This window comes from Cryptomeria japonica, chromosome 4 (genome assembly GCF_030272615.1).
Source record: "Cryptomeria japonica chromosome 4, Sugi_1.0, whole genome shotgun sequence".
Taxonomy (NCBI): Eukaryota; Viridiplantae; Streptophyta; class Pinopsida; order Cupressales; family Cupressaceae; genus Cryptomeria; species Cryptomeria japonica.
This window is the reverse complement of record NC_081408.1, coordinates 59,223,868-59,368,046: the sequence shown is the minus strand read 5'-3', so window position 1 is coordinate 59,368,046 and position 144,179 is coordinate 59,223,868. Positions and strand designations below refer to the sequence as shown.

The window sequence follows — 144,179 nt, the reverse complement described above, 5'->3', positions numbered from 1 at the left end:
TGTCCTCTTTTCAATCTTGTCATCATGCGATCGATTTGTCATCGATCGTTGTCATTTTCAATCTTGTCATCTTGTGATCGATTTGTCATCGATCGTGGTCATTTTCAATCTTGTCATTTTTGCAATCTATTTCGTCATCAATCATTGTCATTTTTGTCATTTTGTGATCGATTTGACCTAATTGTCGTCCTTGCATTTCTAATTTATCTTCTAGGGTTTCATGATTTATTCATTTAATCTTGTTTGGCATTTTCCCTCTAGGTTAAATAATTTATTTATTTATCCTAAGTCTTCTTGTCACAATTAAATATTTATTTAATTGGCTAATTAATTCCCTCTCTTTGTGTGAATTAATTGATGAATGAAAAATTGTTAATTAATTCACCTAGTTCCTAATTTCCTCATTTTCTCATTTACATAATTCCTAATTTCCACATCATTTCTAATTTTCTAATTTCCTTATTTTCTAATTTCCTAATTTCAATTTCCACCTAATTAATTTCTCTCTAGTTTCTCCCTATTTTTGTGCTTCAGTGGAAGCATGAATTTCTCATGCGTCATACTTTTGGCATAGCAAGATGTCATAAGATTCTAGTTCTCTAACCTTTGCATTGGCAATATGTCATAATTCATGACATAGAAGGTGTCATAACCTTCTTCTTTCCACTCAATTGTGCCATTTTTGAAATCAATTGCCTCTAATATCAATGTCATGCTAATCTGGTCTTTTCTCCAATTTATCTATAAATTGGATGAATTTCTTCAATCAAAGTCCCTGGTCGAATCAATCACGCTTCGAGTATTCTTGCGCTATCATCTTGTCTACTTGCTTTCACATCATGCTTATGCACTAGTAGGTGAGATCCACAAACAAAGCCATTTGAAGGAGAAAGAAGGAAAATGGAGCCACATGAAGGAGACATTCAAGTTTGCAATGGTTTGCGTTTGAATTGATGTCTTGTTTTCATGTCTTTATTGAGTGTTTTTAGGATTGCTATCACTGCAATTTAGTTTTCGTGATTGAGCTAGGCTAATGTTTATATTGCTTTGATGATTTCTAGATTCCTATCTATAATTACCTTCATGATTTATGTCTCATTGTGTCCTAACTCCAATGTTCCTAGTTACAGATGGTGTGCTCTCAGACAAGCACTGATAGCTTCCAAGATGTTATATGAAGAATGGACTGATAATTGATAGTTAACTGATACTATGATATGCAATGCTAAATGATTAATGCTATTTTCTTCAAGATTAAAACTCACAGATGCATAAGTTTTCACAAATGATTAGCTTGAAAACTCACTTGAAGACTAACTTGAAGACTAGCTTGAAGACTAAATCTTTCTCAACTCAAACTCCCACATTTATATACTTTGAGGGGATAAGATGATGTGGCCTGGATCAACGGTCATGATCAGATCTGCAGATTTGGATGGTTGTGAGCAAAGGTGAAGGTTGAGAGAAAGGGGGAAGGAGAAGAAAAGTGTCACTCATCTCACCTTGACTGGGTTGTTGACTGAGAGAATCTAGGGATGGTTGAAGAATATTTAGGCATGAGAGGACAAGTGGACTCAAGTCCTTCCTAAGATGTAGGGATGTTGGAGAAAATATAGAAGAAGGTTAAGAAATATGTGTACGTACATAATATTTTATTAAATTTGGAAGTTGGAGATAAATTATGAATTAATATTGAAGAAATATTAATATCTTTAGCCACATGATTGATGAGTTGGCAAAGGGAAGATGAAGTGGAGATAAAAGGATGAGTTGGAAAAGGGATTAAATAATTAAGACATTGTTTAATACTTAAGACTATAGGATAGAAGAATAATAATTAAATATTAGATATTTAATTGATTGATTAGAGGAAAAGGATAAATGAATTAATTAATAAAATATTTCAATTAAATTAAATAGTAGAAGGACATGAAATGAATTAAATAATTTAATATTTTCAAATTAACTATTTAATAGAAGAATATTTATTAAATAAATATGAAATATTTATTTAATCTCTCCTAGTCATTTTTATGTGTATACATATATCATTGAGGGGATATTCCTCCTTCTACTAAGGGCATTGGAAACTCTATTATGCTTTCATTTAATGTAATTTATTTTGAAATCATAATCTGATATCAATACCAACCATCTCCTTTATTGAGCATTCAAATTTGGTTGGGTAAACAAATACTTCAAATCATGATGATCAGTTTTCAGTTTAAAAGGCTTGCCCAAAAGATAGTGTCTCCATATATGCAAAGCATGTACAATTGTAGCTAATTCCAAATCATGTGAATCATATTTTTTTTCATATAGTTTTAACTTCCTTGACTCATAGGCTATGACTCGCCCTTCTTGCATCAACACTCCACCTAAACCTTCTCCTGATGAATCCGTGATGACTACAAATTTACCATTTGGATTTGGTACTCTTAATATAGGAGATATAGTCAACTTATCTTTAAGTTGGTCAAATTATACTTGACATTTTTCCGACCACTCAAGCTTTCCTTTGTAAGGAAGTAATGGGAAAGGCTATCCTGGAAAAGTTAGCTACAAACTTATGGTAATACCCAACCAGACCCATAAACTTATCACTTATGATACATTCTTTGGTCATGCAAAGGACACAAAGGTGGATGGGAAATCAGACCAAACACATTTCAACATGGATAAGTAACTCAGACTTGCAATGGACTTTCATGACCAACTTCTTATGCATCATGGGAACATGACAACTATGCCACAAGGTCAATATGAGGATTCACCAACACACACAAGGAACTCACTATTTATAGAGAATTATGAGAATAAAATATCATCAAACACCCTATCCTGACACTTGGCATCGATTAGAAACCACCAACAAGAGTACTTCCTTCACACAAGGCTTCTAGGCCTACTAGGCCTCCCTGATTGGTTTTTTTTGGGTTTAACTTACCAACCCTTGACCACAGGGACAAACCAAAAAAAATTTAAGATACCATTTTTAGAACTACACAACATATGTAAAAGCCCCTATAGGTTACTTTGAGACATTAGGGTCAAATTTAGACTGTTGTAGGTTTGAGGGATCACAATTAGTCCTATTTTACAAAGAAATGACTTGGAATTCCTCTTCAATAACTTAGAAAAAACCACTAAGGGATGGTAATAAAATCCAAACCAACATTTCCAATGTTATTGGGCACCCAAACCACTCAAATTTATCTCAGATTCATAAATTGTAGTCACAAACACAAAAAACAAGCTTGCCACATTGAGATGCCAGGCCTAAAACAACAAATTACTCCTTTCAAACTCCATCTCCTATTCTAGAACCACCCACATCTCAAACATGACTCTATATACTACCATACCACCAAATATTAGGTTTTTCCCACAATGGAATGGAAAGTTATTAACATTTTAGTGACAAACCCTAGCTAGTGAGGGTTTCCAGACTATTTTTTAGTAAAATGTGTGTATCTCCTTCAAAATATAACAAAATTAAACCAAATCACCACCAAAAGAAAGGTAATTAAACCTTATATAAAATTATTTAGGTCTCCTATCCATACAAATAACTAACAATACACACAGAGCATGAGAGAAATAAATTTGTAGAGAATTGTAGGAAAATAGAGTTCAATTTTATTAATTCTTCATCAAAACTTCACAACCAACCATGCCTTGAATTCATAGAGGCTATTTACACTTACTTTCACTTTCTCCAATGGTTCCCAACTAAATTTTGAAAAGAGGTGACTGTTTGAACCAAATTACACTAATTGACAACTTGTTGTCACCTTTTACAAATTTTGACATTTTTTTGCTCAACTTGACTTAATGATTCCAAAATGCCTACTCTCCTCCTAGACCTATTCAAATAGATTAAAAAATAACTTTTACATAAAATATACCCATTTTGGGCACATTTGGAAAGTTTTAACCATTACTGGCCACATTAGGACCCTATAGGTCTACAAAAGAGACTTGGCTAAAAATCCTTACAAATTAGATTGTATGAACTTACAAATTGAAGTGTACTTACTCCACATGGTATTTAGGACCTTATTATTCTTCCAGAAGAAAAAAATAAAAAAAACATTACAAAGTAGCCTTCATGAGGCATGACAATGACTAGGTGCTCCTGCACCATTTGGTATAGGCCATTCAAGTATTGCTTTAATCTTATCAAGATCAACTGCTATTCCTTTAGATGAAATTATATGACCTAAATATTCTACTTTATTTTGAAAGAATGTGCACTTGGAGAGTTTCCCATACAACTTATTCTCTCTTAATCTTTGTAGGATAATTTCCAAGTGTTAGAGATGTTCTTCTTTATTTGTGGAATATATAAGAATATCATCTAAGAAGACCAATATAAATTTATCCAAGAAATCCCTAAATACATTATTCATCAAACTCATGAATGTTGCAGGTTCATTTGTTAGTCCAAAGGGTAGGACCATCAACTCATAATGACCATACTTTGGTTCTAAAGGTTGTTTTGAAAATGTCCTCATCCTTGATCCTTAACTGATGATATCATGTTCATAAATTAATTTTAGAGAACACCACCATTGCTCACATTTGATCAAATAGATCGTCAATACATGGTAATAGGTACTTTTTCTTTATTGTTGCTTTATTGAGCAATCGATAATCTATACACAAGCGCAGTGTACCATCTTTTTTCTTCACAAAGATCATTGGTGCTCTCCAAGGTGAAACACTAGGTCTAATCAATCCTTTAGACAAAAGTTCCTCCAAATTGAGTTTTTAACTCCATTAGTTCTATTGTATTCATCCTATAAGGAATCTTTGATACTAGTTTAGATCTTGGAATGATGTCAATGGAGAAATTACACACTCTTTTGGGAGGCAATCTAGGTAATTCATTTGGAAATACATCCACATAATCCTTAAATATAGGATACTTTTTCATGTCCAACTTTCCTATTTCCCTTATCTCACCATCCTCAATTTCTTAACAATCTTGAGATCCATAATACATTTAATTATCTTGAATTATGAGCTCTTTGTTTTCCTCAATTTGTTCCATTTTGACAGCAAAAAGTTGACAACCTTTCTTCTTGGCTCTATGCATTTATACAAAAGAAATCTTTCACAACTTAACTTTCCTAGGAGTTCCTTGAATAGTTACCCAATTCCCATGATCATCTAGATATTCTATTGATTTGGCATGACAATCTACATTGTCTCTATGTTTCCATAGCAAGTTCATCCCTAAAATAACATCATAATATCCTAAGGGTGCTACATACAAGTTCACTTCCGTAGGAAATCTTGGAAATTCTACCCTAGCCTCAAATAGATATTGTTCCACCTTAGCTCTTGTCTGGTTTGCATATTCCAAAGTCCAAGATTTTGACATATAACTATCTTTTCTAGATATCTTACTAGCTATTCTAGGTGAAACAAAATTTTATGTAGCTCCAGTATCAATTAAAATTAAAATAGGTGTTCCAAACAAAGTACCTAAAACTTCTATGGGAGTAATATGGTACTCCACTTGTCGATTGTCTAGAGTAGCATGAATCTTTTGTTGAAAAGATTCTCATTGAGAAGCAAGATGGTTTCATATGGTTGTGTCCTTGGTGGTTTGTTAGGGCACTGATTTGCATAGTGATCTCCATATGTGAAACATCTTCTTAATGGCCCATTCCTTGGTTCATACTTTTCATTGCGATTTTAATTATTTCTCATGTTGTGATTCCCTTTGTGGTCCCTTCTTGATTCATTCTTATTGTTGTGATATCCTTTGTCTCCTTTCTTTGGTAGTCTTTCCCGCCACTAGGCTTCTTGAATTGGTTATCTTTTGATCACTTGAACCTCTTCTGACTCCTTTCCCTATAGTTTGAAATGGACTTAAGCCTTTTCTCTTTCTTAACAACATTTTCATACACTAAGTCCATGGTGGTAGGACTGTGTACATCCACTTATCCTCCAATCTGTGCATTAAGACCCATGATAAACTTCCTTATGGAAAAACACTCATCATTTTGGTACATGGGTACGTACTTCAAAATATGAGTGAACATTTCCCAATCTTCATTTACTGAAGAGTCTCCCTATCTTAGATTCTGAAAATCAATAAACTACTTTTTATCATAGAATAGTTGTGGTAACCACTGTTTCTAGAATATTTCCACAAACTCATTCCAAGTTAGGCCTAAGGAACTCAATCCAAGTTCCATTGTCTTGTTCATCCACCAATTGTATGTTTCTCCAACTAATTGGTAAGCTCCCCAAATAACTTTAGTTATCTTAGAGTAATTCCTGATCTCAAAATATTTTTCCATCTCAATGAGCCATGCTTCAATTGCATCACCACTAGTGGTTCCTTCAAACTTTGAGGGAATGAATTTCTTCATGTTACAATATAATTCACTTGCAAGCTTTTTCCTTGTACTAATTCCCTCCCTAGTTCGTGTTTCCTCATTTTCATGATCACTTGCTTGTTATTGTTCATGATTGTTTTCTCCTTCCCTATCTTCAATATTTTCTTCCTCTTGCCTCATTGTTTCATTAACCTTTTTCTCTAGGTTCTCAATTCTCTCCCTACTTTGGTTCATCATAGCCAAAATACGATCCAATTTTTCTTCCGTGTTCTCCACATCTTGTCCATCTTCCTGCCTACCCTCCTGGTTGGTTCTTTTTCTAACCATTTTCATAGATTGTATTTACTTGAATGTCTCATTTATATTAGATCCTAGGAAGGTTATAGATGTTCCAAACAAAATAAGGCATTGGTCATAAACATAAAAGTCCTAATAAACTTATGCACATGTTGAGACAATCCAAAGTTTTATTTATATAAAGAAGATTTCAAATATCCTTACAATTACATAGAATGACTATTAAAATAGTCAAGGGGTGAGTACTCCTTATATTCAATTTTAGATACATAGTCACGAGGGACATATTCCTTTGATTTTTGTTCAAAACCATGATCATAGGGTAAACAACCCATAGTTTCTTCTTCAAATACATAGCTATGGGTCACATACCCTACTGATTCCTCGCTAGTGGAAATTAAAATTATTTTTGATAAGGTGGGTACAAGAGGGTCTTTACATATCATTTCAAGACTAATACTCCATTCTATAAGGACTTCTCTAGAAAGTGGTAAAGAGTTGGATTTGGTAGGGGGGATAGGAGGTACAAAGTTGTCCGCTTATTTCATCCTCTTTTCCTCTTGGTGGACACGAGTTATGGCATGACTAAAGGTATCAATGTCACTCAACTAGATTGCATTATCATGTATGGTTCCCTCAATAGTTTCGGCAATAGCTTCTTTTTCCTTCTTGACCTTTAGGTAGCGCTCATTTCCAATTACCTACTTCCTACCAGTTTTCCTGAGACACACCATTCTAGAACAAGAATGCTTAACATTAGATCCTTTTAATGTTTAGTAGAAAATTATAGTGAGCTCATAGCTTCTAGAGCTGAACCTGGTAGCTCTGACACCAAATGTAACAACCCTATTGTTCTACCCTTTTATTTTACCAAGCTTTAACCCACAAGTAAAAGAAATAGATTGCCAATATATAAAATAATAATTTTTTTTATTTTTTCTTTTCAATTCAAGATACATAATTGAAATAAATCTCTTTTCATTTTCATTAACTTGAAGAATATACAATATCATATTTATAAATATATGAATGCATTTACATTATCCTTTTCAAACTTCCATTTGCTTGAAGAATATTTGAATACAAATAAAGCTTCTACTGAGCTTTAAATACTATAATAAGTAATACATAGTGGTCCAGATGTCCTTCTTGAAATATATCCTCAAATATAGGGTGCCATTTGCATGAGGAAGAGTATCACTCAAGTGATTTTCCACCCAACCAAGACTTAACCATCCCTTGTGCCTCTTCTAACCAAAGTGGCCCACCCCTTTGATGAAGAGTTTGGTTTGGTAAGCTCACAATAATATAGCCTTGTGAGCATAGTGTCGTGTCCTACATAACTAGAGCTATCATACACTAGCTAAAACCTACGAGTATGTTATTCCCTACCTAGTATGTAAACCCGGATTATAGTAAACCAACAATGTACATAGAGGCAACCTACATTACCTTGGTCAAAGAATTCAACACCCAGTACTTTGAGTGAGATTCATATGCCCACCCAATTCTTTTCTCTATTTGGTAAACTGACCATTTAACTAAACCCATATTCATCCTATGAGTTAATAATATGAAATAATTTAGGTTATTCCCAACCCTAGATTCCCAACTCATTCATTCCTATATTCAAAGTTTCACGTCAAAGCATAATTCTAGCTTGTCATTTCTGAACATGAGTCTAATCGTAAGATTTCAAGTTCTATCACACAAGAATGCAAGTACTTTAAAAAACACAATCTCTTTCATTGTTTTAATTGAGCCTATGCAACATCATAAATAACATATCAATAAATAAGAAGAAATAATTTCCCCATGCCTGTAATAAAGCTATTATGCACTATCAATTCCTTCCTCCAAGATGCTAGTTTCACCACTATTCCACTAGATTCAAACTTCCAAGCCTTCTACAATAGTATCTATCCTATACTCTCATATAAATAACACTATTTCCTTCTCTCAGTGATGAAAATATGAGCACTAAGAGAAATGATAGAATGAGACAAATGAACTGGAATGGATACCCTATGCTCCAAGAGGGCTCATCTATTTATATGAAAGATGCAAGAGACTTAAGGCTATAATTAATCTCTTGTAATTGCCACAACTCTCTTACTCATTTCCACCAGTAGGAATATGTGGCTACTCACTAATTCTATGGTCGACACATAACAATCCACCAATATAATACTATGAATCATCCTTTACTAAGTCAAATATAATTAACTTACACATACCTAATTAGTTTCAACTTCTATTCTATTTACTATATTCCTATTGATCAAGTCTCTCTATGTTTTCACCATCAATGTGGAATGGGTCGATATTATCCAAGGTATCCATCCATTATATTCACCACCTTACAAAGTGGAAGTGGGGGGGGAGGGTTGATGTATGTATTGCTCTTTACAAATAACACATGCATTTAAAATAGCAAAGGGACAGGTGGCGGTTTACCATCGCACCTCCTAAAGAGTAAGGTGTGCCACTCTCCATGGTGGGCACTCCTCCTCTTTGTTACTTCCCTCCCTCCACATAGAGGTCAAGGTGAATGGGAAAAGACCGAGTCAACCTGCAACGTGGAAAATTAAACATGTAGGCCGATAGGTTGATAATAAAATTATATATATATATATATATATATATATATATATATATATATATATATATATATATATATATATATATATATATATATATATATATATATATATATATATATATATATATATATATATACATCATATATTTGATCTTTAAATATTCAAAATATAAGAATGATTGCACATTCATTCATCCATTTCCCAAATCCAGATAAATATATTCAAAGCATATTCAGATGCTTAAAGTATTTTAACTAAAACAAGTCAAAGTAAATAGTAGCATCACAATGGGGTGTAACAAATAGATTGCATAAATTAGCACGATTAAAATGAAGGGTATCAATTCATCCTTTATAGCACCAATTTTTTTTTTTTTTTTTGTGTTTATAATTGAGATAGTTAAAAAAATATTTAGAGCACTTGTTACCTTATTTTATCTAGAGTAACCTGGATCTTACTTTAGCCCCTAACCTCCATAATTATCAATTTTGTGTAGAAGAGCTTCAGTAGAATCAATGAAGTTCGCAGATTAATATTGGTAGGATAAGCATTGAGAATTTTCAGTCATGAGAAAGTTTCCCTTGGAGGGATTTTTCCTTATGTTTTTTCTACCAAGCCATGTGTTTACCAAATGAGCAAAGGAAATTATGCATTAAGTGATGGCAACACACCACCAATCAATGCAAGAAACTCTTTCACTAGGTTTAAGAAGAGAGTTTCAAATCCCCTCAAGTGTAACCAAGCAAATAATATTTTTCAAATAGGAGACATTAAGCTTAAAAGGGAGAGAATTGAAAAGGTTTGAAGTTTGAGATAGGTAAATGCTACACATAATGGGATAATTATCAAGAAGGGTAGATGAAAGATACACTTGTACCAAAAACCCCAACAAATCATGAACCAATGAAAGGTTAAGAGAGACATAAAATCTATCCAGTTTGCTTAATTTTAAGCCCATTCCTAAGTGAATATTTAGGAGATGGATTAGGCTACCGAATGCGCTACACTGGTTACAAAATGTGCTATGTTGTTGTTCCAACATACAAAATAAAAACCAGAATGTTATGCGTTAACAAAGGGTCTAGATGTGCTAGGGAATGGGTCTGATGCGCTAAACATTGCACCAAAAGTGCTAGTGTTTTCTCTGAATGCGCTAATGAAAGGTCCCCATGTGCTAAAACAACATTCCTGTGTGCTTGCAATCTTGCTCCTGCATAAAAAATGATATGATTCATGGATTCGAGCCCCAAAGTGGGCACCAAAAATGTGTGCGAGAAATGAGGGCAACATAAATGTGAATGTGAGTTTCAAAGGGTCCACACACCAATGAGACTCTTCGTGCAATTTATAGGAACTGTATTGAATAGCTCAACTTACCAAGGGGTGTCCCATTGTTCTCTATCTCACAGGATCCCTAAAGTCAATGCCTTTGCTCTCAGATCACTGAGCAAAGTGACTTAGGAATGACAACTCCAAGAACAAGTGATGTTTGATTATAAACATGAATGCATTCCTAGATATGTATTCTATTGAATCTATGATGATTATGCTAGCATAAAGATGATGATAAGATTAACTAATTATCCTAACAATGGTATACTAGCCTAACATGGATATTCTATGATATTAGAATGCTTCTAAATACTATTAAGATTATTTATCAAAGAGAGGCTAAAATGCTTAGTTAAATGACTATAAGTTTGATACACAAAGATTTCTATATATATCAAAATGAGAGAATAAGAGCTCTATTTATAGGAAAAATAGGGAAATGGATGGTCAAGATTGAATAATCTTAACAAGGGTTAGGATTGAAAGTTAATCAATCCATGTTCACAATTCTCAACAATGAAATGGTGACAATTGTCAACAAGAGGTTGCTTGAGAGGAGATTAAATTAGCATTACATTCTTGAGAAGACATGAAGGTTACCTTAGGAGGTAAGGGTTAAGGTTAGACTAGGGTTATCCATTGGATAAAGCTTTTACCCAAGGGATATACTCTTGTGCAAGGGTTAAGGGGATAACCAAGGTTAAAGCCATGAATGCTTGATGAGACCCTTGGGTTAGATGAGGGTTGAGTTAGAGAGAAAGTCTCTAATCATGCAAGAAGGTTGAGTTAACCATTAATGGTTATGTAAGAGCCTTAAATGGTTTAAAAGACTTTGAGGGTTAACTTGTTGAGGACATAAAGCCTTTAATGGTTTTCAAAGGCTTTGGAGACTTTAAAAAGTGACTTCCCTTTGCTTAGGATTGTGACAATATTTAGGAGATGGATTAGGCTAAATTGGAAGTGATTAGAAGAATCTAGAAGGGGTTTAGGAGGCAAGTGGGAGATGTAGGAAAATGCAAGTGGAGGAAAAAGGATTTTAATTAAAGTAAATTGCTTTATTTCAATTAAATAGATGCAACTTGCATAAATACAAGTGGGAGATTTTAAATAAATAAATTAGATTTATTTATTTGCAAAGATCAATTTAATTAAATGTAAATTTAATTAAAAAGGGAGAAAGGGGAATTAATTAAATAAAGTGATTTATTTAATCAAAGGTTAGAAAAGGCTTAGGTGAACTTAATTAAATAAATTGAGTAACTTATTTAATCAAATAGATGAATATGGAGAAATTAATTAAATAGAGGAATGTGGTTAAAATGAATATTAAATATTCACTTAGAAAAGTGGTCAGATTTATACGTCTACATTTATATCTCCACACATTATATGATTGCATTAGGTATACAAGTTACTAGATTGGCTGACAATTTTATCATGTATAGGGTCTACCACCCCCAAGAAGTTGAGACAAAACATTTAACTATCATATTCATTTATGTTGAAAATTATTATTTTATTCCCACTACAATCTTGAGGATGTTCTACCATGTTAAAGTCACCAGCTAATATCCAATATGCACTAGGTAAATTATTAGCCATTGAATCTTAGCATTGGATTCATTCTCCAGAGAAATTGGAAGCATATATAGAATAAAATCCAATAAGTTGACCATTGATAATGGTAAGAACCCAAACACAACTATGGGAGGGGTCTTCATCCTTGTCAATTTTAAACTTTGAAACCTAGTATGAAATCCCAATAACAACACCTCCTTTGTCATCTAAATGGAAAGTATTAAAAGAAGAAGCATCTTTCCAATTGTTGTGTAAGGAAGCTTCAAGTATAATACTATCGAGTTTAACTTCTTGGAGAACTAAAATATCAGGTTTCTATTTCATGATCAATTATTTTTTATATTTTTGATGAGGAAGAGAGATCCCTCTTATATTTCAAGAAAGAAATTTAAAGTTCATGGCGAAGAAGAGTCATCATCTTGAGATAACATGCTGAAACTGTTGTTAAGAGGAAGTTCTTGTTCCTTGCATTGTCGGTCTTTAGAGGTAGAAGAAGGAGATTTGAATCTATGGTGAGAGTGAGAGGAGTCACAAGAACATGGGTGAGGAGAAGAATGGTGGGATAAGAAGAGTGACGAGGGTGAGAAGAATGATAAGGGGGAGGAAAAGGCTCATGAACAAATTATTTAGGAGAAGAAGGGGAAGATGGGGTAGTGATATTATGGGGTGAAGGTTGCAAAATGGGAGAAGGGGAAGAGACTAGATGTTCTTTCTCTTCCTAAATACTCTCCATCCATTTGATATAAATGAGTCTTTATAAGAAGGTACAAATTTACCATAAACACTAGAAGGAATGAGAGAGGAAGGGGGTACATTTTCAGTGATAGGGGCAAAACATGGAAGGGGCTGATTACCAAGAGAGGTCCGAGAAGGATAAATTGATTTTCTTTTTCTAAAAGGACAAAAATTAATTAGATGGCCTTCCTTCCAAGAGTAAAAAACATTCATTTCCTATTGGCAACAACAATGAAGGAAAACTGAGAGGGGGGAGGGGGGTGAATCAGTTTTCACCGAATCTACATACTTAACCACAAAAATAGATCTGATAAACTGCAACAACAACAATGATAAGAAAATAAATAGAACAACACACAACACCAAGATTTTGATGTGGAAAACCCGGTTAAGGGAAAAAACATGGTGGGAACCTACCCACAATAAGATGATACTTTGTAGTATTATGTGAAAATATTACAATGGGGATGCACATGCATTCAGGTATACTTCCTAGAGCTCACTGCTCAAAAGATAATGACCCAAATGGATACAACCCTCAGGGGAGTCTCATTGAATTACAACAAGATTCAGACTACAATCTAGAAGGAATAAACTGAAAGAATAACATCTCCAAATACCTGATTACAGTTCCGGTTAAGCACAACTGTCTGCTCTACAACACCAATCTATGCTCAATACATCATATTGAAAGATGAATCCTTATTCACACATATACCACTCTCTGATAATGCAAACACAACCATGACACCTAAATTACATGACAATATCACCTATTTATACAATTCATCAACCTTAACAACAAGGTCAACTAAACCCTCAACTCACAATTACAAAATTACATCACATGATACAAGGATCAACCACCAAAAAATATAATGATAAACATGACATAACATGGACCTAAATAAAATTCCCAAACACTCATCTCCACCGGTAATCACGCCAAGATCAACCACAACATGCTACACCACCAAGAATACCGCATAACACGAAGAACACTACTGGTTTAGCAAAATCATCAAGAACAAAGACAATGATCAATTCAGATCATCAAAACAAATAGGACATACTTAGGAAACACTAGAAAGAACATTATAAACATCAACAATAGCTGCACCAACACCACTTATCAAATCTTCATTGACCAATATTTGAAACTCAAGAACACATACAACAACAACTGTCACAAAGAAAAGATAACTCACAGAGCACCAAATCATGAACCATATGAAATAAAGATACATAAGACCATCCCAAACAATCTCCCAAAATATCAGCTCTAGATTTGATCAATCGAAATACCGAAGGAAATACTGAACTCTGCAAAGCACTGATAAAAAAAAAAACTACATAACCAGATCATCTGATATGATCAATTAAGCTTTTCAAAATACCAAAACCAATATAGAAGAATATAATGATACTAGAAATAATCCATACACCAAACTATAATCCCAATACACCAATCTGCAATCACCAGAGCAAGACTATGTTGACATCAATGACAACAACATATCCTAGCAGCATCAATGTCCAACAATCTCCCTCTTTGGCATTGATGGAAACATATGAATGTGAAAAACAATCAATGCAAAGAAATAAAACATCTCCAATAAATTCCCCCTAAGATCAAGCACTAAAACAATTTTTCACCAAAGAAAGAAAACGTCTCCAACAAACTCCCCCTAAGATCAAGCAATTAAAACATTTTTTCACATGCCTCTCTCCCCCTTTGACAGTAATGCCAAAGATCTCAAAACAAAAAACCAAACTCACTTTCTAAGAATATAAAACATGAATCTCTCCCCCAAAAACACATAACCAAACTACTCCACCAGAGGAGCAACACCAACTCATCAATCCAGATAAAGAGATAAGACTATGAAGTCCACTAGATTGATGCAACTCAATACATCTAGTTCTCATTAGGAGGGGTGGATACCCCTAACTTGTCTCTCAAATAGACAAATGTATCTACAGGTAAAGGCTTAGTTATCAACAATCTATTCCTTTGTAAATACATACTCCAACTTAACTTCCTCTTCATTGACTTTTTCTCTTAAGTAATGATATTTCATTGATACATGTTTAGTTTTTGAATGTTGCACTAGATTCTTTGACATGTTAATAGCACTGGAATGGTCACAATATATGGCAGTAGGCTCATCATAGATAACTCTGATATCCTTCAACATTTTCTTCATCCAAACTAGCTGAGTGAAGTTACTAATAGTAGCAATGTACTCAGCTTCAACAGTAGATAAGGACACTGAATCTTGTTTCTTACTAGCCAATGAAATCAACTTCTTACCTAAAAAGAATGCTCCACTAGTGGTGCTCTTCTGGTCATCAACATCACCAGCCCAATCAACATCAGTGTAAGCACATAACATGAAATCATCATTCCCCATATACCACAAACCATAATCCATAGTCCCCTTCAAGTATCTGAATATCCTCTTCACAACAGTGACATGAATCTCTTTTGGATCAACTTGATATCTAGTAGCCATGCACACAACATGCATAATGTCTGACCTAGTATGAGTAAGATATAAAAGTCCACCAACCATAGATATGTACAAACTCTACATAGCTTTTGGAGATTCATCATTCTTAGATAATTTGCAACTAGTCACCATAAGAGTTCCAACCGGTTTGGAGTCATCCAACCCACACTTCTTCAACAATTCTTGCACATATTTAGCTTGAGATATAAAGATACCTTTTCCAGTCCATGAAATCTAGAAACCTAAGAAAAATTTCATTTCTCTTATCATAGAGATCTCAAATTCTTTATGCATATCACCGACAAACTTCATACTCAAGTTATCATCACATCCAAAGATAATATCATACAAAAAGACTTCAACAACTAAGATGTTATCATTCTCAATTTTAAAGTATAGATTACTATCAACAATACCTTTATTAAATCCCAATTTCAACAAGTACTTATCCAATCTAGCATACCAGGCTCTAGGGGCTTGTTTCAATCCATAAAGAGTTTTCTTCGATTTACACACCATGTCTCCATTATCTAATAATAAAAATCCATCACGTTTCTCAATGTAAACTTCTTCCTCAAGATCACCATTCAAAAAGGAATATTTGACATCCATTTGATATACTTTAACAATCTTTATAAGCACCATATGCAAACAACAGTCTAACAGATTCAAGTCTTGCTACTGGAGCAAAAGTCTCCTCATAATCAATTCCTTCTTTCTGTGAATATCCTTTACATACCAGTCTTGCTTTATTTCTAACAACTTCACCAAATTTATTCTATCTTGATATTTATACCAATTTAGTACGAATAATATTCTTATCTTTAGGTCTAGGCACAAGCTCCCATGTGTTATTCTTTTCTATCTAACCTAATTCTTCTTCCATAGCTCTCATCCAATTTTCATCTTTGCAAGCTTCAACAACATCTTTAGGTTCAACTTTAGAAATCAAACATACCTCTTCAACATCTAGCCTTCTTCTAGTCATCACACCTTTACTTTTATCTCCAACAATCTGATTTTTTAAATGATTCAATCTTACATACTTCAGAGTCTTCTGATTGTTCTGATTTTTCAGGTTCTTGCATCTTTCCACTGGTAGCAACAACATTCAGATTAACTATCTCTACCAAACCAGTTTGCTTCAATTCTTTAGTTTGAATAGGCATTATGACAACATGCTAACCATCATCATATCCACTAATATCTTTTCTAAGGTTCTCATCAACCTTTACATTTGCACTTTCCACTATCTTTTTCAGTCTCTTATTATAGCACCAATAGGATTTTCTCTTTGTAGAATATCCCAAGAAAATTCCTTCATCACTTCTTGCATCAAAATTTACTATGCCGTCATCTCTCTTGATATAACACTTGCTACCAAAATTTTTGAAATATCTCACTGTAGGAACATGACCAAACCATAATTCATAAGGAGTCTTACTAGTATCACCTCTAATATGAACTTGGTTGAATGTGTAAATAAAAATGCCAATAGCTTCTCTCTAATAGATCTTCAGAATGTTACCTTCAATTATCATAGTCCTTGGAGAATCCAAAATAGTCTTGTTCTTCCTTTCAACAACTCCATTCTACCGTGGGGTTCTAGGAGTAGATAATTGTCTTCTAGTCCCATGCTTCTCATAGAATGAATAAAACTCACCAGAACAAAATTCTCCCCCTCTATCAGATCTTAGACATTTCACCTTCAATCCTGACTCAGTCTCAACCTTTGCTTTGAATATCTTAAATTTGTCAAATGCTTTAGATTTCTCCTTCAAAAATACAACCCACATCATCCTGGAATAATCATTAATTAGCAACATAAAATATCTGTCACCTTGCACACTTCTAACATTTATAGGTTTACATAGGTTAGCATGTACAATATCTAGCAGTCCATTACATGTATACTGTTTGATCTTGAAGGAAATTCTTGTTTGCTTACCCAATTGGCATTCCTTACATACCAGATTAGTAGGCTTAACAATCTTAGGTAGATCTCTAACAGCTTGAGTAGAACCGATCTTAATCATTGAATCAAAATTAATATGACACATTCTCCTATGCCATAACCAACTTTAATAAATTTGAGCAATCAAGCAACTTTTCTCACCAACATTCAAATGAAAGATATTACCTTCAATCTTAGTTCTAGATGCAATCTCTATACCAAAGGCATTTAGGATCTTGCATTTACCATTCTTGAATTGCAAATCATAACCTTTTTCAACCATCTATATAACACTTAAAAGAATATGCTTCAAACCTTCAACATATAGGACATCATCAGTATTATGCTTACCATTAAAGGAAATAGAACCTCTACCATGGATCACACAGGCTTTGTCATCTCCAAATCTCACTATTTTACCATCATACCTTTTCATACTCACACATTTTCTTTTCTCATTGGTCATATGATGTGAAAAATCACTATCAATCACCCATTCATCTTTCTCTTCAATAGTACAACTTGTGGAATCAACATGTACCCATCCATCTTCTTTGATAGCAATAAATACGACTTCATCTCCTTCTGATTCTTCATCAGCAACATAATAATAGTTCTTCTGATGCTTATACTTTTAGTTAGACTTGTAAGGCTTATCATACTTCTCATGCTTCTCATATCTATCATTTCTATCATGCTTATCAAATTTATCATGCCTATCATACTTAGCCATTCTCTCCGAGCACCTAGAAGTAAAATGTCCTACCTTATTGCAAGAGAAACATTTGAAAGGCAATTTTCCATCATACTTACTGGCTCCTTTAGGTAATCTCCCGGAAATCAATGCTTCAAGCTCTTCCAATTCTCTTTCTTGCTCTTCCATCTCCCTTCTCTCTCTTTCATATCTAGATATTCTACATTCTTTAGGATCATACTTTTGCTTTCCAGATACAAATGCTCTAAATACCGTTTTAGAATTTCCATGTGATTCACCAAATTCACTTAGCTTAAATGTAACAATCATTCCAACTAGCATATCTCTTCTCACTGTAGTCACACTCTAGATCTCATCAATTGCATCTACCTTATGTTTATAAGCAGGAGACAAAGATATCAACACCTTAGTAACAATTTCATCTTCTTCAAGAGTTCCACCGACACATCTGATACGTAGGACATGATCATTCACCTTATCCATAAAGGTATCTATGTTCTCATCTTCTTCCATCTTCAACATCTCATACTTTCCTTTCAAGCTCTGCAACTTAGCAACTTTAACTTGTTTATCTCCTTCATACAGGGTCTCAAGCTTCTCCTAGATCTCATGTGCAGTCTGAAGTCCCATTACATTTTTCATTTCTAAATTAGTCAGGGCACTCAACAATGCTTCCTTCAATCTAATGGTATTTTCATCTTCCTTGATCTCATCGACAGTGTTCGGTCCATTATGAGGAACAACATAGACATTCTTTGTAATCTTCCAGTAATCTTCTCTAAGACATCTCAAGTGCACTTCCATCTGGTTCTTCCATATAACATAGTTAATACCATCAAATCTCAGACTCTCGTTCTTAAAGATAACACTTTTACTTTCAGTTTCCATCTCGTATCTCCTCAAGAGGTTAAGATTCTTCTGAATGATCTAGCTCTGATACCAATTGTTGGCAACAATAATGAAGGAAAACTGAGAGGGGGGGGGGTGAATCAATTTTCACTAGATCTATGAACTTAACCACAAAAATAGATCTCATAAACTACAACAACAACAAAGATAAGCAGATAAATAACACAACACACAAGACCAAGATTTTGACATGGAAAACCTAGTTAAGGGAAAAACCATGGTGGGAACCTACCCACAATAAGATGATACTCTGTAGTAGTATGTGAAAATAGTATAGTGGGGAATGCACATGCATTCAGGCACACTTCCTAGAGCTCACTGCTCAAAAGATAATGACTTGGAAGGATACAACCCTCAGGGAAGTCTCACTTACTTACAACAAGATTCAAACTGCAATCTAGAAGGAATGAACTGAAAGAATAACATCTCCAAATACCTGTTTACAGTTCTGGTTAAGCACAATTGTCTTCTCTGCAACATCATACTAAAAGATAAATCCTTATTCGCACATATACCACTCTCTGATAATACAGACACAACCATGACACCTAAATTACATGACAATATCACCTATTTATATAATTCATCAACCTCGACAACAAGGTCGACTAAACCCTCAACTCACAATTCAAAAATTACATTACACGATACAAGGATCAACCACCAGACCAATATAATGATATACATGACATAACATGGACCTAAATCAAATTCTCAAATGCTCATTTCCATTGGTAATCACGCCAAGATCAACCACAACATGCTACACCACCAGGAATATCGCATAACATAAAGAACATCACTGTTTTAGCAAAATCATCAAGAACATGTACAATGATCGATGCAGATCATAAAAAAAATAAGGACATACTTTGGAAACACCAACAAGCATATTAGAAACATTAGCAACAACTACACCAACACCACTTATCAAATCTTTATCGATCAACATTTGAAACTCAAGAACACACACAACGCCAACCGTCACAAAGAAAAGATAACTTGCGGAGCACCAAATCATGAACCATATGAAATGAAGATACACAAGAGAATCCCAAAAAATTTCCCAAACTATTAGCTCTAGATCTGACCACACTGGAATATACTGGAGGAAATACTTCTCTACAAAGCACTGATCAAAAAAACAAACTGCATAACCAGATCATCTGATATGATCAATTAAGCTTTCTGGAACATTGAAACCAATACAAAATAATATAATGATACTAGAAATACTCCATACACCAAACCATAATCCCAATACACCAATTTGCAACCACCAGAGCAGGAATATGTTGACATCAATGACAATGGCATATCCTAGTAGCAACAATGTCCAACATTTCTAGTTTATTTAGGTAAACTATAGGTTGGTAAAGTTCAAATACTAGGCCAAAAATTTTAATATTTTTTGGTAATGGGTTATTAGATCAACTTCTAGATAGGCCCTTGGATGAACCCTTAAACTTGAAAATTATCCAAGTTATGCTTACACTAGATTATCCTACCTAATTTAGCCATTATGTCTTTTAAGAAGGGTTTGAATGGAAAATTAAGGAAGGGAAGTTAAATCCACATAGGTTAATGTGAGCGAGAAGGGTCTTTAGGATTAAAGTTCAAACTCTAGGCTTGCAGGTAATAAGTTTGTTTGAAAATTACCCATATCATGCTGTATTGAAAAATGACAAGTTGCATGATCTACAAATTTGAACATGCATGACAAATAGCCCTTACCAATACCACTTAGGGTTTCTATCCCCCATCCCAATAATTCTTATTTAAATGATCGCATTTGTAAAATTTATCCTCAAAAGGGATACCTTTGATGAAGAACAAAATAACAAATCTTCTTTGACATTCATTAATAGCATCAATAACATTATCAAGGAGTTGTAGTTCTAAATATTTACCTGTATTAATGCCCTATTGTTCCTTTGGTAGTGAATCACCCATTTAATTAATCATTTTTGCATCCTTTGTAATGCCTCCTTGTTTCATTTCGTTCTCCTCTTGAAAGCATTCACTTTCCTCCATAAAATTGCTTGAATTGGGATTAATATTATTTCCCACTTGCCTGACTGTCATTTTGAGGTGCATTGCAACTTCCTCTATCATAGCACATAAAGGAAAATGCTAGGGTTTTGTTGTTTCAGTTCACCCTCTTTTTTTTTTTTTTCCAATCTCTTTTTTTGCTTGCACTTCTAGACTCTCATAATCTTCATCTTACTTGCATAAAGAAAAATCTTCATTAATATTAAATTAATGTCAATAGTAATATTATATCACACTACTAATACCTAAAACATCTCTATCATTTTGATAACAACATACATTTTTTAGAAAAATATACTAGAATCTTTTGTCTATTGCAATATTTATTTTATTTATCTTCAAAATGACTAACATTTTCCTAATTTTTTTTTTTACCATGTAATTCAATTAATTCTTCTTCAAAATGCCAATACATTCTATCTCGAAGAAACAATGCTATTTTTATTATGCAGTTTAATTAATTCTTCTTCCAAATGCCAATATTATTCTATCTTGAAGAAACAATGCTATTTTTTTCCATGATGACTCTTCGAATTCACCAATGGACAACCTTTGTCCTTCTAATCCTAAGCGCCCAAAGCATGAACCTTCATATTCCATTGTGGATGCCTAAAGGAGGATATTTTATGCATCTTGTCTTCTCTATATCACCATTACATGTTCACCTCTTGAAAATGTGGTTATAATTACCCATAAGGTACACATATTAAATATTTTCCTCTCATGTGCTAGGGAAAACTTTCAAAGGAACATGGAGACACATGAATGACATATAATTTGCAAGGTTAATGCCAACTTATCCTAACAAATACTACCTAGACTTGATAGAAAATAAAATTCTTCAACAATTATGAGAGTGAAACTAGTAGGAAGAATGAAGTGCTGAACACACGCTAGATGCTGAGACGAGGGGGGGGGGGGTGAATCAACATAAACTAAAATATCAGACTTTAATCTCACATTAACAAGTTTATTCCAAGAATTCACATCAAAGAGAACATCATAAGACATTCACACATGAACACCAATATTTATACGTGGAAAACCCAAATTGGAAAAAACCACGGTGAGTGCCAAGTCACAGAATTGATCCACTATATAGAAATGATTTACAAAAGAGGGAGCTCACTACTTTGGACTTGGGGACCAAGGCTAACTACTCTTGGGGCAAGATACAAAAAGAGGACTTGCACATTGATCCCAACTACAAGAGGGAAAGATACAACAATACAACTTTCAGAAAAAGTACAGTATGAACAAAGGCATCACATCAACATCCTTACATCAAATCGCACACACTCATTGCTGAATTCCACACACACATATCATATTTTCTTTTCAACAAATCATCACATATATACCAAACCATAACAAAAAATTCCTCACCAAGTCGACCAAAAACAAGATTGAAACGAGTATGCACATTTATGACCTTGTTATCACTGTTTTAAATATGTTGAAAATCTTGCCTTTTAGCTATTGGAGTCTCTCAAAATTCAGAAGTTTGACCTTTGTCTGCAAGATTATGGTTCTAAGGGTTTAGGGTTTTTGGGCATTTCAAAAACATTTGAAAAAATAAACCTTTGTGTTGTATTATCTCCATGTCACTTCTTTTTGCTTGTTACCATTTTCCACTTAGGTGGAAGGATCGTCGCATCGTTGAAATGGGGCCATTTTAAGTCTAGGCTTGGGTGGGTTTTTAATTAATTTTGAAATATTTCACATATTTTCCTAAGTCCTAAGTCTTTCCTTATATCCGTCGGGGTCCCTAAAGGCCGAATGAGTTCCTGTTGATCTAACGGTGGTCGCTGAGCCACTTTTTAAAGTTGCTCAACTGTTATTCTTCGCGGATCAGCGACCATGTGGTGGGGCCCATGAGAAGAGAGTGGCTTAGGTGTGTTAACAGGTTGGAAAGTTCAGAGAAATTAAAGGGTAGTCGCTATACTGTGACATAAAGTTGCTCGATGGATATTCATTATGACATGGTGACCAAGTGGTGGGGCCCATGAGAAGAGAACCGCTCAGGCAAGGTAAAAGTTGAGCAAGTCCAAGAAAAATCAGACGGTCGGGAGGAAGATCTGACAGTTGTCATGAGACTAAGACATAAAGGTGTGTGATGGTTATTTATTGGGACCCAGTGACAAACCATTAGCGACGGGCCAAAACAAAAAGTTAATGCAAGCAGTTAAGGCAAACGGTTAAGCGGTGGTGACTAAGTTTTGAAAGAAATTTAAAGTTCGAACAGTTAGTAGCTCAATGATCAATGACTGTTTCTACACTGCGATTGGAAGTTGCATGATGGTTTTTCATCATGACATAGAGATTGAATGGTGGGGCCCGCTAGAAGGAAGTGGCCTGTTGTTCACCAAAAGTGATAACCCAAGAACACCTGCAAATCTTTCTATGAAATGGCCAATTTCAGTCTACAAAACACATCAGGGCTTGGACAACATAACATAGGATCCTAATTGATCCTCCTGCACTTCAGGTTCTGCTAGACCTAGGGGGGGACACCCTCTTGATGCACTAAATACAACAATTACAGACACGTAACTGCATCAACATTAAGCAGATAGATCATTTCACAAGCTCAACAGGTTAGGAAACATTACAGATTGGCTAGATCTGTATAAACAATAGGATGAAATAGAGCTTGGAAAGAATGGAACACAAACACCCCTAAACATGAAGGGAAAATAGATTTATCTTTTAAAATGTATATCTGAAAACATCCCCAAACTTGCAAGACCAGTGCCTTGTTCATTGGGCAACAGAGTCACAAACATAACTACAAATATGAATCATAGATGCAAGCTTATTTTCCTTAAACAAGATATTCATGCATCAATACCTTATATTAATGCACTATTTGATTCATTCACAATTTTATCAGATCTGGAAATATATTTCATCATTTATGACTGACTATAGAATTTAAAACCTTCCTTGAAGGATACCTACAACAGTCACACAATCTCCTTGAGATGACAAATTTCATCCTCCTTGAGGATTGAATTCATAATAATGAAAAAACATATCACAGAGACAATATCATGGGAAATTTACTCATGCCTGACACAAGTAAGACCTGCAACTAGAAAATAATCTGTCATCCTGCAATGTAGCCTCTATACCCTGAATAGATCCATAGAACTTTACAAGTTTGGGTCAAGAATTTCAGAAAATGGAAGCCATGAAAACTGGAGCACTTCCTCACAGAATTCTGGAACCCTTACAACTGAGAAGAATGGAGAATAAAAAGAGGAGGGAAGAAAAACAAATCCACAACTGAAAATTGCCAAGTGTCCCTTCTCTAACTGAATTTTGTTCCTGTGAAAACTGCATCCAAAATATCCCACATTGTCAAAATTAACCTCATAATCAGATTCCTCACTCCGAGAGCTTTCCGGCGATATATAATACTTTATATTTTGGCCAAAATTTAGACCCTGGGTGAATTAATTCTCATTTGTGCTCAGTCATTTAAATATTTCGAAATTTAATATAGTCAGAACTATATCATTTATTCATTTAAAATTTAATTTTTGCCTCCATATGTGCTCTGACGCCTTGCCACGTGGCGGGGTCTGATTGGCTGATGGGGTCTACTGGGCGCCACCTGGGATGACACCTCATCTTTTGCCACTTGTCGGCCACATCACCGCCACTGAGCTGCTTGCTTGTATGCCACATCATCGCCACTGGGTGCCACCTCACCGGGACCCGCCTGCTGAACTGCCACCTATCACGACACGTGGACGGCTCACGTTCATTTTCGCTATTTCGCTGGGTTTAAACTTTGTGCATCTTCCTTCGCGAAATAGCGCGAGCCGTCGATCTCTCTCGAACATGCTCGCTCGTTAACCCGGCTTTCGTCTGCAAAATTTTGCCTTGGGCCCGCCTTGGGCGCTCATGGGCACCTTGTGTCAAAAGCCTTTAAGGCTTAGACACTATAATACTGTGCGCTTTTGCATATAAACATTAAAAAGAACATTTCCCAGTGCATGTGGGATAATGATTAAGCCTGGGACTTCATTTTTTACTTTCCCTGAGTGCTTTCATGGTGATTTTTTGAAGCTTACATTGCTTGGAAAAGCCAGCTCGATTTCCCCTGTTCCACACAAATTGTCAACAATCATTTGCTATTCTTTTCCGTTTCAGTAAAAACCAAAACTCCCTTTGCTAAATATAGCCTCATAGAAGATTCAGCACACACAGACAGACGCACAACGTTCCGTTTCGGTGCGATGTTACGCGAAACTACGACCATAGCAAGTCGCACGGTTCAAATTTACAATCACGGACTTCTGCACTTTCTTTGTTTACCCGAGCAGCACCAAGTTCAACAGTAGCCACCCTTATAATGTAGTGCTCTTGTGGGATCTCTTTCACGCAGCCAACCTGCTGAAGCTGAATGATTTGGTCCATAGCCAGATTCATTTCCTATTGACCATGATATAATGCATGAATGGTTTTTGTCTCTTTCCATCATGTTTATTACACGGTCCAACATGGAATGTGCCCAGATTGGCTGTGAGGTAGGATGTGTTTTTTGGCTAAGTGGTATTGAAGAATAAAAACCATGTGTTTCTATATTTGCTTCATCAATCATGTACATTCCAAAAAGGTCACATAGCTCATACCAACGAGGATGCTGTGGATAATGGCTATTTCTTACAGCATTAATGTTATGTTGCTTCATAAGAACCAAGTCCTTAATCATGCAAGATTCGATGTTAGTTTTTCCCCACTCGTGGATGATGTTCATGTCTATTGACTCCACATATGAGAATCGGTTTCCCATTGACAAGTAATTCTTTTGGTCTGAACGAAATCTTCCGAATGCCAACTTGGCAAGCTTCACAGTCTATCAAATTGCCTGATGAGTCTTTCAGCATAACTAGAAGAATATACAGGGCTGGATGTTCTGCAGAAGAAAAATCTTCAGTCAAATGTGTCTTAAAAAAGTAATCTGATATAAACACCTGTGGCTTTGACAGAAGAATAACATCACGGTGAATACCAGATAGCCACCAATGATCTTGATCTTCCAGATAAGACCCATCACTCCACCTTATCACTTGAACCGCTAATATATTTTCCTTGGAAGAACCAGGTTCATAACAAATTTCAATGATCTCAAATTCTGCAGGAAGCCGACTATCCTGGCTGTACCCCACAAGTACACCATTTATCCAAGCATAGAATGCTGAATCAACCGCCTCAAAGTGTAAAAACACACGACGACCTCTCCATTCATCTGGAAGAATGAAAGATTTTCGATAGCATCCAGTGGGGTTTTCAGTGCTGACAAATGGTGGATTCAGTGGAAATGGATACTCAGTGTTTGTGTAAATTGGAATATCAAAACCATGCATTTGCCAATTTGATGGAACTGGCAAGGTTCCCCATGTAGAGTCGTCAAAGCTGATCTCATAAAACTTCTGAGGAGCTTCTTCAGGATTTGGAACTAGGAAGAAATTCCAGTAGCCACTCAAAGACATAACATAAGGTAATTCTTTGACCCAAAATGCAGTACTCTCAAGAGAAGCCGAAACAGATTCATCTCCCCATGCTGCCAGAGTAGCAGCCTCGAAATCAACATTGTTGCGCTCAATCCAAAATCTTAAAGCTCCTTCAACTGTTGCATGACAGTGCAAGGGAACATGAGCGGTTCTTTTGTTCCACTTTACAATAGAGGGATCCTCCCAAAATTTTTGAGGGAAACCTGTTTCCTTTCTTACGCTTTGAGCCATTATCTCCCCTATTTTGTTTCGGCACTATTTTTTAGTTCATGTGCTTCATGCCTCTGACCACAACAACCACCCAGCTTGATGCATGGTAAGCGCCAACATTCAACCTCTGGAAACGATCAGCATCACTTTTGGATCATCAGACTGAATTTTACAACCTCCAGGCGATTACGCCACAATTTTCGCATTTAATCGCAAAGACGTAATTTTCAATGTGGTCAAAACGCCTTTCTGGAGCTCGCCGTCTGATAGGCATGTACTTTGATATACAAGGATGATATCTACCAAACGGTTTCTCAAGACGAGTCCCGAGTGAAAAGATATTAATTTCCGAAAATGGCCAACTGGCTTTGTCGACACTGCGGACCTGATGAAGTCAATGTTCTGGCAACACATGATGCCTTTCTTAAAAATACCAAACGACCTCCGTAGGCCCTCAAATTTGGAACACAGGTACCTTTAAGTACATATTAAATCTTTGAATTCTCAATTCGATCACCAGACTGACAGGATGCAAATAGCACGCTCACCAAAACGGCTACATTAATTGATCTAACACTAGAAGTGCAGATAACTGAAAATGATGGCAAAATGAGCTCTTTTGAAAACCGATCAAACGGATTGGTAGAGCCTTGAAATTTGAAACGTAGCTCATCATTTATACCAACATCAGCCCGGAACAAACATTATGGCATGACGCTTACTTAGGCAACTTTTACACTTATGCGAAACAGGGCTCCGACTAGCTGTCGAAACAGGGACTTGCCAAAACATAGAAACTGCAAATGGAATCGGCTTCAAAAACTGAGCAAATGGATTCGTTAAGACTTGAAAATTTGTGAGCTCACTCAAATTTATGTATAGAATTGAATCCACTTTGAATTTCCTCATGATGATCAACAGGGAAAAAGATGTAATCACTCAAAGTAGGCTACTCAATAAAATATGCATTTGTGCCTAAAATGCACTTCCAGCTCACCCCTCTAAACGGGCACCTCATAAACTTATCCAAACTGAATTTTGAAAGTTGCCACACACTAAATAGGCCAAATGAAAGGTGTGGGACATGAATCCCGAGCCTTACCTTCTGAAAATCAACTGGCTCCATTTTACCCCCTCGCAAACTAGGCCCTTCAAACTGACTCGTTTAGGTATGCAGAGCAAATTTTTGGATTGAGCCTCTAAACTTGACTCAATTTTTATCAGTCCCAACATGGCCAAGGCATGTTAAAGATCTGGTAAGATGAGCAAATTAGACGAGGATCGTAGAAAATCCAACGGTGGTCGCTGGGTCGCGATGGGAAACTACCTGTTAGAATATCCATCGTGACAGGGTGACTAAGTGGAGCCAAAGCCTGAGGTGGGTCCAACGGTGCTGACATAGTGAGTGAGTTGGCGAATAGGTGGATTTGCTAGCCAAAGCCTAAGGTGACATGTGGCAGAGAAGAGGGTATATAACCAAGGTCAAGTGGTGGGCCTAACTATTTAGAGCAGTTTGGGTGAGATAACAACCGAGCACGTCGGATGTTGATATAATGGCTACCGCAATACCGCAATGGAAAGGTGCACATTTTATATCAATTGCGGGTTAGCGACAAAGAAGGCCCAAGGTAAAAAGGTGGGTCCGACTCAAGCCGAGGTCGCATAAAAGTGGCACCCAAGTAAAATTTTGGGACTATCAACATCTGTCGTTGTACCACAGTTGTGAAGTGCCCGAAATGTTATTCCTTGTGACTCAGTGATAGACCGCCAATAGTCCCGGTGGTTAATTTTAATCTATCATGTGTTGGCGGTTAAAGCAGGTGGTTAAGTTGTGACTGTTCTTTAAAATTTGAGTAATAATGAAGTGATCCAACAGCTGTCGTGATACCGCAATGGGAAAGTGCTCATTTTGTAACCTTTGCAAATCAGTGACTAAAAGAGAATTACTCAGAAGAAAGCCTTTCTGGTCTGTTGGCGCCAAAATTTAAATCTTCAAAAGGGTTACATTGTTTTGAAGTGTTAATTTGTAAAGAGGTATTAAAGGAGATTTTGTAGAGAAAATAGGTGTGTGGTTGTGTGTTTTTTCAGGAGGAACCAACCGATGCTGCGACACATGAAAATACACCTGCATCTTGAAGCCGTCGGTTGTGTAACAGATTTTGGGTAATAGGAACCTTCCCTTTTGGCCATTTTACAACTGAATGACTAGTCAATTGTAGAAGCATGCATTCCAGAAAGAAAGTTATGCTTCTCCCTCAACTTCAATGGTAAAACAATGCAAATTTTCAGAAAATTATGGTTAGGATTTAGAATATTTGTTTTCTAGGAAAGTCTAAAGCTTTTCACATCCATATCTCTATAAGTGGATACCATAAATACTTAGAAAAGGGACACAAATTTTGTAGCTAAACTCTAGCAAAATTAATACAGACCATTTTCTTAGCAATGTTTGAGTCAGATAGGATGTACTTGTAATCTTTTGATGGAGAAATAAAATATATAGACCAAAGAATTTAAACTTAGACTTGTATTGTCTCTATGTCATTGTATTGGTGTTCATTTCATTTAAGTAATCAAAGATTGTTTATCTGAATGACTTGTTAGGCATTTAATGAAGTTGTTTTAAGTCTTTTTCTCAAGGAGGAAATATAAAAGTACTTTGAAACAAAGTCATTGATATCAGTATTTTGGTGTGGATCTAATGATGAAGTCTTGTACAGGTTAGGACTCTATATATTTCAGGCATATACAGAGTTGATAGATCACTAATTTGTGACTTGTGTATGATTTTCTTTTGTCAGGTTGCAGTCTGTTGTAGATGACTCTATTACCCAGATAAGGCATTGGTTTACCTGTTCGTTTTTTGATGCATTTTGTGGTCCTTTTCAAAAAGTCAAATCAACTTTCCATTTTATGTTTAGTTGTACCAGTAAGTAAGGAAATTTTATAGGAATGTACACTAGTTTTCTGTAAACCTTTTACTATTTTTGTAAGAAAATAGTCATAAAAGGGTTCACTTGCCCAAACTTTTATAAGCTTAAAGTGTAGGAGGTTTCCTAAATTGAAACCTTGTCTTGTTGTTTTTATTTCAAACTTTTTGTTGTCCTCTTCCATTGTAGCTCAAAGGTAGTAACTTTCATTTTTAAAAGAAAGGGAACAAAAGTTTTCAAAATGGAGAACAACAAAAATGGTGACTCTGCTGGGGAGTAATCTAAAGATCTCTGGTATAGATTGCTGAATCATATTGTAAGTGAGTTTGCCCATATGAGTCACCACAACAAAAATGGAAAATCTGTTAGGGAGAGTCAAATAAGATATGTCTTATGCTGCAGATCTGTGTCTTTATTGCATAAAAGTGATTCACTTTGTTGAAATATATTTTGTTCCCAGGATATTGGGTGGTGACTCTAAAGTAAGGAAAAAACCAATGTTCTTTTAGAAAAAATCACAGTCACTTCAAAAGGTTAGAAAGATGAATAGGGGAAGGAATACTAGGTCTCATATGAATAAAAAACCTCAAGAGAAGTTGTAGGAAGGGTTACCTGAACCAGTCAGGAAGGGCTGGAAGGGAACTGTTATCCCTGATCAATCAAATCAGTCATGGAAATAGAAGAGTAGTCAAACAGGTAATTCTTCTGAGCGTCTCGTATATGCAAGGTCCAATGCCTCTTCTCATGACTCTGACCATGATATTATGGGTTTTCATGCTGGCTTGTTTGGTAGTAATGATGATATCCAAACCTTTCACCAAAGATTGTCTAATACGAGCGCATCTGGGAGAGATAGGCATAGTACAAGTAATAGGGTTAGTTCCATTCCCAAAACTATGGAAGGAAATATTAATCTGATTGATATGGACCAACAAAATGTGTTAGATTCAGAGGAAACCTTGCCAGATCAAGATGAAGTGTCCTAGGAAATTGAGGTTCTCAATAAGAGAGTACATCAATTGATTGCTATGAGAAAAAAGAAGGAAAAGGAAAAGGAGAATGAAACCAAAGCCAAACTTATTGGAAGAGAAAGAATATTAAGATAGATTGCAGATCTTGAGTTGTTTTCTCAAGAAGAACATAAGAGTGAAGAATATGGTCCCATTATTAGAGAAATCTTGGATCCTAAAATTGATTCTGCACCTAAATTTGCAGCACAACCTAGTAGGGAGGTTCACAGTGATCCCCAACTTAACAGACTCGTTATTGACAAAGGGAAGCATAAAATAGTGGAAAAAAAATATGTGGATTTACTGTCAGGAAGTGCAAAAGGACCCCAAGGAATGAATTTGCATGAGATTGAGGTAGAAAGGATAAGGAAAGAAAATGAAAACCTGCAAAGGGAGTTAGAAAAGGCTGAAATAGAAGAACTTAATGCTGAGTTCAGAAGAAAGATACATTGCTTAAAAGATCCTCCTATAACTTTCCCACCTGTAGATCAGAGTAATTTTACATCTCAACATACTTTTGCCTCTCTATTGAATACTCAACCAATGATGAAAAAAAATGCTATCCCACCCATTAACCAATCTGAAAAATGTTACCCCAAATAATTTTGCTGTTCCCTCAAGTACAATTCTAGCAAACGAAACTAGTCACAAACCATCCCATAATCAAAGTCATCAAACTCCTATAGCTCATGGTTTAGGCCCAAGGGTGAATGCTGGAAATAACTTTACTAGAAATCAGTTTCAAAGGAGACCTATAAATGTTGAGTTGTATAGGCAGTTGTATTTTGATGGAATTCCAGGATATCCAAACCGTGTCCCTATTGAAATGAGGGATAGACTCCAGAAGTTTGCTGGGAACAATGCTATTAGTGCTGAAGAGCATCTACAATCTTTTGGTGACATGATTAATGACTATGAAATTGGTGATGAGGATGTCATCATGAAGCTGTTTGTGCAATGTTTGATTGAGGATGCTAGAGATTAGTACAGAGGGTTACCTGTAGATAGCATTAGTTCTTGGGGGAAATTCAATAATTGATTCAAAGAGAAATATGGAGATAAGACAAATGTGAGATTCATGCTCAATGAATTTAACAATATCAGCAAGTCTGATAATGAGGTTGTTACAGATTTTAATGCACAGTTTCAAAAGGCAATGCATAGGCTCCTTCAATGTATGAGGTTAGATGAGAATGTATGTTTAACCACTTATTACAATGCCTTTGATCCTAAGATTGCTTACATTCTCTAAGATAAGAACCCACATAATTTAAGAGATGCTTCCAGAAAAAAAATCAATGTAGAGAGTAATGGAAAAGCATCAGGTAAAGTGGGAATAAGGACTGATGGAAGATTGTGGCAGGAACAAAAACCACAACAAAATAAATCCTCTAAAAAAGTGGATAAAATAGAGAAATTAATGACTACTGTTAAGGAACTTACTGCTAAAGTATGTAAACATGAAAAGCCTCACTACAACTAGCAAGATAGACCTACTAGATTGCATGACATGCCATATAACACTGCATGAAAAGATGGAAAGCCTGTGCAAGATAGATCAAAAGGTACAGAAAATCAAGACACCCCTGATCCTTTAAATGGAGGAAATATACATAATATGGAAAATACCACTTGGTGTATGGCATGTGATGGGCCACATAGTGTTATGTGGCTCAAGCTCTAAATGATTCCATGAGAAATGAGGGTGAATTCTATAGTTAATATGTTTGAGTATACTGTGGACAGTGACTGTGAGTCTTCAGAAGATGAAGCAAGTGAATATGATGTCTCGAGAAGCAATGCAAATTGCTAAAGGCAATTGACAATTATCTGGCATCCCATTTTGAATGTAGTCACAATAGAAGATCAAGAGATTCATCTCAGAAGGCCTAGTGAGGAGGAAGTCAAGAATCTCACTAAGGCTGCAATAGCCAAAGCTAAGCATAACTATAATTTGAGAAGAAACAAAGATGATGAAGATTAGGGTAAGCCTAGTTCTATGTTTTTTAGAGAAATTTCTTCTAAGAGGAACAGTAAAAACAAAACTCTTGTCAAAGATAGTTAGGCTAAAAGTGATCAGTCAAGTAATTCAGGGAAACCTGATATTGTTGATACTACTGATGATAAGACAAAGACTACTGGTGACAAGAGAACAAGTCACCAAAAGATAGAGAAGGTTAAAGCTCATACTGAGTCTAATGTTAATACTACTTTTGATATGACCCAAGCTTTAACACAGATGAAAGTTTCGGTACCTTTGAAAGAGCTGTTGAAAATGAAAGAACATAGAGAGGCAACTTTTTCTTTGATTTCAAGTATATCAGATGTAGATGCTTCTTCTAAAAAGGGAAATGCAAAAGATGAGAAGGATCAAGAACAAAAGGTCCTAGAAGTTTATGTGGTTACCACTATTAATCAGGAACCATCTCAGATTGATCCCTTTTATGTCACATTGTTAGTAAATAACAGATTGATAAAAAATTGCATGATAGATTCTGGTGCAGCTGCTAATGTAATGCCTTATGGGGTTATGAGAGAACTAGGTTTGTCAGTACACACTTCATATGGGAGGTGTTATGATATGGATAATAGAGAAGTTCCTGTTGTGGGTACTATGAAAGATGTAGAAGTAAAAATAGCAGCATTCCCTGAAGCTACTTATAAAATGGATGTAATAGTCACAAACACCAAGCCCCATTATGGCATGCTTCTGTCTAGACATTGGGCTGTTGCTGTTGGAGGATATCTTTAGCTAGATTTATTATATGCAGCTATCCTAGTGAATGGGAATTTAGTAAAATTGTACAGAGAACCACGTGCCCCAGTGGTTATTGAAAAAATAGACCGAAACGTGCTTAATTGCATGATAGATGTAGATCTTGAAAACTTTAGGATTGAATCCATTAAGCCTCATTTGAAAAATGCTGATCCTATTGTTGATGATCTGAAATCCCAACAAGAAGGCCTGTGGCATATGTATTTTGATGGAGCTTGCTCTAAAGAAGGTTCTGGAGCAGGAGTGCTCTTTATTTCCCCATCAGGTATTACCTTCAAGTATTCTTTTTTGTTGACACTCCAATGTACAAATAACACAACTGAGTATGAGGATTAGAAATTGCTAAAAGACATGGGATCAAGTTGTTAAGGGTTTATGGAGACTTTGAACTTGTAGTGTCTAAGATAAGGTCAAGGTATGCATCTAAACATGACAAGTTAAAAAGGTACAAGCATTATTTTTGGGATGTCATTGAACACTTTGATGCATTTTCCATGAATTGGATTGAAAGGTCTAAGAACATTATGGAATATTTTTTAACTAATGTTGCATTACAAAATGATGATGTAACATTGACTGGAGTTTCAATAATTGAGACCAAAGCCAGGCCATCCATCCCAAATAACGTGTATAATTGGCAAGTTTTTGAGGATGATGAAGACATCCTTATATTTGTACAATGCATAGATGACTATGAAGGTCAAAAGATTGATTGCAATGCATTGGTGGAGGTAGTAGATGGACAGGAAATAATTTTTGGAAGTGACATTGTGCAGTTAGAGACAAATGAAATACCCAGGAGACTAGTTGAACTAGAGGGTATGTTCAGCTACAGTGATGGTCACTTAAATCAAGCATAATCTAAAAAGTTGGAGGAGTTGGAAGAGGCAAACTTGGGGACAAAATCTTCCCCTAAGTTAGTGTATATCGGGAGAAACTTGTCTCTCCATATTAAGATTAACCTCCTTAATTTACTAAGGAAGTACAAGAATGTTTTTGCTTGGTCCTATGAGGATTTGAAGGCGTATAGACAAGACTTATTTCAACATGAAATACCTCTGCATCCTGATGCTAAGCCTTTTAGACAAAAGAAAAGACCCATTAACACCCTCCTAGAACCCAAGATGCAACAAGAGTTGATTAAGCTGAGAGAAGGGGATATTATAAAGCCTATAAGGCATTCTTCATGGGTATCAAATTTAGTGCCCATCAGAAAAAAGAATGGGGACATAAGGCTATGCGTGGATTTTAGGAACTTGAATGTTGCCTCCCTTAAAGATAATTACTCATCCCCAAACATGAAAGCCATGTTACAAAGGGTAATTGGTTGTGATTTATTGTCAATGATGGATGGATTCTCTGGTTATAATCAGGTATTAGTAAAAGAATCTGAGCAATTCAAGACTGCTTTTACTACCCCTTGGGGAGCCTATGTGTATGTAAGAATGCCATTTGGTTTGAAGAATGCTGGTGGAACTTTTCAGAGGGCTATGGATCTAGCCTTCAAGGAATTTATTAATATCATAATGGTTATTTACCAGGATGATTTGACTTGTTTCTCAAAGAAGTCAGATGATCAATGTGGCTATTTAGAGAAAATATTTAGTAATGCCTTAGAATTTGGTGTATCTTTAAATCCAAAAAAATGCTACTTTGCTGTAATTGAAGGAAAGTTACTAGGGCACATTTTATCCAAAGAGGGAGTCAGGATTGACTGTGAAAGAATTGAGGCTATCAAAAGGGTGCCCAAACCAAAAAATATTAAAGGAATTCAATCTTTTTTGGGTAAAGTAAACTTTGTCAGGAGATTTATTGCAAATTTTGCTGAAATTGTCAAGCCTATTGTGAAGCTTTTGAAGAAGGATGCTAAGTTTGTTTGGGATGATGAGGCAAAACTAGCATTTGATAAGATTAAACAGGCTATTTAGGAAGCCTGAGTGCTTAAGTCCCCTAACTATAGTAAACCCTTTTCACTATTTTCTTTTGCTTCATATCATACTATAGCAGCGGTACTATTATAGAAAGATGGTGAAGGTTATGAACATCCGATTGCCTTCTACAACAAATCATTATAGGCTGCTTAGTTAAAATACAAAATTATGGAAAAACAGGCATATGCTTTAGTCAAGACTATTAAAGTATTTAGGCCTTATCTGGTAAATGCCCAAATTGTAGCCTATGTACCACATGCAGCTGCAAAAGACATCCTGTCCTAGTCTGAAGTCACTGGAAAAATATGCAGATGGATAAGTAGAATACAAGAATTTGATCTTGAGATCAAAATCACAAAGCTAGTAAGAGGTCTAGGCTACGCCAAGTTAATGACTGAGACAAAATTTGAAGATATTGACATAAATAATGTTGAGGCTGAAGAGATTATGGTTACTAGTATTGAGAGGCAACCATGGTATTCAGATATGGTATACTTCTTGAAGAATTCCTCATGTCCAGAAGGTATGACACACAACCAAAAGAGAACACTAAAGCTAAAATCACAGAAATATGTTCTTATTTAAGGAGACTTGTATTGGAGGAATAGTGATGGGATGCTACTAGTTTGTCTGGATGAATTCCAAGCTGAGAAGGTTTTGAAAGAGATGAAAAATGGGGTAGGTAGAGGCCACTATTCAACTAAGACTACTATTGGTAAGATAATCAGAGCAGGGTATTATTGGCCAACTTTTTTCAAGGATGCTCATAAGTATGTCCAAAAATGTGATCCTTGTCAAAGGTTCTCTTTTAAACTAAAGTATGTTGGTTCTTTGCCTTTGAATTCTGTTACAGTTGAAGCCCCTTTTGTTCAACGGGGCATTGATTTTATTGGAGAGATAATAGAAAAATCAAGCAAGGGCCATAGATGGATCCTAGTGGCTACAAATTATTTCACCAAGTGGATTGAAACCATACCTACCAAACATGCCACTAGTAAAGTGGTCATCAATTTTTTGATGGATAATATAATAATAGGGTTTGGTGTGCCTGCTAAAATGGTCATGGGCAATGCCATGTGCTTCAGGTCTGAGGAATTCATAGAGTTCTATACTAATTATGGGATTATTATGTTGTACTCTTCACCATACCACCCACAGGGAAATGTCCAGGCAGAATCAAGTAATAAAATTCTCCTCAATATTACTAAGAAGATCCTAGAGGAAAATAAAAGGTCCTGGGATCAAAAGCTTAGGTTAGCTTTATGGGCTGACAGGGTGACTGTAAAAAAGGCCATTGGTACATCCCCTTTTGAGCTAGTTTATGGAGTGAAAGCTAAATTACATGTGAATAATTTGCTTCCAGTTTACAAATTTTTGCAGATTGAAGAATTACAAATGTCTGAGCCCATGGAAGAAAGAATGATTCATTTGGTAGAGCTGCAGGAAATGAGGACTGTAACACATAAAAGGAATATGAAACTTCAATTGCAGTCAAGGTACCTTTTTGATAAAAGTGTTAGGGTTTCTAGTAGATCCGAAGCAAATATGAACTAACAATTATATGAAAATTTAAATACAAAAGATAAAGGAATAAAATAGTTAATAGATAACACAAAGATTTAACGTGGTTCACCCAGAATGGTTTATGTCCACCATACACAGTCGTCCAATCTTTCTTATTATCCAGCAAAAATAGTACATCAACCTTACAATGCCTTAAGCATCCCAATCGCTTATAACATGCATTTTTAGGGCAACAAACAAAGTCGGCCTTTTTAGGGTTTTATTACAATGTCAGTTTTCATCAACAAAAACGTCCAAAAAAAATATTTCTCAGGGGTTGCTGCCCTCGAACCCCTGCAGCGGGCTATGCCCGCTTTCTCGGGGCCAGGCCCGACCTCGGACCCCAATGAGGATACGTGTTGAGTGTACAGTACTTTGCTGATTAGTCACCACATATCAAAAATCTCCCACTTGGAGACTGATCAGGCTCCACACCAAACAATCTCCCACTTGGAGACTGATACTAGACGACACCACTATACTTGTAGCATCCACTGGATAAAACACTAGGACTCGAATGGTGTAAATTCCACAATTATCAATCAAGAAGACCAAGAGAAACTTATGAACAAATAAGCTTCTCCTGTGGAACTGCCTTCATGAACATATCGACATGATTCTCACTTGTGTGAATCTTCTCAAGCTGTAACTGACCCTCCTCCAAAATAGTCTGGATGAAGTGGTACCTGAACTGAATGTGCTTTGTCCTTGAATGAAAAATAAAGTTTTTTGCAAGATGAATGGCACTCTGGCTATCCACATACAATGGGCGATCCTCCTGCATCTGACCCAATTCCTCTAGAAAATATTGTAATCAAATCATCTCCTTGCTGGCTTCTGTAGTAGAACCATACTTAGATTCAATGGTTGAAAGTGCAACAACCTTTTGCAACCTAGAAATCCAACTGATTGTAGTTCCCCCTATAGTAAAAACATACCCTATAATAATCCTCCATGAATCAATATCACTTGCTAGATCAGAGTCAACAAATCCACTCAGAGCAACATTAGATCCTTTGAAACATAATGCCTTCGTAGTAGTTCCTTTCAAATATCGAAGAATCCATTTCACAACATTCCAATGTTCCATACCTGGATTACTCATAAACCTACTCACAACTCCCACTACATGTGCAATATCTGGCCTTGTGCATACCATTGCATTCATTAGACTGCCAACAACTGATGAATACGAGATGTTAGACATTTTATTTACCTCTTCTTGTGGCTTTGGGCACATCTCCTTAGTCAATTTGAAATGACTAGCCAAAGGTGTACTAACTATTTTTGCATCCTGCATGTTAAATATTTTGAACACCTTCTTTATATACTCACTTTGGGATAAATTCAAGGTTCTATTTTTCCTGTCCTGTGTAATCCTCATACTGAGAATTTGCTTAGCTGCACCCAAATCCTTCATAGAAAATGACCTGGCTAATTTCTATTTAAGATCATTTATATGTTGCATGTTGGACCCATCAACAATCATGTCATCAACATAAAGTAACATGATAATATAACTGCCATTATCCAATCTCTTAAAATATACACAATGATCAGAATGACATCTATGATAACCGTGTTCAGCCATGAAACTATCAAATTTTAAATACCATTGTCGAGGTGCTTGCTTTAGGCGATACAAACTTTTCTTCAACATGCACACCAAGTTATCCTTACCTTTGACCTCATATCCCTATGGTTGCAACATGTAAATTTCCTCCTCCAAACTCCATGGAGAAAAGCTTTTTTGACATCTAATTGTTCAAGATGTAAATCATCTACGGCCACAAGACTAAGTATAGTTCTAATTGAAGTCATTTTTATAACTGGAGAAAATATTTCATCATAATCTATACCCTTTTTGTGTGCAAAACCTTTTACCACAAGTCTGGCCTCATATCTTTTCTGACCTCCTTCCTCCTCCTTCAGCCTATAAACCCATTTGTTAGGAAAAGCTCTTTTTTCTACAGGTAAAGGGACTAAGTCCCAATTCTTATTTTTCATCAAGGAGTCCATCTCCTCTTTCATTCCTATCTCCCACTGTTGTTTGGCATCCACCTGCATTACTTCTTCATATTCTTCTGGTTCACCAGAATCAGTTAATAAAATAGAATATAAAGAAGGAGAAAATCTTTCAAGGGGTTTACTTGACCTTGTAGAACATCTAAGACTTGCAGGAGTTTGTGGGACAATCTGTTGTTGCTGAACATTAGGTACCTGTGTCATTTCATTTTAAGGAATCTCATCCAACACCACATATTCTTGTTTGTCCTGTTCATGCTTCTTTTCCTGCATCTGTTCTTTATACATAACCTTCTCGTTGAATATAACATCTCTACTTCTAATTATTTTCTTATTTTAAAAATCCCATAACCAATAGCCATATTCATCTATCCCATATCCAATGAAGGTACATTTATGAGATTTAGCATTAAGCTTGGTTCTATTTTCTTTATCAACATGGACAAAAGCTTCACAACCAAAGGTTTTCAGAAAAGAATAATTTACCTTTTTACCAGTCCATGCCTCCTCTAGAATACCACCATCCAAAGGGGTTGAAGGTCCTCTATTTATCAAATAGATATTAGTATATACAACATCTACCCAAAAATGGAAGGGCAATCGAACATGCAATCTCATGCTCCTCACGCGTTCCATGATAGTCCTATTCATTCTCTCTGACATACCATTTCCCTGTGGAGTTCTTGGAACTGTCTTCTACTTTCGAATCCCATTTAAGGAGTAGTAATATTCAAATTCTTTTCTTGAATACTCACCTCCATTATCCAATCTAAAACACTTTAACTTTTTTCCTGTCTCATTCTCAACCAAAGCTTTCCATTTCTTAAAAATTACAAAAACATCTGATTTTTGTTTTAGGAAATACACCCATGTTTTTCTGGTTGAGTCATCAATAAAAATAACATAATAACAAGAGCCACCAAGAGATGATACCTGAGCTGGTCCCCATACATCTGAATGCACAAGCTCTAACTTCTCACTCTTCTTCTCTTTTGCAACCTTGAGAAATCTGACTCTTTTCTGTTTACCATAAACACAGTTTTCATAGAACTCTAAATCAATCTTCTTTAGTCCTGGTGATGGATTTTTGGAGTGAATAATTTTCATCCCTTTTTCACTCATGTGCCCAAGCCTATGGTGCCACATTATCGAATCTATTCTTGCAACATCTATTGTTGCTGTCCCTGCAGTAACTTTATCTGTAGCAGCTAGGATAGAGTAAGTGTTACCAGTACACAGATATAATGTGCCTACCTTCATATCTTTAGCTACTACTAATGATCCTTTAGTGACCTTCCAGATACTATTTGAGAAGGTAACTATGCAACCTTCACTACCTAGTTGCCCTGCATAAATTAAATTTCTTCTTAAATTAGGAACATGTCTTACCTCCTGTAGAAACTAGTCATTTCCATTCTGCAACTTGATCTTTATCTTTCCTTTTCCAACAATTTGACAAGGCTCATCATCACCCAAATATACCTATCCAAAATCACCTTAAACATAATCTAGAAAATATTTTTGATGGGGTGTAGCATGAAATGAAGCCCCAAAATCTATTACCCAAGAATCATTAACATTATCCAAACATAAGATTAAAGCATCTTGTAAAGTATTACTTGCAATATTAGCTTCCTTACTATCATTTTCATTTTTGTCTCCTTTGTTTTTCCGAGACCAATAGTCTTTCTTTAGATGACCAGGCTTCCTCTCTTTGACTTCCCTCGTGACTTCTCATTCCCAAGGCCTTTTCCTCTTTCCTTTGGTCTTCCTCTATTCTCCACATTCAAAACACTACTTGATGATGTTGGAGTCTCACCTATGCTTTTCCTTCGCATTTCCTTGCTTAGGATAACACCAACAATATCATCAAATATCAAAGTATTTTTACCAGAGATAGAGTTACTTATAGTCATAACCAAGCTATTCCTATTTTCTGGTAAGGAACATAAAATCAAGAGAGCCCTAACCTCTTCTGCAAAAGTAATTTTTATCGAAGACAATTGACTGGTAATTGTATTAAATTAATTTAAGTTCTTTGCTACAGATCCTCCCTCACTCATTTTCAAATTAAACAAACGCTTCATAAGAAATACCTTATTCAAAGCCGAGGGTTTCTCATACAGCTTATCCAATGTCACCATCAAAACTATAGCCATTTTTGCTTTTGTTATATTGAAAGTTATAGACAATGCAAGGCACAATTGAATGGATCCGAGTGCCTTTCTATCTAAAATGTCCCACTCTTCATCTGACATTGTGGTTTCTTTCTTTGCCTTTCCTTCCAATGGCCTTCACAAATCCTTTTGATACAGGTAATCCTCCATTTGCGTTTTCCATAACTGATAATTTTGGCCGTTAAACTTTTCGACCTTGAATTTGGAATCCTCCATTGCTCCCACTCAAATCTGAAATTTCTGCCAATTTACAGAAAACCTCACTCTGATACCAATTGTTAGGGTTTCTAGTAGATTCGAAGAAAATATGAACTAACAATTATATGCAAATTTAAATACAAAAGATAAAGGAATAAAACAAGACATAGATAACACAAAGATTTAACGTGGTTCACCCAGAATGGGTTACGTCCACCATACACAGTCGTCCAATCTTTCTTATTATCTAGAAAAAATAGTACATCAACCTTACAATGCCTTAAGCATCCCAACTGCTTATAACATGTGTTTTTAGGGCAACAAACAAAGTCGGCCTTTCTAGGGTTTTATTACAATGTCGGTTTTCATCAACAAAAAATGTCCAATTTTTTTTTTTCTCAAGGGCTGCCACCCCCGAACCCCCTCAGCGGGATACGCTTGCTTTCTTGGGGCCCGGACCGGCCCTGGACCTCGACGAAGATACGTGCTAAGTGTACAGTACTTTGCTAATCAATCGCAACATATCAACAAAAAGGACTAGTGCTAGCAAATTTTGGATTGGTGACATCGTGCTACAAAGGAATGCAAGAGATCAAGACAAAGGCAAGCATAAGAAATTTGAATCACTATGGATAGGCCCTCTGATCATTTTTGATGTTAATGGAAAATATTCCTATTTCCTTCAAAGATTGAATGGTGAGTTACAAGAATTGCCATTGCATGGACGGTTTCTGGAATAATATTTCTCATGAGTTTTTCCATACACAGTAGTTTAGGTTTGCTTTTGTTTGTTTCTGATTTGTTTTGGTTTTCTTTTGTTAGGGTTTTGTTGGTTTGCATTCCAAAGTTTTTGCCAGATTCTTGTGTTGGTCTTGCATCCAACCATCCCCAGTCAGAGTTGTTGTTATCACTATTTTAAATATGTTGAAAATCTTGCCTTTTAGCTATTGGAGTGTCAAAATTTAGAAGTTTGACCTTTGTCTGCAAGATTATGGTTCTAAGGGTTTAGGGTTTTTGGGTATTTCAAAAACATTTGAAAAAATAAACCTTTGTGTCGTATTATCTCCATGTCACTTCTTTTTGCTCATTACCTTTTTCCACTTAGGTGGAAGGGTCGTCACATCATTGAAATGAGGCCATTTTAAGTCTAGGCTTGGGCGGGTTTTTAATTAATTTTGAAATATTTTGCATATTTTCCTAAGTTCTGAGTCTTTCCTTATATCTGTCGGGGTCCCTAAAGGCCGAATGAGTTCTTGTTGATCTAATAGTGGTCACTGAGCCACTTTTTAAAGTTTCTCGACCATTATTCTTCGCAGATAAGCGACCAAGTGGTGGGGCCCATGAGAAGAGAGCGATTTAGGTGTGTTAATAGGTTGGCAAGTTCAAAGAAAATCAAGGGTGATTGCTATACCATGACATAAAGTTGCTCGATGGATATTCATTGTGACATGGTGACCAAGTGGTGGGGCCTGTGAGAAGAGAACCGCTCAAGCAAGGTAAAAGTTGAGCAAGTCCAAGGAAAATCGGATGGTCAGGAGGAAGATTTGATGGTTGTCGTGAGACCGTGATATAAAGGTGCATGATGGTTATTTCTTGGGACCCAGTGATAAACCACTAGCGGCGGGCCCAGACAAAAAGTTAATGCAAGTAGTTAAGCGGTGGCGGCTAAGTTCTGAAAGAAATTTAAAGATTGAACGGTCAGTAGCTCAATGATCAACGACTATCGCTACACTGCGATCAGAAGTTGCACGATGGTTTTTTGTTGTGACATAGCGACTGAATGGTGGGGCCTGCTAGAAGGAAGCAGCCAAGGTATGTTAAAGATCCGGTAAGATGAGAAAATCTGACGACGATCGTAGAAAATCCAACGGTGGTCGCTAGGTCACGATGGGAAACTGGCCATTAGAATATCAATCGCGATAGGGCAACTAAGTGGAGCCAAAGCCTAAGGTGGGTCTGATGGTGTTGACATGGTGAGTGAGTTGGTGAACAGGTGGATCTGCTAGCCAAATCCTAAGGTGACACATGGCGGAGCAAAGGGTATAAAACCAAGGTCAAGTGGCGGGCCTGGCTATTTAGAGAAGTCTGGGTGAGATAACAACTGAGCATGTTGGATGTTGATCCAACGACTATTGCAATACCGCAATGGAAAGGTGCATGTTTTATATCAATCACAGGTTAGTGACAAAGAAGGCTTAAGGTAAAAAGGTGGGTCTGGCTTAAGGCAAGGTGGCAGACAAGTGGCACCCAAGTAAAATTTTGGGACTATCAATGACTGTCACTATATCATGGTTGTGAAGTGCCTGAAATGTTATTCCTTGCAACTCAGTGACAGACCGCCAATAGTCCTAGCGGTTAATTTTAATCTATCATGTGTTGGCGGTTAAAGCAGGTGGTTAAGTTGTGATTGTTCTTTAAAGCCCGAGTAATAATGAAGTGATTCAACAACTATTGTGATATTGCAATGGGAGAGTACTAATTTTGTAACCTTTGCAGATCAACAACTAAAAGAGAATTACTCAGAAGAAAGCCTTTCTGGTTCGTTGGTGCCAAAATTTAAATTTTCAAAAGGGTTACATTGTTTTGAAGTGTAAATTTGCAAAGAGGTATTCAAGGAGATTTTGAAGAGAAAATAGGGGCATGGTTGTGTGTTTTTTCAGGAGGAACCAATCGATGTTGTGACACGTGACAATACACTTGCATCTTGAAGTTGTCGGTTGTGTAATAGATTTTGGGTAACAGGAACCCACCCTTTTGGCTGTTTTCAAACTTAATGACTAGTCAATTGTAGAAGCATGCATTCCAGAAAGAAAGTTATACTTCTCCCTCAACTTCAATGGTAAAACAATGTAACTTTTGAGAAAATTATGGTTAGGATTTAGAATATTTATTTTCTAGTAAAGTCTGAAGCTTGTTGCATCCATATCTCTATAAGTGGATACCAGGACTACTTAGAAAAGGGACACAAATTTTGTAGCTAAACTCTGGCAAAATTAATACATGCCTTTTTCTTAGCAATTTCTGAGTTAGATAGGATGCACTTGTAATCTTTTGATGGAGAAATGAAATATATAGTCCAGAGAATTTAAACTTAGACTTGTATTGTCTCTATGTCATTGTACTGGTGTTTATTTCATTTAAGTAATCAAGGATTGTTTATCTGAATGACTTGTTAGGCATTTAATGAAGTTGTTTTAAGTCTTTTTCTCAAGGAGGAAATATAAACGTACTTTGAAACAAAGTCATTGATATTAGTATTTTGGTGTGGATCTGATAATGAAGTCTAGTACAGGTTAGGACTTTGTATATGTCAGGCATATACAAAGTTGATATATCACTAATTTGTGACTTGTGTACAAGTTTCTCTTGTCAGGTTGCAGTCTGTTGTAGATGACTTTATTGCCTGGATAATGCACTGGTTTACGTGTTGTTTTTTGATGCATTTTGTTGTCCTTTTCAAAAAGTCAAATGAACTTTCCATTTTATGTATAGTTGTACTAGTTAGTAAGGAAAGTTTACAGGAATGTACACTGGTTTTCTGTAAACCTTTGACTATTTTTGTAAGAAAATGGGCATAAAAGGGTTCACCTGCCCAAGCTTTTATAAGATTAAAGTGTAGGAGGTTTCCTAAATTGAAACCTTGTCTCATTATTTTTATTTCAAACTTTTTGTTGTGCTCTTCCTTTGCAGCACAAAGGTAGTAACTTTCATTTTTAAAATAGAGGGAACAAAATTTTTCAAAATGGAGAACAATAGACCTAAGATATACAACCAAACCAAAACTGAAACACACATAACATAATCTAGACCAAAACCAAATTGAACATGTAATACAGGCTAAAAGAACACTTCACATACAATCATCAAACCAATATATGTTACATTAACTTCGATAACCTAACCCAACACATGTACCAATCATATTATTTCACAATTACAAAAGTCCAGTCTAAAACAAACAACACTTAGACCACAAAAATCAAGCTTCCAACTGTCCTCACCATCAACAATATGCTAACATCAATAAAATCAAATACCAACACAATATGTCCACATCCAAACCATATTATCAATCATAGTGACCTCCGATCCAAAAACATAACTGCAAATAATTCAACACTGTAGCTATCTCTGTAGATGTCCGGACCAAAACCCATCCGAACAACACTGTTTGATATCAATGACAACTAAGTATATATCTGTAATAATCTCCCCCTTTGTTATTCATTTCAAACAACTAGTAATAGTTTCACAACTCAGACAACTCAGACAACTCCTCCTAACTGTAACAATCCTCTAAAATAGATATAAAACATATTCTAGTAATCTTCTCCCCATTTTCCATCAAAGACAAAGGCTAAATAAAAAAGCATCACAATACATAAATTATTTATAATTACCCAACCAAATATCTTTGAACCATTTCTTCAAAATGATCACCGAAGTATTCCAAGCATGAGTAGCAGCAACCAAAATACTGCTCTAACATTCATAGTCAATATACTCATTCACCACATCATCAAAAGAATCTATATTTTTAGTACCCTTCTCAACAATCTCTACATCTGCTAACAGTCTCAAATAGGAAAAAAATTTCAATTCTATGTCAGCTCACAACTCTCCAAACATCCTCATGGAATTATCTCTTTGACTCCTTCTCAGGGCTAATTGATCATGTAATTCCCAAGCCTTGTCTCTTTCTTTACCAAAAACATATGTAGAGACTTTATAATTCTTAGCCATTTCCATTAACTGCGACTCAATTCAATCAATTTCATCCTTAGACTTCTGTGTGGAAGTAGGCCATGTCAGTGAAAATTTGTACAACATTTCAACTGCTTCCATAGATTTATTAAATATCATTAATTTAAGGATCAACACCAGTTGTTTCTTACATTTTTCTGTCATCTTTTCTTGCAAATTTGCTTCAGTAAAACCTTCTATAGCACCACTATCGTCTCCTTCGACCATTCTTTCTAGAAGTATCTCCATAAGCTCCCCAGGAAGATGATCAACAATATCCGTATAAACCAAATTATTTTGAACTAGGTACTTTACAAATGCCCTTTCAATAAGATCTTGCTCATAAGAAAACTGATTATAATATGAATCACCAACAATCCACACTCCACTAGGATTTTTGATCATTTCAAGCACCCTTTCTTCTATAAGATCATCATCATCAGTTACCTCATCAAAAATTTTCTACTCTTTTTCTCCTTCCTCACACTAACCAACTCTCTATTCTACCTTCTTTTCTTCTTCATCATCATTGTCAATAGTCATTGGTTCAATGACCTTCTTCTCCAGAACCCTCTTTCCACTCCTCTGAATCTTAGAACGGGAAGTAGAAGCTTCTGTAGATAGCTTCCTTGATTTATCTGGAGAAAAGACAAAATAAATCAAGGAAGCTGGAGAAAAGACAAAATAAATCAAGGAAGTAGAAGCTTCTGTAGATAATCTCTTCTTTTGTTCCAAACCTTTTGGCATTCATATCCTTCATCATTTTCAACAATTTTTCTGCTAAACTCATACATTCATTTTCAGACACTTCATAGGGTAACAAAGTTATCCAAGAAACTCTTAGAACCATAGCTTCCAAAAAGAAATTATCTTTATCTAATGGAAATACAATGCCATTTCCATACCAATCTATAACCTTAGGAGGAAATCGATTCCTCAAAATCAAAACACTTTCGAGCTTCTCAAAGAAATTTTTGCATAATTTTGAACCGTCATCCACTTCATCTAAATAACCTTTAATCTACGACCCAACAACCATGTCATTTCTCCAAGCAACATTTTCAACACTAGGCAAAGAATTCAGAAGATAGAAAGCTAAACAGACAATTAGAGAACCATACTGGAATGATACATTTCACTCTTTGTCATTTTGATGTTATCTAACAACTGCAACTATAGAATCTCACGCAGATTATATTTTGCATTACATGCACTCTGATGGACGAACAAGATCATTCTCTATTCCTATAATAGAATTTGTAAGGTATGCCCATTGTTGCATACCTCATGCCCACATCCCTGATAGTGTCAAATTTTAAAGCTCTTCCATCAAAAATTACCCCGGTCAATTGATTCACTTCAACATTCTCTATAGATTTCAACATTGGTATTTCTTCGTTGCGCACACCCTTGTCATAGTTTATGATACTTCCTTCAAAATCAAATATGGTCTATCAAGCCAGATGAATTCACCATGAATTTTGTTGAGAAGGATTCTTATAATTTATTCATCAAAATAGTTCTAAGTATCCAAACCCTTGTGCCCTAGACTATCGAATTCACTTTTCAACCTTTGCAAATTGTCAACCAAATAATTTTTCCTTATAGCCCTAATCTTCTCATGATCATATTATTCTAGTTTAACATGAATGTACTAAGTTTTTTTTTCCTTGAGAATAACATGATCATCGTAACTCGAAAAAGCTCCAACCAAATCTACATCCGTGAGAATAAAAGGTTTCAATTCATATTCAGTGAGTCTAGGTTTTTCATTAATACTTAAATTTTATTCCATTATGCCAAATTCATAATCATTTCTCACACTTTTACTTGATCTTTGCGCCTTCACTCTTCTTCACTTTTGCTGAGAGGGGGGGAGACTGAATCATCATTAACTAAAATCTCAGACTTTAATCTCGCATAAACAAGTTTATTCTAAGAATTCACATAAAAAAGAACATCATAAATCATTCACACATGAACACCAATATTTATACGAGGAAAACCCAAACCACAATGAGCCCCAACTCACAAAAATGATTTATAAAAGAGGGAGCTCACTACTCTAGACTTGTGGACCAAGGCTAACTGCTCTTGGGGAAAGATACAAAAAGAGGACTTGCACATTGATACTAACAACAACAGGGCAAGATACAACATTACAAATTTTAGAAAAAAAAATTATATGAACAAAGGCATCTTAGTATGTTGATTATGGTCTTTGTTATAGCACAAATTCTGATCTTACTCAAATATCCGAACCTCAAAACCACTAGATCACAACTTCTATATCAACTGTCACCTCTGCAATGTAATCCCTTTTGATTTAGAAACTACAATCACATCGACATACTAACATCAAGTTGCACATACTGATTGCTAAATTATGCACACACATATCACATTTTCTTTTCAACAAATCATCACATATATATACCAAACCGGAATAGAAACATGCTCACCAAGTTAACCAAAAAGAAGATTGTGTTGGAGATTGTTGGATGTGGTTGGTCATTGCTATTGCTAGGATATGTTGTTGTCATTGATGTCAACATATTCCTATGATTTATTTCGGTGTGATTGGAAAGATTTTCTGATTTGGTTTTATAGTTTGGTTTTACTGATCACTGTTTTGTAGAGGTTGATATTTCCTCAGGTATATTTCTGTATGATTAGATTTGGTGCTGAGACTTTGGGATATTGTTCTAGTTGGCCTTGTGTACCTTAATTTTAGATGGTTCATGATTTGGTGCTCTGTAAGTTATCTTTCTTCGTGACAATTGCTGATTGATTGTGTTCTTGAGCTTTCTAGACGTTGATCGATGAAGATTTGAAACAAGGTGTTGGTGCAACTGTTCCAAATGATTCTAATGTTCTTGCTGGTGATTCCTAGTCATGTCCTATTTTTTTTGGTGATCCACATTGATTGTTGTATGATTTTTTGGTGGTTTTCATCAATCAGTATTGATTTTCATGTTATGCGGTATTTCTAGTGGTGTAGCTTGTTGCCGTTGATCTTGGCATGATTTCTAGTGGATGTGATCATTTGGGAATTTGAATTAGGATGATCCTATGCTATGTAAATTATTATATTGGTCCTATGGTCAATCTTTGTATCGTGTGATGTAATTTTGTAATTGAGGATTAAGTTTTAGCTGACCTTGTTATCAAGGTTGATGAATTGTATATATAGGTGATGTAGTCATATAGTTTTGGTTTTGATATTGTGTTTGCATTATCAGAGAGAGAATTGTGTGCAAACAAGTGATTTATCATTCAATGTTGATTTTGAGGTGAGATTGGTATTGCAAAGCAGACAACTATTCTTAACCAGAACTTTAATTGAAGGTATTTGGAGATGCTATTCTTTTAGTTCACTTCTTCTGGATTGTAGTCCGAATCTTATTGTAAGTTAGTGAGACTTCCCTGAGGGTTTTATCCTTCCAAGAAATTGAGAAGTGAGCTCTAGGCAGTTTTCTTGAATGCATGTGCATTTCCCATTGTAATATTTTCACATACTACTGCTGAGTATAATCTTACTATGGGTAGGTTCCCACTATGTTTTTTTCCCTTAACCGAGTTTTCCATGTCAAAAATATTGGTGTTGTGTGTTGTGCTATTAATTTTCTTGTCTATTCATTGCTGCAATCTGTTATATCTATTGTTGTACTTAAAGTTTTATACTTTGGTGAAGACTAATTCACCCCCCCTCCCAGTCTTCCTTCTTGGCTACTGCTAACAATTGGTATCAGAGCTAGATCCTCCAGTAGAAGCTTAATCGCTTGAGGAGATTTAGGATGACAACTTAAGGTATTATTTTCAAGAAGGATAGTCTAAGGTTTGATGGAAGCAACTATACTATATGGAAGAACCGGATGGAGGTGCACTTGAAGTGCCTTGGAGAGGATTACTGGAAAATCACAAAGAATCCCTATGTTGTTCCTTAGAATGGACCATCTATTTCGGGTGAGGTTAAGGAAGAAAAATATAATATCAGAGTGAAGGAAGCATTGTTTAGTGGCTTGACTAATTCAAAGATGACAAAAGTTATGGGACTTCAGATTGCACATGAGATCTGGGAAAATATTGAAATACTGTATGAAGGAGATAAATAGGTGAAATATGCTAAGTTGCAGAGTTTGAAAGGAAAATATGAGACATTGAAGATGGGAGATGATGATAACATACATTATTTTATGGCTAAGGTGGATGACCTTGTCCTAGGTATCTAATGTGTTAGTGGAAGCATTGAGGAAGATGAAATTGTTGCTAAGGTGCTGAGATCTTTGACTCCTTATAAACATAAGGTTGCTGCTATTGATGAGATCTGAAGTGTAACTACAATGAAAAGAGATATGTTGGTAGAAAAGTTTGCTGCATTTGAGTTGAGTGAGTTTGGAGAATCACATGGAAAGTCTCAAACAATATTTATAGTATTTGCATCTGTATCCAGTAAGAAAAAGCATGATCTTAATGAGTGCAGAATATCCAGATATGAAAGAGAGAGAAGAGAGATGGAAGAGAAAGAAAAAAGAGCTTGATGAGCTTGAAGCACTGATTTCCTGAAGATTGCCTAAAGGTATGAGTAAGTATGATGGAAAGTTTCCATTGAAATGTTTCTCTTGTAATAAGATAGGACATTTTTCTTCTAGATGCTCGGAGAGAATGGATAAGTATGTCAAACATGATAAGTTTGATAAGAATGATAGATATGAGAAGTATGATAAGCCTTATAAGTCTAACTGAAAGTTTAGGAACCAAAAGAACTGTTATTATGCTACAGATGAAGGTGTTACAAATGATGAATCAGAAGGAGATGAAGTTGTATTTATTGTTATTAAAGAAGGTAGACCTGTACCTATTGATTTCACTAGTTGTTTTGTTGAGGAGAAAGCTTTGGCTACTAAGGTACAAGAAAAGGATGAATGGGTGATTGACAATGGTTGTTCACATCATATGACTGGCGATAAAAGAAAATTTGTAAGCATGGAAAGGTATGATGGTGGAATAGTTAGATTTGGAGATGACAAAGCTCGTGTAATCCATGGGAGAGGTTCTATTTCTTTTGATGATAAGCATAATATTGACGATGTCTTGTATATTGAAGGTTTGAAGCACTATCTTTTGAGTGTTGGATAGATGGTTGATAAGGGTTATGATGTACAATTCAAAGATGGTAAATGCAAGATCTTGAATACTTCCGGTATAGAGATTGCATCTGGGACTAAGACTGAAGGTAATTATTTTCATTTGAATGCTGGTGAGAAAAGTTGTTTGATTACTAAGATAGATGAGAGATAGTTGTACCATAGGAGGATGTGTCATGTAAACTTTGATTCAATGATTAAGATCTTTTCTACACATGTTGTTAGAGATCTGCCTAAGATTGTTAAGCCTGCTAATCCGTTATGTAAGGAATGTTAGTTGGGTAAGCAAACAAGAATTTATTTCAATAGTATATATCTGATGGAATTCTTAATTTGGTGCATACTGACCTATGTGGACCTACAAATGCTAGAAGTGTATAGGATGACATATACTTTATGCTGCTAATTGATGATTATTCCAGGATGATGTGGGTTGTTGTTTTGAAGGAGAAATTAGAAGCATTGGATAAATTCAATAAATTCAAAGCTAAGGTGGAAAATAAGTCTAGATTGAAGGTGAAATGTCTGAGATCTGATAGAGGTGGATAATTCTGTTTAGGTGAGTTTAATTCATTCTGTGAGATGCATAGAATTAGAAGACAATTATCTGCTCCTAGAACCCCACAACAAACTGTAGCTGTTGAGAGGAAGAACATAACTGTTTTAGATGTTGCAAGGACTATGTTGATTGAGGGAAATGTTCCAAAGATCTATTGGAGAGAAGCCATTAACACTGTTGTTTATACATTTGTAGTGTCAGAAATTGTACACCCTTGCTAGGGTGGTACAATCTCACACTTAATTTAGCACCCACCTTAGTGTGTTTGCATCTTGCATTATTATTTCCCTTTAAGCATTTAATTAATCAATTTAATCAAATCTAAATTAATGTTTCATCACTTCACACATCATAAAGTCAGTCCCTTTACCCTAAGCATGCCCCTTTTCATTTTATTGCTTCAATAAATCATTTAATCATAAACCCTAATTATGTCCTATTTTGACCTTTAAGGCCCGATTTTGCATATCAAAACATCTTGAAAATGGTTGTAACTTTGGGTTTCACTCTAATATCATCATATCTAATGGCCCTAAAAATTTGGTGAAAATTTGGTCGGACTGTGGCGGGAGTGCACATGGTCCTTGTCTTTTTTCCCAAAATTTCGAGAGCATAATTCATTAACATTATAATGTTTAACCCCAAAGTATTAGCTGAAAATTCAATTCCTAGGTCAGCCTAAAGATGAAATTAAGTCGAAAGTAAGATCTAGGGTTTCATACATAGAGTCATCTTTCTTCATTTGAAGGGATGGGATCTAAGAATCTAAGAGAAAAATTTTAGAGCACAAGGAGCCTTCTATGTAGTGAAAGAGAAGCCTATGTGGAGTCTTCAACAACATTAAACAACATTAAGCAATATTTCATTAGGCATTCATCATCAATTAGGAGCCTGGAAGACATTGATGAGTAATAGGAGATCTAGTGGCAATATCTCTCTATTGGGGATTGGTATAATTTAATGTTATTTTCATATCTTTGTATGAGATTCTTTACATAAATTTTCACATTTACATTGATGCTTTATATCATTTAGCATATTTGGTTTGAAGCATTGTTATTTACATTCACATTTACATTTAGGGTTTTACTCTCATGTGCAGGGTAGCTCTAGTTTCTTTCATTTTAGGATCTTGCATACACACAAGGTTCTATCAAATACATTTTCAGTACATTATCGACTATTTGTGGAGGTGGAAATTGTTAGATAGTTCAAATAACCAAAAGATAACTGAGAGTGGGGGGGGTGAATCAATTGTCACAGATTACCAAAACTATTAGCAATTTAAAACTTTAATACCGAAACCCAAAATATTAATACCAGAATAATAGTTAAACCAATTAAGCATAAACAATAATCATAGAGTAAAATACATCCACATGATACAAATATTTATACGTGGAAAAACCAGTAAAGGGAAAAACCACAGTGGGAAGCCCACCCACAGTCAGATAATACTTCTATAGTAAGTAGTCACATAATACTTCTATATATACAAACCCTCGACCATAAAAAATTAGGTCATCCAATAGATAATAAACCAATTACATAATTACAAACCATGTCGGCCTTGGACCAAACAAATAATATCCAACACATAAGACATCTCAGAAACACATCAAGAGGTCAAATCCACACGTTACATTAAAGTCGATCCATAACCTAGATCAATTGGGACCCAATATAGGTCCACATGCTATAACAATGATCTCCATCCACCAAGTCTCAAACATGATCACCAATGACATCCTGAAACTCCACTAGAAGCTGAACCAGTACCACTAATGCAATTCATCAAAAGCTCTACTCGTGAAATCCTCATTGGAACCGGAAACTAAGCTTCCAAGCAAGCAGGATAGCATCCAATCACCAGACCAAAACCAACTAACCAAATATGAGCATGAGTATCTTGAACAAGCTAATTCCATCACCACACTATTCTGGAGCCTACCAGATCATGCCAGATCCAAATCATCCAAAAACCACCCAACCTACCGAGACCATAAGGGTGTTGGTAAAGCATCCAAATAGCTAGTGTTGGTATCAATGACAAAACATCAATGCAACACATAATAAATTCCACCAAATGGCCAATAGAAATAACCAACATAGGGGTTTGACTGAGGCAAAACCCTATATAGCCACCCAAACCTTCCCTTTTCAGTTGCAGGTGCAGAAGAAGGTGCTTGGAGACAATTTCAGATCAGGAAAAGGCACTAGAACCACCCATAGGTCTCAAATTTGTAAAGAAATGTCAATGATCGGGGCGTGGCACCCTGGTTCCTCTCAAAATCAGTCATTTTCAATAGGTTTCAGCTTAAGGACCTTCAGATTCCATTTCTCCAATTACAATTCTTTATTAGATTCTTAGAGACAATGGCATGGCACCCTAGTCCTGGTCAGTTTGGATCAGTTTGCAGTATCAGGTACACATCCAAAATCCTCCCCCTTTCATTCTTTGAGTATCTCAGTTTTAGATCTGTAAGTTTGTGTAATTTCAAGTTCATTTGTGCTTTATTCTTCATCTCCTAGTCTAGTTGATCATTAAAACCCTAAATTTTCTCATTATTTGCAACAAGATGAATAGAAACCCTAAGAGACAGTCCTTGGCTCTCTCTTTTTCACAAGAAGTAGCCAAAGTGATCTATATCCCTAGGCTCTTTCATATTCCCAATGTGTTGGCAAAAATGGGATTAAATCCTAGTCACCCGATCTCGCTTTTCTCGCCTCCACAACATTCAACAGAGTACATATCAAAGGTGATACTGGTAAGACCCCTTATGAGATATGGGTTGGTCATGTTCCTACTGTAAGATATTACAAAGTATTTAGTAGAAAATGTTATATCAAGAGAGATGAGGATATAGGAAAGTTTGATGCTAGAAGTGATGAAGGTATCTTCTTGGGATATTCAATGAAAAGAAAAGCCTGATGATAGAACTGTTTCTAGTTTTGATTGTGTGTGATTTTTTGTATTAACATTTTGGATCAAACTCTATGATCCATCATCAGGATGAAAATAGTTAGAGATCATGAAAAAATGAGAAAGCAATAGACCAAGAGAACTAAATAGAGGTAGGGAGGAAGCACAAAGAATAAGGAATGAGAAGAAAAGCCTACCAATACTATAACAAGAGACTAAGAAAGATAGTTGAGAGTAAAAATGTGAAGATGGATGAGAAACTTGGAAAGGAAATCAGAACATATGGTTATGATGATGGTCAATATGTTATTTTGGACCCTGTATAGTCTGAATAACCTAAGCAGAATGATCTGGTAGAGGCTATTAAGTAGGATGTTGTTGCCACCGGTGAAGATGTTCAGGAACTTGAGAATCAGAACAATAACAAGACTCTGAGTTATGTAAGATTGAATAATTTTAAAAATTAGATTATTGGTGATAAGAATAAAGGTGTGATGACTAGAAGAAGGTTAACTGCTAAAGAGGTATATGTTGGCATTGTGTTGTCATTGATGTGAACCAATATAAGATGGCAACCGGTATGGGAGATGTATGTACAATATTGTCATTGATGTACAATATTGTAGATCATGAATTTGGAAATCATCAAAGCAATAGACATTAAACTAGCTCAATCACAAAAACTAGATTGCAATGATAAGAAATCTTAATTACAATCAATAAAGGCATGAAGATGAAATACTACAATAAAAAGCAAACCAAAGCCTGTATCTCCTTCATTGTTCCTCCATTGTTCTTCTTTCACCTTCCAACTTGATGTTGTTCTCACCTACAAAGTGCATTTGCAAGTGGAAAGCAAGTTATTGATGAAATTTGTAGCATAAGGTTACTCGAAAATGTGATTGATTAATTGTAGCATAAGGTTACTCGAAAATGTGATTGATTAATTGAAGAAAATCATCCAATTTATAGACAAATTGGAGAGATGACAAGATTAGCATGAAGAGATTTGAAAGGAAATTTCAAATCAAGAATGAAAAATATGACAAATTATGACAAAATTGACATTTTCTATGCAAGATTGATTGATTGACAAATTATGACAAAATTGACATGCAAGATTGATTGATTGACAAATTATGACAAAATTAACAAAATTGAAATGCCATTCTCATGAAATTAGGGGAAATATTAGAAAAATTGAAGAAAATAGGAGAAATAGAAAATTAGGAATTAGGAGAAATCACTAAATTGGAAAATTGAGGAAAAAGATGAAATAGAAATTAGGTGAATTAATTAATAGGTTTTCATCCATTAATTAATTCATGAAAAGACCTAGGACTAAATAAATAGATTTATTTAACCCACCAAGAATAAGAAAAGGATTTAACAATCAAATCATAAAACCCTAGAAATAAGAGGACAAGGAATTAGGTCAAGACAACAAGAAATTAATGTCGATTCGATCATGATTTTGATTGACAAAGGACCAATGCTGGTAAATGATTGAGATTGTTTGACAAATTGACCAAGATTGACAAAGAGATCAAATTGATAGGTGCCAATTGATGAGGAACAATGACTAATTGATCCAAATTGGCACGATTGAAAAGGACAACGATCAATGACGAATCGATCGCAAAATGACAAGATTGATCAGGACAAGGATCGATGACAAATCGATTGCAAAATGACAAGATTGACAAGGATGAGGATCGATGACAAATTGATCACAAAATGACAAGATTGACATGAAGACAAGGATCGATGATGAATCGATTGCAAGGTGACAAGATTGACAAGGATGAGGATCAATGACAAATTGATTGCAAGATGACAAAAATTGACAAGGACAAGGATCGATGATGAATCGATCGCAAGGTGACAAGATTGACAAGAGGATGAAACCCTAATTCCATCATCGATTAGGATTGACAATGTCCAAAATGATGATAAATGAGCATGCACATTGATGCGACAGGATAAGATCAACCAAAATCATGACTGATGATTGCTATCGACAAGACCTAATTCGAAAGCGATAAAAATGAGGAATACAGAAGGAGGACTCGATGCTCGCAAATGATAAAGACTAAGTGTGCAACATAGAAGAAATGTTAATGTGATGCAAAAACCCTAAAATAAGGCAATGTGCAAATGTTAAAGTATGACTCCGCAAGCGTTGACCATTTTTAGATGTCTACATTTTGCCCCTCTTTGAGATAATGTGATTCTAAGTGTTGTTTCAAAGAACAATAATGAAAATGCCCCAGACAATAACAATGACATATGCATGCCCCCTCGAGGAATTGGTAGGAAAAATCCAGAAAAGAGGCCAAGTGATCGATAAGAATGACAGAAGACGATAGGTTCGAACGGACTACCAAGACTGATGGAAGAAATGTTAGTAAGCATAAATTAGATAGAGGATAGTTAGAGATGAAGGAAAACTTGCTTTCACAAATGCACACAAGTAGGTGAGAACCTTTATTTATTGTAGCAAAGCGGATGCAGAGCATCATGGCATTGAAGGCCAGAGCTAGAATGCAACCCCTTTTGCAAAAGACAGACACATCGCACACAAGGAATGAGTGAAGCATCCTAGGGTGCATACATCAAGGGTCGAGGTATGTGTGGCATTCACAAAGCGAATGTACTTATCACAGACACCCAATGATCTAGTTGCCTCAGATTGTGACAAACATTCCACAAATAGCAAACACAACAAAAAAAAGAAAAGGGACCATGAACCATCCCGGTCACTCTAAATCACTCAGTGACATCATCGAGCAACATAGGAACATGATCAAAGCCAAAGATAAATCAATAAAAAGATAAGACGCACAAATTCAACCAAGTCAAACAAACACTTTGATCGTCATTGTCAAAAGTGAAAAATAGGAATGATCATGCTATCTGGTTTTAGGGAATGCGGTACCCTGTCTAAGATAGGACACAGTCTGGTTTTGAGTATACCACACCCTGCATAAGACCCATGATAATAGTGACAAGGACAAATGATATTGATGTTGATTGATTGATATGACAATTTTGATCAATTTAAATGTCTGGTTTGATTGAAAAGTTCATTTGTTAATGCGTGATTTCAATTAAAGCACAATGTTGTAACATGTTATCTATTTGTTGTCTACACAAATGTTTGATCGATTTGTTGTTGGATGTATGCTCAGCGATCTGTCTATGCACAGAGGGTACCATTTATTGACAAAATGCAAAATGTCAAAGAAATTGTTTTTGGATTTTGATGTTTTCAGATTTTTTTTGTCATTTTTTCAAGACTTTATTTGACTTTTAAAGATTTTTTCAGGACATTATTTGATTTTTAGGGATTTTTTCAGAACATTTTTTATTTATTTTTTGATTATTTCAAGACGTTATTTGATTTTTTTGGATTATTTCAGGACTTTATTTGATTTTTTTTGGATTATTTCAGGACTTTATTTGATTTTTTTGGATTATTTCAGGACTTTATTTGATTTTTTTGGATTATTTCAGAACTTTATTTGATTTTTTTGGATTATTTCAGGACTATTTGATTTTTTTGGATTATTTCAGGACTTTATTTGATTTTAAAAGCTCCAGTAATTGATCATGACAAGAGGCACGCACCCAATGAATATTTGAAAAATATATACAGCGACAAGGATCGAAACATATGCACAAGGACTGGAAACCTGAGTATGCAAGACAATGATGTTGACCAATCATAGGCCTGGAACAGAACATTGGGTCAGGGCAAGGATAAGCATGATAAACCTGCGGGGGGAAAGTATAGCTAGGGGTCATGATAGATGACGGAGCAATAATCTTTTACACATGGCACCTGTTTGCCAGGTTTTCACCATGGTACTTGCCCAAAGCGCCTGTTTGCCAGGTTTTCACTAGAGGGCGAATTATTTTTTTTTAGTTTTGTTCTTTTCAATTTTTTTACTTTTTTTTTTTTGATTTTTTTGATTTTTTGAGCTTTTTGATTTTTTTTGTATTTTTTAAATTTTTTTAATTTTTTTTTGTATTTTTGTAGGATCATATTTGAAGAACTGCTGATAGAAAACTATGTCCAGTACTTTCGAAGGTGCATGCTATTTACAGGATCTGACAAAGGTTCACCTTCTGGGGTTGCAAGCTGATATGCCCCCGAGCCATAGGCTGCAGTAACTATGAAAGGCCCAACCCAATTAGGCTCAAACTTTCCTTTGATGATATTAGTAGATTGTGAATTCTTCGGGTTCGCCTTTAAGACCAAATCTCCCACTTCGAAGTGTCACCCTTTGACCTTCTTATTATAAGAGCGACGAAGACAGTTTTGATATGCCTGCAAATGTGTCAGGGTTGTCTGACGTTTCTCATCTAACATCTTAAGCTGATGCAACCAAGAGACTTTGTGCATTTCATCATCAATCAAATGTTGCAAGGAAACACACAAAGAGGGAATTTCCACTTCCAAGGGTAAAATGGCTTCCGCACCATACACCAAGGAATAAGGTGTTGCGCCAGTAGGTGTGCGGATAGAAGTGCGATAAGCCCATAGTGCTAGATTAAACTATACATGCCAATCTCAACCAGCATCATTGACAACTTTTTTCAGGATCTTAATGATGGTTTTATTTGATGCTTCAGCTTGACCATTACTTTGTGGATAATAAGGACTGGAGAAACGGTGTTGGATGCGAAATTTTTCACAGAGTTCCTTGACATCTTTATTTTTAAATGGACGACCATTATCTGTGACAATTGCAAGGGGAACCCCATATCTGCATATGATATAATTCAGTAGAAACTTTGAAATTTGAACACCAGTGATATAGGTCATGGGGATAGCCTTGATCCATTTTCTAAAGTATTCTGTGACCGTGATGATGAATTTGTGTCCATTTGTAGATGTTGGGTGAATCTTGCCAATAAGATCCAGTCCCCATTGAGAAAAGGGCCACAGAGATATGACGGAGTGAAGTTCTTGGGCAGGCACATGAATGTAATTTCCATGGATTTGGCATTTGTAGCATTTCTTGACAAAATCATGAACATCCTTTTCCATAGTGGGCCAATAGTACCTAGCACGAATCAACTTTTTAGCTAGACTCAGACCATTGAAATGGCCCCCACATATACCATCATGAACCTTGTGTAAAGTTTTTTGTGCCTCGTCAGAATCCAAACACCTAAGGAGGGTGTGGTCAAAGGAACGACGGTAAAGGGTGTCTACGATGATGACATATTTGGCTGTCTGGCAGATGAAGGCTCAGCGTTGGTTAGAGGAAAGGTTAGGTGCTAAGGTTTGGGATTTCAAATATTGATAGATGTCATTGTACCATGGGGAATTAGGACCAATAAGAACACACATCACATCTACTATCAGAATTTCAAAAGAAGGGATAAGCAACTATTCGACCAAAAATTCACATCTGTCCATATTGTGGGGCATATTTAACATGGAAGCAATAGTTGCCATAGCATCTGTTGACTTGTTTTGAATTCTTGGAACTTGACTGAAATGGATGGCCGTAAATTTTATCTTGAAGAAATCCACCATATGCTTGTAGGGAATAAGCTTTTCATCTTTCGCTTCATAGTCATCATTCACTTGATGGATGACTAACTGAGAATCTCCATAGACTTGCAAATGTGTGATGTTCCAGTGGATCGCTACTCGGAGTCTTGTGACCAGAGCTTCGTATTTTGCAATATTATTGGTGCAATGGAAAGTTATTCTATAGGATTGGGAATAGCATCACCTTGAGGGGTGAAAAATAGTATACATGCTCCGGACCCAAATTTGGTATGGGATCCATCAAAATATAACTTCCATTCATTAGAAGATGTGAGAGCAAAGACTGATTCATCTGGAAAATCCGTCAACATTGGATGATCATCATGAATAGGTGACTCTGCAAGTTGATCTGCTATGATTTGTCCTTTTATTTCCTTTCTCTCAATGTACTCAATATCAAACTCACTTAAGATCATAACCCACTTTGCTAGGCGACCTGTCAAAGCTGCCCTGCTAAGCAAGTATTTCAAGGGATCAATTTTTGCAACTAACAATGTCTGATGATTTAACATATAGTGTCGAAGCTTCTATGTTGCAAATACCACTACTAAACATGCTCATTCAATAGTTGAATAATTTAGTTCATAGCCCACTAGTGTCTGACTGATATAATAAATAGCCCATTCTTTGCCTTTCTCATCTTGTTGGGCTAAGAGAACTCCCAATGCCATTTCAGTTGCAGAAATATACAATATGAATGGCTTCCCTTCTATAGGAGGCATTAGAATAGGTGGCGACAACAGATAATCCTTGAGAGTTTGAAATGCTGATTGACATTGCTCAGTCCATTTAAAAGTGACACCTTTATGCAATAAATGCTGGAAGGGATGACATTTGTCTGCCAATTGAGTTATAAACCGACAAATTGACTGTAACTTCCCTTGCAAACTTCTTAGTTGACGGAGATTGGAAGGAGGAGGCATATCCATTATTGCTTTAACTTTTTCGGGGTCTACTTCGATGCCTCTGTGAGAAACAATGTACCCTAATAATTTACCGACTATGACACCAAAGACACATTTCTTTGGGTTGAGTCTGAGCTTGTAGGTTTCCATTTGATCAAAGATTGGGCCAAGGATGGCTAGATGACTATCTCTTGTGACAAATTTTCATAATAGGTCATCAACATAGTCTTCCATCAAAGTATGCATAAAATCATGGAAAATTGTCGTCATAGCTCTTTGATATGTTGCGCCAGCATTTTTAAGACCAAAAGGCATCACATTCCAGTAGTAGGTACCCCAAGCACATGTGAATGTAGTCTTATGTTGATCTTCAGGAGCAATACAAATTTGATTATATCCAGAAAAACCATCCATCAATGATAGTATCTCATATTTGACAGTCATGTCAACTATGATGTCTATATTCGGCAGTGGAAAATCATCTTTAGGGTATGCTTTATTAAGATCCCTAAAATCCGTACAGATTTTGATGCCCCCAGTTACTTTGCTAACTGGTACCAAATTTGAAATGCAGTCTGCATAATCAATGGGTTTGATAAAGCCCACATTTAGAAATTTTTTTAGTTCTACCTTGACCAAGAGAGCCACCTAGGGATGCATCTTTTTGAGTTTCTATTTGATGGGCTTGGCATCTGATTTTAATGGCAAGTGATGAAGGACTAATTCTGGATCAAGGTCGGGCATATCTGCATAGGACCATGCAAAACTGATCTTCTTCTCAAGAAAGAAATTGACAAAATCTATCTTTTCCTGTTTTGAGAGAGAAGCAGCGAAATGAATGACCTTAGGGTTGTCGAGTGTACCCAAATTTATCTCTTCGGTCATTTCCACAAGAAATGTTGATTTATCCTGACTTGATTAGGGTATGTCCAATCTTCCACCTTTGGGTGCCTCAGAGAGGTTTTCGCTTGCAGGTATGTCTTTTATTTTTACTTTTTCATGATCAGAGAGTGCCTTACGGTTTTCACTCAAAGACCTATTCTTTTGATTTTTTACTTTTTCTTTTTCATTTTTATGACTAGAAGATGGAGTTGACTCCCCAAAATATACCATAGAATCTAAATCAATAGCAAACCCTGCCTTATGATCACCTTGTGGTATGCCTTCCCGTAGTCCAAGGAATTCTACATTTGCTTCGTCATTTTGAAAACAATCCAATTTGAGTGGTTCTTGTTGGTCCTGTTGGATAAGTTGTGGATAGACAAGGGGCATGTCATCATCGGTTTTAAGGAGAGAGAGGGCTAAGATGGTAAAGATGTAAACGTCTGTGGTATCACTGTCTGAACTGCTCATATTTGATTTAGAGCTTGGGTCCCAGAATGACTCTATCCAAGCATTAGGACATGTTTTGGGAGGGGGAGTTATTTCATGTTTGTCTTCCATGGGCAAATCATCAGGGTCAAGGAAAATATCTTTGAGGGCATAGGAACTAGAAGAAAAGGAACTCCATTCCCATTCATTGGAATTAGTTTCGGGTTGGATATCCTCAGGTGTTGTTTCATCATCAGAGTCACACCTTTTTCCACATGTGGTCACTTTGGTAGATGAGGTTCCAATTCGCAATGATACAAAACCTAATCCTAAAGTTGGATGTCGCATCTTGGGTATAATAGGTTCTAGTCTTCCTTTCTTTTCAGGGCCCAAACCACTGTAGCCATCATATCCCTTTTTCTGCAGCATAGTAAACCCTTTTCCATATCTCTCCACTGGCAACTTGACAGGTGGTGTCTCAGTTGGATCCTTATAAAGTCAATCTATGACATCATCATCCAAAGTTTCTTTGTCAGGTTCACCCCATCTTGTAAATGTAGTGGGGGGCTAATATTGAATGACTATCTTAGGTTCCTTTTGCAACAAATGTGGTTTGCCATGTGATTTTGGAGATATTGGTAAATTCCCAATGAGGAATGTTTGAGCCATTGAATACTCTCCGCATCCTTGGTCTTGTATCTTCAATTTTCCTTTGACAACATTTAACAATTCATTGGGATCCACATAATTATGTGAGTGGGCCTCCCTATTAACTGGGACTTGTTGCTTCAAGGAATCCTTTAGATTAGCACAAAATTGAAATGGATTACGATCTCCTGGAATTGTTATCTTAGTCCCATTGTAAGGGTATTTTAAACACTGATGATAAGTAGATGGAACTACTTTCATTGCATGGATCCACGGATGGCCAAGAATCATATTGTAAGGGAGATCAAGGTCTAGGACCTACAGGAAAGTGTTTTCTGTCACTGGACCAACTCTGATAGGCAATGAAATTACCCCTTTAGATGGACACTCAGCATCATCATATGCTTTGATTGTTATTCTTCTAGAAGAATCAATGTCATTTTCTATATAACCAAGACCAATGACCACTCTCAGGGTACAGATGTTAAGACTTGCTCCGCCATCTATCAAGACTCGTCAGATCTTGCAATTATGGACAAAGACCTCAAGATGTAAAGGATCATTATGAGGGAGCTTATCAAGAGAAATATCATTATCAGAAAAGGTGACGTGTTGGGAAATAGCTAGATGTCCAATTCGGGCTTGAAACTGGTCAACATCAATGTCTGTCGGGATAGTGGACTCAGTTAAAGCTTTATCTAGGATTACGCGAAACATAGGGGACATTTTCAACAACTCAAGAATTGATATTTGTGCAGGTGTCTTCCCCAGATGATCTAGGAGATTATACTGACTCGTAGGAGTTGATTTGGGAGGAATTGTAGGAGCTCCTTTCAGGACTATTTTGGATCGATGAGTGGTGACTGCACAAGAAGGATCTTGTCCCTTTATTCTTATGGTGGAAACATACTCATTTGATGCTCAAAAACAATTGATGACATTGTTATAACCAGTATTTGCATAATTAAGATTTGTTGTTTGGGTAGAGTTTGAAGAAGATGCTTTACCCTTATCATGATCAAGCAAAGGAGTTTTAAAAATTGTATGATCAGTGTTAGAGGTCGTGTTGGGTGGGTCTACCTCAATTACTCCTTGATCTAACAAGTCTTGAATCATATGTTTCAATTGAAAACATGATGTGGTTTTATGTCCTTTTGATCGATGGTATTCACAATATGCATTATCATTCCACCAATGCGGCTTTACCAATGGTTCTGCCTTGATATCTGGTAACTTGATAAACTTTTCTTGTATTAATTTTTCATTACTGACTCAATAGGCTCTCCCAATGGTGTAAACTATCAAGGAGGCCCATCCCTTGATCGAAAAGGTTTTCATTGCTAGTTTTGTTGCTGACCTTGTTGTTGATTATATTGTTGGTATTGCGGCTGTTGAGTAACATTGCTTGCTAATGTTTGATTTTGTTCCATAACCGACATATTAGGAGCACTCAATTTATTTATTGTGAACATGGGTTGATTTGCATTCACTGCTCTTGCATCAACAACTCCATCATTAGTGTCATTCTTGTTTTTGTACCAAAATCTATTTCTGTCCCCTGAATTGTTTGTGTTGTCACTGTCTTTGTTGAGCTTAATGATTCCCTTAGCTACAAGAGCAGTTTCAATGTTCATCCCTTTCTTAATGAGTTTCTCAATGGTACTAGGACTTTTCAGTTTGAGTTCATACATCATTTCTGGGACCAAATTTTGAATAAATAAGTTCACTTGTTGTTCTTCAGGTATAGCTAGCAAAGAATGACTATACAAGCTTCACCATCATTGCAAGAAAGTCACTAATGGTTCACCTTGCTTTTGCTTGCTGTTGCATAAATCTGACATAGTCACTTCACTGTCAATGTTGAATGCGAAGTGGGATATAAACTTTTGAGCCAATTCCAACCAAGTCTTTATATTCCTTGGCATATGCAAATACCAATCCATGGCTTGTCTTGTGAGACTTCATGTGAATAAGTGCATTAAATATGTTTCCTCATAACTCACTTCAGTACATGCTACGAAAAATGCTCAAATATGGTCTTTTGGATTGCCATTCCCTTTATATTTCTCAAAATTAGGTGCCTCAAAATGATTAGGGAAGGGAGGGATGTACAAGCTCTTGTCAAATGGATTAGGACATAAATCTTGATCTGTGTACAATTTATTTGTTCCTTTGGTTTCCAATGCGTCAACTTGTCGTTGCAACTTCTCAAGCTGTTGTGCAAATGTGTCAGGTATCAAAGATTTTGGAAGTTCATCATTCACTCTTGGGTGTACTCTTTGCTGATACATCTTGCTCTCCATTGGCTGTTGATGCTCAGAAATTTCTGTCTTTGGTGTCTCTAGCATATAAAGTTCTTGATACAACTTTTGTTGCTGTGGTTGTGCCATGCCTTGACATTGACCCTATTGCTATGCTTCTTGTGGTGGAATCCTGATTGGTAGCCTTGGTTGATATTGCAATTGAGGGTCTTGTTGATATTGCACGAACATTAATTGTGGTTGTGAAGTATGATAATTTGTTTGTCTTGGCACATATTGAGGCACATGTTGTTGTTGATGCTGACGAATTAGAATTTGCTGACTTTGTGCCAATTGTTGTTGTCTTGATGTAAATCCCATCATTGGCAAAAAACTTTGTTTGGGAGGTTTTTGTTGTTTCTCCTTGAGATGGGGTATGGCACTCACATTTACTTGCTGTGTTGTTTGACAAATCCACTGTGGTGGTTGCAAGTTTTAATTAACTTGTAATGGTGCAGAAGACACCGCAACATGTTGTTGAATGCGATATTGTTGTTGTTGTGCATTGCTTGTTTGCACATTCGATTGTGCCTTTTGTGTATTACTCAATTTTTGTAACACTTGTTGTTGGTGCAAACCACTATTTGTGGCTCTTTGTGTTGCCATTATCGAAGGATCTATCACAATATTTTGCGTAATAGGTACTTGAGTATTTGGCAAATATATTGAACTTAATGGGACATAGGAACTTTGCTGCATTGTGGAATTGTTTTGGACATTGGTAAGATCAGGCATTCCAGTCGTAAAGCTTTCTTGCATCTTAGATTTTGATCCACTTGTAATTATTCAAGGAATCATTTCTTGTTGAGAGATAGCTGTCAATATTTGTGTGGCCCTCATTTGATCTTGTGTTAAAGGTGTTGTATTAAATAACGGATTGTTTATTGTTTCAAATGATGACTTTTGAGGAATAGTCACTGTCAATGTTTTTGAAGCACGTTTACTCATCAAGGTGTGTTGAGTTTCTTGTTGCACATTTTTTTCATTTGGATGTGGAGAGAAACTTAACAACTCACCGCCTTGTTGTTTTTGCACATTAATTTGCTCACTTGAGGAGGTCACATTACTCATCATGTCAAGATATTTTTGTGGGAACATCTTAAAGACCTTGTTCAAGAATTTATCCATCTTTTTTGTCAACTTCGGATCTTTAAGGAACATATCAACATCATCGGAAGCATCAGAATCTGATAAAACATTTGGATTTATTTCTTGTTGAATGCCTTGATCTGAACCAAATCCTTGTGAAAGAGTTTGTTCCTCATGTAATGTTTGAATTTCATGTTGTAGGTTCGGTTGATTCCAGTCGAAAGGTGCATTTTCTCTTGGTGTTGGTGGAACACTCCCATATCCCGGTTTCATGGGTACAAACAATGGCTCATATAATAGAGGTGGTCCAAGTTGAACCATTCCATATGGTGGTAATTATGTGTTTGAAAAACCTTCAATTTGTAATGATTGACTAGGTTGAAACTGTGAGTTTGATACATTGTCAATGGGTTGATATGTTGGTTCGCACATCTTCTTAGATTTTGACCTTGTTTCAACAGGCATGTCACTATGCAAATGCAATATTTTTTTGGGATTTTTTTGATTTTAAAAGGATGATGTATGATATGCAACTAAATGCAACTTAAATAGATGAAAATGCAATCTATGGCAAGAATGAAACCTATGTTTTTGTTGTTTTCCAAGATTTGGACAAACTTTTTGAAATGCAAACCTAAAGACTCAACCTTAGGAAGTTGAAATGAAGCCAAGACCTTAAAGGACAAAGGACCAAATGACAATAGGACAAATTGACAATGTCTCACCTATATGCTTGGATACTAAGCTAGGTTTGACAAAAATGATATTAATGAGAGGACAAATTTTAGACAAGGTCAAGACTCCCTAACAACAACTTAGGGTATTATCCAAAGTTTTGATTTTCCAAGTTTGACAAATCAAATTTTTGAGACTAAATGCAAGAAGGCAATGATTATGACAATGACTTAGGATATGACATGAAAATGATCTAAGGATATGATATGACAAGATGAAGCCAAGACAAGATGACAATACAATGACAAGGATATGCGAAGACCAATGACTTGGAATATGCAAAATGCAACCTAGGCAAGACCTAATTTTAGCATGACAAGGATAATGCAGGAATGTCACCTAAATGGAAATATCGCTTGGATATGCCAATGAAATACAAACTTAGGGAAAATGATCTTGGACCTAAGTGCAAAATGAGGACGCTTGCAATGAAAAGGACTAAAATGAAGGGAGATGACAATATGCTTTAGGACCTAAGTGGGACTATGTAAAACCTAGCCTAAAGTGACATGAGTTTTGAAACAAAGAAATTAAATGTTTTGACAAGCCATGTTCAAATGTTGGATGAATACTTGGACAAATTTGGACTTTTGTTCGGATTGTGTTTATAGTTGAAGGTTGTTGATTTTGAAAATCCAAGTTGATTATGAGCACTTTTGAAAGTTTGTTTTTAATTTAATCTTTGACAACTACGGAAGACAAATGTTTGTTTGACTTTGACTCAAGACAATCAAGCACATTTACAACAAATCCTATGGTTGGAAAGGACAATATCTATTGAATCCTCTAATGAAATACAACACTTAGTCAGATAGCTAGATGCTTGGTAGCACTGGCTCCCCCTTACAGTGCACTCACTTCTCGGGCATACCAAGCTTTGAGTTCAAGGGGCATCACTTCCCAAGAACTTGCTATCTCTAACTAAGGAGTACATGAGAGGTGTCTTCGGCATGCACGTATCACAACACCTGAGCCAATAGATAGAAGGATTTTGGCCTCTAAAAACAAGAGATTCTAGTAAGGGCTTCTGTTCAGGTGGGTATTGATCCGGTGAATAAATCATCGCAATACCATTCCAGCACCCGTTGTCTACAACTTTCATTGCATCCACAATTATTTAGAGTGGTTCGGAAGAGCTTGGCTTTAGCCCATCACCACTTTGGGTCATTCCCTCTCACCAATGTCTATGCGAAGTGCTAGGCAAATCGGGAGGCAGGCCCAATTCTAAGGGTTAAAACATGCAATCAAACTAAAAGCAAACAAAGCATGCATGGTGTTCATTAACCTTTAAGAAATTAAATGTGCAACTACTTTAAAAATCACATGCAAGATGTTTTAATAAAAGTCTTTGACCGTGTCCTGCATAAGATTTGTTAGTAGTTTCATTTTCATGTCTTTGTCACACGTAACACCAAGGTGCTGCATAGAGAATCAGTACCAAAGAAAAACCAGAACATAAGAACAGAATGAAAACAAAGTAATTTGCAAGTAAAAACACTAGTTTCACCTCTGTTTCTGGCCTTACATAGGCACATAATGTCTCAACATAGGCACAAAATGCCTTGACACAGGCGCAAAATGCCCTGCCATAGGTGTAGATCTCTTTGACACAGGCGCAGATCACTCTGACATAGGTGCAGGATGCCCTGACACAAGCGTAGAATGCTTTGACATAGGCACAAAAGTGTCCAAAAAGCTCTGAGTCACCCTATTTCTTGATTTTTCACCTACAAATCACCTCAAAAGCACTCAAAAACATGGTTAGGGGGTTAGTTCACATCGGGTTCACCAAAAAATGTAGATCAAGAATTTGGAAATTATCAAAGCAATAGACATTAAACTAGCTCGATCACAAAAAACTAGATTGCAATGATAACAAATCCTAATTACAATCAATAAAGGCATGGAGATGAAATACTACAATAAAAAGAAAACCAAAGCCTATATCTCCTTCATTGTTCCTCCATTGTTCTTCTTTCACCTTCCAATTTGATGTTGTTCTCACCTACAAAGTGCATTTGCAAGTGGAAAGCAAGTTATTGATGAAATTTGTAGCATAAGGTTACTCGAAAATGTGATTGATTGATTGAAGAAAATCATCCAATTTATAGACAAATTGGAGAGATGACAAGATTAGCATGAAGAGATTTGAAAGGAAATTTCAAATCAAGAATGAAAAATATGACAAATTATGACAAAATTGACATTTTCTATGCAAGATTGATTGATTGACAAATTATGACAAAATTGACATGCAAGATTGATTGATTGACAAATTATGACAAAATTAACAAAATTGAAATGCCATTCTCATGAAATTAGGGGAAATATTAGAAAAATTGAAGAAAATAGGAGAAATAGAAAATTAGGAATTAGGAGAAATCACTAAATTGGAAAATTGAGGAAAAAGATGAAATAGAAATTAGGTGAATTAATTAATAGGTTTTCATCCATTAATTAATTCATGAAAAGACCTAGGACTAAATAAATAGATTTATTTAACCCACCAAGAATAAGAAAAGGATTTAACAATCAAATCATAAAACCCTAGAAATAAGAGGACAAGGAATTAGGTCAAGACAACAAGAAATTAATGTCGATTCGATCATGATTTTGATTGACAAAGGACCAATGCTGATAAATGATTGAGATTGGTTGACAAATTGACCAAGGTTGACAAAGAGATCAAATTGATAGGCGACAATTGATGAGGAACAATGACTAATTGATCCAAATTGACACGATTGAAAAGGACAATGATCGATGACGAATTGATTGCAAAATGACAAGATTGATCAGGACAAGGATCGATGATGAATCGATTGCAAAATGACAAGATTGACAAGGATGAGGATCGATGATGAATCGATCGCAAAATGACAAGATTGACAAGAGGACAAGGATCCATGATGAATCGATCGCAAGGTGACAAGATTGACAAGGACGAGGATCGTTTACAAATTGATCGCAAGATGACAAAAATTGACAAGGACAAGGATCGATGATGAATCGATCACAAGGTGACAAGATTGACAAGAGGAAAAAACCCTAATTCCATCATCGATTAGGATTGACGATGTCCAAAATGATGATAAATGAGCATGCACATTGATGCGATAGGATAAGATCGACCAAAATCATGACTGAAGATTGCTATTGACAAGACCTAATTCGAAAGTGATAAAAGTGAGGAATGCAGAAGAAGGACTCGATGCTCGCAAATGATAAAGACCAAGTGCGCAACATAGAAGAAATGTTAATGCAACGCAAAAACCCTAAAATAAGGCAATGCGCAAATGTTAAAGTATGACTACGCAAGCGATGACCATTTTTAGATGTCTACAGATGTCAACTGGTATTACTATCTTCGATGTCAACCGACCGTATGTGCAGTTGAGGCCAACCGGTATGCAAGCTAGAGTCACCGGTATACAAGTTGATGAATGGGTATGAAGAAACTGATATCCAGTGAACAAGTGGGCGAACATGTTAGTATACATGTTGGTACTAATTGGTAAGATGATGATTGATAAGACTACAAAGTGAACATGCCACTTGTATGTTAGTAAGATACAATTTAGCAAGACTCCCACTGATAAATGATGCTATCCATAGAAGAAGAGAAGATTGAAGGAAGAATGTTGCCTAAGGATTGTAAGGCAGTTGCATTTTCTCAATAAAAAAAGAAGTCACACCATTGGCCAACATATGACATAGATCCTCTCCCACCAGTGATTAGTAGATTGTGAGTCACTTGTATCCAACTCAACTGACCAGATAATATGTATGAGCCTCCAACATGTGAGATCAAAGATGTGCACTTGATAAATAAGCAGGTGAGCTACCAGAACAAACAAGGAGTGATGAGTTTGTCACTTCGACAAACCAGCTAAGAGGAGAACCTGTCAGATGAAGAAGGAAAGGTTTAGGTGTAGACATAGAGTGCAAAGAGAATGAAGATGTAGTTTGGTGCAATGATAGTTGAAGACTACTTGCATGATGTTATCATGCATGTTACTAACATGAAGGCAAATGTAGAGTCCGAACTAGTAAACAAGGATACCGACATGCAACAAAGTGTACTGAGAGACAAAAGTGAAGTGCTCTCAGTCAGTTGACGAAGCACATGGTGAGTCACCCTAGATAGCTGCTAAGAACTGACACGTGTGATGATTGGGCTCACATAATCCACCAACACAAGAAAGGTGAATGCAAGAAGGTTAACCGGTAAGGAAAGATATATGAGCAGGGTAGAGAACAGGTAGGCAAAGAGGGACTAGTGGTATGAAGCACACACCGGTTTTGTGTAATTTGTCAGTGACCAAGTCAGACCGACTTAGTGAGCTAAGGTGGATGCCGATAAAGGTGCCACATGGAGACAAGGTGGCAAAAATGCATGCAATGGTAGATGGAGTGTACATCGATGAGGTAGTTATAGAGTTGGTCGACATTAAATGTAGACCCCGTAAATCATGGGATGTGTTGTAAAGGTGTGTAGTTCAAGGAAGGTCAAATAGAGGTGATCAATGGGATACATCGATCGATGCAAAATGTCCAGGTGGAGAATGAGGTTGGTGATGCAATCTACTGACCCATTTATGGTGATTGATGAAGTGCCTTGCTGATGGACTCTCCATGTTTGCTAAGCATAGCAAACGTGCATTGAAAGAAAGAAGATATGGTAGGTGATGTCTGATTGCTTGCAGGTTGTTTATATTCATGCCGAATGAGATTTGAATAGATTTGACACTCCTCATGATCAGTGGAAGAAACCCTAGCCCACCAATAGTTTGAAGTTGCATTTTGGTAGGAGAGCTCAAATATAAGTATGCAAACCAAAGATGGAGTGTGATTGATGTTGCCACAAGGGGTGGTGCTAGTTGAATGAAAAGAGTCGATCTAACCATGAGAGTGAAATAACTGAGCATTTGGAGGTGCAACCGATAAGAGGATTGAAAGTGGTTTAATTTGTAAGGCCAAGGAAACTGGTAAATTGTTATAGAGTTTAATAGTAGTATAAACCAATAGAGTCTGCACTGGTAAGAAGCAGGCAGAGAAGAGTGAAGCATGCAGAGAGAGTGTTGAAGGAGATCTAGCAAAGTGAAGGGAAAAGCAGGGTTGAACTGGTACTGAGGAAGTCATTGATAACTAGGTGCAAAGAAAGACAACCGTTAGAGCCTAAACCGGCAAGGCAACAACATAAAGCTAAGAAGAGAGAGGAAGATAGTAAGCAGAGGTCAGAAAAGGAGGAGATAGTGTGACTGGAGATAGAAGTGAACCAGTAAGGTAGTGGAGTGTGAAATGAAAGAGAGGTAGTAGATTGGAAGACAGAGAATACTATCAACAAAGCTGAGTAGGTGAGAAACTGGTAGAGAGAGTTTACATGTAGAGGTTACATAACTCATTTGTAACTAGGATTTGAATTTTATTTTGTTTAGATATAATGTATTGTTGTCACTGAGTTGGAGCTCGATGCAGCGGTTGGTGCCCTAAAATCAGGGGTTAGTGCTCCTTGGTTTGGTGCCCTAAAGCAGGAGTGGTACTCCTTGGGTTGGTTCCCTAAATGTTGTAACCGAGTGTTTCATTGTGAGGCTAGATTGGAGAAATAGTCTCCAACAACTTTTCTCACCGAGGTTCATCCCATCTTGGCTTTTCCTTGTATTTTCCAGTGTCATGTGATGTGCCTTTATGTGGTTGCATTGTGATGTGTTTCTTTATCTCATCGATAGGTTTACTTAGTGTTTGCATTGCTAACTGATACTCACTCTTAGTATTAAAAGGTTAAAGAGTTTTGGAAACCACTGATTCACCCCCCCTCTTAGTGGAACATTGTGTCCAAAAATTGGTATCAGAGCCTAGGTTCCCAGTTGATAAGTTTTCTCTAGCTTGGGTAGATTCTGGTATAAGGACACAATGGGTTGTTTTGAGTCAATATATGCTCTGATGTTTAATGGGTTTAACTATTCCATTTGGTATTATAGAATTGAAGTCTACCTGTCCTCATTAGGGTATGATGTCTGGATGTATGTTGTAAATTATCTCCCTAGCCATGTCAATCCTCCCACTGATTTAGAAGCAGAAAGAAGATACCAATGTAATGATGAAGTAATCAAGGCTATACTCTATGGGCTCTTAGATGATGTTTCCTCATAGGTAGAAAGATGCAAATCGACAAAGAGTTTGTGGGATAGGTTGAAGAAGCTTTATGTCAATGAACCTAGCACTGCAAAACTAGTTTATGGAAGCAAGAAGATCAATGAAATAAACATGTGCATATGATGAAGATAGATTAGCCAGTTGTTAGAGTAGAAATGATGAAGAAGGATCCCACCTTTTCATGGCTCAAGAGACAAAATGTGAGGAGAACACATCATAAGGTGACAATATAGATGAATCTCCTCAAAAAGATGTGTTTGGGAGTGATAGTGAAGATGAAGCCGAAGTTGATCTTGAATGTGAACTAGTGATGCAAGAGCACCGGTCTAGTTCTTACCAGTTGGGCAATTTTACTGTAATTGCTTGAGAGCTTGGCATTTATTCATGTTGGAGTGTTTAGCATTGTGGTTTTGGGTTTATTCCCTTGTGATCATGGTCTTTATCATGTTTGAGTTTCATAGCTTTTGGCTTTGTTTCTAATAAGATGTGGATTCTGGTATTTTCCCGGTTGATGTGTTATTATTGGTTATCCTGGATATATGTTGAGAAAAGATGGTTTCGGGTTGCAGTTGATCTTCGTAACTTGTGGATCATTTGAGGTGTTTCTTTGGGCCTTGGCTGATATTCTTAGAGGCATGTGCATCATTTTATAATTTGGAGATTGTTCTTAGTGATTTGAGTCAACATGTTATTGTTGCACGTTTCATGAACTGGTTGGTCTTTGGGATGACTTCTTTGAGTTGTAATTATTTGTAGATGGTATAAATAGAAGCTTGTGAATCATTTAAAGAAACAAAGAGAAGTTAGAAGATTGAAGACAAAACATTAAGATTGAGCGAAGATGTAGAACCATCAGGATTATGATCTGGTTGGACTAAGGCTGGAAGGCTGAGATCCGAATTAGGATAGAACTGGTAGACTATTACCAAAAGCTGATTTGTTATGAGGATGATCTGCGGATATTGTAATTGTATTGTAAACATTGTTTATATCCTAGACTATGATCCAACATGTGGGATGTATAATTATTCATTTTATAATTAGAATCATTCAGATTGTTTACCGATTATGTGTTGCATCTTGTTACTGGTTGTTCTTTTTACTATTTCTAGTAGCTTGTTATTGGTTACTAGTATGTTATGCATGGTTTATGTTTTAAGTTGCAAGGTTGGGCTATCCTTCATTGGATCTCCCTGCCTTGACTACGTCAATTGGTAAGTGCACTAGAAGAGCTGCAAAATGTTAGAAATAAATTTAAGAATTATAAAAAATCAGTTCATGATGAATGCAGTAAGTTGAGAATATGTCTTGAGCAATCAAACAAAAACATTAGCTTGTTGACAACTCAACTTGAAGAGGCTAAAGGTATGGCTAATGACTTGAAATCAGTCTTGGATGCCAAGGAGAAAATATGTGAGGAGCTGCAGCTAGAAGTGGAGACAAAGGACAAAGAATGTCAAGACCTAAAAGGAGAAACAAAGAGCATCAAGAAATACCTTGAGAAGTGTCAAGATGAGCTCAAGGTAAGGACCCGGTATGATAGTATCATTGAGGCCTTGAAAAAATTATTGAGTAAACAAAAATACTCCAAGGATATGATATCGGTGAATGCTCAACCAACAAGGATGTCTCCCACAAAGACATTTAGTTTGTCTCCTCTAGTAGAGATAACAAGAGTCAGACCTTCACTATCAGAAGTGCACCAAGAAAGAAGGTTGACCTAACTACAACCGGTCAGGACATAAGGCTAAAGATGAAGACGGGTGCAACAAGAAGAAATAATGCAGATCCTAAAGGAAAAAGAAGGCTGAGAGAAGATAGGTTCACCTGAAACAAGAATACAAGAAGGAAGCCTAAAATATCCCCCACCGGTGGAAGACAAAGAGATGTTGCACCCTGTAGAAGTAGAGGTGAAGAAGCCAAACTAGTCATATCACCTCATGTTTGGCAGAATGAATTTGTAAGTAATAAGTCTCCATTCTTCGGTTACTATTTTTCTTGTAAAGGATATGACCATAGGGCAGCGGAATGCAAAATGATGTTTAGGAATAGAAAAGGTGTTATTCCTAGGAATAACAATTCAGTTTGTAAAAGATGTAATGCATTTGGGTACAGAACATCAAAATTTAGAAACAAGCATAAGCTCACTCCTAGTTATGCTAACCAGAGTCCATTTACTTCTTCAAGGAATATAAAACATATATGTTATACCTGCAATGGATTTAGCCATAGAAGTAATGAGTATAGGAAGAAGATGTTTCATGCACATGGTAACCGACATAACTGCCAAGTCCAAAGGAGAAACGCCCCTGCAAGATTAAGAAGTCAGTTGAAATCGGTAGCTGGCTAGGCATGACCCTAAGAAGAAGATCAAATGGGTCTGATAGAAGGTATTCCAATCATTAAGTTGGGCTGAATGCAATATGCTTCTATGGAAATGTATCCAGTCATACTGCAAAACCTGGTAAAGCAAAGACCTATCAGTAGAAGAACATGAGACTTGCTCTAATGGCTACAAATGAGAAGAGGAGGGAGTCCAAGCAGGTATGGAGGAAGAAGGATGAGAACATGACCATGTATCAACACTGTGCATTCAATACACATGTGATATCTCCTTAAGTTTAAAGGAGCTGTAGATCCTTAGAGGGAGCTACATGTTGATCATATCATTCGCCCCCGATGTTGAGAAGGACAAATATTAAGGACGGGCAGTTACCGACATGAGGGAGAATTTGAGTCGAAAGAGTGCATGCTATTAATATCTTGGCTACACATTCACATGGGTGAGATGAATCATCACTGCAAGTGTCAAAGTGGGATGTGACACTAGAAGGAGTTTCAGAGGACAAAGTTTACTTACAAAGTTATTGGACTGGTACAGTAAACCAACATGTGCAGTATGTTGCCAGTATGGATAATTATCGGTATCAAAGAATATGTTTTGTAATGCATTCTAGTAGCATTGCAGTAGTTCCAGTGGCTTGGAAAGAATAAATTTTCCTTGGGCAATATTGGAGAAGCATTGTCTTGCAATGTCTTGAACCGGTAATTGATCTCATGTGCACATATCCTAATGAGTCAACCAATTGGATAGGTGACATGATGCTGATATAGGATGGTATTGTGGTCATGGATGAGGATGTCATAAGATTGTGATGGACATCATGGAAGTGGTAGATCATCTATATTTCACAAATGCTCATCTCTACTGGTACAAGGTGTAGATTGAAGCACTGGATTAGGACCTGCCATGCTAAGAAGACTAGAGATCTATGGTTTAGGGGAAGTTCAAAACTATATCCTCTAATTAGTATCAGGCTTACCAAACACAGTGGTAGATTAGGTAGTTGGTTGACCGTACCAGTATGTTAGTGACTTTGGGAAGGTGCCTATTCGATTTGTCTATCTATCAAAGTCACAATTAGGTTGCTTGAAAGTATAGTAGAACAAGAAAATGATGTGCTCATCTATCATTGGGCCACTGCATGACATGAAGTGGAGTGTGGTTTATAGGTAGAACAACTTGCAAAGGAAAAGAAAAGGGCTCACTTAACTGGTTGTGAGCACAAAGAGGGAGAGTTACCTGTACAAGGGGAGAATTTATCAGATTGGTACCTGATTGATGCTAACATATTGGTGTCAGATCCACCCCCAACAAATTAACATTGAACCATTGGTATCATATTTGCACCAATTGGTATATATACCTACATCAACAATTGGTATCAGATGGAGGAGATACAGTCTGACTGACAGGTAAGTAGTAGTCACTAACACATCTCTCAACCATTGGGTGCTTCTACAATTGGTATCAGTCTGGTATATAAGATTGGAGTCAATTGGTGTCTGAACCCTCCATCTCAAGTGTTGCTGTTTGAGATGATGCAAAGCATATTGGTAAAAAATGGAGAAGCAACTAGTAGGAAGAGGAAGAAATAATGCCTGTAGTATACTGGATACCGGTGCCCTTTGCCATTATTGTCAAAGGGGGAGAAAGAAACCCATATACTAGATACTACATGTGTTGACATCAATGCCAAATAGGGAGATTGTTGGCATTGTGTTGTCATTGATGTCAATCGATATGGGAGATGTATGTGCAATATTGTCATTGATGTCAACTAGTATTATTGTCTTGGATGTAAACCGTCAGTATGTGCAGTTGAGGCCAAACGGTATGCAAGATAGAGTCACCGGTATCTAGTGAACAAGTGGATGAACATGTTAGTATAAATGTTGGTACTAATTGGTAAGATGATGACCGATAAGACTACAGAGTGAAAAAGCCACTGGTATGTTAGTATGATACAATCTAGCACGACTCCCACTGGTAAATGATGCTATCCCTAGAAGAAGAGAAAATTGAAGGAAGAATGCATCGTGAGGATTGTAAGGTAGTTGCATCCACCCAATAACAAGGAAGTCACACCATTGGCCAGTAGATGACATAGATCCTCTCCCACCGATGATTGGCAGATTGTGAGCCACTATGTATCCACCTCAACCAACCGGATGATATGTGTGAGCCTCCAACATGTGAGATCAAAGATGTGCACCTGATCAGAAGAGTAAGCAGGTGAACTACCAGAACAAACAAGGAGTGATGAGTTTGTCACTTTGACAAACCGGCTAAGAGGAGAACCTATCAAATGAAGAAGAAGGAAAGGTTTAGCTGTAGACATAGAGTGCAACTAGAATGAAGATGAAGGTTGGTGCAATGACAGTTGAAGACTGCTTGCATGATGTTATCATGCATGTTACCAACATGAAGGAAGATGTAGAGTCCCAACTGGTAAACAAGGATACCGACATGCAACAAAGTGTACTGAGAGGCAAAAGTGAAGTGCTCTCAGTTAGTTGAAGAAGCACATGGTGAGTCACCCTAGATAGCTACTAAGAATCGATATGTGTGATGACCGGCCTGACATGATCCACCGACACAAGGAAGGTGAAGGAAAGAAGGTTAACCGGTAAGGAAAAATATACGAAAGATATATGAGAAGGGTTATAGAACCGGTAGGCAAAGAGGGACCAATGGTATGAAGCACACACCAGTTGTGTGTAATTTGTCAGTGACCGTCAGACTGACTTAGTGAGCTAAGGTGGATGTTGACAAAGGTACCACATGGAGTCAAGGTGGAAGACATGCATACAACGATAGATGAAGTGTGCACTGATGAGTTAGTTATAGAGTCGGTCAACATTAAATGTAGACCTTGTAAATCATGGGATGTGTTGTAGAGGTGTGCGGCTTGAGGAAGGTCAAACATAGGTGATCGATGGGATACATCGATCGATGCAGAATGTCCAGGTGGAGAACGAGGTTGGTGATGCAATTTGTTGAACCATTTATGGTGATTGACCAAGTGCCTTGCTGATGGACTGTCCGTGTTTGCTAAGCACATAAAATGTACCTTGGAAGAAAAAGGAGATGGTAGGTGATTCCTGATTGCTTGGAGGTTGTTTATCTTCATGCCAAACGAGATCTGATTGGATCTGATACTCCTCGTGATTAGTGGAAGAAACCCTAGCATGCCAATAGTTTGAAGTTGTGTTTTGGTAGGAGAGCTCAAATATAAGTATGCGAACCAAAGATGGAGCGTGATTGATGCTACCAGAAGGTGTGATGCTAGTTGAATTAAAAGAGTCGATCTAACTATGAGAGTGAGACAACTGAGCACTTGGAGGTGAAACAGGTAATAGGATTGAAAATGGTTTAACTTGTAAGGCCAAGGCAACTAGTAAACTATTATAGAGTTTAACAATAGTATAAACTGGTACAATTTGTATTGGTAAGAAGCAGACAAAGAAGAGTGAAGCATGCAGAGAGAGTGTTGAAGGAGATCTAGCAAGGTGAAGGACAAAGTAGGGTTGAATTGGTATTGAGAAAGTAACCAATAACCAGGTGTAAAGACAGACAACTGGTAGAGCCTGAACTGACAAGGCACCAACATGAAGCTAAGAAGAGAGAGGAAGAGAGTAAGTGGAGATTGAACAAGGAGGAGGATGTGTGACAGGAGATAGAAGTGAACTGGTAAGGTAGTGGAGTGTGAACCGGTAGAGAGGTGGTAGAGTGGAAGACAAGGAATACTACCGACAAAGCTAAGTAGGTGAGAAACCGATAGAGAGAGATTACATGCAGAGGTTACATAACTCATTTGTAACCAGGATTCAACTATTATTTTATTTTGATATAATGTATTATTGTCACTGAGTTGGAGCTCAATGCAGGGGTTGGTGCTCCTTGGGTTGGTGCCCTAAAATCAGGGGTTGGTGTTCCTTGGGTTGGTTCCCTAAAGTAGGAGTGGTACTCCTTGGGATGGTGCCCTAAATGTTGTAACCGAGTGTTTCATTGTGAGGCTAGATTGGAGCAGTAGTCTCCAACAAATTTTCTCACTGAGGTTTTTCCCATCTTGAGTTTTCCTCATATTCATCGGTGTCATGTGATGTTCCTTTGTGTGGTTGCATTGTGATGTCTTTCTTTATCTCACTGATAGGTTTACTTAGTGTTTGCATTGCTAACCAGTACTCATTCTTTGGATTAAAAGGTTAAAGAGTTTTGGAAACCACTGATTCACCCCCCCTCTCAATGGAACATAGTGTGTAACAATATGTTTCATTTCTAAAATTGAACCTAAAGATGTTGTTGAAGCCTCTTAAGATGAAAACTAGATGAGAGCCATGGAAGAAGAACTAGATCAGATTGAAAAGAATAATACTTGGGGAAATTGTGCTTAGACCTAAGGATAAGAATATTATTGGTACTAAATGGGTATTTAGAAACAAATTGAATGAAGCTTGTGAAGTTGTAAGAAATAAAGCTAGACTGGCCTGCAAAGTGTATTCACAATAAGAAGGAATTAATTGTGAGGAGACTTTTGCTTCGGTTGCTAGATTTGAAGCTATTAGACTGCTGCTTGCTTATGCTGCTTATAAATATTTCAAGGTTTATCAGATGGATGTCAAATCGACCTTTTTGAATGGTGATCTAGAGGAAGAATTATACATTGAATAACCTAATGGATTTTCATTGTTGGATGCTAGAGACTTGGTATGTAAGTTGAAGAAAGCCCTTTATGAATTAAAGCAAGGTCTTAGAGCCTGGTATGCTAGACTAGACAAATACTTGTTGAAATTGGGATTTACTAAAGGTGCTGCTGATTGTAATATGTATTTCAAGATTGAAAATGGTAACATATTAATTGTTAATTTTTTGTTGATGATATTATCTTTGGTGGTGATGATGACTTGGGCATGAAGTTTGCTGGTGATATACAGAAAGAATTTGAAAAGTCTATGATTGGTAAGATGAAATTATTCTTAGGTTTGCAGATTGGACAAATAGGAAAAGGTATATTCATATCTCAAACTAAGTATGTGAAGGAATTGTTGAAGAATTTTGGATTAGATGACTCCAAATTGGTTGGAAATCCTATGGTGACTGGTTGTAAATTATCCAAAAATGATGAATCTCCGAAAGCTAATCAAAGTTTGTATAGATCTATGGTTGGTGGAATGCTATATCTTACTCAAACTAGGCCTGACATTGTGCATGCTGTGTGTATGGCTACTAGATATCAAGATAGTCTGAAGGAGATTCATGGCACTGCTATTAAGAGGATATTCAGATATCTAAAGAGAACTGTGGATTATAGTTTATGGTACCTGAGGAATGATGATTTCATGTTGTGTGCCTACAGTGATGCAGATTGGGTTGGTCATGTAGATGACCATAAGAGATCTACTGGTGGAGCATTCTTTTTAGGTAAGAATTTGGTGTCATGGGCTAGCAAGAAACAAGATTCAATATCCTTATCTACTGCTAAAGCTGAGTACATTGTTGCTGCTAGTAATTGCACTCAGGTGGTTGGGATGAAGCAAATGTTGAAAGATATTAGAGTTATTTATGATGAGCCTATTGTTATATACCATGATAATTCCAGTGCTACCAACATGTCAAAGAATACGGTGCAATGTTCAAAGACTAAACATGTGTCAATCAAATATCATTACTTGAGAGAGAAAGCCAGTGAAGAGAAGGTGGAGCTGGAGTATGTATCTACAAAGGAACAAATAGTTGATATTTTCACTAAGCCTTTGCCTATAGATACATTTGTCTATTTGAGAGACAAGTTAGGGGTATCCAGTCCTCCTGATGAGAACTAGATGCATTGAGTTGCACCAATCTAGTGGATTTTAGATCCTTATTCTTTTATCGGAATTGATAAGTTGGTACTGCTCCTTTGCTGGAGTAGTTCGTGTTTCAGGGGGAGAGAGATTCAAGTGTCTATTTTAGGGGAGGATAAGTTTGGTTATTTAATTTGATATCTTTGGCATTACTTTCAAATGGGGAGAGAGATCATGTGAAAAATTGCTTTATCTATCTTGATCTTAGGAGGAGTTTGCTAGTGTTATCTCCTTTATTTGCATTGACTATTTTTCACATTCATATGTTGCCATCAATGCTAAAGGGGGAGATTGTTGGAGATTGTTGGATGTGGTTGGTCATTTCTGTTGCTAGGATATGTTATTATTATTGATGTCAACATATTCCTGTGATTTATTTTGGTGTGATTGGAAAGATTTTATGATCCGGTTTTATAGTTTGGTTTTGTTGATCACTATTTTGCAAAGGTTGATATTTCCTTCGGTATATTCCAGTGTGATTAGATATAGTGCTAATAATTTGGGATATTGTTTTGGTTGGTCTTGTGTATCTTCATTTCATATGGTTTGTGATTTGGTGCTCTGCAAGTTATCTTTCTTCGTGACAGTTGTTGATTGATTGTGTTCTTGAGCTTTCTAGACATTGATTGATGAAGATTTGAAAAGAGGTGTTGGTGCAACTATTTTAGATGATTATAATGTGCTTGCTAGTGATTCCTAGTTTTTTCTATTTGTTTTGGTGATTCATATTGATCATTGTGCAAGTTTTTGGTGGTTTTCATGAACCGGTATTAATTTTTGTGTTATACGGTATTTGTGGTGGTGTAGCGTGTTGCGGTTGATCTTGGCATGATTTTTGGTGGATGTGATCATTTGGGAATTTGAATTAGGACCATACTATTCTATGTAAATCATTATATTGGTCCGGTGGTCAATCTTTCTACCATATGATGTAATTTTGTAATTGAGGGTTAGGTTTTAGCCGACCTTGTTATCAAGGTTGATGAATTGTATATAGGTGATGTAGTCATGTAGTTTTGGTGTCGATATTATGTTTGCATTATCAGAGATATTTGTGTGAGAACAAGTGATTTATCATTCGATGTTGAGTTTGAGGTAAGATTAGTGTTGCCGAGTAGACAACTGTGATTAACCGAAACTGTAATTAGGCATTTGGAGATGCTATTCTTTTAGTTCACTTCTTTCGGATTGTAGTCCAAATCTTATTGTAAGTCAGTGAGACTTGCCTGAGGGTTGTAGCCTTCCATGCAAATATATTTTGAGCAGTGAGCTCTAGGAAGTGTGCCTGAATGCAATGCATTCCCCATTGTAATATTTTTACATACTACTGTAGATAATCATCTTACTATGGGTAGGTTCCCACCATGGTTTTTCCCTTAACCGGGTTTTCCACGTCAAAAATCTTGGTGTTGTGTCTTGTGCTATTAATTTGCTTGTCTTTTCATTGTTGCAATCTGTCAGATCTATTGTTATACTAAATTTTTTATATTCCGATGAAGACTGATTCACCCCCCCTCTCAGTCTTCCTTCTTGGTTGCTGCTAACAGATTGCAATGTGCATGCAAATTTTTGACTTAAGATATACAATTAGACCAAAATTTGAAACACACACAACATAATCCAGACCAAAACCAAACCAAATGTGCAACATATGCTAAAATAACACTTCACACACAATCACCGAACCAGTATATGTTACATCTACCTCCGATAACATAACCCAAGACATGTACCAATCATATCATTTCACAATTACAAAAGTCTAGACCAAAACAAGCAACACTTGAACCACAAAAATCAAGCTTCCAATTGTCCTTGCCATCAAAAAAATGCTAACATAAATCATATCAAATGCCAATGTAACCTATCCATGTCCAAACCATAATATCAATCATAGTGACCTCTAGTCCAAAAAAATAACTACAAATACTTCAACACTGTATCTAACTTTGTTGATGGCCAGACCAGAACCCATCCAAACCACACTGCTTGACATCAATGACAACAAAGTGTATATCTGTAACATGAAGGATATAAAAAATAGTAGTATCAAGAAAGTATAAACACAAGAACAATTATTAAGAGAAAGTGCAATTGTTTTTATATATTGAAAGTGTCCATTTTTCAAAAAAAATTCACTGTAAAGAGTCTTCTCAAATTAGGTCATGTCATTGACATTGAATGTTGTTTTGTATATTAAAAGTTCACTCTCTTTAGTTTTTCCTCATTATAGAGAATTTCTAAATTCAAATAAGTCACTAGCATCAAATGTCTTTTATATTCTTATAAAAAAATCTTTTCAATTTACCCTAGTTGTGGAGAGACTTCCTGAACTGGGCAAATTGGTAGCATCCTCAATATTCTTATTAAGACTTTTCAACAACCTCTCTTGATTGTTCTCTCAAAATTTTATTTCCTCATATATTTTTTCTGCCTACTTGATTGGCTCAATATGTTACTTCAACATATTCTTCAACAAATGTTTGTCAAAAATCATATATGCATGTTAGAATGCTTGGCTAACATTCGAAAGAGCCTAATTCACTAGCATATTAGGCTAAAGGCTACTAACCTAAGATATGGGAGGAGTAAGAATCACTTTGCTAAAGCCTAAATGTGATACATATAAAAAAAAGAGATTTTACATGATAGCCAAACCTAAATATGATACATATAAAAAATAATATTTTAAATGATAGCCATATTGAACCAAACATAGAGGTCTACCAATATCTTCTATATATTCGTTAGCTTCATACAATACGTTAGTCATACAAAATCAATTCAATTTGACTTCTTATCAAGTAATAACTTGCCTATGTATATATCCCTTAAAGAAGACAAGGTTGGTTCTTCTTTATCCTCTTTCAGATATTGTTGCCCTCACTTTAGATGGTAGATAGAGGGTTTAAGTAACATATATTAATCGTCAATGTAAAATTGAATTTGAATGAGAGTTATTTATCCCCTTGAAAAAAAAAATGAAAGAGGATATAGTTTTTTATTTCCATTAGATAGATCCATAAAAGAATATGGTCTCTTGTATTTTATAGAACTAACAATTATTAGTAAGTTTGCCTATCTCATCTCAACATTAACAAACCAATTAGAATAATTGGCTAGTACAACTATGGATCAATACCTCCCTATTTATGATATTGGTACCCTCTACTTTTTAGCCAAGCAATCTTATCCATGACCCAAACACAATATGATAAGAAGGATTTATTATGTATAGGTTGATAGAATATTATAGTAATTTTTCACCCAACATAAAAGAAAAGTCTTAATTGTTGTGAACACGAATGAAATGAAGGAAGAAGGTATTCAGTTTTTTTGGGTCAATGTAGAATTTTTTTGTGGTATTAATTGAAGAAGTCATTGAGTATTTTTTTGTCAATACACAAAAGTCTCCTTTTCTTTTAGATTTAAATGAGAGAAAAACATGATATTTTTATATCAGATTTAAATGATTTTTTTTTATCAATATAGAAAAGTCTTGCCATATCAAATTTAAAGGTAGAAAGAAATTATTCAAAATTTTTTATTAACACAAAGGATTCATACCATTTTAGAATTAAATGAAAAAGAAATCATTTAGTATTTTTTAATAAAAAAGATTTATAATATAAAAAAGAAACTATTCAACATTTTCTATCAACAATTTTTTTTTAACCACATTTGATTAAATAAAAGAATAAGACATTCCAATATTTTCTATTAACACAAACTTTCAAAAGTGTTTGTCATAGTAGAATGAAATAAACAAAATCTACATTACTTCTTCCCTCTATTACACCACTCTTCACATTGTTACTAAATGCTTTCTAACCAAGGATTATACTTGCATTCTTTTAATTGAATTATTGAATTAGGTATATATATATATATATATATATATTCATATAAACATAAAAATGTTCTGGCAATTTAAAAAAAATACTGTGTGGAATTATATCAGTGTCTTAAAATAAATTAAATTGGTTTAATATAGAAATAAAGTAGGAAGTGATTTGCTTGCTCATGTTCATCTAAGATAAGGGAAGGAGAAGATGGTGGTACGGTTTAAACCACCAGAAGGTTGGTACAAATTAAATTTTTATGGTGCATCAAAGAGAAACCTAGGTCTATCGAGCGCTAGTTGGGTGACAAGGGATTCGGAAGACAATATACTAGCTTTCAGAGCGAGTAAACTTCTAGATGGAACAAACAATGAGGCTGAAGCTCACGCAGCAATTTAGGCTCTCAACACAAGCAAGCAATTGGGTTTGTCAAAAATCCAACGCGAAGGAGACTCTCTAATAATAACTAATGCTATTAAAAATGGAGAACTAAGTGCATGGAACTTGCATAAATATATTTCTATTGCCAAACAAATTGTTTCCTCCTGTGACATGACTTCCAAATTATACATGTTGTACATTTAGGGAATGGGGTGGCAGATGCCCTTTCCAAATGGGAAATCTCATTTAATGATGAGGTAGGGGAGCATGTACTTAAGGATGAGCACATCTATTCTGGTTTCAAAATGATAGCATGAATTGACTAACACACATGTTAGTCACACATTTTACACCATCGATTTTACAATAAATGATTGCGATTGCCTAGCACGTTGCTATCACGTTGTACGAAAAGTCCATTTTAGAGCCAGAATAACTGCGGCCATTAAGGATTACCGAGACCTCAAGCTCGATCTTTGGGAGGGTATGAATGCTGCTGTTTGAAGGCGTTAATCAATGCAAGAATAGGCTGTTTGTTGTGCGGTGAGGATTTAAAGGGACCAAATTTTGCCTAGAGTAGAAAGCATCGTCATTGATGTGAGAGATAGGTGACATTTGAAGAGCAATATGGAAGCGACCTTACACTTTATACGACCAACCAACACTTGCCATTTCTTGAAAAAATCTCTAAAAAAAGACTCAAGCCAATATTTAAGTATGAGGAGAAGGACCTTTAATTTGTAGGTTGTGGCGATGCTCTTGGGGAAAGACTTGACGTAGACAGAGCACAGATACAGAATGAATGTTGATATTGTAACCATGTTTGTGACTTGGGGTTTGGAGATAGGTTGGAAGGATGAAAACGAGTGGGTAATGAAGGAATGTGTGGGAGAGGATTGGCTCTATGGTCTCCATTTGGTGCTAGCAAGGGCCATCTCGGGAATTGGATTCGACAATAGAGATGAGGAGATGAAAGTGGAAAAAGAGGAGGCCCATTTATTAATGTTGTAAGTCATTAGATGGAAAATCGGGGAGAACAAAGACCAGAGGTGGCAGTTGGGTGGAAGTTGTTGGTGTAGTTCTTGTGCATGAAAGAAGTGGAGAAAGTAGGCAAGAAAAGGCTTGACAAATAGGTGGTGGGCGCAGAAGGTCCAAAGAATGTGGACGAGGAAATGTCGGTGGGTGGTGAATTCTCTTTGGTGGATTTATGGGTAAACGACCCGATAGGGGGTATGAGGGAATGGAATTTCCTTTTGTAATTGTCTAAATGCATAACTTTTAGTCCAGATTTTGCATAATTGCATAGCTTTATTCTAGATGTATAGGCGCTTAGGTTTGTGTAGCTGAAGATGGTTTATATATTTAGAGTGAGTATGTAAAAGTTGATGGTAAACATTAGTATGATGGGTTGGGGGGTTTTGGTTTCTAGGCATGGTGAAAGGGGTAGTTGTTGGGTTTTGAAGGGTGACCAACAAATTTTGATGGACATGGAATTTTTTTTAAATTTTGTAGTTCTTTTTTTTTATATTAATAAAATATCATTATTATCGATCAAAAAATTATAAAAAAAATAGTTATAATAAATATGATTTAAAAAGTAATTTTTAATATCATATATTTAAGTTTAATATAAATATAAATAAATATAAACAATAATTATTAAATTAGTATTAGAAGAGGGGCTAGATACTATGTTTAAATAATTATATGATTAATTTAATAATAAATAATTTATTTGAAATTAAAGTAAAACATTTCATAAATCAAAATAAATAAAAATAATTATTAACTAAATAAAATTAGTATTCAAATAAAAATAATAATCTCTAAATAATTTTTTAATTTTATTTGAAATAAATACAATAATTTTAGAATAATTAATAAATAAAAAATAATTCAAAGTTTTCCTAATTTTTTTAATGGAGGTCCGACCTGCTAGCAGGGAATCAAGCAAGGGCACACCAGTCTAGCGAGGGCCTTCACAGAGTAGTTTTTGCTACTTGATGGTAGGAGCCTATAAGCTGAAACCTCTTCGCCTAAGAGTAAAAACCTATTTGGATTAAAATTTAAGAGATTTTTCCACGCACTAGGATCTCTTGATGGCCCATGCATTCAAAAGCACATGGGTATTCTCTAGAACAAAAAACCACTACTCTCACGAGACATTTGCTCTTCTAATGATGAATGGGGCTATAGGATGTAATCGAAAAATGTCTTTCTCTACTGCTTGGAGATATGGAAGATTTTCTATGTCTCCCTCCTACATTCGTCTCTTCACACCAACATCATCTAGCTCTTTTTGGGCTTTTTTCATGAGTGTTGGTTTTCTCAGAAGTTCTATCATTGTCCATTCAATTGTTGCTGAAGTTGTGTTAATCCCTACAATAAACATGTCCTGGCAAAACAAGACTTTGGGCAGTGTTATTAATAGTGGCAACTCAGTGAGTGATGAATTTGACTTGAGTTTTATAAAGCAATGTGTCATACAAAACTAAATTGATGATCATAAGTAGGCTAACGTATAATACAATGCTCCAACTACTGATGGAGATCACATTAAGACAACTAATATGTAGGAAGTAAGAATCTGATTCTATCAATAGATTATATTTTAAGGTTTCAGTAAGAAAATAGTACAAAAATGTTTGTAAAAAAATAATCTAATGGCACTATGAAAAGGATCTATAAGGCTTTCTTAGAGGAGTTGTTGTCCTCAGTGTATGATAAAATAAGATCTAACAAACTGTCCATATGCTTACCTCTTCTTATCAATAAAAAAAGGTTGGATGTATCAATGTTGGTGCTCTAGGATTTCCCTTTAAATTATAGAAAAATAAATTTGAAAAGAAATTAACCATTGTTATAATGTTATATGGAAATAGATCCCTGATTACTTTGCTGAGATTTGATTTTCTAGTCATGTTTGTGTTAAAAAGAAGATGAAGATGCTTTGGAGACTAGTATCCCAAAGTTTTCTAGCCAAATCTGTGTTAAAATAAGAGGAAGATTCTTGGAGGACTAGTTCCTTTGACTTTCAAATGTACAAATGTTTGCACTTTTGAAACGAGGAAAAAGCAAGACAATTACTCATCAATGCCATTAAATTTTTACAATCTATGAGATTAATATTGCTTTGTTTTTGGATTTAATTGTGTAAGTTTTACGAGCATCAATATTTTGGATCACATTGGGTGATGCATCATTAGAATGTTAGAGAGCTAAAGGAGGTAGAAAAGATGATGGACTAAAAAGTGCGATAAGAAATGTTGATTCTCGTTTAGCTCTCTAACAACTTGATGATGGGTTGTGGAATGTGATCTGAAAGGCTGATGCTCAAAAATCTTACACAATCAAATCCAAAAATAAAGCAACATTAATTACCCATCATTTTTTATTTTTAACTAAATAAGTTTTCTTGTAAAAATGTACACGCGCATATAATTGATAAGCCTTTATTATGAGTGTATTTAACATATATGTACAGGTGAAGAAATCATAACTATATTGTTTGATACTTTCCTTTATGTCAAATTATTTTGAGGAATATGACTTACCATGAGTAGTGCTTTGATGTTCTTCAAAGTAAGTTGTGTGCCATATTCTCTCGAGTCTAATATTACATCTAGAAATCTTTCACTTCATTATTGTTGAGTGGTATATTATCCCTTTGTGCTAATTGCTCCTCGATAATTCTATCAAACATGTTATCAAAGTGTTGGGACAAACTGTTAGATTTACTATTCAACCCTTGCAGATCAAACCTCCCCATAAAAGGAAAAACATTGGATAAAATTGGAAGCCCTTCCAACTAAAGGTCTTTTCATACCATTGATGAAGGAGAATCCTTGGTTCATAGCAATCTTGCATCAACCAAAAATATTTTCCTTTTTGTTTTGTTTTCTGTTTGTAGTTTCAGTTTTCCTTTCTGTGTGTCTTAGTTTTGGCTCACCGGACCCTGTGGAGTTGGATTCTACTTGAAGACTTCAGCATCTTTCTTTCTTCTAGACCGCATTGCATTTGGATCATTTTCTGGCAAGATATCGCTATCGGTTTCCATGACATCTTCCTGTTACCGGTTGTTCCTGTGTTACTGGTTCCCTGGACCTATTCTGGTGATCTATTGGAACCCATTCTGAAGCTTTGGGTGTTCGTTCCAATTTTTCTTGGTGTGTGGCTGACCTTTTCACGTGATCTATGTTTCATCCTTTGGATTTTTTGGAGGAATCTCTTGGTGGAGGCCGACCTTATTTATTTTGCATGTTAGTTCTTGTTCTTCAGGTTTTGATCCCTTTGGTCTGACTGGATCCTTTGGATCGATATATATATATATATATATATATATATATATATATATATATATATATATATATATATATATATAATGGAAGGAATTATAATCAATCAGAGAATCAAGTAGCTAGACTGTGCATAGAAGATATATCATAAGATTCAAGGTCCCGGTTGTGACCTATTCTACCAGGCCTGTGAGCTGGTATGTTGTAACCTGGTTGTTACCAGTTGGATGTAATCAAATCTCATGCAATAAAACAATATGTTCTGCATTTCCTCCATCATATCTTTGTGTTTTAGTTGTGTTTACTCTTCCTGACCTGTTCGGATTGATCTCTTTGAGGTCTCTCTATTAATCCTATGAGGATCCGGTTAATACTAAGAGTGGGGGTGAATTAATATTAAGACCAATTGAAACTTCAACTCCCAAAACAAACTTGTATTAGATCTGAACCATTTAAATAATGTCTCAACTTTTTTAATTAGATATAATAACCTCTTTATCAGATATTCTTAACACATTAATCAAATCATTAACCATATCTATAAATAATTTCACCACCAAAGCAATCATATAAACTTGATCATTTACCAACTCATTAACCTTAGATCAATAAGATCAAAAAATTTCTCAAACAACTCCTTATCAGTACTGGTAACCTCTGATAAACTTCTGATAAAATATCATAACTAGTGTCTCAGAAATAATGCATGAAATGAAACATAAACAAGAACATCACATGAAAACCATTCCACACATGAACACCATAAGTTTTTGATGTGGAAACCCAAATAGGTAAATAACACAGAGGAAGTTGGCACCCACAAATATTTGTACTCTTTCAAAGTACGCCTTGTTAGGAGCTTAGCCCTGTTAGGAGCTTATAATGCGCCCGGTTAGGAGAAGACCTATTAGGAGTCACCCGGCTAGGAGCTTGATGATCAATTAGGATCAACTCGTGAGAGGATTTAACACTCTTTTGAGAGCTTCCCTGTTAGGGGACTTAAATGTTTAAGGCCTGTTAGGACCTACCCGGTTAAGGGATTTAACCTGTTCCAACTATTAGGGAACAATAGTGAAAGAATGATTTGTTACTTGCACTTCTCTGCTTTCTTGATTAGATCCAGTTATACACAACACTCTACAACTCCTAGGAAGATCTCACACTTCTCTTGGATGGCTTAAAACATTCTCTAAGACCACTGACACACTAAACATCAACCGTGTCATCCTAAATAGCCATCTCAACTAGGTCGACCACAAAACCCTAATTACATCTTGAATTTACAATTTAATTCATTAGAGATCATCATAGATCGATATACAAATTATTACAACAAATTACAATGCAATATCAACCGTTGGTTGATCATAACCCATCATAGAAATCCGATCTGTACCAAAGTCAAACCCTCAAAACACTCTACTAAGCATTTCACTGATTCCCAAGAAATTCTTTCTTGAATCGTGCCAAAAATACAATCAAATCTTTCACGCGGGTTGTGTCATGTTACCAACTTCATGTAGACTCGCCATTGATCATCGCGATAAAAAAGTCATTACCAGTTCTTAAACCTTAGCAAAACTTCTTCAGAAATTTGAAACATGCCTTCCGGTAATGTCCACAAGTTTTGGTTCCAGTCACATACACCTTTCCATGATACAATTTCACCTTCCAAACCTCAAATCACCAAACATTATCGATCGTCCGATTCAAGAAAAACATCTTAGTTTTACCCGTTAAAGTCCTATTTCATAGATTTTCATTCTCTGTCAGTAAACCCTGTCTTCCAGTAAACCAAATATCTTAGATAAAAAAACAAGACATCAGGAACATCATTTGACATTAGTTGCCAGCAATGACAACACAAATAATTGATCATGTCATCTATTCATAGAATCTCAATCTCTTCATCACAACTAGACTTCTATCCTTTATCAGTGTAGTCATCCAACTTGAACTGCATCACCTGCATCTGTATCAGTTATGCCAAATGCCAACAATCTCCCCCTTTGGCATTGATGGAAACACCAATATGATATACAATCAGAGCAACATCATCATCTACAACTATCTTGCTGGTTTCACATCATCTGTCAGTTCTCCTCCTTTTATCATCTCCCCCTTAACCAATGCTTTTCTCAATCTGACAATCTGATCTTCAAATTCTCCCATATTTATTTTATTTTCTTCTCCTCCAAGTCATCTACAACTTCTCCCATATCTAATTTCTTTTCTTCTCCCCCTTTGATAGCAATGCCAAAGGTATAAATGCATTACTTGTCTACAATTCTGGTACTACCTCTTCCATCATCTCTGCTACTCAAACTAGAAAAATTATAAAAGAGCATTGAATCAGAACTTTAGATTAGACTCGGTCCCCCAAAGGAGTAGCTTTCACCTTCATCAATCCTTAGTAAAAAATAAAAATGAAATCCATAGGATTGATGGATCTCCATCATTCTAGTTTTTCTGGTGTAGGGGTCTAGCCCCTAGTTTACCTCTAAGATATTCAAATGTAGCCTTCGATAAGGGCTTAGTAAAGATATCAACTAACTAATCTTTACTCTTCACATATTCCATCTTCACCTCCTTTTCTTGAACTCTTTTCCTTAGAAAGTGATACTTCAATTCAATGTGCTTGGTTCTGGAATGAAGTACATGATTCTTAGAAGTGTTTATTGCACTTGTATTATCACAATAGATAGTCACCGGTTCTAACATATCTATCTTGAATCCTCTTAGCACATGTCTCATCCATATTGCCTGCATACAATTCATGGATGCAACTACATACTCAACTTCAGCTGTAGATTGAGAAACACAAGTTTTTTTCTTGCTCGTCCATGCCACTAATCTTCCTCCAAGTAGAAAATCTCCACAGGTTGTGCTTTTTCGATCACCCACATTACCTACCCAATCAACATCAGTAAAGACATCCAAAGTAAAATCTTCTTTATAGGTATACCATAAACCATAGTCTAATGTGCCTTTTAGATATTGAAAAATTCTCTTCACAGCCACCATGTGATTCTCTTTAGGCTCTTTTTGAAATCTAGCCACTAATCCAACAACATGAGAAATGTCTGGTCTGCTATGGACAACATAGTGTAGCTTTCCAATCATAGATATGTACTCTTTTTCACTAACAACAAGGGAATCATCTTCCTTTGACATCTTGCAACCAATCACCATCAGTGTTCCTATCGATTTGAAGTCTTCCATGCCACAAGTCTTCAACACATCTTTGATATACTTGGTCTGACAAATAAAGATACCACCATCCAATTGTTGAACCTGTAAGCCAATAAAGAACTTAATTTCACCGATTAGAGACATTTCAAATTCCTTTTTCATTATATCGGCAAAAGTCCATACACATATCATCATTTCCACCAAAAATTATGTCATCAACAAATACTTCTGCTATAAGCATCTTGTCTCCATCAATCTTCAAATAAATGTTGCTATCCTCACTAGTATGTTGGAATCCAATTTTGATCAAATGTGCATGTATGTTGGCATTATTGGCATAACTGATAAAGATGAGATGATGATGGATGACTGTATCGGTAGAGGAAAGATGACATGATCAGTTATTTTTGTTGTCATTGATGTCAACCAAAGTCAACTGATGTTTGATGATGTTTACAGATGGTTTTCAATGATTGACTTCTTGGCTAAGTGATTTGGTCTACCGAAGTTAGAGTTTTACTGGGTTTACCAGCAAGACTGGGAATTAGGACCTTAACCGATAAAGCAGATAAGTTTTGATGGAATCGGGTGATTGGTGATGTTTGGTGACTTATGGTTTGAAACATAAGATTTTATGATGGATTTGAGTATGTAACCAGAACTACATCTTATGATGGTTATCAGAAGGCATATTTTGAATTTCTGATGAAGTTTTGCTAGGGTTTTAGTAGGGTTTAAGGACCGGTGATGAAATCACTCAATCGGTAATGATTCTTGATATGACGGTGATTGATGGTGAGTCTACATGGAGGAGATAACACGACACAACCCACAAAGATGGTTTAAATGTTGTTTCAAGGAAATTCTTGGAAAACAACGAAACACTTAGCGGAGTGTTTTGAGGTTTTGATTTTGGTACAGATTAGATATTTTTGTGATGAGTTACAATCAACCAACAGTTGATATAGCATTGCAAATTGTTGTAATGATCTAGATGAAGATATGATATGATCTGTATTGCAATTTCAAGATGTAATTAGGGTTTATTGGCTGACCTAATTGAGATGTCTATTTAGGATGACACAGTTGATGTTTTATGTGTCGGTGGTATTAGGAGAATGCATTAAGCCATCCCAGAGAAGATAGAGATCTGTCTAAGTGTTGCAGACTGTGAAGCATAACTGGATCTGATTTAGCAAGTTGAAAGTGCAAAGTAACAAATCACTTTTCACAGTCGTTCCCTAACAGTTACAACAACTTAAATCCCTTAACTAGGTAGGTCCTAACATGCCTTTATCATTTAAGTCCCCTAATAGGGCAGCTCTAAAAAAGGGTGGTAAATCATCTCACAAGGTTGATCCTAACAGATTATTAAGCTCCTAGTTGGAGTGATAGGTAAATCCCTTAACCGGGTGACTCCTAATAAGGTCTTCTCTTAATCTGGGCGTATTGTAAGCTCCTAATAGGGCTAAGCTCCTAACAAGCCGTACTTCAAAAGAGTACAAATTTTAGTGGGTACCAACTCCCACCATGGTTTTTCTCTATTTGGTTTTCCAAGTCAAAATTATGCTGTTCATGTGTGGATTTCTTTTCTTGTGATGTTCATGTTTTATTTCTGATTATCAGTTAAGATAGTTTATGTTTGTTTATCAGAGATCTTAAAGTGGTTACCGATATTGATGATTAAATGGTTGATGAAGCATTCTGATCAGTTAATGAGTTGGTAATAGTGTTTGTTGATCTGATATTGAGTTGATGGCTAACTAATAAGTTTGCATAAGTGGAATTGATTATCTAGATCTGATAACGATTTTTGTTATGAATAATTGGTTTAAGTATTGAATGTTTTCAGATTTGAGATAAGTCTATTTTGGTGTTGAAAGTTTTAGTTTTTGTTAATACTAATTCATCCCCCCTCTTAGTATTAACCGGATCCTCATTGTATTAACAATTGGTATCATAGATTTGGTCCTCTGTATGCAGAAAGCCTAATTGCTTGAGGAAAAGATTTTGAGGAAGTCAAGATGATGAAGAAAGAGGTTCCTAATTTTAACAAGGAGAACTACAAGATTTGGAAAGATAGAATGAAGATCTACATTAAAGGTCTTGGTGAACAATATTAGAAGCAAGTTGAAACAAGATATGTTTCTCCTACTACTGCTCCCTTGAAACTAGATGAACTCAAAGAGAAGCAAGATAACATACAAGCCTTAGAAGCTATTGTAAGTACTTTATCTGATTCTGAATATTTTGATGTTCAAGGAATGGAAACTGCATAGGAGGTATGGGAAAAGCTAGATACAATCTATGGAGGAGATGAGCATGTAAAAAGAGCCAAAGAAGAAACCTTGAGAGGAAAGTTTGACAACATGAAAATGCTTGAAGGAGAAAATATTGCACAATATGGTCAGAGAATCAAAGAAGTTGTTGGTGGCATAAAGAGTGTTGGAGGTAAGATAGAAGATGATGCTATAGTGAGTAATATGCTTAGAACTCTTCAAGCTCAATATGCTATAAGAGTTTCCACAATCCAAGAACTTAGATCCATTTCAAAGGATAAGGTAACTGTTTACTCATTGATTGGTAAACTTACAACTTTTGAGTTAAATAGTTTTGACAATAGTGTGGCAAAATCTACTGAATCTACCTTTAAAGCTTCGATTACCAGTTCATCTGCTAGAAAAGGAAAAGATATATGTCATAATCATGAGTGCAGGACAAGTCATGGAAGTAACTGGGGAAATGAAGACAATGAAGATCAAGTGATGGAACTTGAAGCATTGTTAGCAAAGAGATTTGTAGGAGGCACTGGTAAGTATAAAGGAAAGCTATCTTTGAAGTGTTTCTAGTGTAGTAAAATTGGTCATATTGCTGCTAACTACCCTAACACTGATAAGAAATAAAAGTTTAAAAGATTCAAAGGAAAGGGCAATAAACACTATTATGTTGCAGTAGATGAAGGTGTGACCGATGAAGAAGAAGATGACAATGAAGAAATTGTGTTTGTAGCCATAAAGGAGGAACTGTCAGATGAAAAGGCACTAGTATCTCATATGGAGAATAGTGATGAGTGGATTATAGACAGTGGTTGCTCACACCACATGACCAGGGACAAAAGTAAGTTAGAACCCTTAATGAATTTGATGGAGGTGTTGTCAGATTTGGAAATAACTCTCCCTGCATGGTGAAAGGTAAAGGTTCTATCTCTCTAAATGGGAAGAGTAATGCTGATGATGTATTTTGGATTGATGGTTTAAAGAATAATCTTATAAGTGCTGGTCAGCTCAATGATAAAGGATATTTGCTTGAGTTTAAAAGTGGAGTTTGTAGAATTCTTGGAGGTAATGGTGAACTGATTGCTACCGGGAAGCAAACTAGAGGTAACTTATTTCATTTGAATGCTAATGTCAATAATTGTCTAGTTGCAAGAATAAAAGATAGCTGGTTGTGGCATAATAGATGTTGTCATATGAATTTTGATAACTTGGTGAAGGTAAGCAAGTCAAGTGTTGTAAGAGGATTGCCTCAAATTGTTAAATCGGATAATGTGATTTGTAAAGATTGTCAAATTGGTAAGATGACCTCTATTTATTTTAAGAGCAAGAAGTGTACATCTGAGAATATTTTGGATTTGGTATATACTGATCTCTATGGCACTATGAGAAAAAAAAGTTATTTGGGTGATAGATATTTCATTCTCTTTACCAATGACTATTCTAAGATGATGTGGGTTACATTATTCAAGGAGAAATCTGAAGCTTTTAGTAAGTTCAAATAATTTAAAGCTTTAGTTGAGAATGAAACTGGTAAGAACTTGAAATATTTAAGGTCAGAACATGGAGGAGAATTCATATCTGATGAACTTGTAAAGTATTGTGATGAACAGGGTATCAAGAGATAGATGTCTTCTTTGAGGACACCACAACAAAATGGCATAGCAAAAAGGATGAACAAAACAATAGTTGAAGCTGCAAGAACCATGTTGTTATAGGGTAATGTACCTAAGATGTTTTGGAGAGAAGCAATCAGTACTACAATATATACATTAAACCAGGAACTTATGAAGAAAGGTAACAATAAGACACCCTATGAGCTATGATATAGTAAAACACTTTGTGTAAGTTATTTCAAGTTTTTTGGAATTCAATGCTTCATTAAGAAGGATAACTACATTAAGAAATTTGATGCAAAATTTGATGAAGGAATTTTTATTGGTTACTCTTCTAAGAGTGAGGCATATAAATGTTACAATAAGAGAACTAAGAAAATTATTGAAAGTGCTAATGATCTATCTGGAAAATCTGAAGGTACAAGCAGATTAGAACCTGAAAAAGATGATAATGAGGAAAGACTTGTGATTATTGAACCAGAAGCACATAATTATGAAGAACCGACAAATGCAAAATTAGGTGCTCAACCGGTTAGTGATGACAGTGAGGAAGAGAATGCAGAATTAGAAGATGCATAACTGACACATGCTATACCTAGATATGTCAGATTAAATCACTCACAAGATCAGATAATTGGTGATAAGAATGCAGTTGTCTAGACCAAGAGAAATATTAGAGAAAATTCTTGTTTGATCTCTATAATGGAACCCAAGACAATAAAGGAAGCACTAAAAGATGATGATTGGGTGAATGCAATTAATGAAGAATTAGATCAAATTGAGAAAAATCAGACTCGGTCACTTGTTCCTAGACTGGAGGATAAGAATGTAATTGGAACAAAATGGGTCCTTAGAAATAAATTGGATGAAGAAGGAAGGATTGTAAGAAACAAGGCAAGGTTAGTCTACAAAGGGTATGCATAGGAAGAAGGTGAGGACTATGGTGAAACATTTGCACTGGTTGCAAGATTAGAAGGTGTAAGGATGCTACTGGAATTTGCTGCATATAAAGGTTTCAAAGTCTTCTAAATGGATGTCAAGTTAGACTTTTTGAATGGTATCCTAGAAGAGGAAGTATACATTGAACAACCTGATGGATTTTTCTTGACTAATGATAAGGACATGGTGTGTAAATTACATAAAGAACTATATGGTCTTAAGTAGGAACCAAGAACATGGTATGAGATATTACATGCACATTTGATCAAGATTGGATTTCTGCATACGAGTGAAGACAATAATATTTATTTGAAGACTGACGGAGACAAGATGCTGATAGCTGAAGTAATTATTGATGACATCATTTTTGGAGGAAATGATGATATGCGTATGAACTTTGTTGATATTATGAAAAAGGAATTTGAAATATCTCTAATCAGTGAAATAAAGTTCTTTATTGGTTTACAGGTCCAACAACTGGATGGTGGTATCTTTATTTATCAAAGTAAGTATATCAAAGAAGTATTGAAGACTTTTGGTATGGAAGATTGCAAACCAGTAGGAACACCAATGGTGACTGGTTAAAAGTTGTCAAAGTACGATGATTCCCCTACTATTAGTGAAAAGGAGTACAGATCCATGATTGGTAAGATACATTATGTTGTTCATAGCAGATCGAATATTGCTCATGTTGTTGGCCTAGTAGCTAGATTTCAAAAGGAACCGAAGGAAAGTCACATGATGGTTGTGAAAAGGATTTTTTTGGTATCTGAAAGGCACATTAGACTATGTATTATGGTATCCTTGTAAAGGATATTTCACTTTGGATATCTTTACTGATGCAAATTGGGCAGGTAATGTGGATGATAGGAAAATCACAATCGGTGGAGCTTTTCTACTTGGAGGAAGACTAGTTGCATGGAAAAGCAAGAAATAATCATGTGTTTCTTAATCTATAGCTGAAGCTGAGTATTTTGTTGCATCCATGAATCGCACATAGGCCATATGGATGAGACATGTGATAGAAGGATTCAAGATAGATATGTCTGAACCATTGACTATCTATTGTGATAAAAAAAATGCAATAAACATTTCTAAGAATCTTCTACTTCATGCTAGAACCAAGAACATAGAGTTAAAGTATTATTTCTTAAGAGAAAGAGTTCAAGAGAAGCAGGTGAAGATGGAATATGTGAAGAGTAAAGATCAATTAGCTTATATCTTTAATAAACCCTTACTGAAGACAACCTTTGAGTTTCTTAGAGGTAAATTAGGGGATAGACACCTACATCGGAAGAAATGAGATACTGGAGATGCATCAATCCTGCGGATTTCATGTTTATCTTTCACTAAGGATTGATGAAGATGTGGGCTACTCCGTAGGGGGAGAAGCTTTGATGCAAGTTTGATAAGATGCTCTAATTTATAACTATGATATGATATGCTGATACAGTCCTAATTTAGTACTCTGATGCAATAATTTGATCAACATAGATAATGGAAGAGGTAGTAGCAAAATTGAAGATAAGTGATTCATTTCAACCTTTGGCATTTCTTTCAAAGGGGGAGAAGAAAAAGAAGGAAGAAGAAAAGGAATTTATCAGAAAGGGGGAGAAGAACAAATCAGATATGAAAAAGATAAAAGGATGAGAACCAGAAGATGATGTATTACAAGAAAGACAATTGCAGATAATGATCACTCTGATTACATACCTAATTGGTGTTGGTGTTGCCATCAATGCCAAATGGGAAGAATGTTGGCATGATTGGCATAACTGATAATGATGAGATGATGATGGATGACTATAACGGTAGAAGAAAGATGAGATGATCAATTATTTGTGTTGTCATTGATGGCAACCAGGTTAACTGATGTTTGATGATGTTTACTAATGGTTTTCAATGATTGAATTGTTGGATAAGTGATTTGGTCTACCAGAGTTAGAGTTTGACAGGGTTTATTGACAAGACTGGGAATTAGGACCTTAACTGGTAAAGAATATAAGATTTGATGGAATCAGGTGGTTGGTGATGTTTGGTGACTTGTGGTTTGAAACATAAGCTTTTATGATGGATTTGAGTATGTAACTAAAATTGCATCCTATTATGGTTAACAAAAGGCATGTTTTGAATTTCTGATGAAGTTTTGCTAGGGTTTTAGTAGGGTTTAAGGACGGGTGATGAAATCACTCAACTGGTAATTATCCTTGATATGACGATGATTGTGTTGGCATATGCACACTCCAATGAGACATTGAAGGTGATTGAAGGTTTTGTCATTGATGACAACCTTACAATCCTATGGCACCGACAAGGCATTACACTGGCATCAACAGATCACACTCTACACCGGCACTCAGACCACCGACACCGACAGAGAAAGGAAGCATACCGGCATAGAGGCCGACATGATTTTTGATATATTATATTTTTTTTATTATTATAAAAACTTTTTAAGCCGACTTGGCAAGTTGTGAAATGACTCTTATATATAAGGGAGATCATTGTAGACATTTTGTAAGGAGAAGGAAAAATTATTAGGCAGACCTATTATGTGAAATATAGGTTAAGGGGTATATGTAAAGAACAGAGCAGAAATCGGTACTGAATTTGGCATTGAAGATGCTATTGTAAAGTAGTACAAGACATTGGATTTGTATAATCCACATTGTAAGTCAGCGAGACTTCCCATTGAGCAGTGAGCTCTAGGCACTTGGCCTTCTTGCATGTGCAGGCCCCCTATTGTAAGTAATATTCTCTTATCAGCCAGTAAGTGAATATTGTGGGTCACAAATCCCACTGAGGTTTTTCCCACATCAGCTTTCCTTGCTAAAATATTGTGTTATGGTGTGTTTATTATGTGGTTACTTTCATTTATGTTTATTGCATTATTTCTTGCATACCAGTACACTGTTATAATATGTTCTGCATGTTTTAAGTTGAGAAATTCTAATTACCGGTTAGATGTTGATTCACCCCCCCCTCTCAGCATTTGTGGGAATCCTAAAAATTGGTATCAGAGCTTGGTCCTCTATTTTCAGAAGCCTAACAACTTGAGGAAGATCTTGACACCGATAGACATGGAAAATCTGATGAAGCAACTAGAAGCAGCTCTCTTAGACTATGATGTAGAAAAATTGAAAAACATCAAACTTGAAGATGATCTACAGGCAGCTCAGGATATCATTTAGGCACTTCGAGAGAATTTTACCATTGCAAGAAACAAGAGAAGAGAATTATGTGAAAAGTTGCAAAATGAGAATGATGAAAAGGAATTACTTAATGATGAGATAAGCAAGCTAGAGAACATAACAATGAAGAATGAGATGCAAGATATGACCATGAGATTCTACAAAGAAACTGAAGATAGGAAAAAGAATGAAGAAGAATTGACCAAAAGACTAAGTGATGCAGCAAATGAGAACACAAGACTTAGCTATGAAAATGACCTATTGAAGACAGATCTGATGCATACATAGAATGACTCCAATGAATTGATGAGATAGAAAGAGATCTTACGAAGAGAACTGGATATTGCAAATCAACACAAAGAAAAACTCAAGAAAAGCTCAGAAGAACTTGGTGACTTATTGAAGATTCAGAAACCTAATGGTGATACTTGTGGAATTGGCTTTGAAGTAGGAATAAACTCTGGTACTGCAAACACTCAGGATCACAGCAAACCGGTAAGACAACCTAATGCTTATAAATTCAATGGAAAATGCTTTAACTATAATAAGTATGGGAATAGAGAAAATCAATGTAGATCTAGAAATTATTAGAACATCAACACACCCACCGGTCAATGTTCAAAATGCAACAAAGTTGGTCACAACTTTGAAAATTGTAGAATGAATGTAAGATGTTATGTTTGTGGAAGATTTGGACACTTACCTAATCAATGTAGAACACAAACCAACATAGGTTATGGCAAAGCTATTCAAAAAAATAATGTGATTTATTATGCATGTAACAAGATTGGGCATATTGCAGAATTCTGTAGAAGTAAAGGATCATCAACAGACAACAAAAGTTCTAGCTTGAAAGGGAAAGAAAATGTTGAAGAGGTTAATCAAGAATTCTCAAAACAATGTTTTAGAAAAGTTGATCTAAATGTTGGGAATACTCCTCCACCGGTAGAACCAATCAATGCTTCACTGGTAGGACAGAGTAGTGCTTCATCAACAGGACAGAGTAGTACTCCACCGGTAGGAAGCTCTTCATCAAACTGAAGAAAAACTTCTTTGAGGGTTTGGCAATAAATGAGACATATGCTATTATTCCCTCAGTTAGAGATGAGAAGTTGGAAATTACTTCATTACCGATAGATAATGTTAAGTGACTTCTTAACCGACATGCATTAATTGTGGTAGATGGCAAATAAACATTATAAATTTGAGGTTTTGGCTCCATTTCACTTCACCGAGATTTCAAACATTCAAGGAGAGCGATATTTGTGGAGATAAGAGATTTCAAACAAAGAGGTGAAGCATTTCAAACAATCAACCCATCTAAAGGCAGAAAAAGGTATTTATCATCATGGCATCCACCTCTGCACTTGAATATATAGCAAACCTTACTGTAGTTGAGGTTATAAAATGCCCTAGGCCCATGTTTCAATTAGTTCCCAAAGTAGCAACAAAAGATGATACTGTAGGTGCTTTTTCTCAAATTCCAAAAGGAGTTGTCTATGCTGAAGACCCCAAAATTTACATCCACTGCAACATAGAGGAATTAGGAAATGATGAAATGAAAAAAATGTATAAATCTGTCATATGTGATGAATCCAAAAATGTAAAACCAAAACACAAAGTCATTGAACCCCTAGGATTTACTGAAATCCTCTGCATTCCTAAATTTCCCAAGGATGTGATTAGGATAGTCTTAAGTAGGGTACATGGTGAATTTTTCTGGTTAGATGTAATTCACAAAATTACCAAGGAAGCTGTCAAAGTAGTGATAGGGTTACCCTCAACCGGTAAAAAGGCCTGACAAGACTAAAAAGGTCTCAAATGACCTAGTTACTAATCTAACTGGTGCAACATTTGACCAAAGATCCTTGAGAGTCAATGATATTACTGACATAAATGTAAGATTTATCAGCATAATATTAGGGTATAAGGAAACTCATGCAAATAGACTCAATTCAGTTTCAAGTTTATGCATTAAGAGTGCTTATGACATGATCACAAATAATGTAAAGATTGATATATGTGAGTGGTTGAAGGATGAGTTAATTGACAACCTAGGCAAGATTAAGAAGGATAAGAAAGGAAATTTTAGGTTTGGAAATTTGCTAGTATGTTTGATGCTACATATAACCAAACAGGTTCTCGATATAGGCTATGAAGAACTTGGATTTGGTATGCCGGTAGGTAAACAACTAACAGAACTATTCAACAATATGGGAGAAGATAAGGAAAACAATATCCATTGTTACTTTCAAGCATTAAAGGCCAAAATGAAGAAGAGAATTAGATTGTCACAAAAAATTGTTGACAAGTATAAGGATAACATCTGCTTTGTAATAAAAAAGGATGAGATATGGATGGAAGTAATCATCCCAAGGACAATTTGGGTAATAGAAATGGGTAATGAGACTGATGACCTTATCATTGAAACTTATGCTAAAGCACTTCTAGAAGCACCAAATGAACCAAAGGAAGAAGTATTTGGTAGTGCTGAGACCATACAAAAACAAATTCAATCTAAGAAAAGAGTGAAAAAGGTTGAAGTAGTTGTGAGAAGAGGCTCTAGACAGGAAAAGGCCATTAAAGAAGATGTGATGAAACAAACCTGTATCACTGAGGAAGAGTTAGGAACTTTACAACCTGAAACTCACCTATCAATGGTAGGCACTTCTTTGGAGAATGACATGCCTGCAACTTTCAAGAGAGTTGTAAGGAAAAGAGATCCCTCACTGGAAACCACACCCTCACCTAGGAGGATAAGACAGAAACAACAAGCAGTGAGATCTTCGGTTAAGAAAACTACACCAAAGAAGAAGCTGACACCAAAGAAGAAGAAGAGAACTCTACAAAACATGACCCCTCTTGACATATTTCTAAATGAAATTACAGAGGAATGGAAACTGAAGAATATAGATAAATTGTATGATACTCTGACAACAGATGAAAGAGAACAAGTTGAGAACAATGTTATTTTGCACATGGACATGTATAAAATTTTTTGATGGAAGTGGCAGATGAAGTACCAAATAAATTATTTCAAAGATTGGAAGCAAGAAGACAAGCAGTAGTAGAACTTGACAAGAAAATCAAGATAGAAAAGCTACTTGCTGTGTACCCAACAAACTCACCCAAAGAAATTGATGATTTAATTGTTGAAGCCAACCAGTCAGTATTCTCTACTGCACACTAGCACATTGCATTAATGGTTGGAAGAGTTAATGAGGTGACTAAAGAAACAAAAAATGCATGGGATACATTCCTAGTTGAAAAAGAAAAATAGGAAGAGTACATGAGCCACAAACCTATAAAGATTTATCAGAAGGACAAGGACAAGGGTAAAGGTAAAGTTGGTGGACCACCTAATATCAAAGTTAAAGACAACTTACCCCCACCTCCTTTGATTACTCCATCGGTAATAACAACAACAACTACAGAAGATCAATCGGTAGTTGAAAGTATGAATGAACATGATATAAATCCTAATACTGAAGTCTTATACACAGTGGATGTTGATACACAAAAGATCAACATTGTGGTAGATCAAGATACAACTGGTAAGACAGACATGGCTAGTGAGCCACCAGTAGCTAAGAAAACTGATAACACACAAGAGAAACTGGCAGATGACAAAGAGCAATAGGTAGAAACTTAGACTAAGACAAAGCAACAAACAGAGAGACAAGAAGAGCAACAAGGTCCAGAACAGGTATAGGAACATAGTCAAATGGAAACAACTCCACCGGCAACATGAGAAGATCAAAAACCATTGCTTAAAGAAATGGAAACACAGATTGACCTACCAAAGGTCACAACAAGCTTGGTTACTTCTACCACCAGCGGTATTCTGAGTATTGGTTCCTCATCAGTAGGCTATAAGTCAACCAATGTAACAGAAGTACTCTTAGATTCAATTAAGAAGATAACAGATTGCAGCTCACAAGCTTATAAGGCTATAGATGACACCATACCAATTTTGAAGAGGCTAGCTCCTAACTGTAACATAGACAATAAGGATTCATTAAATCAAATTCAAATTTAGTCAAAATACATCAATGAAAACACAGTGACAATTGAGCAAGTAAAGGAAGAGGCATTGAAGGATAAAATGGAGATTGAAAAACAAAGATTCATTGAAGATCAGATAAAGAAGTTTACAAGAGAATTTGACACACTTCTACCAGAACTATGTAATTTACTAAAAGAGTTCAAGACTTTGTACAAAGACATATGCAAGACAAACCTACTAACAACTAATATAGATAAGAAAATAAGCAAGGTACAGGATGAAATAAATAAACTTGTAGATAATTTTGTTAACTCACCAGATACACTATCAGTTTTTAAACAGTAGATAACAAATTTGAGGATGAATTACTAAAGTTGGGAAGAGAAAAGGAGAAAATAGAGAATAAGGCAAAAAGTTTAAGGTTAAGACTGAGTCCAAGATTGGACTATCTAGCTTTCATGCGGAAAGAGATATCTGAGGCACTTGTACAAGGATAGAGGACATCGACAGAGCATATGTAGCTCCTCACCGGTATAGTTCAAAGGACAAAGACAACTATCAGAGATAGTAAAAAGTTTATGGAGAGTATAAACTTAATTTTGGCAGATCTATTTCAAATTGTAACTACCCAGTTATAAGGTTGAAACTACAAACTCTACTGACATCTTGACAACCTTTGTCATTGATGCCAAAGGGGGAGTAGTGGTATGAGAAAATCCTATATCACAGGAATCATATGCTCAGGGGGAGCAACCATTTTTTTGGTAACACATTTTTGGATTATAGTTTTTGATACACTTTTGAATTTTCTCATGAGTGTTGCCATCAATGCCAAAGGGGGAGATTGTTGGCATATGCACTTTCTAATGAGACATTGAAGGTGATTGAAGGTTTTGTCATTGATGGCAACCTTACAATCCTATGGCACCGGCAAGGCATTACACCGGCATCAACAGATCACACTCTACACTGGAACTCAGACCACCAACACCGGCAGAGAAAGGAAGCATACCAGCACAGAGGCCGACAAGATTTTTGATATATTATATTTTGTTTATTATTGTAAAAACTTTGTAATCCGACTTGGCAAGTTGTGAAATTACTCTTCTATATAAGGGAGTGTAGCATCGGAATTAGAAATCATCAAAGAAATATATAAAAGGACATCTTCATCATTATTAGCTCAATCACAAACACACATTGCAATGATCTAATCCTAAGCACACTCAATAGAGACATAAAAACAAAGCATTCAAAAGCAAAGATCATGCAAACCATATGACGATTTGGATGCTTCTTCCGTGCGGCTCCAGTGTTCTTCTTTCCTCTTCAATGGATTTGTGGATCTCACCTACAAGTGCTCATACAACTGAAAGCAAGATTGATATTGATGAAAAGCTCAAGAGTACTAGAAGCATAAATTCGATAGTCTGATAGGGATTCGGCCTTTGATTCAAGAAAATCATCCAATTTATAGAAGAATTGGATAAATGACAAGATTAGCATGATGCAATTCAAATGGAAATTGCAAATCAATATGACAAATTATGACAAATTATGCACTTTCCATGCACAATTTGATTGATTGATAATTGATGACAAATTATGACACATTCTATGTCAAAATTGATTGATTGTCAATTATGACAATTTATGACAAATTCTATGACAAATTGAAATGTCATTCCCATGAATTGAGGAGAGAAATAGGACGAAATTGAAATTGGAAATTAAGAAAATTAAAATTGATGAAAATTAGGAATTAGAAATTGATGGAAAAATAGGAAATTAGGAACTAAAAGAAAATAGGTAAATTAATTAATAATTTGTCATTTATTAATTAATTTACAAGAGGAAGAATAATTAGCCAATTAAATAAAGATTTAATTGTAATGAGAAGACTTAGGATTAATAAATAATTTATTAATCCTAAAGGAAGAAAATGACAAATTAGGTTAAATGAATAAATCATAAAACCTTAGAAGACAAATTAGAAATGCGAAAATGACAATTAGGTCGTGATTGAAGATAATTAATGTCATGATTTTGAATTGATAAATGACCAGTGCGACAAAATGATTTGATTGATAAATGCGCCAATTGACGAGGAACAATGACAAATTGACCCAAATTGACATAATTGAGACAGACAACGATCGATGACAAATCGGTCGCAAAATGACAAAATCGACAAGAGGACAAGGATCGATGACAAAATAGATTGCAAGACGACAAGATTAAAAATGACCACGATCGATGACAAATCGATCACAAAATGACAAGATCGAACAATGACAACGATCGATGACAAATCGATCGCATGATGACAAGATTGAAAAGAGGACAAAACCCTAATTAGGATTGACGATGTCCAAAATGATAAGATTGATGAGAGGACAAAACCCTAATTAGGATTGATGATGTCCAAAATGATGACAAATTAGCATGCACATTGATGCAACAAGATAAGATCGATTCAAATCATGACTGGATAGTGTTGTCGACAAGACCAAATTTGAAGGCGAGATGAATGAAGAATGTAGAAGAATGACTCGATGCTCGCAAATGATAAAGACCAAGTGCGTGACATAGGAGAAATGTTAATGTGATGCAAAAACCTAAAATGAGGCAATGCGCAAATGTTAAAATATGACTTCCGCAAGCGTTGACCATTTTTGGGTGTCTACAGGGAGATCATTGTAGACATTTTGTAAGGAGAAGGAAAAATGATTAGGCAGACCTATTATTCGAAATATAGGTTAAGGGGTATATGTAAAGAACAGAGTAGAAATCAGTATTGAATCTGGCATTGAAGATGCTATTGTAAAGTAGTACAAGACATTGGATTTGTATAATCCACATTGTAAGTTAGTGAGACTTCCCATTGAGCAGTGAGCTCTAGGCACTTGGCCTTCCTGCATGTGCAGGCCCCCTATTGTAAGTAATATTCTCTTATTGGCCAGTAAGTGAATATTGTGGGTCACAAATACCACTGAGGTTTTTCCCACATCGGGTTTCCTCGCTAAAATATTGTGTTATGGTGTGTTTCTTATGTGGTTACTTTCATTTCTGTTTATTGCATTATTTCTTGCATACCGGTACACTGTTATAATATGTTCTGCATGTTTTAAGTTGCAAAATTCTAATTATTGATTAGATACTGATTCACCCCCCCCTCTCAGTATCTGTGGGAATCCTAACAGATTGATGGTGAGTCTACATGGAGGAGATAACATGACACAACCCACAAAGATGATTTAAATGTCGTTTCAAGGAAATTCTTGGGAAACAACGAAACACTTAGTGGAGTGTTTTGAGGTTTTGAATTTGGTACAAATTAGATATTTTTGTGATGAGTTACGATCAACCAATGGTTGATATAGCATTGTAAATTGTTGTAATTATCTAGATGAAGATCTGATATGATCTGTATTATAATTTCAAGATATAATTAGGGTTTATTGGATGACCTAATTGAGATGTCTATTTAGGATGACACAGTTGATGTTTTATGTGTCGGTGGTATTAGGAGAACACATTAAGTAGTCCCAGAGAAGATAGAGATCTATTTAAGTGTTGTAGACTATGAAGAATAACTGGATCCGATTTAGCAAGATGAAAGTGCAAAGTAACAGATGACTTTTCACTGTTGTTCCCTAATAGTTACAACAACTTAAATCCCTTAACGAGGTAGGTCCTAACAGACCTTTATCATTTAAGTCCCCTAATAGGGAAACTCTCAAAAAGGGTGGTAAATCCTCTCATGAGGTTGATCATACCAAATCATTAAGCTCCTAGCTAGAGTGATAGGTAAATCCCTTAACTGGGTGAATCCTAACAGGGTCTTCTCTTAACCGGGCATATTGTAAGCTCCTAACAGGGCTAAGTTCCTAATAGGGCGTACTTAAAAAGAGTACACATTTTAGTGGGAACCAACTCCCACTGTGGTTTTTACCTATTTGGGTTTCCACGTCAAAATTATGGTGTTCATGTGTGCAATGCTTTTCTTGTGATGTTCATGTTTTATTTTTGATTACCAATTAAGATTTTTTATGTTTGTTTATCAAAGATCTTAAAGTGGTTACCGGTATTTATGTTTAAATGGTTGATGAAGCATTCTGATCGGTTAATGAGTTGGTAATAGTGTTTGTTGATCTGATATTGAGTTGATGGATAACCTGATTAATAAGTTTGCATAAGTGGAAATAATTATCTAGATCTGATAAGGAAATTTTTTATGAAGAATTGGTTTAAGTATTTAATGTTTTTCAGATCTGAGATAAGTCTAATTTGGTGTTGAAAGTTTTAGTTTTTGTTAATACTGATTCACCCCTCCTCCTCAGTATTAAGCGAATCCTCAATCTCTCATACCATACCCTCAGTGCCTTCTTAAGACCATATAGTTCTTTGTGCAATTTAAACACCATACCTTTATCATCAGTAGAAAAAATCCATTTGGTTGTTCAATGTATACTTCTTCTAGAATTCCATTTAGAAAGGTTGTTTTGACATTCATTTGATAGAATTTGAATCCCTTATATGCAGCAAATTCTAGTATCATCCTTACACCTTCTAATCTAGCAACAGGTGGAAATGTTTCACCATAATCCTCACCTTCCTCTTGAGCATACCCTTTGCAAACTAGCCTTGCCTTGTTTCTTACATTCTTTCCTTCTTCATCCAATTTATTCCTAAAGACCCATTTTGTTCCAGCTACATTCTTATCCTCTGGTCTAGGAACAAGTGACAATGTCTGATTCTTCTCAATTCGATCTAATTCTTCATTCATTGCATTCACTCAATCATCACCCTTTAGTGATTCCTTAACTGCCTTGGGTTATATTGTAGATATCAAACATGAGTTCTCTTGGATCTTTCTCTTGGTTTTCACACCTGCATTCTTATCACCAATTATCTGCTCTTGTGAATGATTCAATCTGACATATCTAGGTATTGCTTGTGCCGATTCCGCATCTTCTTCATCAAGTTCTCCATCTTCTTCCTCACTGTCATTTCTTACCGGTTGAGCACCTAGTTTTGCATTTTCCGGTTCTTCATTATTCTTTGTGTTAATAAGCTCTGAAGCCAATTGTTAATAGGCCCAATAGTCAACAAGATGAGAGGGGGGGGGGTGAATCATACAAACTTAATCTTCAATATATTCAACAAATTCAACCTCAGTAGCCTTTACTTCTGAATATAACCAAAATTGTAAAATATTCAAACTCATGAACAAATAACATCACAACACATATAACACTAGATTTAACGTGGAAACCCAAATAGGGAAAAACCACTATGGGAGTTCAGACCCACTAAGAAATATACTCTTCTAGAGTATGCTCGGTTAAAAGCAAATCCTATTAAAGATTACAAGCACATTGCTAGATGTTACCCGGTTAAGGGATTTCCCTCAAATCTATTAGAATCTTCACTTTGTTAGAAGTGACCTTGTCAAAGGATTTCAAACACTCAACTAGAATGTCACCTTGCTAGAGGATTTACAAATAAGACTGTTAGGTCCACTAGGTTAAGATATTTCCTATCACTTATAGAATAAACAACAATAATAATATATATCTGTAACTTCACATCTAAAATGCTAAAGCAAATTCTATTTGCTCAAAACAATCCAATCATAAAAATTATTAGTATTCTGGGGCTTCACAATCTGTTCTTCAATCAGATCTTCAAGCTTCAGTGCTCAGTAATCTCTTCTGTAGCATCACTGTGCATACATTTGCCCGCATGCATTGTTCATCAACAATTCCTTATTTATAAACAATGTATAACTGGTTAAACTCCTTGATCACATTTCCCATGATCAATCTTAGCCATCAGATCTTCAAACTTGACTAGGTTCAATGTATCCTTCGATCTAAAAATATTTTACCTCACCTTGGAACTTGTATATCTTCCTTGGAACTTGTGCTAGGTGATTGCTGTTCAATTTGTGCTGTAGATCTAGCTCTTGATTTTTCAAGGCCGTAGATCCTTAACAAAATTCTTGCATGACATACCAATCATCTAATCATCTCTAGCTCATTGACATCCTTCATTAAATGTTGTATCCATTCATTTAATGCATTCTATTACAACTCGGTTGTTACTCGGTAGACATTCTACCTTCTTTAACCAATATCGATAACCTTAGGGTTTACCGACTAGGTTCTTTGCTTGGTGATCAAAGTACAGTATTAAAGTTACAATAAACAACATATGTAGGATATTACAACAATCAAAATAACATGATCTCATCATTGTCTAACTTGGTAATAGTTGCCCATTGAATAACTTATTCCTTACCTCCCATTATCATATTCTTTATGTGTCACTTACCAACATCTTAATTCTCATCAAAACATACTTCTTAAGATATGACAACATCATACTGAATCAGAAAATCAATTTCTTGACATCAATGACAAAACAATATTATTAAGACAGTAAACATCCTTCTTCAGTTATATCAATAATCTCCAACAACCTTCTCAATATCCTTAATGAAATGCCAACAATCTCTCATTGCAATTGAAATGCCAATAATCTCTCCCTTTGGCATTGATGGAAATGCCAACGTTAAATGGTAATACCAACTTGATTCATTCAAATTGATTCGGATTCAGATTGTTGTATAGACTTCTCCTGTTATCCTTGAGCTGTAGACTTCTTCTAAAAGTCTTCTCCCCCTGTCATTATTTTTCTTCTTCTATATCAATTAGCATTCTCCCCTTTTCGTTGATCCATTTAGTCTTCTCCCCCTTTGACAACAATGCCAAAAAGTAAAAGAACTAATTCATGGTTTCTTCCTCTGAGATGTAATGCCTTGCTATTTTTTTAAAATATAAACATATGTATCATTTCAGTCATAGTTAGAATAACATGTTTTCAATTCCTGTTTCCTGCACAACTTTAGGTGACCTCCTAAACTGTAAATCAACATCAACTCACAAATAATATTCTATAGAGTCATCGAATTGATGCTTTCACCGAACTCTGTCAGTGAGTAGAGGATAGGGGTAGAACCCCTAACTTGCTTCTAAGATACTCAAAAGTGTCCCTTGGCAATGGCTTTGTGAAGATGTCTGTAATTTGTTCCTTTGTGTTAACATATTCCAGCACAACTTTCTTTTCTTTTACTTCTTCTCTGAGATAATGATACTTTATAGATATATGCTTTGTCTTAGAGTGCATTACCGGATTCTTTGAAATGTTAATGGCACTAGTATTATCATAGAATATAGTTACTGGCTTGGTAACTTTTTCATTTATACCTTCCATCAGTTGTTTGATCCATGCTATATTTGTGGAATTCGATGCTGTAGCAACATATTCAGCTTTAGCTGTTGACTGTGAAATGCATCCTTGTTTCTTGCTAAGCCAACTTACTAGTTGATAAGTTGATACTTTGAAATGTTTTTTATCAAAACTCTTAGGTTATTGGCATCTTTTGGGTTGCATTTTGATTGTAAAGTATTATGAATTGACTATATGTAATCCATGTGTTAAACCTAAATTTATGAAATCATGTTTGAACTTTGTCGGTCAGTTCCTGCAACCATACCAATTTATTCCTATTGCCAAGTGATTTGTCCCTGTTGATATGCAGATTATTTAGGATAATGTCATATGTGAATTAATGAATGTATTAATTGAGTAAGATACATATGCATGTCCTTATATGTTGTTTTTATTTTAGTGCAGATAATAAATGATGCTGCAGTGGATGATTTCCTTTCGTGCCTAAGGATTGGAGAATCATGAACAGATAAATGGATATCAAACTGAAGGGGATCCAAGCAAGTACAATGTATGGCATAATCAGAGCAATCATACTTCACTATGGGAGTTTAACTCTAGTGCGTATTGAATTCACAAAATATCGCTATGGTGTGCAAAGATTGTGGTTTGGTTTAGATCCACAGTTCCTGCAGCCAAGCTCTAGTTATCTCCTTCATGTGACATTCATCCGCCTCTTCTTCTGGGTGTGATTTGAGTTGTCCATTGTAGTTTATCTTTTCTTTATAATAAGCTCTTCCTTTTTTTTAGATGTTAGACAAGATATAAAGGAATTGAGCGAAGAGTTTTTGAAAGCATTCTAGAGTTTTCTTTTAGAACATGTAATCGATTTCAGAATGAAATAAAGTAAAGATATGTTGTTCTAATTTGTTAAAAAGTATTTTGCTGGAAGTTTGATATCACTCATCCAAGGGGGCCCACTTGGTGAGTGATCCTATGTTTATGTTCATTGAAGTTCATTTTTATCTAGTTGCAGTAGATGTTCATGACTGGATTGTTCCTGCAGCCACTAGAAATAGATCCACTAACTGTTCCTGTAGCCAAGGCAGAATGATGTGATTTCTATTATTTACATTAGATCATTCTAGAATTATTTTATAAAGCTTTCATGTAGCCTTTTATGTTTTCCATTCTTTCCTTTCCTTTCTGTGTAATGTTAGTTACTACAGCAATGCAGAATAACCATTTAAGGAGCTTAGTGCATATATATTGTAGACCCATTTCAAGATTTACGTTCTTGGATTGATAACTAAATGAACACCAGCCATGAAAATAGTAAACTCTACCATATGAATGTCCAAACTTCAGATTGAGATTTCAATTAGAGTAATTATTATCATTATAGTTGGGGTGGACATTTTTGGCGCCGTTGCCGGGGATGGTGTCAAACTGAGAACCTTTTATGGTTATTATAGTTTCCAATTAATTGTTTGAAATGTCATGAATTTGCATGCATAGCAGAAGAAGAGATGCCAGAGGTAGATGTCTGCCCACTCATCCTAATCATGCAGAAGATAATTTCCTAGATATTAACCTTTTTGCTAAACTTTATCAAGCCCCACAGAATTTGAACCACCCTGAATTTGAATTTCCAGAAGGTAGTCTTCAATTTCTTTTTGGCCCACAAGAAAAAGAATTTCCTATAGTAACAACCCCCACAAGTCCAATGCAAGGGAACCCTCCTCCTGTTGGGAATAATCCACCACCACCACCAAGTCCAACGTTTGAGTTTCCCATCTCTAACCAGCATGATAATGCTAACCTCAAGAACATTCCAGCATCTTCACTTTCTAAATTCTATGGGTTGGTGACAGAGGATCCTGATACATTTATGTTTGAGTTTGATGTTCTTTGTAGGAGTTTTGACTATACTAAAGATGCCCATAGACTCAAAATTTTTCCTCCCACTTTGAAGGAGTCATCTTTGAGATGGTTTATGAGCTTGGGTAGTAGCACAATCAATACATGGGATGAGATGAAATGATTGTTTCTTGCAAAATACAAAGACTATTGTAGAGGCACTGATTGTCATGGGGATGATATCTTTAGAATGACACAAACTGAAGATGAGAGTCTTGAGGATTATATGGAAAGGTTTTTGTTTAGTGTCAAGAAGTCCAAGCATAATACTCTGAATGAAGATTCCCTCAAATTGATATTTTTGAGGGGTATCAGTGATGAATGTACCGATTCCTTAGATCTTATGGGAGGAGGTGACATTACACAATCTACTTGGGCTGAAATAGGGAAAATTTGCAAAAAGTATTCCAGATCTACATCTAAGAAGAAGAAGAGATTTAAGCCAGGGGCACCATTATAAGCATCTGGAACTAGAGTTTCTAGAGTGGAACTTAGTCATCTGTTAAAATATTTCAAGGAGGACATAATAAACAATATGGCTACCCAGTTGGATACATTGGCAGCTAAGAAGAAGCATGAGGAAGCTGATGCATTCCTTGCAGAATTTTGTCCTCATTGTAAACAATGGAAGAAAGATTGCAGATGTAAGATGGTTGCAAATGTTGAAGTACCTGACTTCAAACCAATTCAAGGTGAGGATGAACAAGCCTTCTATGTTGCTCAAAGAAGACCAAATTTTCAAAGATAAGGTATGCCACCCGATCCACTTTCTTTTTCTGGTTATAGTGGTAATTCTTATGTACCAAATAACCAATGGCAACCACAGTATTCTCAAAATTTTGGTAACTATCCACCTTGGTATGGTTCACAAAGCCAAGGGTAGCAATTTGTTAATCAAGCTCCACAGTGGTAGCAGCCATAGGGGAACTGGTATCCATCTTAGGGTCAAGGGAACCAGTTTCAAGGGAATTGGCAACCTACCTCTCAATGGAGAGGAAACCAATCATGGCCAGCCCAATCTGCTGGATATCAGCCTCCTATTCAGCAACCACAACCTCCTACATTAATGCCTCCTTCTACAGCTACAACAACACCTCCTAAACTAATGTAGTTGCCTACTCAACCGTTTCCTAATCCAAATGTCAAATCTCAGCAACAACAACAAGCTAATTCAGCTGATGCTAATCAAAACCTAGCCTATTCTTTATCACTAGATGATATTAATCTCTGATTTGGGACAACTCTACCTAATCCCTCTCATCCAGTTATTACTGAGGTATAGGAAGAGTAGCCAATCTCTGACTAGAAAGACACAATACCTCAAAATCAAATATTACCACCATTTCCCCATAGATTGCAAGACAAAGAAGTTTCCACTGAACAATAGTAAAGCTTTGATATTCTTGATCAACTGAAGCACATTTGTGTTAAAATTCCATTGTTGCAAGAATAAAGGATGTCCCTATATATGGTAAGGCATTGAGAGAAGCATGCCTAAAGAAACCTAGTAGAAAGAAAAAGGGATCCACAAACAATTCATGTTATGGGTCAATTGGCTGATATCATGTTAGGTAAAATTGCAATTCCAAAGTATTCTGATCTAGGTAGTCCTATTGTGAGTATAGTCATTAATGCCAGTCAAATAAAGAATGTTTTGATTGATCTAGGAGCAGCCATTAATGTAATTGTAGATGTCTAAAAATGGTCAACACTTGCGGAATCATACTTTAACATTTGCGCATTGCCTTATTTTAGGGTTTTTGCATCGCATTAACATTTCTCCTATGTCGTGCACTTGATTTTTATCATTTGTGAGCATTGAGTCCTTCTTCTGTATTCTTCATTTATCTCGCTTTTGAATTTGGTCTTGTCGACAACAATCTTCAGTCATGATTTTGGTCAATCTTATCCTGTCGCATCAATGTGCGTGCTCATTTGTCATATTTCAGACATCATCAATCCTAATCGATGATGGAATTAGGGTTTTGTCCTCTTATCAATCTTGTCATCTTGTGATCGATTTGTCATCGATCGTTGTCATTTTCAATCTTGTCATCTTGTGATCGATTTGTCATCAATCGTGGTCATTTTCAATCTTGTCATTTTGCAATCTATTTTGTCATCGATCGTTGTTGTTTTTGTCATTTTGCGATCGATTTGACATCGATCGTCATTGTTCCTCATTAATTGGTGCATTTATCAATCAAATCATTTATCAATTCAAAATCATGATCAAATAAAATCGACATTAATTATCTTTTGTCAAGACCTAATTGTCGTCCTTGCATTTCTAATTCATCTTCTAAGGTTTTATGATTTATTCATTTAATCTTGTTTGGCATTTTTCCTCTAGGTTAAATAATTTATTTATTTATCCTAAGTCTTCTTGTCATAATTAAATATTTATTTAATTGGCTAATTAATTCCCTCTCTTTGTGTGAATTAATTGATGAATGAAAAATTGTTAATTAATTCACTTAATTCCTAATTTCCTCATTTTCTAATTTTCCTAATTCCTAATTTCCTCATTTTCTAATTTTCCTAATTCCTAATTTCCTCATTTTCTAATTTCCTAATTTCAATTTCCACCTAATTAATTTCTCTCTACTTTCTCCCTATTTTTGTGCTTCGGTGGAAGCATGAATTTCTTATGCGTCATACTTTTGGCATAGCAAGATGTCATAAGCTTCTAGTCCTCTAACCTTTGCATTGGCAATATGTCATAATTCATGACATAGAAGGTGTCATAACCTTCTTCTTTCCACTCAATTGTGCCATTTTTGAAATCAATTGCCTCTAATATAAATGTCATGCTAATCTTGTCTTTTCTCTGATTTATCTATAAATTGGATGAACTTCTTCAATCAAAAGGTCGAATCAATCATGCTTCTAGTACCCTTATGCTGTCATGCTATCTTGTCAATCTTGCTTTCATCTCATGCGTATGCACTTGTAGGTGAGATCCACAAAACAAAAGATATTTGAAGGAGAAAGAAGGACAATGGAGCCACATGAAGGAGACATCTGCATTTGGTTTGCTTAGATTTCTTTTTGAATGTTTTTAGGATTGTTATCACTGCATTTTAGTTTTCGTGATTGAACTAGGCTAATGTTTATATTGCTTTGATGATTTTCCAAATTCCTAGCTACATTAATTGGTGAACCCGATGTGAACTAACCCCCTAATCATGCTTTTGAGTGCTTTTGAGTTGATTTGCAGGTGAAAAACCCAAGAAACAGGGTAATTCAGGGCTTTCTGGGCACTTCTGTGCTTGTGTCACTGCATTTTGCACCTGTGTCAAGGTATCTGCACCTATGTCAAGTACTTTTGCACCTGTGTCAAAGGGATCTGCGCCTATGTTACTAAATTTTGTGCTTGTGTTACTGAATTCTGCACCTGTGTAAGGCTAGAAATAGAGGTAAAAAGCAGTGTTTTTACTTGCAAATTGCTTTGTTTTGCATTCTGTTTCTGCATTTTGGTTTTTCTTTGGTACTGATTCTTTGTGCAGAACCTTGGCATTATGCATGGCAAAGACAAAAATGGAACTACTAATAAATCTTATGCAAGTTCGCTAGTCAAAGACCAAACAAATCAAACTTCTAACTTAGTGATTTTGCAGGTTGCCTTATATTCCAACCAAACTTTGTGTTTGTGATTCATAATTAGGCACCTAGTATGTTTGCTAAGTAGGATAGAATGAATATGTGTTCAATTTTCTTGTCGATTTTGACATTGGAGTAGGAGAGTATGCTCTCATCCTTCTTAGGGTGATCAGAAATCCAGATCTTTGATACCATTCTCATGTTTTGGATTGTTTGTTACCTTTAGAGGGCCTGCCTTCCCAACCATTTGCTTTCTTTTGCAAGCAAGTGACAATCATGAGAAGGGAACAACTCAAAGTGAGTACAACTAGAATACCTTGGCATTCTAACTCACTATAAATAAATACTTGATGGGCAAAAGCTTTGAAGGAAGGGTTACATGGGAATTGTAGTTACTTGGGAAGTGATGACCCTTGGACTCTTTCTCATATCAACATCTAAGTAGGGCCTCAAGGTCTAAATCATGCTTGCGCGACTACATTTGTTTGGTATCTTGGTGGACTTATGTCTCAATCATGCTTGTGTGACACCAAGGAGTAACACTTAACATAAATCCTTACTAAACACCTTGTATTTAGAGGCCAAAAAATCCTTCTAGTTGCTTGAGAAGGACGAGTTCGGATACTTGGAAGAGATACTAAGTTCACCATGGGGAGATTTCCATGGGGACTAATGCTTGGCTGCCCTGAGAAGTGAGTGCCATGGAGGGGAGCCTGTGGGGTCAAGCATCTATGTATTCTCCTTGAATCTCATAATGAGTCTACCTCTCAAGTACCTACTATCCTTACCTACCATAAGAAATGTGTGAATGAGCATGATTGTCTTGAGTCTAAGTTGAAATATCTTGTCTTCTTTGCTTGTCAAAAGTTGAGTTGTGTCTCATTTCAAAAACAAGACAAATTGATTCAAAACAAGGTTAAACACGAGTATTTCATCCAACAAAGTTCAAAACACCTTCAAACATGGTTGTGAAACATTTTTCAAAATCTTGTCTCAACATTCATGTCACTTAGATTTAGGTTCATCCTAGGTTTGCATTTTGCAAATTCATTGTCAATTACCAAGGTTAGGTTTCACCTAGGTCATACTCCTTTGCCTATCAATAAGGGTTATTCATTTGCATTTGTCCTCTTGCATTAGAGTAATACCATTGTCATACATTCACATTTGCATACCCTAGGTCTCTTCATTAAGCTTAGGGCATTATCATATCATATTAGGATCATTTGAATAGTAATTGTCCCTTTGGATATAGTGTCAAAACTAGGTTTTGTCATACTTGAGTAATCCAAATCTTTGATAAACCCTAAGTCATTGTTAAGAAGTCTAGACCTTATCAAACTTTTGTCTTTTTGTCATCATTGTCATTTGGTCAAACATAGTTTAGTATCCAAGCATATAGGTGAGACATTGTCATTTTATCCTTTTGTCACTTGGTCCTTTTGTCCTTTGAGGTCTAGACATCATTTCAATTTCCTAAGGGTCTCTTTTTAGATTTGCATTCCAAAAAGTTTGTCAAAATCTTGAAAATGAACCAAAAACATAGATTGCACTCTTGCCATAGATTGAATTTTCATCTATTTAGTTTGCATTTAGTTGCATATCATACATTATCCTTGAAAAATTCCAAAAATATTGCATTTGCATAGTGACATGCTTGTTGAAACAAGGTCAAAATCTAAGAAGATGGGCGAACCAACATATCAACCCATTGACAACATATCAAATTCACTGTTTCAAACTAGTCAAATAGTACAAATTGAAGGTTCATCAAACACATCATTACCACCATATGGAATGGTTCAACTTGGACCACCTCCATTATATGAACCAGTGTTTGTACCCATGAAACCGGGACATGGGAGTGTTCCACCAACACCAAGAGGAAATACACCTTTCGATTGGAATCAACCAAACCTGCAACATGACATTCAAACTCAAACATTATATGAGGAACAAACTCTTTCACAAGGATTTGGTTTAGATCAAGGCATTCAACAAGAAACAAATCCTAACACTTTACTAGATTCTTCATCAGATTTTGATGCTTCTGATGATGTTGACATGTTCCTTCAAGATCCAAAGTTGATGAAAAAGATGGATAAATTCTTGAACAAAGTCTTTAAGATGTTCCCACAAAAATACCTTGACATGATGAGTAATGTGACCTCCTCAAGCAAGCAAATTAATGTGCAAAAACAACAAGGCAGTGAGCTATTAAGTTTCTCTCTGCATCCAAATGAAGAAAATGTGCAACAAGAAATTCAACCTACCTTGATGAGTAAACGTGCTTCAAAGGCATTGACAGTGACTATTCCTCAAAAGTCACCATTTGAAACAATAAATAATCCATTATTTAACACAACACCTATAACACAAGATCAAATGAGGACCACGCAAATATTGACAGCTATCCCTCAAAAATAAGTGGTCCCTTGCATGCATAAAATTGGATCAAAATCTAAGATGCAAGAAAGCTCCCCGACTGGAATGCCTGATCTCACCAATGTCCAAAATAATTCCACAATGCAACAAAGTTCCTATGTCCCACTAAGTTCACTATATTTGCCAAACACTCAAGTACCTGTTATGCAAACTATTGTGACAGATCCTTCGATAATGGCGACACAAAGAGCTACAGATAGTGGTTTACACCAACAACAAATGTTGCAACAATTGAGTAATACACAAAAGGTACAATTGAATGTGCAAACAAACAATGTACAACAACAACAATACCACATTCGACAACAAGTTGTAGTGCCCTGTACACCATTACAAGTTAATACAAACTTGCAACGACCACAATGGATTGGACAAACAACACAACAAGTCAACGCAAGTGCCATACCCCATCTTAAGGAGAAACAACAAAAACCACCCAAACAAAGTTTTTTGCAAATGATGGGATTTACACCGCGACAACAACAATTGGCACAAAGTCAGCAAATTCCAATTCGTCAGCATCAACAACAACACATGCCTCAATATGTGCCAAGGCAAACAAGCTATCACACTTCACAACCACAATTGATGCCTATGCAGTATCAACAACACCCTCAATGGCAATATCAACCTAGGCTACAAATGATAATCCCACCACAAGAAGCACAGCAATAGGGTCAATATCAAGGCATGGCACAACCACAACAACAAGAGGTGTACCAAGGACATTATATGCCAGAGACACCAAAGACAACAATTTCAGAGCATCAACAACCGATAGGAAACATGATGTATCGACAAAGAGTACCCACCAAGATTAATGATGGACCTCCAAAATCTGATACAATTGCACAACAACTTGAGAAGTTGCAATGACAAGTCGACGTATTAGAAACCAAAGGAACAAAGAAGTTGTACATAGATCAAGATTTATGTCCTAATCCATTTGACAAGAGCTTATATATGCCTCCCTTCCCTAACCATTTTGAGGCACCTAATTTTGAGAAATATAAAGGGAATGGTAATCCAAAAGATCATATTCGAGCATTTTTTGTGGCGTTTACTGAATTGAGTTATGAGGAAACATATTTAATGCACTTATTTGCACGGAGTCTCACGGGACAAGCCATAGATTGGTATTTGCATCTGCCAGGAAATATAAAGACTTGGTCGGAATTGGCTCAAAAGTTTATATCTCACTTCGCATTCAACATCAACAGTGATGTGACCATGTTAGATTTATGCAACACCAAGAAAAAGCAAGGTGAACCATTAGTGACTTTCTTGAAACGATGGCGAAGCTTGTATAGTCATTCTTCCCTAGATATACCTGAAGAACAACAAGTGAACTTGTTTATCCAAAATTTGGTCCCAGAATTGATGTATGAACTCAAATTGAAAAGTCCCAGTACCATTGAGAAACTCATTAAGAAAGGGATGAACATTGAAACTGCTCTTGTAGCTAAGGGAATCATTAAGCTCAATAAAGACAGTGGCAACACAAACAATTCAGGGGATAGAAATAGATTTTGGTACAAAAACAAGAATGTCACTAATGATGGAGTTGTTGATGGAAGAGAAGTGAATGCAAATCAATCCCCATTCACAATCAAGAAATTGAGTGTTCCTAATATGTCAACTATGGAACAAAATCAAACACCAGTGAGCAATGTTACTCAATAGCCGCCATATAAACAATACACTCAACAATATAACCAACAACAAGGTTAGCCACAAAATCACCAACGCAAACCTTTCCAATCCAGAGATGGGCTTCCTCGATAGTTTACGCCATTGGGAGAGCCTATTGAGTCAGTAATGAAATAATCAATACAAGCAAAATTTATCAAGTTACCAGATATCAAGGCAGAACCATTGGTAAAGCTGCATTGGTGGAATGATAATGCCTATTGTGAATACCATCGGTCAAAAGGACATAAAAATGCATCATGTTTTCAATTGAAACATATGATTCAAGACTTGTTAGAGCAAGGAGTAATTGAGGTAGATCTGCCCAATGCGACTTCTAACACTGATCATACAATTTTCAAAACTCCTTTGCTTGATCATGACAAGGGTAAAGCATCTTCTTCGAACTGTACCCAAACAACAAATTATGCAAATACTAGTTATAAAAATGTCATCAATTGTTTTTGAGCATCAAATGAGTATGTTTCCACTCTAAGAATGAAGGGACAAGATCCTTCTTGCACAGTCACCACTCGTCGATCGAAAATAGTCCTGAAAGGAGCTCCTGCAGTTCCTCCCAAATCAACCCCCGCGAGTCAGTATAATCTCCTAGATCATCTGGGAAAGACACTTGCACAAATATCAATCCATGAACTATTGAAAATGTCCCCCATGCATCGTGCAATCCTAGATAAAGCTTTAATTGAGTCCACTGTCGCAACAGACATTGATGTTGACCAGTTTCAAGCCCGAATTGGACATCTAGCTGTTTCCCAACACGTTGCATTTTCTGATAATGATATTTCACCTGATAAGCTCCCTCATAATGATCCTTTACATCTGATATTTCACCTGATAAGCTCCCTCATAATGATCCTTTACATCTTGAAGTCTTTGTCCATAATTGCAAAATCTGATGAGTCTTGATAGATGGCAGAGCGGGTCTTAATATTTGTACCCTAAGAGTAGTCATTGGTCTTGGTTATACAAAAAATGACATTGATTCTTCCAAAAGAATAACAATCAAAGCATATAATGATGCTGAGCGCCCATCTAAAGGGATAATTACATTGCCTATCAGAGTTGGTCCAGTGACAGAAAACACTTTTCTGCAGGTCCTAGACCTCGATCTCCCTTATAATATGATTCTTGGCCACCCATGGATCCACGCAATGAAAGCAGTTCCATCCACTTATCATCAATGTTTAAAATATCCTTACAATGGAACTGAGATAATAATTCCAGGAGATCCTAATCCATTTCAATTTTGTGCTACTCTAAAGGATTCCCCATAGCAGCAAGTCTTAGTCAATAGAGAGGCCCATTCACATAGTTATGTGGATCCTAATGAATTGTTAGATGCTGTCAAAGGAAAATTGAAGATACAGGACAAAGGCTGCGGAGAGTATTCAATGGCTCAAACATTCCTCATCAGGAATTTACCAATATCTCCAAAATCATATGGAAAACCACATTTGTTGCAAAAGGAACCTAAGGTAGTTATTCAATATCAGCCCCCCACTACATTTACAAGATGGGGTGAACTTGACAAAGAAACTTTGGATGATGATGTCATAGATTGGCTTTATAAGGATCCAACTGAGACCCCACCTATCAGGTTGCCGGTGGAGCAGTATGGAAAAGGATTTACTATGCTGCAGAAGAAAGGATATGACGGCTGCAGTAGCTTAGGCCCTGACAAGAAAGGAAGGCTAGAACCTATTATACCCAAGATGCGACCTCCAACTTTAGGGTTAGGTTTTGTACCATTGTGAATTGGACCCTCATCTACCAAAATGACCATGTGTAGAAAGGGGCGTGACTTTGATGATGAAACAACACCTGAGGATACCCGACCCGAAACTGATTCCAATGAATGGGAGTGGAGTTCTTTTTCTTCTAGCTCCTATGCCCTTGACAATGTTTTCCTTGACCCTAATGATTTGCCCATGGAGGACAAACAGGAAATAACTCCCCCTCTTAAAACATGTCCTAATGCTTGGATAGAGTCATTCTGGGATCCAAGCTCTGAATCAAATGTGAGTAGTTCGGACAGTGATACCACAGACGTTTACATCTTTACCATCTCGGCCCTCTCCCTCCTTAAAACCAATGATGACATGCCCCTTGTCTATCCATAGCTTATCCAACATGACCAACAAGTACCACTCACATTGGATTGTTTTCAAAATGATGAAGCAATTGCAGAATTCCTTGGACTACGGGAAGGCATACCACAAAGTGATCATAAGGTAGGATTTGCTATTGATCTAGATTCCACAGCATATTTTGGGGAGTCAACTCCATCTTCTAGTCATCAAAATGAAAAAAGAAAAGAAAAAGTACAAAATCAAAAAGATAGGTCTTTGAGTGAAAACCGTAAGGCACTCTCTGATCATGAAAAAGTAAAGATAAAAGACGTACCTGCGGGTGAAAACCTCTCTAAGGCGCCCAAAGGTGGAAGAGTGGACATACCCCTATCAAGTCAGGATAAATCAACATTGCTTGTGGAAATGACCGAAGAAATCAATTTGGGTACACCTGACAACCCTAAGGTTATTCATTTCACTGCTTCTTTATCAAAATAGGAAAAGATAGATTTTTTCAATTTCTTTCTCGAGAAGAAGATTAGCTTTGCATGGTCCTATGCAGATATGCCTAGCCTTGATCTAGAATTAGTCCTTCATCACTTACCATTAAAAGTAGATGCCAAGCCTGTCAAATAGAAGCTCAGAAAGATGCATCCCTAGGTAGCTCTCTTGGTCAAGGTAGAACTAAAAAAATTACTAGATGTGGGCTTTATCAGGCCCATTGATTATGCAGACTAGATTTCCAATTTGGTACCAGTTAGCAAGGTAATTGGGGGCATCGAAATCTATACGGATTTTAGGGATCTTAATAAAGAATTCCCTAAAGATGATTTTCCACTGCCAAATATCGACATCATAGTTGACATGACTGCTGGATATGAGATGCTCTCATTGATGGATGGTTTCTCCGGCTATAACCAAATTTGCATTGCTCCTGAAGATCAACATAAGATAGCATTCACCTATGCTTGGGGTACCTACTATTGGAATGTGATGCCCTTTGGTCTTGAAAATGCTGGCGCAACATATCAAAGAGCTATGACGATAATTTTCCATGATTTCATGCATACTTTGATGGAGGACTATGTTGATGACTTATTATGCAAATCTGTCACTAGAGATAGTCATCTAGCCATCCCGGGCCCAATCTTTGACCAAATGGCGACCTACAAGCTCAGACTCAATCCAAAGAAGTGTATCTTTGGTGCCACAGCCGACAAATTACTAGGGTACATTTTTTCTCATAGAGGCATCGAAGTCGACCTTACCAAGGTTAAAGCAATAATGGATATGCCTCTCCTTCTAATCTCCGTCAACTAAGAAGTCTGCAAGGAAAGCTACAGTCAATCCATTGGTTTATAGCTCAATTGGCAGACAAATGTCATCCATTCCAGCATCTATTGCATAAAGGAGTCACTTTTAAATGGACTTAGCAATGTCAATCAGCCTTTCAAACTCTTAAGGACTATTTGCTGTTGCCACCTATTCTAATGCCTCCTATAGAATGAAAGCCATTTATATTGTATATTTCTGCAACTGAAATGACACTAGGAGTTCTCTTGGCCCAACAGGATGAGAACGGAAAAGAGCGAGCTATTTATTATATCAGCCGGACACTAGTAGGCTATGAGCTGAATTATTCAACTATTGAACGGGCATGCTTAGCAGTGGTCTTTGCAACACAAAAACTCTGACACTATATGTTAAATCACCAGACATTGCTGGTTGCAAAAATTGATCCCTTGAAATACTTTCTTAGCAGAGCAGCTTTGACGGGTTGCCTAGCAAAGTGGGTTATGATCCTCAGTGAATTTGATATTGAGTATATGGAGCGAAAGGCAATAAAAGGACAAGTCATAGCAGATCAACTTACAGAGGCTCCTCTTTATGATGATCATCCCATGTTGACCGATTTTCTAGATGAATCAGTCTTTGCTCTCACATCTTCTAATGAATGGAAGTTATACTTTGATGGATCCCATACCAAGTTTGGGTTCGGAGCAGGCATATTGTTTATCACCCCTCAAGGTGATGCTATTCCCAAGTCCTATAGAATAACTTTCCATTGTACCAATAACATTGCAGAGTATGAAGCACTGGTCATAGGACTCCGAGTAGCAGTCCACTGGAATATCACACATTTACAAGTTTATGGAGATTCTCAGTTAGTCATATGTCAAGTGAATGATGACTATGAAACAAAAGATGAAAAACTTATTCCCTACAAGCACATGGTAGATTTCTTCAAGACAAAATTCACGGCTATCCATTTCAGTCAAGTTCCAAGAATTCAAAACAAATTGGTAGATGCAATGGCTATGATTGCTTCCATGATAAATATGCCCCACAATATGGACAAATTTGAATTTTTGGTCGAACAGTTGCTTGTCCCTTCTTTTGACATTCCGACAGCAGATGTGATGTGTATTCTTGTTGGCTCTAACTCCCTGTGGTACAATGATGTCTATCAATATTTGAAATCCCAAACCTTACCGCCTAACCTTTCCGCTAACCAACACTGAGCCTTCATCTGACAGATGGCCAAATATGTCATCATTGCCGACACCCTTTACCGTCGTTCCTTTGACCATACCCTCCTCAGGTGTTTGAATTCTGATGAAGCACAAATGGCTTTACATGAGCTTCACGATGGTATACGTGGGGGCCATTTCAATGGTTTGAGCTTAGCCAAAAAGTTGATTCGTGCTAGGTATTATTGGCCCACTCTGGAAAAGGATGTTCATGATTTTGTTAAGAAGTGCTACAAATGCCAGATCCATGGAAATTACATTCATGCACCAGCCCAAGAGCTTCATTCTGTCATATCTCTGTGGCCCTTTTCTCAATGGGGATTGGATCTTATTGGCAAGATTCACCCGACATCTGCAAATGGATACAAGTTCATCATTACAGCCATAGAGTATTTTACAAAATGGATCGAGGCTATCCCCATGACCTATATCACTGGTGTACAAATTTCAAAATTCCTATTGAGTTATATCATATGCCGATATGGGGTTCCCCTTGCCATAGTCACAGATAATGGTCGTCCCTTCAAGAATAAAGATGTCAAGGAACTCTGTGAAAAGTTTCATATCCAACACCGTTTCTCCAGTCCATACTATCCGTAAGGTAATGGTCAAGCCAAAGAATCAAATAAAACCATTATCAAGATCCTGAAAAAGGTTGTCAATGATGTTGGTCGAGATTGGCATGTACAGTTGAATCCAGCACTATGGGCTTATCGCACTTCTATCCGCACACCTACTAGCGCAACACCTTATTCCTTGGTGTATGGTGCGGAAGCCATTTTACCCTTGGAGGTGGAGATTCCTTCTTTGCGTGTTTCCTTGCAACATTTAATTGATGATGAGATGCAGAGAGTCTCTCAGTTGCATCAGTTTGAGATGTTAGATGAGAAACGTCAGACAACCCTGACACATTTGCAAGCATATCAAAACCATCTTCGTCGCTCTTATAATAAGAAGGTCAAAGGGTGACACTCGAAGTGGGAGATCTGGTTTTAAAGGCAAACCCCAAGAATGCACAATCTATTGACGTCATCAAAGGCAAATTTGAACCTAATTGGGTTGGGCCTTTCATAGTGACTGCAGCCTATGGCTCGGGGGCATATTAGCTTGCCACCCCAGAAGGTGAACCTTTGTCCGATCCTGTAAATAGCATGCACCTTCACAAGTACTAGGCATAATTTTCTATTAGTACCTTTTCAAATATGATTTTGAAAAAATACAAAAAAAATCAGAAAGCTACAAAAAAAAAAAAAGTGAAAAACAAAGAAAAAAGAAAAAAAAAAAAAAAAGTCAAGAAAAATGATTCGCCCTCTAGTGAAAACCTGGCAAACAGGTGCCATGTGTAAACTGATCATTGCTTTTTCATCTATCATGACCTCTAGCTATGCTTTTTCTCTAAAGGTTTATCGTTCCTATCCTTGTCCTAACCCAATGTTCTATTTCAGGCCTGTGATTGGTCAACATCATTGTCTTGCATACTCCGTTTTTTGTGCATATGTTTCAGTCCTAGTTTCTATATATGTCTTTCAGATGTGCATTGGGTGCGTCCCCCTTGTCATGATCAATCACTGAAATAATCCAAAAAAAAAATTGAAAAATGTCCTGAAAAAATCATAAAAATTGAAAAATGTCCTAAAATAATCCAAAAAAAAATTGAAAAATGTCCTGAAAAAAATCATAAAAAATTGAAAAATGTCCTGAAATAAATCCCTAAAAAGTCAAATAAAGTCCTAAAAAGCAAAACAAAAATATCCCCTTTGTGCATAGACAGATCACTAAACATACATCCAACAACTGTCAATCACACACTGCGCTTTACTGAAATCATGCATTCACAGATGAATTTTTTCAATCAAACCAGAAATTCAAACTGATTAAAATTGTCTTATCAATCTAACATCAACATCAATATCACTCATCCTTGGCACACTATCATGGGTCTTATATAGGGTGTGGTATACTCGAAACCAGACTGTGTCTTGTCTTAGACGGGGTACCGCATTCCCTTGAAACCAGACAGCATGATCATCCTATCAACACTTTCAACTTTTGACAATGAAGATCAAGATGTTTGTTTGCCTTGTTGAAATTTGTGAGTCTTATCTTTTTATTGATTTATCTTTGGCTTCGATCATGTTCCTATGTTGCTCGATGATGTCACTCAGTGATTTAGAGTGACCGGGATGGATCGTGGTCCCTTTTTCTTTTCTTTGTTGTGTTTGCTGTTTGTGGAATGTTTGTTACAAACTGGGGCAACTATATCATTGGGTGTTTGTGATAAGTACGTTCGCTTTGTGAACGTCGTACATACCTCAACCCTTGATGTATGCACCCTAGGATGCCTCACTCATTCCTTATGTGCGATGTGCCTATCTTTTGCAAAAAGGGTTGCATTTCAGCTCTGGTCTTCAATGCCATGATGCTATGCATCCGTTTTGCTACATTACAATAAACGTTCTCACCTACAAAGTGCATTACTGAAAGCAAGTTTTTCTTTGTCTCTAACTGTCCTCTGTCTCATTTTCTTCTTAGTAACATTTCTTCCATCAGTTCAGATAGTCAGTTCGGTCTAGTGCTCTAATTTCCCCAAACACATATGCTGCATCCTGCATTCATTGGTTAGTACATTTGCATTACATCAAGCATCATATCAAGCATTTTATCCATTTCATATTATAAATGCATCGAAAACACATAAAAAAATATATCCATACATGTTCCACAATGGCACATCAATAGTGCATAAGTCATCCATACATGGTAAGTAAATATAAGTCATAACACATTGCATCCCATCATATCGATGCATATCATATCATATATCAAAATAATATCGGAGTACAAAATTGGACTGTCTATCCTAAGTATGGCCTATAGGCTGACTATATAATATCACACTACATAATGTCAAACTACATCTGTCTCTGTTGTAAGGAGCACGTGCCTCTATCACTAGGTGCTCCCTCTATCCTCCTCATCCCTGCCATGTCTCAAGGATGATGTTCCTCCTATCCTTGGTCCTGGCTGTGGTGGTGTCATAGGTCCACTCATCCCCATGCTGCTCCCTGACCTTCGAGAACATGGCCTGCTCTCTGTCCTCAATCGTGCTCGATATGACACTGCTCTTTGCTCTGGTGGAACTGCACTCTCATATAGTGTCCTCCAATGGCGTATCTCCTCTCTGGTCTCTACCAACATCTGTGCCATCTCACATGCACTGGCATCTCTAATTGACCCAATATACTCGGTGACTCTCTGTTCTTCTCGCTGTGCCTGAGCTATTGCTGTATCTCGAGCCGCTGTAAGTCTGGCTATCTCTGCTCTAAACTAATCATGCTCTATCCTCAAGATAGCATTCTGTCTCTCTAATGTCGCAATGTGATCATGCTGACTCGCTATGGTAACCCTGCACATCTCCATCTCCTCTATGCTAGCTATCTTCAACTCTATGGGTATATCTTGCAATGACTCCTGATTGACTGAATTTGGCTCATAATCGTCATCCCCCTCATCATCACCCTCATCCTCCTTGTCCTCCTCATCTCCCTCCTCCTCTCCAGCAAGTGGGAAGTCCTCCTTTCTCCTAGGTACTAGAATATCATGATCTGCCAATGGCACTGGCCGTCATCGTGCAAACCATCTCTCATACTCCTCTATCGTCCCAGCATCCACCACATCTGATCTCCAATCCCACTATTTCTGCTATAGCTGTGTGAAGTCAGCATATGCTATGTGTGACTGAATCATCCTCCCCCACTGACTCATCTCTCTGTGAGATTGGGCAAAGTGTGCAGTCCCTCTCAGTACATCCTGCCTCTCTCCAAACTGTCATCTGACTCTCTTTGGCAGGTACATCTCAATCACTCTCTGGTGATTCATTGGTTGCCCAATCAGGTACCTCTCCTGTCTGCAATACGATAGCTCATCACTGTCATCTGACCATCCAGGGCAATGGTGTATCTCCTCTCTAGTCTCTACCAACATCTGTGCGATCTCACGTGCATTGGCATCCCTAATCGACCCAATATACTCGGTCACTCTCTGCTCTGCTTGCTATGCTTGCGCTATTGTTGTATCTCAAGCCGCTATCAGTCTGACTATCTCTACTCTAAATTGATCCTGCTCTGTCCTCAAGATGACATTCTGTCTCTCTAATGTCACAATATGATCATGTTGACTTGCTATGGTAGCCCTGCATATCTCCATCTCCTCTATGCTAGCTGTCTCTAGCTCTATGGGTATATCCTGCAATGAGTTCTGATCGGCTGGATCTAGCCCATTCTCCTCATCCTCATCATCCCCCCCATCCTCATCATCCCCTCTGTCCTCATCATTCTCCTCATCCTCATCATCCCCTCTATCCTCATCATCACCTTCATCCTTGTCATCCTCCTCATCCTCATCATCTCCCCCTCCTCTTCGGCGAGTGGGAAGTCCTCCTGTCTCCTAGGTACCGGAATATCAAGATCTATCAATGGCACAGATCGTCATTGTGAAAACCATCGCTCATACTCCTCTGTCATTCCAGCATCCACCACATCTGATCTCCAATCCCACTGTCTCTACTGTAGTTGTGTGAAGTCGGCATATGCTATGTGTGGCTGAATCATCCTCCCCCACTGAGTCGTCTCTCTGTGAGATCGGGAAAAGTGTGCAGTCCCTCTAGGTACATCCTACCTCTTTCCAAACTGTCATCTGACTCTCTCTGGCAGGTACATCTCAATCACTCTTTGGTGATTCACTAGTCACCCAATCAGGTATCTCTCTTGTCTGCAATATGATATCTCATCATCATCATCTGACCATCCAGGGCAATCAAGATATGGTCTCCATGTGAACTCTCTCAATCTGTCTAGCTCATGTCACCAATACAATATGTATCCAAAAGGACCCTATCTTAGTGCTCCCCCATAGCAATACACATATGGTCGGTGTGGTACTACCTGTCTCTCTGCAATCGGTCAACATATGGCTATGTGCTCAAATGCCCATACCTGTAACAATGTGACTCCACAGCTCAAAGTTTGAACCCCTTGATATGCTATCTGATGCAACTGAAAATACAGCATAGCTAGTACACATGGTCCCCATGCGTACACTGTACCCTCTATTACCATCTGCTCTAGCACTCTTCCCCATCCAATAGGGAATCCATGTCCTCATCTGTCTCCTGCTAGTAGGCATGCTATAACCACTGCTATCACCATATATCACTGATCATACTCTGATGCCATGGTCTCCCAGCCAATTTCCCTCTCTACTATGTCCAAATCATCTATGTTGCACTCAAATAATCTGCACAACACATCTCTCCCTATCACCAGGTCATACTCTATCATCTCCCCATGAATCAAAATGCGGAGGATATGCCATACATCCTCTAGTGTCACAGTCACCTCTCTAGTCGCCAGATGGAATGAGGAAGTCTCCGAATGCCATCGCTCTACCAATGCAGTAAGCAATCCTATGTTTGCCCTAATCTCAGGCATGAATGTGATATAGTATATTCCAAGTCCTGCTAGTGTATCTCTATCCGTGCTCCTGAGTCTATGTCGTAACATGAAGCAGTCTGGTTGGTTCTCCCGCATGATCAATGGATACTGTCGACTCTGCATCACAATTGGGCATATTTTGTCAGTTTTAAGGTCTACTCCTATGGTCTACATTTCCTTGTTTCATATCCAAATCAGGGTGTTTCTAATCTATTTTGACCTATCCTATCCTTATCCCCCCTTTTCGAATCATTTGCATGCTGTTTTTGACCAAAATTGAGTTCCCAGTGAACAATTGTGCCTGTGTGCTGTATCCTGTGCCTGTGTTGCATCAACTTGCACTTGTGTACCCTACACAAGTGTAGGATACCCTACACAAGCACAGGATGTGCTCACACAGGTGCAGAAGTCACTTTCTGCATCCCCTGTGGGCCCTGCAAATGTCTCGCAAGCGATCAAAATTCATAAAATTGACAATATGGGTTTTTGAGATACATACCACTGCTCCCGCATCGTTCGGTCATCTATAGGTGCATACATGTTCTCTGAGGTGATCTACCATTGGAATGTTCACCATCTCTCTGCACATGTCCTTTTCCAGAGCAATAAATTCTCCTCTTTGGCTAGTGCAAATGAGCTCTTTTCACTCTCTTTGTCTCATTTATAGATCTTTGTCAGTGCATAGATGGACGTACACTCTTTTCATCTTATGTTGGTCATGGTCTTTTGTGTCTTCCTTTTCTTGTCATTCATGCATCCGATCTCTGATTTTCAGTCTGTTTGCTCCTATCATTTTCTATCATTCTTATTGATCAATTGGCCTCCTTTTTGGATATTTCCGGCCAATTCCTCGAGGGGGCATGCATATGTCATCGTTATTGTCTGGGGCATTTTCATTATTGTTCTTTGAAACAACACTTAAAATCGCATTGTCTCAAAGAGGGGCAAAATGTAGACATCTAAAAATGGTCAACACTTGCGGAATCATACTTTAACATTTGCGCATTGCCTTATTTTAGGGTTTTTGCATCACATTAACATTTCTCCTATGTCACGCACTTGGTTTTTATCATTTGCGAGCATCTAGTCCTTCTTCTACATTCTTCATTTATCTCGCTTTCGAATTTGGTCTTGTCGACAACAATCTTCAGTCATGATTTTGGTCAATCTTATCCTATCGCATCAATGTGCATGCTCATTTGTCATATTTTGGACATCGTCAATCCTAATCGATGATGGAATTAGGGTTTTGTTCTCTTATCAATCTTATCATCTTGTGATTGATTTGTCATCGATCTTTTTTGTTTTCAATCTTGTCATCTTGCGATCGATTTGTCATTGATCGTGGTCATTTTCAATCTTGTCATTTTGCAATCTATTTTGTCATCGATTGTTATCGTTTTTGTCATTTTGTGATCGATTTGACATTGATCATCATTGTTCCTCGTTAATTGGCGCATTTGTCAATCAAATCATTTATCAATTCAAAATCATGATCAAATCGAATCGACATTAATTATCTTTTGTCAAGACCTAATTGTCGTCCTTGCATTTCTAATTCATCTTCTAAGGTTTTATGATTTATTCATTTAATCTCGTTTGGCATTTTTTCTCTAGGTTAAATAATTTATTTATTTATCCTAAGTCTTCTTGTCACAATTAAATATTTATTTAACTGGCTAATTAATTCCCTCTCTTTGTGTGAATTAATTGATGAATGAAAAATTGTTAATTAATTCACTTAATTCCTAATTTCCTCATTTTCTAATTTTCCTAATTCCTAATTTCCTCATTTTCTAATTTTCCTAATTCCTAATTTCCTCATTTTCTAATTTCCTAATTTCAATTTCCACCTAATTAATTTCTCTCTACTTTCTCCCTATTTTTGTGCTTCAGTGGAAGCATGAATTTCTTATGCGTCATAGTTTTGGCATAGCAAGATGTCATAAGCTTCTAGTCCTCTAACCTTTGCATTGGCAATATGTCATAATTCATGACATAGAAGGTGTCATAACCTTCTTCTTTCCACTCAATTGTGCCATTTTTGAAATCAATTGCCTCTAATATCAATGTCATGCTAATCTTGTCTTTTCTCCGATTTATCTATAAATTGGATGAACTTCTTCTATCAAAAGGTCGAATCAATCATGCTTCTAGTACCCTTATGTTGTCATGCTATCTTGTCAATCTTGCTTTCATCTCATGCGTATGCACTTGTAGGTGAGATCCACAAAACAAAAGCTATTAGAAGGAGAAAGAAGGACAATGGAGCCACATGAAGGAGACATTTGCATTTGGTTTGCTTAGATTTCATTTTGAATGTTTTTAGGATTGTTATCACTGCATTTTAGTTTTCGTGATTGAACTAGGCTAATGTTTATATTGCTTTGATGATTTTCCAGATTCCTAGCTACAGTAATGACAAGGGAAGTAATGAAACATCTAGAGATCAATAGTTTAAGGACTACACCCATAGTTCTCCAACTTGTTGATGGCTCTACAGTGAGACCTGACGGTATCATAGAGGATGTCATAGTTATTCTAGATTTCTGGGAATATCCTGCAGACTTTATGATTCTCTCCAAAAGCAACATTGGGAGGATATCCGGTCATTTTGGGTAGACTCTGGCTTGCCACAACTGATGCTTATATAGGGTGTAGATCAGGAGACATGACTATTTTAGATGAAATTTCTACAAAAACATTAGCCTTGTATTCTCCTACACACCCTCAGCTTGAGCAGCAACAGGCTACTTGGCCTCTCTTGGGAGAGGAATCTAAAGAAATTGACTCTATTAATCACCTTATGATGATTAATCGAAGACCACTCATGCAGTTATATGATGAAGAATCAATTCTTTATAAGGTCCTGATAAATGAATTAATAGAAGATCAATAATTGCAAGAATTGATTCCGAATATTGCAGATCTGGACTTTCCTGCAGCCATTGATATTTTGCATACTCTGTTGCCGCAAGAATTATCTTTTTCTCATTTTTTTGATATAAATCAGATTGATCTTACTATTAAGATAGAGGTGGAATTGAATAAATATTTGAATATCAATACAGATCTATCAGATACTCAAAAGGAGGGCCTTGTAGACTTGCTGAAACTCCATAAAAATGCTTTTGCATGAGATAATAGGGATATGAGTGGGATTGATCCAACAGTTTATAGTCATCGTATTTACATAAAAGATGACTGTTGCCCACTTAGACAACCTCAAAGAAGAGTCAATCCTGCCTTGAAGGAGATAGTTAAAGAAGAATTACAAAAATTGTTAAAAGCAGGGTTTATCTATCCTATCTTTGATAGTCAATGGGTATCACCTCTGGTGATAGTGCCTAAAAAAGGAGGCAAATGGAGAGTATGTGTTGATTATAGAGCTTTGAACTTAGCCACAAGAAATGATCATTTTCCATTACCATTTGTGGATCAGGTATTAGATTCTCTTGCTAGTAAGAGATATTTTTCATTCCTGGATGGATTTAGTGGCTATAATCAGATACAGATAGCCCTAGAGGATCAAGAGAAGACAACATTTACTTTCCCATGGGGCACATATGCATATTATGTTCTTCCTTTTGGGTTGTGTAATGCTCCAGCCACTTTTCAAAGAGCAGTGATTAGTATTTTTTCTGATATTTCTCAAGATATTATGGAAATTTACATGGATGACTTCACAACTTATGGTTCTGAATTTGATCAAGCATTGGGTAATTTGAAGAAAGTGTTGCAGCGATGTGAAGACTACAATTTGTCTTTGAACAATGAGAAGTGTTTTATTATGATGGAAGAAGGAATAGTCCTTGGCCACCATATATCTGTAAAAGGCATAAAGGTGGATCCAACGAAGATTGAGGTCATTCAGTATATTAATGACCCTATAAAGCAAAAAGATGTTAGAAGTTTTCTTGGTCATGCTGGATACTACAGAAGGTTTATCAAAGATTTTAGTAAAATTGCAAGTCCCTTATATTCACTGCTTACCAAAGATGCAAAATTTAAATGGACCCCAGTATGCAATGAAGCTTTCTCAAAGCTTAAGCATGCTTTGACTCAAGCACTAGTTCTTAAAGGGCCAAATTGGTCTCTACCATTCCAAATACATACCGATGCATCTGATTATGCCATAGGAGTAGTACTGGGACAAAAAGTTGACAAGTTGGAAAAAGAAATATATTATATCGATAAGAATTTGCAGGGACCTGAATTGAATTATATAGTTACTGAAAAGGAAATGCTAGCTGTCATATATGCCCTTATCAAATTTAGACACTATATTATAGGGTATCCCATATTTGTGCATACAGATCATACTGCAATTAGATATCTCATGAATAAGCCATCAATCACCGATAGATTAGCTCGCTGGTTATTGTTGATGCAGGAATTTGATATCATAGTTGTTGATAAGCCAATGAATTCTAATGTGGTTGCAAATTATCTTTCATGTCTTCAATTGCAGGAAGATTCTACAATGATAGATGACACTTTTTCAGATGAACATTTGTTTCTCATACAGGCTCACACTCCATGGTATGCTGATATTGCCAACTATTTAGCTGCAGCTAAGATGCCAATTTCTTTTTCTCCTAAGGAAAGAAGGTTATTGGTTGAGAAAAGTTTTAACTTTTCATGGATTTCTGATTGTCTATTTTATACTAGACCTGACCAAGTCATGCGAAGATGTGTCAAAGAAGATGAAACATATGACATCCTGCATGCATGTCATGATGAGCCATGTGGAGGTCATTTTGCTGCCAAAAGAACAACATTGAAAATACTTAATACATGATATTATTGGCCCACATTACACAAGGATCCAGCTTAGTACACAAGGAAATGTGACATATGTTAGTGAATGGGCAAACCTACAAAATCAGATGAGATGCCACTATATCCTCAAATATCTGTTACACCATTTGACAAGTGGGGATTAGATTTTGTTGGCCCAATTGATCCCCCTTCTAATGACAAAACTTATATCTTGGTATGCATAGACTATGTAACAAAATGGGTAGAAGCTAGAGCCATGACACATGCAAGAGATAATAAAGTGGCTAAGTTTCTCTATGAAGAGATATTTACAAGATATGGAGTACCAAGGGAAATTGTCTCAAATCAGGGAGCTCAATTTACATCAACCTTGATAAAAGCTTTGGTCAATGAATACAATATAAGACACAGGAAATCTACTACATATCATTCACAGTCTAATGGACAAGTAGAAGTTACAAATAGAGAGCTGGAGGCTATTCTTACAAAAATAATGTTTGTTCATAGGAAAGATTGGTCTCATCGGCTTTCAGAAGAAATTTGGGCATATAGAACAACTTGGAAAACACCAATTGGTTTCACACCTTTTGAGATGGTTTATCACAAAACAACAATGATGCCTATTGAATTTGAACATAAAACCTTGAGAACAACTTTACAACTAAATATGACATTGTCTGAAGCACAAAAAGAACGCATTCAATAGTTAAATGCTCTTGATGAATGGAGGAAGAAAGTTGTTCAACAGACAAAATTGATTCAAAATCAAAGAGCAAAATGGCATGATAAATATATCAGAGAAAATAAATTCAAAGTTGGTGATTGGGCACTCTTGTATGATTCCACATATAAAGATGCTATGGGAAAACTTCAAAAAAGGTGGTTAGGTCCTTATGAGATAGAAGAAGTTTTTTAGAATGGAGCAGTCCATTTGTCTACAATAGATCCTATTCGATTTAAACTCTTAGTGAATGGACACCACCTACGACTATATCACAAGCCACCTACTAGAGAGGAGTTCCTGCAGCAGTTTGTTCCACAAAGTGACATAAAGGTTCCTGCAGCAACTGATATAGATTTTGTAGCAACTCATGAGCTTCCTGTTGCAATTAAGCAGGCTAATAAAGGTAATGTTCCTATAGCCTCGGCAGTGGATATAATTGCTAGTTCATAATAAAATATTTCCATGGGAATATTCTTCTCCGTACATAAAATTCCACCCACTACATTCCATCCCACATTCTTACCTATCACTTCATTTCATTTCGCCTTCATTTTCATGCAATTGCAGGTACGCGTATATTGTATTTTATTTTAATTATGCATTTATTAGTTCATTATGATTATATCCTGTTTAAATCCGCTCCAGTACTCGAAATCTTGCCATCTTGTGTGGACACATGCTACGTTAAGTTGGGGGGGGTACTTTATGGTTTGTTTTCCAATATGATTAATTATCAGTCCTTTTTGGTACCCCAAATTGATATGCTTCCCATCATTGCCGATTATGTTATTATTTCACACAAGTGAATAATAAAGTTTGCCGCCAGAATTAAGATATGTAAAGAGATTTCATTTTTAGCAACATTGTCAAATATTCTGGTTCAGCTGTAGAGAGAAAAATATCAAAGTAAAAAATGGGCAGTGATCTAATTCGCCATGAGCCAACAGTCCATGAAGGGTTGTTCTAGGATGGTCTTTGTGAGTAGTATTTCTGAAACCACGGCTGGTTGGATTACTTCTTGAAAATTAGGGATTACAATGAAGAAATTGCTGCAGAATTCATGCATTCCTTTCATGAAGGGGAAGCTATGGTTAAAGGTTTGAGGGTAATTTCTATGGAGCAGTGAATTGCAGAAGTAATAGGGTTGTTGTAGGAAGGGGAACTCTTTCTAGAATCAAAAGATGCAAGGAGTGCCAGAGCAGAGTTCACAATTTCTATAGATTGACCCTTAATGGTGGATAGACAAGGAACTAGAAGGGTTTCTTTACCAGAACATTGGCCTCAAGTAGATTTGTATATTATGAAGTACATTACATGTGAAGGATGGTATTCAAATCTGCATTCACCTCATTTTAAGTTACTTAGTCATCTGTGACATGGTCGGCGAGTTAATGTTCCTAATTTCTTATATCACCTCATTTCTACAAGTGCTAAGGAGACACAAAAAAATGGAAATCGCTCCATTAGCCATTATGGACTGGTTAAGCTACTTGTACAATGGTCTCTGAGAGATGTTTCACAAATGGAATGGGGTGTATTTGAGGATATACTGCAATTTCAAATTGAGGATGCCCCTATTGTAGATAACCCACCGGTTGAAGAAGAGAATGTTGGAGAAGATCCTTCTGATGAAGATGAGGGTTTGCTTGTTGCCGAAGGAGCCGTAGTTATGATAGATGAAAATATTGAAGCGCAGTCAATTGAGGAGCAACCCTCTACTTCTCTTCAAAGAGATTCACTCATTCTGTAAAGGGAAGGAAAGGAGTTAGAAAAGGATGAATCAGATGAAGAGCTTGTTATCTGACCATAGGTAACTCAGATTCCTCCTGTAGCCAAGAGGCATAGGACAAAACCAAAAATTCCTGCAACCATTCCAAAAGTGTAAGTAAGGAGAACAAGAAGGAGGATACAAAGGACTCAACCTGTGAGTAATCTAGCAGAGGTTATTGCAGTAGAAACTTCAGAAAAAGAAGATGCTGTAGAGAAAGAGATTTAAGAAGATGCTGTAGAGAAAGCAATACAAGAACACCCAGTAGAAGAAGCAATGCAAGAAAACCATATGGAAGAAGAAATTCAAGAAAACCCTGCAGGAGAAGAAATCCAAGAAGAAGTTGTTATGGATAAGCTAGCGAATCTTGCTTCTGTGGCATTGCAATGTGAAGAGATTATTGAGGATGTTCTATGACAACCTGAAGAAAATGTGGGAGATATGCCATCTCAAAATGAGGAGTTTATTGAAGAAACCCCATGGTCTAAGGTAGGACCTATTAGACCTCCTTTATCCCTAAGTAGTTTATCTATTGCTTTAAAATTTTATAGGCAATGGGAAATAGAGAAGGATAGGTTGTAGGGGATAATTAATAAGCAACAAAAAGAGATTGAAAAGAGAGATAATAGAATTGAGGAATTAGAAGCTAAGGTAGAAGTGATTTAAGGTATGGTTCCTGAGTTGATGCAGTATAGGGCACCCCCAAGAGTTTATGTAGTACATTTGAAAGAGAGGTATCTGAACCTCAGACTAAACCGCATTGTTAGGGACCTTAATCCATCCTTGGAAACACCTGAGGAATTCTATTATGCTTATAAAACCTCTCCACCTACTGTGAAGAATTTGTTATGTGAATTATACTTACATAACTATGCTATACCCCAAGGCAGGGAATGGAATCCTTTATTGTATATTGGGGATATCCATATCAAAGTTTTAATGTCATGGATCTAAAATGAGATTATCATAGGGCCACAAGCCAGGGAGTATGAAAAATTAGAGCTTGACTGTCCATTACCATTGAAAAGGGAATCAGAAGCACCAAGGGTTCTCTATTATGATTGGCAAAAGTTATTGATAAAAGATGAAGTTAGTAAGATAGTACTTCCAATGAGAGAGGAAGTCTATCAAGCGTATGAGCATTTGGTTCAAATTGACAGGACAACCACAATGAAAGGGTTCGTTCAACACTAGAATAATCTACCAAAACATTTAAAACATGGAGAACCTTACTCACCTCAAAATTTTCATGTAGCCATACAAAGAGCCCCCAGATACATACAGTTAGGCAGGGAGAAAGTGAACAACTAGCTACCATTGATCTTTCAACCTCCGATCCTTATGTGGCCACTTTTGGCATGGCAACCAATAGAATGAAATTATGATGCAATTGCAGAGGAAACAACTAGATGGTCCAGGTTGGAAAAAATGAAAGGATTTTATTGGAATTTGCCTTCCAAGGGAATAGGACAGGACACTGTTGGTGAATTAAGAGTATCAACAAAAATCAAAATTTTTCTTTTTGCTCTAGGAGCAACAAACCCTTAAAGTTGGGGGGCATGATAAGTTGATACTTTGACATGTTTTTTAATCAAAACTCTTAGGTTATTGGCATATTTTGTGTTTCATTATGATAGTAAAGTATTGTGAATTGACTATATGTAATCCATGTGTTAAACCTGAATTTATGAAATCATGTTTGAACTTTTCTGATTAGTTCCTGCAACCATACCAATTTATTCCTACAGCCAAGTGATTTGTCCCTGTTGATATGCAGATTATTTAGGATAATGTCATATGTGAATTAATGAATGTATTAATTGAGTAAGATACATATGCATGTCCTTGTATGTTGTTTTTGTTTTAGTGCAGATAATAAATGATGCTACGGTGGATGATTTCCTTTCATGCCTAAGGATAGGAGAATCATGAACAGATAACTGGAGATCAAACTGAAGGGGATCTGAGCAAGCACAATATATGGCATAATCGGAGCAGTCATACTTAACTATGGGAGTTTAACTCTAGTGCGTATTGAATTCATAAAATATCGCTATGGCGTGCAAAGACTGTGGTTTGGTTTAGATCCACAGTTCCTATAGCCAAGCTCTAGTTATCGCCTTCATCTGACATTCATCTACCTCTTCTTCTAAGTGTGATTTGAGTTGTTCATTGTAGTTTATCTTTTCTTTATAATAAGCTCTTCCTTTTTCTTAGATGTTAGACAAGATAGAAAGGAATTGAGCAAAGAGTTTTTGAAAGCATTCTAGAGTTTTCTTTTAGAACATGTAATCGATTTCAAAATGAAATAAAGTAAAGAAATGTTGTTCCGATCTGTTAAAAAGTATTTTGCTGGAAGTTTGATATCACTCATCCAAGGGGGCCCACTTGGTAAGTGATCCTGTGTTTATGTTCATTTAAGTTCATTTTTTATCTAGTTGCAGTAGAAGTTCACGACTGGATTGTTCTTGCAGCCATTGGAAATAGATCCATTGACTATTTCTGCAACCAAGATAGAACGGTGTGATTTCTGTTATTTACATTAGATCATTCCAGCATTGTTTTATAAATCTTTCATGTAGCCTTTACGATTTCCATTCTTTCCTTTCCTTTCTGCGTAATGTTAGTTACTACAGCAATGCAGAATAACCATTTAAGGAGCTTAGTGCATATATATTGCAGATCCATTTCAAGTTTTACATTCCTGGATTGATAACTAAATGAACACCAGCCATGAAAATAGTAAACTCTACCATATGAATGTCCAAACTTTGGATTGAGATTTAAATTAGAGTAATTATTATCATTATAGTTGGGGTGGACACTAGTCTTTCTCCCAAGAAGAAAGCTCCGCCACTTATGCTTTTCCTATCATCAATGTTTCCTATCCAGTCAGCATCAGTATAAACTTTTAGATCAAAATCATTTCTCTTTTTATATACTAAGCCATAGTCTTCAGTGCCTCTTAGGTATCTAAAAATTCTCTTGATTGTTGTCATATGGGTTTCTTTGGGATCTACAGAGAATCTTGCAACAATACCTACTGCATGTGCTATATCCGGTCTGCTGTGTACAACATATTGCAACTTTCCAATCATAGATCGGTAAAGTGTCTCATCGACAGATGCAGATTCATCATTCTTTGATAGTTTATAGTTGGTAGTCATAGGAGTACTTACAGGTTTAGAATCCTTCATTCCAAATTTCTTCAAGATTTCCTTTATGTACTTGGATTGAGTAATGAAAATCTCATCTTTCATTTGCAGTATTTGTAAACCTATAAAATACTTTATCTCACCAATTAGTGACATCTCAAATTATTTGCACATTTCATTTCCAAAGTTCTTGCATAAGGAGTCATTACCACATAAAATAATATCATCAACAAATATGGTTGAGATTAGTATTCCATTGTCCTCATCATTCTTCATGTACATATTTTGTTTTCACTATTTCTTATAAAAGCAATCTTGATTAAGTAAGATTGCAATCTCTCATATCGTGCTCTAGGTGCTTGTTTCAAACCATTTAAAGCTTTGTTCAATTTACACACCTAATCTTTATTCTTGTCTTCAACAAATCCTTCAAGTTGTTCTATATAAACTTCTTCTTCTAGTATACCATTCAAAAATGCAGATTTGACATCCGTTTGATATACCTTGAAATTTTTGAAAGTAGCATATGCCAACAATTTTCTTACTCCTTCAAGTCTAGCCACAAGTGCAAAAGTCTCACCATAATCTATTCCTTCTTCTTGAGCATATCCCTTGCAAACTAGTCTTTCTTTGTTCCGAATGACCTCACCTTTTTCATTTAGCTTGTTTCTAAAAATCCACTTTGTACCGATTACATTTTTGTCCTTTGGTCTTGAGACTAGTGTCCATGTGTCATTTTTCTTGATTTGATCAATCTCTTCTATCATAGCATTTACCCAATCCTCATTATTAAATGCCTCTTTTACTATTCTCGGTTCAAATTTAGATATTAGACATGTCTTTTGTCTCAGTTTGTTCCTTGTCATCATTGGATCATCCTTATCTCCTATAATCTGACTTGATGCATGATGTCTTTTGACATATTTGGCTAATATAGGCTCGGTAGGCTTTGTATAATATTCTTCATCACTCGGTAACTGGATATTCTCTTCATTTTCTTCAGTAGCTTTCTCGGTAGGACTTCTCAGTTGAACATAAACAAATTCTCCATAATCTTCTGGTTCTTTGGAATTTCCTTCATCATTTCTTTCTACAAATTCATCAATTTTCACATTTGTACTTTCTACTATTTTGTTAGATGATTTGATCAGACATTTAAATGCTTTACTTCTAGAAGAATAACCAAGGAATGTTCCTTCTTCACTTTTCTGATCAAACTTTCCATTTCTATCATCTTTGTGAACATAACATTTACTTCCAAAGATTTTAAAATAACTTACTTTAGGTTTCTTCTCATACCAGATTTCATACGGTGTCATCATAGTTCCTTTCTTTAGTTGTACTT

The 144,179-nt window shown here is 36.2% G+C and overlaps 1 pseudogene; it reads right to left on the bottom strand.

Annotated features, from left to right (window-relative positions):
- Positions 1-25,386: 25,386 nt before the first annotated feature.
- Positions 25,387-26,900, bottom strand: LOC131037522 (uncharacterized; annotated as a pseudogene).
- Between the last annotated feature and the right edge of the window lie 117,279 nt (positions 26,901-144,179).